The 144,179-nt window shown below is 43.8% G+C and overlaps 1 protein-coding gene, 1 long non-coding RNA gene and 1 pseudogene across 7 annotated transcripts; all 3 read right to left on the bottom strand.

Moving 5' to 3' along the window:
• Positions 1-40,266: 40,266 nt before the first annotated feature.
• LOC121148917 lies at positions 40,267-48,033 on the bottom strand. Its single transcript, XR_005882601.1, has 3 exons — positions 48,002-48,033; positions 47,266-47,392; positions 40,267-40,435 (listed from the first exon to the last, which is right to left on the bottom strand). It is a non-coding gene; the product is annotated as an uncharacterized LOC121148917 (long non-coding RNA).
• Positions 48,034-52,718: 4,685 nt separating this feature from the next.
• On the bottom strand, positions 52,719-121,712 carry DDHD1 (DDHD domain containing 1). Of its 6 annotated transcripts, none has more exons than XM_040968370.1 (14): positions 120,698-121,712; positions 94,286-94,459; positions 87,002-87,103; positions 85,200-85,328; positions 84,378-84,525; positions 78,898-79,004; positions 74,861-74,967; positions 70,781-71,043; positions 70,168-70,243; positions 66,034-66,183; positions 62,647-62,899; positions 61,465-61,656; positions 58,591-58,674; positions 52,719-53,649 (listed from the first exon to the last, which is right to left on the bottom strand). In XM_040968370.1, exons 1-14 carry the CDS (start codon positions 121,557-121,559, stop codon positions 53,468-53,470), a joined length of 2,829 nt encoding a protein of 942 aa, XP_040824304.1. In that variant the 5' UTR covers positions 121,560-121,712; the 3' UTR covers positions 52,719-53,467. The 6 variants fall into 6 exon arrangements, with proteins under 6 accessions (XP_040824304.1, XP_040824308.1, XP_040824306.1 ...); XM_040968374.1 differs by lacking the exon at positions 87,002-87,103 and having other exon boundaries at positions 120,698-120,757; positions 121,154-121,709; XM_040968372.1 differs by lacking the exons at positions 58,591-58,674; positions 87,002-87,103 and adding an exon at positions 93,670-93,690 and having other exon boundaries at positions 120,698-121,711.
• On the bottom strand, positions 105,994-107,609 carry LOC121148312 (annotated as a pseudogene).
• Positions 121,713-144,179: the final 22,467 nt, after the last annotated feature.

Raw genomic sequence — 144,179 nt, 5'->3', positions numbered from 1 at the left:
CCCAGGAGGAAATCTGCTTCCCCAGTTTCCTTAAAGAAATTAATACCCCTTTCCACTTGTTTTTATTGCCTAAATTCTTTTATCCTCTTATTATTTATGCAGAGGTATCTTCCAGTTGTGGTCTCGTTCTATTTTATTTCTTGACTATTTTTATAGTGGGTTTTTTTGTGGTGGTAAAATATATAGATCACAAAACTTACCATTGGAACCATTCCTACTGTTAAGCTTTCTATACTTAAAATGTATAAAATTTAAAGAAAGACTATACTGTGCCCAACAGTGAACTTTAACAATGATCAATGTATAGCCAGTCTTCATTTTCCATCCTTTACACTGTTTTAGTGGCATTAAGCACATTCCGGGGTGTTGTGCAGCCATCCACCAGCTCTAAGCTATTAGCATTCTCCCTGCGTGAAACTCTGAACCCACTAAGCAGACCATGCCTGTTCCTCCCGATGCCAAGGCCTTAGAACTACTGCTCTACTTCCTGTCCCTGTGAATGTTATAGGTACTCTATATAAACAAAGGTTTGTATCTCTCTCTTTTTAGTTCGAGAGACAGTTCCCATTCACTGGTCACTTTCCAAATCTCAACAAGGGATAAGATCTGGGCTAGATGGAAGCCAATCATCAGAACCCTGGCCCACGTCTCTCCTGTGGTTGGCAGGAACAAAAGTGCTTGATTCATAAAGATGGCCTCCCAGAGTTTGTAGTAGCAGGAAGATGGAGTCAGGAGCCACAGTTGGGCACTGAATGTAGGTGTTTCAGTATAGATCATGGGCATTTTAACACTAGGTCAAATAACCACATTTATAAACAAAACAAAAGGAACTAACATCTCTCAACTATAACATACAGTGATCTTAAATGACAAGAACAAGAATAACCTTATAACTACTAATTCAAAGGTGATGTTCTAATTATTTGGCAACTGGGGTACTAGGCAATTAGAATGAATCCCAGCCCAGAGTAGCTGATTGATGTAAAGATCGATCAATCAATCAATCAATCAATTGGTGTGCACCAGACCGGGCCCACAGCTACTTGGCCACCCTTTTTTATATAACTCACTCTGACACTGCTCTTTGACTTGTAGCATGTTTAGAGATTTTTTTTCTCATGTAATAACTGTGTAGCTGACTTTATGGACTCATTGGATGGTTTCGTAGACCAAACAGAGGCACAGATCTCCTAAAAGACTCGGGGGAGAGGAACACAGGATGTCTCTATGTATGCATTCATCTCAAGGCAAGTGTTGTCAGTGGCAAGTGTTTACTGACATCACCCAGTTACATGATGCTCCAGAGAAGGCCGGAATTTGGAGGTTGTAAAAAGATCAGGGGTTGTCAAGAATGAGCAGGAGAAGAGGAGTCAGGGTGCAGAGGATGTGCAGGGCAGTTGGGGATCAAAATGAATGTAGGGAGATGGGCGGGAATCCAGTTCAGAGGACTAATGATCTCTGTGGATTGAAGTCATGGGAGTAGGTGGGAAAAGAGGAGGGCAGATTTGAGAGCTATCGAGGAGACAAGCTAGTCAGAACTTGATAATGGCTTGAATGAAAGATGGAAGTATTACAGCAGCTCTGAGAGAGACAGCACATGAAAGCACTTCTCCTGTGTTGAGTCTGTGGTGGTGCTATTCAGACAAGGGGAGTTATAAAGGAGGTTTTGAATATATGGATCTGGGCTTCCAAGGAGAACACAGCCATGTGTTTGTGAGTCACTGTCTAATCTCTCTCTCTCTGTAGTGCTATTGTTATCACAAAGGAGTGATATAAGGGCATGGAGAGATTACCTAGGGAATCAAAATAGATACGTGGAGAAGAGAAACTGATCCAAGACTGAACTGGGGGCAGAAATTACAGACAGCAGTAACAACCTATACACTCAAGGTGGATGGAGGAGAGGCAGCCAGAGAGATGAGAAGCAAACAGGAAGTGGGGGAAGCCCAGAAGGGATGATGCAGGAAAGTGTCTGCTATGCTGACTGAAGGTCCAAGCAACACCTCTACTGCTCGCCATTGAAGTCAGCTTCCAGGGCTTGTGTTTCCTTCTTTGCCAACATGTTTGTTTTACACCATTCAGGCTTCTATATCAAAATGTCTTAGACTTGGCTGTTTATAACCTACACGAATTTGTTACTCACAGTTTTGGAGCCTGTAAAGTTCAAGATCAAGATGCCAGTAGGTTGGGTTTCTGGTGAGAGCCTGTTTCTCAAACACAGAGCCTTCTATCTATCTTCAGCATGCTGGAAGGGGCAAACCAGCTCCCTAGGTATTTGTTTTAAAAAGGATTTTTATTTGGGAGGGAATGAAGGAGGGAGAGAAAGAGAGAACAGAAAAAGCTTCCAACACCTGTTTTATTTCCCAAATGCCTCCAATGGGCCATGGCTGGAACTGGGAGCTGTAAATTCAATCCAAGTCTCTCACGTGAGTGCAGCAGCCCAATCACTCAAAGCATCATTACTGCCTCCAAGAACCTGCAGGAGCAGAAAGCTGGAGTCGGTTGCTGGCGGTGGGCATTAAGCCCGGGAACTTGGATACAGGCTGAACATTTGACCCAGCATCTTCACTACTAGGTGAAACTCCAACTCCATGTATGAAATCAGGACTTTTATGAGTTAATTCCCTTCCCAAAGTCCCACCTCTTTATGCATCACACTGGGGACTAAGCATCCCTGGAGGACTGTTGGAAGGACATGAACATTCACTCTTCACAGCATTATCTGTGCTAATATCTTGCCTTGCATTCTGTGTGCTCAAGGCTCACTAATGCAAGTCTGTTGACAATGACAACAAAAATCCTAGGGTTCATTTAGCATCACTTCCCCTGCCTTAGGAAAGGCTTGAAGATAGGGCTTGTCAGGGGCAAGTAATGGGTGCAAAACAAAAGAGGCTCCAAATCTCCGGATACTTGATGGACAGCACCAATGGAACCAATGGAACCAATGGTGGGAAGGGTGATAGAAATGGAAATAACAGCCCTTGAATGTCTGCTGCAGATATTCTGGTGCTAACTGTTGGTAACTCAGAATAGAAGGGTGCCATCATTTGAGGGAAAGCATGGAATGGCTTAGAGGGCCATTTCATGACACAGGTATGAGAACACCTAGTCTCATCTGCTCAGTGTGTCTCGATGACACTTGCTGGGAATATGAGCAAGGTTTGGCATGGCTCTCTTTCCTTTCTTCCCTTTTGCTTGTGACTTGGTGCTTTTTCAAGATCAGTAGAATCACGACCATTGAGGTGGCCAATGGCACAATTAAGATGTTACTTGGGACATTAAGCTCTGTAATTGTGTGCCTGGGTTCAAGGCCCAGCTCTGCTTCTAATCCTATCTTCTTGTTAATGCAGACCCTGGCAATTTCCAGGACTTGGGTCCATATCACCCATAAGAGAGACCTGAATTGAGTTTGAGACTCCAGGTATTGACCTGTCCCAGCCCTGACTACTGTGATCATTTAGAGAATGAAATAGTTGATAAATGCTCTCTGTCTGAGAAATAAAATGAAAAATAAAAAAAATCCTGCTTGTAGTTATTCAAGGAAGCATTGTAAAAACTACATGGCAAAATTAGTTGCAGATTTCCAGGGACTGGAGTTTTGTTTTGTTCATGGCTATAACCATAATCCTGGGTATGGAAAAAGGCCTTAGAAAGTATGTGTTCCGTAAATGAATTAAGAGATCATCTCCATCAGTTGTTGCATAAACAGAGAGATATGCTCTCAAACCTGCCAGGGTTGCGAACATGAAATACAGTAAAGAGCTTGCTGCACCTGTTCCATCTCCTCCCTCTTGTTTGGCGAAGCTGTGCCAACGGCAGGACCAATGGGCCCCAGGGCTGATGTCACTCATGCTAATGAGAAGGGAAAATGCCCAGCCAGAGAGGAGACAGCCATCTAGTCCAAGCTCTGTACTCCACAGATACTCGGCAGAAGTCTTGCACTCCTGGAGGACTCTGCCCTGCCACCAGACGGAAACCTTCAATGCCCGGTAGGTCTCTTTGTTGCTTGCCTCTGGGATCCATCACACAAGAGTTAAGGTCGTGGTGGTGCAGCCTCACTGTGGCAGTTTCTGAGGACTAATAAATCCCCCACGCCTGGAGGAAGGCCAACTGAATGTCTTTATGAACAAAGGATGAAAGGGATGACCTTGAAAGTTATTAAGTCTAAAGCAGGACCTTGAGGAGCAGTGTCATAAATCAGCAAAATATCCACTTGGAAATGCTGAGAAGAGAACAAAACCCAAGGCATGGTTTCAGAATAAATGATCCATGCCTAATTTATCTAATTGCATTCAAAGCAGATGTTTAAGCCTGCTGAAGGAAAGAGAATGATAAATGAAACGCCTTTTCTTCCCAGCCTATCAAAAAATTTTTGCTTTGCATTATATAGCAATTTGAAATGAGAAAAGCATCTTATAGGCAGCTGGATCAGTAAGAAACTCACTGCCCACTGTATGTCCCATGTGCCTCAGGAAACAATGTGCTATGGATTCTGTCTTCAGGTACCCAAAACACACTGATTGACAACCTACTGTTGGATAGACGCTGGGGACACAACACTGAGCCACACAAACAAAAGTCTTGCTCCTAATCTGGTCTCTTAGAGAATGTTCAATTCTAAAGCGGAACAAGGAGCGAGGAGCGTGGACAGGGTGAGGGGTCGGGGACTACAGGCTTAGATGAAATGGCTGTAGAAAATCATGAGGTGGTGGTATTCATGCAGAGTTGGAAGGGAGTCCTATAAGTGTATGGGGAAGAGCATTTCAGCATGGAAACCGCTCGAGACGTGAACTTGGTTGGCATCTGCCACTGAGGCTGGAGCTGGGTGAGCAGGAGTTGAAATCAGGCCACGAACTGCTATCTTTGGAAAACACTGCTGAGTCTCCAGCAGTGGGTAACTCTTTCAATTTAGGGTAGTACTCCCACATTAGAGCTCTGCAGCGGAGGTAGATTATACCAAGCACTGATCTTTCAAGTGGCAGGAATCTCCTCGCTCCCCCACATCCTAGTTCATAAGGGTGCGACTGGCTGTTCCTACTCAGGACTTGAAACAATAAAGACGAAAAAATGAAAAAGCCAGCTGTACTCACTGAGCCATCCCACTGGGCCTGTCACATAGGCAGGAAAATAAGCAAACCTAAATGAAAATTGCAATGTAATTTAAAAAGTTTACCTAATAAATAGAAATGTAGAATTTACCCCACTCAGCATTTCTAAACTGATGACTAATGAGATGAGAAGAAGTGGTGTGAGTTGATTGGAGAGAGACCCAGAAATCTATAAAATATCACCAATAGCGGAAATTGAAAAAGGATTAGGAAGGCTCAAAATGCCTCAAAATAAAGACATGCTATTTGGAAACAATTTATGAAGCACAGTATTTTTTTCAGCCACATTGCCCTCTTTCTAGACCTTTAATTTTGCCTGTATCTTTTCCTTCTGTTTTATTTTACTAAATTACAGAAATGTCACCTAATTGAAAAGCATGAAATGCACATGTAGGGTGTGCACTTGCCCTAGCTGTCGACAGCCCCGCATCCCACATCAGAGTGCCTTGGGGTCAGCATCTGTCTCAGGAGCCTGAATCCTGTTTCCTGACAATGCAGGTTCCAGGATGTAATGGTGGCAGTCCAAGTTGTTGGGTCCCTGTAATCCATGTGGAAGATCTACACTGATTCCCAACTCCCAGCTTTGGCCTGGTCCATTCTTGGCCATGGTGGACATTTGGGGAGCAAACCAGCAGAGGGCAAGACATTCTGCCTTTTTTTGCACTTCTATTTATTTGAAAGGCAGAGTGACAGAGGGTGATAAGGAATGAAGGGAGGGGAAGAGAAGGAGGAAGAGAGGGAAAAAGAGGGAGAGAGAGTGCTTTAATTTCCAGGTTCACTCTTCAAATGGTTGCAATAACCAGGTGTAGACCCAACCAGACCCAGGAGCTCCACCTAGGTGTCCCGAGTGGGTGCAAGGGTCCAACAATTCGAGCCAACTTTTGCTGCCTTCCCAGCCTCCTTAGCAGGAAGCTGGATCAGGGAGAAGCAAAGGAGTTAGAATCAACCTGGCACTCCAGTATGGGATGCTGGTGTTGTTAGTGGTGCCTTCACTCTGAGCACCACAGTGCCAGATCCTCTGTCTTTCTGTCTCTCATGCTTCTAAAAGTCAAAAATAAAACATAAAAAGAGATTCTGGCACTAGAGCATCTCACGTCTCATTGCCATTGGTGAGTCTGGCTCTCCTGGCTCCCGGGAAGGCTTCGGCTGATGGTGTTGTTGACTTGCTGAGTGCTCACGGGGCCGACAGTCCTGGCTTCCAGATTCCAAGTCTGCGTCTTACAAGTTTGATCTTAAGCCAGACGTTACTTAGGCTGAGCAGCTGCCCAATGGCCCCAGCCATTCCTTCTGAGCAAGTATGCTCTTACGAGGCTTTGGTGAGTCCCTAGGCTATCAACGGACCTTTTCAATCCATCTCTCTGCCCTCAAGCAGATGCCCCAGTGTGAGGGCTCCCCTTTATAGGCAACCCTCCCTGCTCCCCATCCATGCCATAGAGGAGAAGAGAGTTGGATGCAATTTCCCCGTTGGCCCAGTGGAACACCAGGCATAATAGCAATAGCTATGAGGAAACTTGCAAAGGTTCCTAGAGAATAGAAATTGACAGAAAGTTCATCTGGGTGTAGCCATTTTTGAAATCTATGCATCTTTTGGTATTCAAAATGTTCATAGAAACTAGGGGCCAGTGCTGTGGCATAGTAAACTTTACCTCTATCTGCAGTACCAGTATCCCATAGGAGCACCGGTTCTAGCTCCAGCTGCTACCTCTGGTCCAGCTCCCTGCTAATGGCCTGGGAATGTCATAGAGGAGGTTCAAGTCCTAGGACCCTGCACCCACATGAAAAACCTTGAGAAAGCTCCCAGCTTAGTACCAGTCCAGCTCTAGTCACTACAGCCATTTGGGGAATGAACCAGCAAACAGATCTTTCTGTCTCTCCTCTCTCTGTAAGTCTGCCTTTCCAATACAAATAAATACATCCTTTTTTTTTAAAAGAGTATTATGAAAAAAATTGTACATGATTTGCAAGAGGAGGATACAGAATTCCATCCGCTCCTGCTCTGTACCGGGGAGCTGTGAGGTGATTAGCAAAGTGACCCCCCACTCCTACTCTGGAGTGAGAGGCATCTTAAAACCACAGCCTCCCCCTCAAGGCTCACGGTTCCACAGCCACAGCCAGACATGCTGAGCCCTTCTCCTTTGGATAAACCTCCCCCGATCCATCATCAAACGTACCAACATGATTGAGGTCCCTCCAGGGGAAAATTCTGGAATGCTGCTCTGCCCAAACGACCTTGGCAGAAACTGCAAAGTTTACACACACGTTGCTGTTCCACCGAAATGAACTCATCGTCGACTCCAGCGTCCAATGTTCTTATGGGTAAATGCCCAGAAATGAACTCAGAAAGGCGAATTTCTTTTCCAGGCCCTTCATTTAGCCTTTGGTAAATGTCACATATTGCTTGGCCCACAGATGAAAGGAAGCATTTTTGAAATAAAACATGAAGCAGAAAAAAAAATCCTAAAAAATCACACATAGAGTCATATAGCATTGTGTCAAGATTCAAGGTGTATTATCTCAGCACTGTTTTTCTAAAAAGCTTAGAATCAAAGGTTTGATTCAGTAAATGCTATTGTGTATGATACACACACACACACACACATACACACAAATACTATACAGCTGTTCTAAAGAATGAGGAAGCAGCAGGCCTAGAAGTGAATGGATAAAGAAATATTTCCAGAACATGCTAAACAAACAATGCAAAGCCCAGAAACTTGTGTTATATTTTAGTGAGGAGGGGAGAAATGTAATAATGTATATTTACAGTTTGCTTGTATGTACACATATAACTGTCAATATAAGTAAGAAATTAGCCAGAGTGGGTCCTGTGGAGAACTAAATAAAGGAGAACACGAATTGGTGTGGATTTTACCAAATCATTTTTTTACACATTTAGATTCTGACTTATGAGAATGTATTACCTACTAAAACAACTCCATTAGGGGTGGCTGTTTCGCCTGGTGGCTAAGACGCCTATACCCGACATCAAAGGGGGTTTCATAACCAGGTCTGGCTGTGGACATCCAGCTTCCTCCTACCGCAGCCCTGGGAAGCAGGGGGCATGGCTCAGGTCACTGAGTTGCTGCCTCCCACAGGGAGACCTGGAATGTGATGCCAGCCCCTGGCCTGGTCAGTCCCAGTCACTACAGGCATTTTTGAAATAAAAGGCTGGATGGACAATTCTTTCTTAAGTATTAGATAACAATGTTTCAAATGCTAATTTATTCAAAGGACTTCCAGTGTATGATTCAGGACCTATTCATTGAGGACTTCTGGTGAGCAGAGCAGGTAGAGAGTTCAAGCCCAGCCTCTTCCCCGAGTCCAGGGCGCCCTAGGAAGCAGCAGGTGATGGATCAAGTCGTTTTAGCATCTGTGAGTGAGCAGGTAGATGGAAGCTCTCCATTGATCTGTTTGTTTTTCTCACTTGGTCTTTTAAATAAAATCAATGTTTCCTCTCTGATGGAGAAGCCCCAGAGCTCGGCTAAAGGGCTTAGATTCCGACTTAACGGTTAAAGGGTTTATGTACAGGGTTTGGGTTGAAAAGCTCAAAGTATCGCCAGAGAGAAAGAGAGAGAGAGAGAGAGAGAGAGAGAGAGCGCCTAAACTGCCTGTGAATCACAGCCTATGATGGGTACTAGTCCTCCACTGCCTTTGCAGGTGCTAGGAATAGGTACAGTGCTTGCTCTTGTTATTTCGGGGCGTGAGGACAAAACAATCATGTTCCCCCCGATCACTGCAGGAGAGACCCCGGCCCGTGAGGTAGGGCATGCTGGGAGGGCTGATCCACAGAGGGATGGCACAAGGACAAGTGTGGATTCTCTTCAAGGGTTACTATGGTTGCAGCAGCTTGGTGGGCAACACACACTGGTCCAGGAAGCCACAGGCAGGGCACAGAAACCCAAACCCACAAACAGGCTTGGGTTTCTGTGCAACCCTTACTAGCTGCAGAGGAGGGCTGAGCAGCTAGGACCTAGCTCCACCGACCTGCAGGGAGCCAGCCAGAGCAGGAAATACTGTGGCTTCACTCGGCTGCCTCACGGCTCACCCCTCGGCCGCTGGAAAGGCCCAGAGATATAAACTGGTCCTCTGTGCGTGTGGAGTGGCACGTGTGAAGGAAGGTTGTCTAGCTCGAACAGGAAGGAGATTTCCCTCGACGTGTGTGTGTATGTGTGTGTGTGTGTGTGTGTGTGTGTGTGTGTGTGTGCACTCTCCCCTGGGCTGAGAGGGGGTGGGGGTAGAGAAAAATAGGGACATTTTGCTAGGTAAGTACAGGAATAACAAATCCACCTTAGGGGCCAGGGCTGCACCGTCATCCCCTACAGGTGCTGGTTTGAGTCTGGGTGCTCCACTTCCAATCCGGCTTCCTGCTAATGTACCTGAGAAAGCCGCAAAAGTTGACCCGAGCTCTTAAACACCTGCAGCCATGTGGGAGACGCCCCAGCTGATATTTTGGGCAAGCCTAGTCTTGGTGGTTGCAGCTTTCTGGAGAATGAACTAAAAGATGGAAAATCTTTGTTTCGCCCTCTCTGACTGTAACTCTGCCTTTCAAATAAAGAAATATTTTTAAAAGATCAAATCCACCTTAAATGCGCATTGGTTCAAATGCCTGGACCAGGAGTGATGGCTCAGTGATTAAATCCTTACCTTGTAAGCATCAGGATCCCAAATGGGCACCGGTTCTTGTCACTGCTGTTCTACTTCCCATCCAGCTCCCTGCTTGTGGCCTGGAAAAGCAGTCGAGGATGGCCCGAAGCCATGGGTCCTCACAGCAGGAAGAAGCTCCTGGCTCTTGGCTCCTGGGTTCTGTTTGGCTCAACTCTAGCTGTTGAGGCCACTTGGGGAGTGAACCAGTAGACAGTGGATCTTCCTCTGTCTCTCCTTTCTGTAAATCTGCCTTTCCAATAAAAATAAATCTTTTTTTTTTTCTAACAAAGCATAGCCTAGTGGCTAAAGACCTTGTCTTGTATGCACTGGGATCCCATATGGACGCTGGTTCATATTCCAGCTGCTCCACTTCCTGCCTGTGGCCTGGGAAAGCAGTTGAGGATGGGCCAAAGCCTTGGGACCCTGCACCTGTGTGGGAGACCTGGAAAAAGCTCCTGGCTTCTGGTTTCAGATTGGCTCAACTCTGTTGCAGCTGCTTGGGGAATGAACCAGCAGATGGAAGCTCTTTCTCTGTGCCTTTCCTTCTCTCTATATATCTTCCTTTCAAGCAAAAATGAATAAATCTTTTTTTTTAAAGTTCATATTTTGGGCCCAGCGCGGTGGCCTAGCAGCTAAAGTCCTCACCTTGAACATGCCAGGATCCCATATGGGCGCCTGTTCTAGTCCCAGAGGCTTACTTCCCATCCTGCTAGCTCCCTGCTTGTTGCCTAGGAAAGCAGTCAAGGACGCTCCAGAGCCTTGGGAACCTGCACCAGCATGGGAGACCTGGAGGAAGTTTCTGGCTCCTGGCTTTGGATCAGTGCAGCACCGGCCGTTGCAGTCGCTTGGGGTGTGAATCATCGGATGGAAGATCTTCTTCTCTGCTTCTCCTCCTCTCTATATATCTGGCTTTGCAATAAAAATAAAATAAATCTTTTATTTATTATTTTATTTATTATGACTAGGCTGTGCGTTGTAAGGCCAGCAGCCGGGAGTACATGAGTTCAAGCAGAGGAAGTTAGCCTAAGTGCTAAGACCCTCCCACCCACGTGGAATGCAGAGACAGTACTTTTGATTTCATCCTGGCCCAGCCCCAAACACTGTGGCCTTTAGGGGGAGTGAATCTGGGGATGTGAGACTTTTCTCCCCCTTTCTCGGCCACTCTGCTTATTAACTGAATGATAAATCTTTTTTTCTTAAAGATGGTTGTGGGAGGTAGGGTGGGATTTGAGAATCAAAGACACAGAGCGAGCTGTCCACTGGTTCACTCACTAAATGCCTGTTGACGGTTGCACAGCCAGCTGTGGATGGGCCAGACGGAGGTCAGGTGCCCAGCGCCTGGGTCTGGGCATGTAATCCAGGTCTCGTGTGTGGGTGGCAGCGACCCAAATGCTTGAGACTCCCAGGGTCCACATTAGCGCGGAACAGAAGCAAGGAGCAAAGCCAGAAGCCAAGCACCCCACACTCTGACACTAGATGCTGGAGCCCCAGGCTGAGCTGCAGCCACCAGACGAAACACACTGTCCCTGTGGAGTTGATTGGTTGGTCCCTTCCTGCCCTGGGAGGTTCCTGTGGCCCTGGGGGTTGCCTCTCTCTTGCTGCCTTGCAGGCTGCAGGAGGCTCTCTTTTAACTGGGCTCCAATTCCAGCCAGCCACAAGCCATCCAGGGGAGGTGCACAAGGGCCAAAGCCGTGAGTCCCATCCAGTTCATGGACTGGACTCAACCACGCGGCTGCTCCTGCCTGCTAGGGAAACTGGCCTGGTAACCATGTGCCCAGGAGGAAAAGAACCCAGCACAGAAATTGCTACCTGAATCTCTGCTGGGGTTTGAAAGAACATCCTTTAGCAAAGCTGTTTTATAATCAGCCATTGTTTAAATCCTGGCTGGATCCCTGGTACGCTGAAGGGCCTTGGGAACTTGGAGTACAGTTTCAAAGTGAAAATGACCAAGTGCCTTGCACAGACCAAATCACAAAAGATATGAATCAGCTGAGGATGCAAAATCTTCTCTAAAATGCAGTTTCTTTCATTTTATTTTCCTTCCAGTGAATCCTCTCTCTGCTTGTCATTTGTTTTACCTTTTAAAAAAAATTATCATTTATTTATATAAAGATCTTTCATCCACTGGCTTACTCCCCGAAGGGCTGCAACCACTGGAGCTGAGCCGATCCAAAGCCAGGAGCCAGGAGCCTCTTCTGAGTTTCTCACCCAGGTACAGGGTCCCAAGACTTTGAGCCATCCTCTACTGCTTTCCCAGGCCACTAACAGGGAGCTATAAGGGAAGTGGGGCAGTCAGGCCAAGAACTGGCACCCACTTGGCATCTCAATGCTTGCATAGTGGGAGGATTAGCCAATTGAGCCATCACACTGGGTCCTATTGTTTTGTTTTGTCGTTTGATGGCTGCTACCCTCCCGTTAAGTATGTAAGTGAGCCCAGCAAGGTCTTTGCAAGGTGCTGAAGCAACAATCCTACAAATAACCAAGCAGCTGGTCACAGAAGGGGAACAACACTCAGATAGGCTGGGTTTGTGGTTGTGGGATTGTGACATGGTCCATCATGGACCGATTCACAAGTTCTGTCACCTCCTGGAACTCCCAGGCCAACCCTCCCCGTTGTGACTGGCGGCTAAGCGTTGAGCTGTCAGCAAGACCAAGTCACTGAATCAACTCTCCTCTGCCCCTCCCGTCTTGAGAGCAGCCTCGCAGCTTTTATCCTCAGAGTCTTAACACCTCACAGGACACATGGCAGGTGTACAAGGTGTCTTCAAGAGGTTCACGGAAAAGGCAGATGCTGAAGAAGCTGTGCATACACTTCCAAACACCTGTGCTAAAATAAGCTGAGCTTGGACAGCTTTTAAAAATGTATCTCACTTGTTCAAAAGATACAGAGAAAGACACATACTCCGAGATGAGGGAAAGAGCTTCCGTGCTCTAACTCACTCCTCCAAAAATCAGCACTGAGCCAGGCCAAGGCTAACAGCCAGAATCTCCTGGTCTGCCACACAGGTAGCAGGGACTCAACTGCTTTAACCCTCATCTGCTACCTCCAGGGTGCACCTTAGCAGGAAGCTGCGACTGGGAGCCAGTATGGTACTTGAACCCAAGCTCTCTGAGACAATACAAGAGCTGCCAGAGCTGCTACACCAAACGCCTGCCCTCTAGACTTCTGGCTTCCATGACCTTCTTAAAGTACCCTAATACATTTAAATGAAAGGCAGACTAAATAAGGGAACATGAATATAGTTCTACTTATGGTGTCCAAAAATACAGAAAGAATAGCTGTTCTCTTGAAACGAAGCATGAGTGCACACACACATACACCAAGCCTGTGTCAGCTTTCTATTTAGAAAAGATTAAAAAAAAAAAAACCCACAAAAAACCAGCGTGCTGCTTGGGGCACAAGAACGTGACAATTATTTCAGCAAGCATTTACTTGGATCCAACTTGTGTTCAGGAAGGTGCAAACATACCCCACCACTCCAAACTAAGTTGTAATAGAGAAATTAAACAAGTGCAGAAAGAGCAAATTGAGCAAACAGATTCCAGGCAGTAACAACTTGCCAGGAGGCACCAAACCCTCCGTTGTTTGCCAAACCATTATTAGTAGCACCTCTGTACTTCACATAAAAAAAAAACTTGATAGTTTGATTTTGATTAAGCAATTGTTGGCCAAAAGATACTTCTATGTGACTCTGGAAAGCACAGAGCAATTTTTTAGAAGCAATGGGAAGAGCATATTGCTTTGTGTGTGTGGCGGGGGGTGGGCTGTGAGGGGTCTTAACTGGATGTTTGCGTGTTTAAGAAATGCTAAAGATAAAAAACCAAATAACACAAAAGAGCATGTATTTCAAATGCTTGGTCCCTCCCATTTTCCTGCTGGAGTTCAGACAGCATTCTAAGTCTAGCACAATTAGACTGGCTTTACAAAGGTGCAGTGTGCAGTGAGCAGGATTTGAAACCAACTTTCCATGGCATGTAGGATCATGAAAAGTAATGTATTAATTTTGTGAAGTCATACAAATTACCCTTCTTGATCACTTGGAAAAGGAAGCCTGAGGCAATGCGGTCTTGACTCTTGTAAGCATTTGTAGTAACAAATGACCACATGCCGGTGGCGTCCACCTCGCTCCAGGTTCTGCAGCCCAGAAGTCAGGAATCCAGGCATAGGCAGGGCCACACACGAGCTCCCAGTGGCCTCAGGACCTCGGCTTGTGCAGTGTCCTTCATCTCTCTTCCTCTGTCTCCATACAGCCCCAGCCTGGTTCCACCCACTGCAGCGCTATCAAAGGTAAACCCTTTTATTTTTAATTATTATTATTATTATGTTATGATACAGGTCCATATGCCCTGGGATTTCCATTATCCCTTCCTCAAATCCCCTCCCTATATTATTATTATAGTATAGTTCTTCATAAATACTCAAATGTCCATCATTGCAGGCATGGATAATGGAAGAGTCCAGCAGCCTATAGTGAAGCTATAGTGAACAGTTTCATCGGGAGTCCATCTTTGGAAGTAGAGGTGCATACTGCATTGTATCCTCACATCTAGATAGGATAGTCTCCATTACACAGTTACTATACATCCCCTTAAATGAAAAGCCACAATACAAAATCAACAGAAAGAAAAATAGAAACTTACAACACCATAAAGTTAAATAGCATGCTACCAAATATATATATTGAATAATGTATGGCTGAAGGAATGAAAAAGAAAATCAAGAACCTTCTTGAAGAAAATGATGCTCAGTATGATCTGTGAGTCAGTGAAAAATATAACGAGAAAAAGTTTTGAAGAGATGAAACTAGAAAAAAAAATCAAAATCCGTGAAATATAGTTTCAACTTATCTTTGTTGGTGAGATATGTCTCCTGTAGGCAACAAATAAGTGGGTTTTGTTTTTTAAATGCAGTCCACTAATCTATGACATTTGATTGAAGAGTTTAAGCCATTTACATTCAGGGTTAATATGAATGGGAGATAATTTGGTCCTGTCATTTATCAATGGGCTGTTCATTAATTTAGTCTTCTGTTGTTATTTTACTGGGATGTTTTTCACATTTGCCTTTGGTTTTACTGGGTGCTATTCCTTTTCTCCGTCAAGAGAACATCTTTAAGTGTCATTAGTAAGGCAGGTTTGGAAGAGGTGTATTCTTTAAATTTTCTTGACTGTGGAAAATTTTTATTTCATTTACAAAGACAAAAGAAAGCTTTGCTGAGTACATTATCCTGGGCCGGCTATCTTTTGCTTTTAGAATCTGGAATATGTCATTCCATTCTCTTCTGGCCTGAACAGTTTCCTGTGAGAGGTCTCCTATGAGTTTAATTGGCATTCCTTTATACGTCAGTTGATTTTATTCACATGCACATTTAAGGATCTTTTCTTTATGTTCTATTGAAGAGAGCTTGATTATCATGTGTTGTGGTGAAGATTACTTTTGGTCAAGTCTGTTGGGAGTTCTGTGCTCCACCTGGATGTTGTTTCCAATTCTTTCTCCATATTAAGGAAGCTTTCCTTTATGACTTCATTACATACATTTTTAAATCCAGCTTCTCTTTCTGCACCTTCTGCGACTCCCACAACTCATAGATGTGGCCTTATAACAGTGTCTTTCAATTCTTGAATACTTATTTTAGGCTGATCTAGTTTTGCTTTCAGTTTTTGTTTGTTCATTCTGGTGACAGGAAATATATTCCATTTCTGAGATTCTTCCTTCTGCCTCTTTCATTCTGTTTTGGAGACTCTCCACTGTACTTTTCATTTGCTCCACTGTATTCTTCATTTTTGATAGATCAGCTTTTATTTAATTCATTTCCTGTGTGACAAATTCCTTAAATTTCTTGAATACCTATATTACTTGCTTCTCATTGTTGATAAGAAGTTTTATAATGGGTGTTTTGCATTCTGTATCCCCCATTTTCTTGACATATTCCTCAGTTGACTCTGAGGTTGGCAAAGGCTATTGCTCCTTTGCAGTGGAGTCTTCAGTAATATTCATTGTGCCTCTGTCTCTTCTTTTGCTCTTGGTCGTTTTACTTCTGCTTATCAGATTCTTCTCTTTGGGGCAGGTTTCTAAGCTCTGTCACCCACAGGTCTACAATTCGATTTTATTTATTGTGGTTGCTACAGGCTCTTTGTTTGCAGTCACTTGTGCCACTCCCTCCAGCGAGTTCCAGGTCTGGGTTCTTATGTTAGACTTCCACCATGGTCTCTCTAGCCCCAGCTCCTGGCTCACCAGTCTCCACCTCCTGTGACACCATGCTGAGGCTGCATAGTTGTCTGTACAACCTTTCTCCCACTTCCGGTTCTAGCAGTTCCCAGGGTTAGGGATGACACCAGGTATCCTATATATATAGCTAGGTTGGTGGTGGCATTGATCTTGCTGGAATCTATTGGCTGTTAGGTCTGAGGGCAGCACGGACTTATTTTGACCCGTTTAATGCCAAAGTTGGCAGTAATTTTCCTGTGTGACTAGCACAACGCACTGAGTTCAGTGAGTTTGCTCCCAGCTCAGTGCATATACAGCTCATTTTTACTCCTGCAGTCTTAAAGCCTTTGCCACACTGTACAAGATGGCACCTGATGTGCCACTACTAGAGTTCTTGATCTGCTGGCCATCAGGTCTGAGGGCTACTCAGACCTATCTTGGGTGGAACCTGAAGGATGCCGTGTTGTTGTAGTTTGTTGAGCCAGAAAAGTGTTCACTCCCAGCTCAGTGCATGAACAGTACTGTCCCGTAGTCGTTGTTTCCCTATACAAAATGGCACCTGGTCCAGCTCTAGGGGGCAGACTGGGCTGTGAAATCCACCCTGTTTGCGCACTGCCTATTTGGGACCTGCTGCTCTGTCTCTATTCCTGGTTGAATCAAACAGACCAGTAGGATGGGCAGTTCTTTGTCTGGATTCACCTCCGGAGCTCCTGGTAAATGTCCCTTCCTACCTTGTTACTGGTGGAATTCTGGCTGCTGGTGCAGTTCAGATCACCACTCGTTGAGTGCTGTTGGGGTATCAGTCACTGCAACACCACACCGTTGTGTCCACTGCTTTCCTGTGTCTGTCAGTCTCCAGGCTCACCTCTTTCCTGGAATGTGCCCTCTCTGCTTCACACTGGCTAATGTTTCTTTGCCTGTTTTAAATATGTCCTTACCGTATTCTGCCATCTTGACTCTGCCAAAAGTCCTTTCTTGTGGGCACTGTGGCACAGTGGTTAAAGCTTCTCCTACCCTCTCCTCCACAACCTGTGTCTCTGGGTGCCAGTTCTAGTCCTGGCTACTCCATTTCTGATCCAGTTCCCTGCTAATGGTCTAGGAGGGCAATGGAAGATAGCCTAAGTCCTTGGGTCCCTGTACCCATGTGTTAGACCTGGAAGAAGTTTCTGACTCCTGGCTTCAGCCTGACAATGTCCTGGCCATTATGGCTATTTGGGGAGTGGACCAGCGTATGGAAGAAGGCTCTTTCATTTCTCCCTCTATCCCTGTAACTCTGACTTTTCAAGATTTATTTTTATTATGTTTTTTTTTTATTGGAAAGGCGGATATACAGAGAGGAGAGACAGAGAGGAAGATCTTCCATCCGATGATTCACTCCCCAAGTGAGCGCAACGGACCAATACTATGCCGATCCGAAGCCAGGAGCCTCTTCCGAGTCTCCCACGCGGGTGCAGTTTCCCAAAGCCTTGGGCCGTCCTCGACTGCTTTCCCAGGCCACAGGCAGGGAGCTGGAAGGGAAGAGGGGCTGCTGGGATTAGAACCGGCGCCCATATGGGATCCCGGGCGTGCAAGGCGAGGACCTTTAACCACTTGCGCCACCGCGCCGGGCCCAACTCTGACTTTTCAATAAATACCTTTTTTTTAAAGGTCTTTCCTTTTTATAGAGAGAGAAGTCCTGGGACTTTCAGAAATAGCCAAACAACAAATGTAGTATGCACCACACAATGAGTAAGGAAGAAGGAACCCAGAGGTGACATTCCCTCCCGCCACACACACTGACAGTGAGATTGAATACTCAGAGAAGTCTTACTTCACCCATACCGCCAATTACTTACTCAAGCTGCCACTCAGATTTCAGTTTTTATACTTAGAGCCTTCAGAATCACTGTCACATCTGGGATTGTCATTGAGTGTTCCATGCTTGGTGTGACTTCATTCTTTTTTTTTTTTTTTTTAAGATTAATGTATGTTTTTGGTCCAGCATGGTAGCATATGGGCTAAAAGTCTCACCTTGCACATGTCAGGATCCCATATGAGCACCAGTCCATGTCCCGGCAGCCCTGCTTCCCATCCAGCTCCCTGCTTGTGGCCTGGGAAAATAATTGAGCACAGCCCAAAGCCTTAGGACTCTGCATCCGCATGGGAGACCTGGAGGAAGTTCCTGGCTCCTGGCTTTGGATTTGCTCAGCTCCAGCCATTGCAGCCATTTGGGAAGTGAATCAGTGGACAGAAGATCCTTCTGCCTCTCCTTCAGGGAGCTGGATGGGAACTGGAGCAGTTGGGATATGAACTGGTGCCCCTATGGGACTCAGATGGTGCAAGGTGAGGATTGAAGTACTAGGCTATCACACTGGGACTGGGAAGAAGGTTCTTGTCTGTTTATGTTTCAGTCTTTCAAAAAAATAAATACAATGTGAAAATATCTTATCCAAGAAGATGAAAGATATGGCAGCCACAGGAGTGTTACTAATTCTTTCTGCCTCCTGTCCCTGCTGTCTCTAACTCTCACCTGAAGGCGGAGTCCTCTGGCGTTCTGATTAGTATTGTCCACAGCGATTTTGGCCACATGATTGTTTGTGTCTGCAAGCTGAGGCAGCAAGAAGCTCTGACCAGCTAATTTAGTTCATTTGCTTACCTCTGGGCTAGTAGCTCTTGCAAAGATAACACTGTTTGGCTCAAAACCACAATATGGCATTGGTTCACTTTTTTTGGTTACTTACTATGATGAAATATGTAAGACAGGATACTTTATAAAGAAAACAGGCTAGGGCCCGGCACGGTGGCGCAAGTGGTTAAGTCCTCGCCTTGCACGCCCGGGATCCCATATGGGCGCCGGTTCTAATCCCGGCAGCCCCGCTTCCCTTCCAGCTCCCTGCCTGTGGCCTGGGAAGGCAGTTGAGGACGGCCCAAGGCTTTGGGACCCTGCACCCGCGTGGGAGACCCGGAAGAGGCTCCTGGCTTCGGATCGGCATAGTATCGACCCGTTGCGGCTCACTTGGGGAGTGAATCATCGGATGGAAGATCTTCCTCTCTGTATCTCCTCTCTGTATATTCGCCTTTCCAATAAAAAATAATAAATCTTTAAAAAAAAAAAAAGAAAAAAAAAAAAAGAAAACAGGCTAGGGGCTGATCTGGTCAGCTTAAGGCACTATATGCAATAGCAGCACCCTAAAATTGGAGTATTACTTTGAGTCCCAACAGATCATCTCCCAGTCCCTCTTCCTGCGTATGTAAGGCAGTGGAGGATCTCTCAAGGGCTTGAGCTCCTGCCAACCAAGAACTCACGGGGCTCCTGGCTCCAGGCTGCAGCTGACCCAGCCTTGGCCACAGTGCTTACTTGGGGAATGAACCAATGGATGGAAGATCTGTCTCTTCCTGCATCTCTGTGTCTGTCATATGCTTTTCAAATACACAAATCTGTGTTTCTTTTTTTTTTTTTAACATGTATTCATTTTTATTTGAAAGGCAGAGCTACAAAGAGAGTATCTTCCAACCACTGGTTTATTTCCCAAATGGCTGCAGCAGCCAGACTTGGGCCAGGCTGAAACCAGGAGCTTCTTCCAGGTGGTCCCCCTGGGTGCAAGCGGCCCAGACACTTGGGCTGTCCTCTGCTGCCTTCCTAGGTACATAAGCTGGGAGCTGGATGCGAAGTTGAGCAGCCTAGACAAATTGGCCCTCACATGGGATGCCAGCGCTACAGGCAGTCGCTTTAAAGACTATGATTTTTTTGTTTATTATCTGAGAGCTCACAGTTCTGAAGGTGCCAGGGCTGGCCATCAACATCACATGGCTCTGGTGAGAACCCCGGCCTCGCATGGCAGGAGCCTGTGCAACAGGGTGAGGGGACATGGCTGGAAAGGCAGCTGGGAGGGATGGGGCTGGAGGGCAAGATTTGCCCCTTTGTAACAAATTTGAGATCCCAGGAAAACCACCTCCCCACTGCTTACACACTCCAGGGCTTCCAGCTAGTTCTCACCTCCAACATTGCCACACTGAGGGTCAAGTTCCCAACACAGGAACCCTGGAGGGACAGACTCAAACCACATCCCAACCACAGCAGTTACCAAACTGCAGTGCAAGAGAGGGGATTGCTGCAAGTGACCTGGACCAACCCCAGCCCTTGCCCTGAGTGGGAAGAGAGCTCAGAACCTTTCACCCCTGAATCCCTTGGGCTAGCCAGGGAGTGTCTGATTCCAGAACAGAGGTTAGTAGGAGAACAGAGACCTAGCAGGCAGCCAGAGGGATTGAACCCTGCAGACTTTCTCGCCCACAGTGTGGAGGGTGGGTGGACAGAGAGGCAGTGTGGGGAGTGCAGACCAGGAAAAGGCACTCTGCATGGCCCAGGGGCAGGTGCTGCTGCAGGACCTGCAGGTAGCCAGGGAGAGTGGGTCCTGCTGTGTTGGTAGGAAGCTGCCTGCAGAGACGCAGAGATCGCAAGGACACTTCTCTGACTTAGGATCATCACTGCTGACTGCTGTTGATTAAGGGACAGAAAAGGTGCACATGCCACCAGCAAACACAGCCCCCTGCACCCTTGGCTTCCCAGAACTGGGAAGAATTTGTGCCAGGACAATAGTCCAGTTTCTCCTTCATTTAAACTGCCTACAAGTGGCTCTTGGAAGAATACGCCTGTCTATCCCTGCTACTTACCAGCTATGTGTTCTTGGAAAGGTGTTTAACTCCTCTGCACTCCATGCTCCTTTACCTTAGATTTATTTTATTTTATTTTTTTGAAAGGTAATGTTAGAAAAGGAGGAGGAGGGGGAGAGTGAGGAAGAGGCAGGAAGAGAAGGAGTTAGAATCTTCCATCTGCTGGTTTACTCCCCAAACGTCTGCAATGCGCAGAGCTGGTCTGGCTCAAGCACAGGAGCCTGGAGCCTTTTCTGGGTTTCCCACATGAGTGCAGGGGCCCAAGTACTTGGGTCTTCCTCTTCTGCCTTCTCAGGCCTTTACCAAGGAGGAGGAGGATCAGAAATGGAAATGCTAGGACTCGAACCAGCCCCCCTGTGGAACGTTGGTGCCAAAATTTTTCCATGGACTTTTCGATAATCCTTTCCATGTACAGATTCGTGTTTTTTGCACCCAAATCAATTTTTCCTTCTATTTTCTACAAATGGTCTGAAGCGCCCTTGTATAGTTACACCCTGCAGATCCAAAAATACTTGCAAAAAAATTGCATCCGTCATGAACAACATGACTTTTTCTTGCCATTGTTCCCCAAATGACATAATACGAGTGCTGTTTCCATTGTATTGGCCTTGGTCAGTGTTCTGGGGTGATGTAAACGACATGGGAAGGACATGGGAAGGCCTAGGTTACACGCCAACACCATGGCATTTCATACAAAGAGTATGAGAATCCATGACTGGGTGCCTGCAGAGGACCTTGAACCATGCCCATGTGGATACTGAGCAGAAAAACATCCAACGGATTAAATAGAGTAATATTACGGGTGAGCTATGGAAATTCTGAACACAACTGAACATATCACTCTGTTCCTTTTTGAATGGAAATGTCTGTCTGTGCTCCTCTCCCTCATTATGTGACAGTCGCATGGGGCAAAAATGGGCTTATTTCATTCCGTTCTGAACTTCGGAAGAATGCTGTCATGCGCTGAGAGGCTGGAGAACTTGAGATAAGGCAGGTGCACTTTGCGTGGGGGAAGGACAGGAGTCACTGTAGGCCAGAGGGCAGGTCCACTGTGGCTGGAAGGCTCCCAATGAGCTCCGCTCCCAGCGTTGGCACTCTGGTAACGCCCTCCCTTGGCTGTGCCTGGGCCCTGTGACTTGCCCCTGATCCACAGGATACGGTTGGCACTGGTGAGGGAGAGCTGCTCCTGGATTACATTGGATAACATTCTGTAATGCCTCCGCTGATTTGCTCCCTTGCTGGCTGTGATGGAGGAAGCTGCCATAAGCAGAGGCGCATGTGTCAGAGTTTAGAGGGGCCTCTGGGAGATAGTCAGCAAAAAAGAAAAAAAAACAGATGCAATCTGGGTTTGCCAACAGTCACATGAACTTCAAAGCTGAGCCTTCCATGAGACCCCAGCTCGGGCTGGCATTTTGGTTGCAATTCTAGGATGGAAGATTCTCCGTGACTTTGACTTTGAAGTAAACCAATCAATCTTTAAAAAAAAATTTTTTTTTAGAAGCAGAGGATCCTGCCAACCTGTATCTGAACTCCCGACCTTATAAATCTGTTGGAATTATTAGATAGCTCTCTGGAGAAAGATATTGATGGAGTTGTATTTATCCTGTCACTGCAATAAAGTCTGGCTAGGTTGCACATTTGAAACTTGAATGTAAAATAATAAAATTTTGGGTAAGAGGCTGCACTGTGGTGTAGCCGGTTAAGCTGCCTCTGATGGTGCCAGCTTCCTGGATTAAAACAAAACAAAACAAAACAAAACAAAACCCATCTGTTTGTTGCCCATTGGAGTCCCAGCTGCTTGGCTTCCATGCAGCTCCTCACTAACGCGCCTGGAAAGGCAGAAGATGGCCCACGTGCTTGGGTTCCTGCCACCCGTGTGAGACCTGGAATTCCTGGCTCCTAGTTTCAGCCTGGCACAGTCGCCCTACTGATGGAGCCATTGGGAGAGTTCCTTCCATCTCTGCCACTCTGCCTTTCAAACAAATAAAAGGATGTGTTTACAGAAATCTTAGTATTTCTAGGGAAATACTGGATAGATGTTAAATTTTCTGGATGTCAAGAATGGATAAATTCAGCAATATAAAACTAAAATGAATTCTGTACAAAATAAAAAATAAGCATGAGGAGGAGAAAGAATAAACTGAAACAAAAAAGTTCCTGCACATGTATTGATGCGGGGTTATATCTCGACACAAGGTCCAACAGATTAAAATGATGATGCAATCCACGATGCGCAGAGAACAGAGTTCAGAGAACAGAAAATGCAAGCGGCTCCTGTGCAGGTCAAAGGCTCAGCCTCATAAGCAGCAAACTAAAAGTACAAGGAGATGGCATTGAAAAAATACATCTGTTGGGGGCTGGCACAGTGGCATAGCATATCAATCTTCACCTGCAAGCGCCAACATCCAAATGGGCATCAGTTGCTACCCTGGCTGCTCCACTTCTGATCTAACTCCCTGCTTATGGCTTGGGAAAGCAGAGGATACCCCAGTTCCCTGGGCCCCTGCACCCACGTGGGAGACCTGGAAGAAGCTCCTGGTTTCTGGCTTCAGATCAACTCAACTCTGACTGTTGTGGCTGTTTGGGCAGTGAACCAGTAGATGCAAGACTCATTCATATTCTCTCTCTCCCGCCTCCCTCCTTCCTTCCTTCTCTATCTCTCAAATCTTTCAAATATAAACAAATCTTTAAAAAAATAAATAAAATACATCCGTTAGCAAAGGTAAGTGCTGTGGTTGAATATGTCTCCCCTAAATTTGTGTTTTGGAAACTTAATGCTCAACTGGGAGCTAATTAGGGTTAGAGCAGGTTGTGAAGGCAGGGTCCCAGGATGGTATCAGCAGCGGCTCTCTCAGAAGAGGAAGAGAGCTGAGCTTTGACACCTGCTGCATTGACATCTGTGATGCCCCTGACGGTGTCGTGGTGCAGCCAGGAGGTCCTCACAAGATGCCGAGCAGACAGGGCGCCACATCCTCAGACCTCCCAGTCTCAGGAATTTCATTCCTTTCTAAGTTACCCAGCCTGCAGTGTTCCACGTCAGCAACCTAACACAGGCTAAGATGGCAAAAAACAAAACAAAACAAAACAACACTGGGTGCTGGGAGGAGCAGGAACAGACGAACTCACGCCAGAGTGTAAATTAGAATAACCTTTAGGGAGGAGGATGTGGTGAGGCAGCCACCAGACGTGACATAGCAATCCCACTTGGAGATATTTAACTATGTATAGTCACCAGCACGATGGGGCTTCCCAGACACGTACTGGGCAGGAATGCGGTTCTGTTGAAATGTCTACTCAAAATCTGAAAGTCCACACGGCAGTTCTATTTGTACTCACTTCAAACAGTTCTCAAGGTTGCTTTAAGCAAAACAAAAAAAAAAAACTCCACAAAGTTGGAAATGTTGTGTAATGTATGCTATTTGTACAAAACCTTTACACAATCAGGCATGCTTGCGCATGCAAAGTAAATTTCTGGAAAAACTGACATGGAATAAGCACCAGGGTGTGGTTCCTGGATGGCGCACCACGTGGGCAGGCAGGAGATTTTGTTCTTACAGTGTTTTCTGTGGATTTTTGAATAGTTGGGATGGGTCTTTTATTTGTTTGACATCTGATGCTCTCTCTAGGACTTGAAAGGGGATACACTTTCAGGCAGAGAGCGTGTGAGAGTGAGCCATTGATTGAATAGTCCTTGTATTGGAATAACAGCAGAGAATGCGTACTGCGTTTTAAAGTACATCTTAAAATAGTGTTGCAAAGCTTAGCCCTTGGGGTGACTGTGAGAGGACCGCCTGTGCTCACATTCCCAGAGGTGACTTGGGGTGATCTACAACTGAAATAAATTGTCTGTCCCAAGAGCATTTTTTAGGGGTTAGCAGGTGTGGCCGGCTGGCAGAGCCGCCAAGCAGGTGGTGGGGTTATCCCAGACAGCTGTTCTCTCACCATCCTCCCTGCTCTCTCCTTCCAGTGCATCCTCCCGGGACCCACCCACTGTGCAGGTGCAGTGCAGCCGCCCTGGCTGGCGGCTCCACAGCTGTGTGACTCAAGGACAAATGCTTTGCATTCCAGGACTGTGGGATGAAAGAGTTTGGTGGTCTCCCCTGTGGGGGTGGGAAAAGGAGGAGGCAAAGCTTCACAGGGATGGGGGAGGGGGCTGGGAATTGTCAGGAAAGCCGAAAGGACTCGGTGGGTGGGTACAGTTTTCCCCTTTTCCGTTCCCCCACCCCCATCAGCCCTTCTTAACCAAACTTTCTTCTCACGCGGCAAAGCACTGAGCTGTATACTGAAGGTGTTTATGGATGCGAGAGCCATGTCTGGCTCCTGGGTGACCTCAAAGCCAACGCCAGGGAACAAGATCTTGCCCATTCACCTTGATTTTGTGCCTGCTCCTCTGCGGAGACTCCATGGGGAATCATTTACAAATGCTTAAAAAAATTTTTTTATTGTATCATTCTTTGTTAAAAAATGTATTGATTTGAAATGCAGAATCACAGAGAAAGAGACAGAAATCCACTAATTTGCTCCCCAAATGACTGCAAATAGCCAGGACTCTGGGGCTTCCAGGTCTCCCACATGGGTGGCAGGGCAATAGCAGGGAGCTGGGTTGGAAGTGGAGCAGCTGGGACATGAGCCCATGCCCACATGGCATTGCAGGTGGCACTTCTACACACTATACCACAACACCAGCCTCTACAAATGCTTTTAAACTTCATCAAGGTTAATTTCACAGAAGCACAGCCATTTTAAGGGTCTGATTTGATGCATTTTGGCAAGTATCTATATTGACATACAGAGTGTAATTAGAAACCACTGGCTTAGTAGAGGTAAGTACACAATGAGGTAAATACTCCTTTTTGTGGGGCAGTCAACAGTATTTCAACTCCACCTGCGTTTCCCTAATTCTCCGGGTGTAACACTGTCTCCATGTTAAGGCTCCTGTTAAAAAATAACATTCAATATAGTTTTACTTGAATTTCATAAAATAAATATCTTCGATTTAATGACAACAAAAACAATATGAAACTGAAAGAATTGCTAAAAATTACATAAAGATTTCCTCTGTATAAGAAATATTGGCACCGGACCCGGCACGGTAGCCTAGTGGCTAAAGTCCTCACCTTGAACGCACCAGGATCCCACATGGGCACTGGTTCTAATCCCGGCAGCTCTACTTCCCATCTAGCTCCCTGCTTGTGGCCTGGGAAAGCAGTTGAGGACAGCCCAAAGCTTTGGGACCCTGCACCTGTGTGGGATACCTGGAAGGAAGTTCCTGGCTCCTGGCTTCAGATCAGCACAGCGCCGGCTGTTGCTTTCACTTGGGAAGTGAATCATTGGATGAAGATCTTCCTTACTGTCTTTCCTTTCTGTATATGTGCCTTTCCAATAAAAATAAATATATCTTTTTTTAGAAAAAGAAATACTGGGCCAGGAATGGTGGTGCAGTGGTTAAAGGTCCTCGCCTTGAGCACGCCCAGGATCCCATATGGGCGCCGGTTCTAATCCCGGCAGCCCCGCTTCCCATCCAGTTCCCTGCCTGTGGCCCGGGAGAGCAGTCGAGGACAGCCCAAAGCTTTGGGACCCTGCACCCATCTGGGGGTTCAGGAAGAGGCTCCTGGCTTCGTACCGGCATAGCATCGGCCATTGCGCTCACTTGGGGAGTGAATCATCGGACGGAGGATCTTCCTCTCTGTCTCTCCTCTCTGTATATCCGCCTTTCCAATAAGAAAAATAATAATAATAAAAAAAGAAAAGGAAATATTGGCACCTTAAAAATCTCTAAGATTCTACAGAGTGGGACCAACACACTGATCCTCTGCCTGGCAGTGCCAGCATCCTATACGGGTGCTGGTTCGTGTCCTGGCTGCTCCACTTCCTAATCAGCTACTTATGGTCTGGGAAAGCAGTGGAGATGGCCCAAAGCCTTGGGTGTCAGAAGACTCAGCTCCAGCCACTGCAGCCATTTGGGGGTGAACCAGCAGATGGAAGATCCTCTCTCTCCGTCTCTTTTTATGTAACTAAGCCTTTCCAAAACAAAATTTTACAAAAAAAGATTCTATGTAGTTTTAAAACTCGGGATGTTTTGTTTACTACATGTTTCGATTTTATAAATGGTTGACCTTCTCTATGAAAAAAAAACGAGAATTCTTGCAATCCACTGTCCTCATATCTCCCCAACTTTATCTCTACTGATGAGTTTAGAACAAGCATTCTCGTCAATGTCAGTGCAGTTGTGTCTATATCTCTATGTGTCACTATGTCTCTATGGTGTCTATTACTTTACTTGTTCCCTTAATTGCCAGGATATCACCATCAAATTGTTAGTTGTTTTTCTTGGAGAGCTCATGTGTCCTGATTCTTCTGTTCTGACCTCTGGGTAAGCCTGCTTTGTGGCTTTGTCAGAACTCATTTGGAGATGTTCCCGAGTTATACTCCATTAGTCATTTCATTATTCCATGGTCTCCCACCACTGAAACCTGCTATCTGGGATTAGTATTGTGGCACAGTGAGTAAAGCCACCACCTATGACGGCAGCATCACACATGGTTGCTGGTTCAGATCCAGCTCCCTGCTTTTGCACCTGGGAAAAGTAGTAGAAAATGACCCAAGTGCTTGGATTCCTGCATCCCACATGGGAGACCCAGATGAGGTTGCTGGCTTTGGTTTGGCCCAAGCCTTGGTCATTGCAACCACCTGGGGAGTGACACATCCCTGATACTCTGTCTCTCTCTCATTTTCAAACCAAGAAATAATTGAATCTCTTAAAAAAAAAAAAAGCTGAGGTGTCTTTCCTGTGCACAATCTGATATTGTTTGAACACCAGAAATTTTTTTTTTTACTTTACTTTTGAATATCAATAGGCAGGCTAAGATGTGTCTCAATGTAGAATGCTCTAGGTAAGGGCTGATGTGGTGGTTGAACTGGCTGATCTTCGCCTAAAAATGCCAAGATCCTAGACAGGCACCTGTCCTGATTCCTGTACTCCCCATCCAGCTCTCTGTTAATGGCCCAAGAAAGTAGCAGAGGATGACTCAGATCCTTGGGCCCTGCCCCCACACTGAAGACCTGGAAGAAACTCCTGGCTCCTGGCTTTAGATAGGCTCATTTCCAGCCTTTGTGGCCACTTGGGGAGTTAACCAGTGGATGGAAGATCTTTCTGTCTCTCCTTCTCTCTCTAATTCTGCCTTTCAAATAAAATAACTTTTAAAGAATGTTCCTACACTTTTCTTTTTTTCAGGGATTTTTGCAGTAAAATCATGAGCTGGATAACCCCCATGTAAAGGGTGCACAGTTTTGGGGTCCAGGGGCATGACACTGACATTGGCAAGGCTCTGTCGAGGACCTTGTGGCAGAGCACGTCATAGCAGGAGGCTGTGTGTGAGAGGAAGATCTCATGATGAGACAGGCAGTCAGAACAAGGGCCTGGACTGCTTCCATCTCTTTACTGAACCCTTCTCTTGGGTACTCACTGGGGCACCCAAGAACCGTGTTAATCCCTCCAGAAGGCAGTGGCTCCCAGTGGGCTCGCCCTTCATGGCCCAAGGACCTCTTTCTGTCACATGCATCCTTGGAGACAAGGATTTTGAATATTCTTCTGTTCAATCTGTCAGGTCTATTATTTGGGGGTTTCATTTTTAACTGTATTACAACCTCCTTACTGGTCTCTATCACCTACTTCCTTCTTATCTTGGGGTAAGAGGGGAATAAGTGTTTCTCTATGCTTCATAGTTCTGCGTCGGGACAGACTCCTATAAGAAAAGATGGATAAACAAAAGAAAACCAGACAAACTGGTGAGCATGTGTGAGAAGAACCCAGAGAACAAGTCAGTCTCACAGGAGGCTTTGGGTTCCGGTGTAAATACCATCACCTGCTGAAACAGGGAAGGTTGGGGAGTTACTGGTTATAGGGAACATCAAGAACTGCGTGGTGAGCAAGGGTGGGGATGCTTACCCAGAGTTAAGTTGGTACCTTCTAGAACTTCTGGGTAGCCAAACACAGCCAAATGCCAGCAGCTTCTCCCTCTCCTGATCTCTACGTGGCTGTAACTGATAGACCCCACCCCCTGCTCCATAAAGGGATCCACTGAATTGGGGGGGGGGAGTTCTCTCTGGCCCCCTCACGTGATTCTCCTAACAAACTTCTCTTCTCATGGGGCTGCCTGCACTCACATCTGAATGTGTATGTTCGCTCTTCAGATTAAAAAAGGAAAAAATGGGTAAAAGATGGATTTAAGATTTACTGGGGCAGGTGTGATGCCTCAACTGGCTAGTCTTCCACCGACAAGCCCCAGCGTGAACCGGCTGCTTCTGGCCAGGGAAAGCAGTGAAGGTTAGCCCAGGTCCTTGGGACCCTGCACCCACAAGGGAGACCTGGAAGAAGCTCCTGGCTCCGGATTGAGTCAGCTCCAGCCATGGTGGACATTTGGGGGAGGGAACCAGTGGGTGGAAAAAATCTTTCTCTGTCCTTCTGTCTAATAATAAAAATTCTGCCTTTCTGGAAAAAATCTTTCTCTGTCCTTCTGTCTAATAATAAAAATTCTGCCTTTCTAATAAAAATAAATCTTTCAAAAAGAGATTTATTTAATTATGTAATTATTTATTTAATTATTTGAAAGGCAGGGTTATCGGGAGAAGGAGAGACCTAAAGATCTTCTCTCCACTGGCTCACTCCCAATTCATCCGCATCTCCCACATGGGGGCAGAGGCCCAAGCACCTGGGCCATCCTCTGCTGTTTTGCAGGCCATTAGCAGGGAGCTGGATCAGAAGTGGAGCTGCCAGGACAAGAATCAGCGCCCTTATAGGATGCTGGCTTGACAAGTGGTGGCTTTCTCCACTACACCTCAATGTGGGCCCCCTGCTCTCATTCTTAAACTTCGCTTCTGTTTTTACTTTTAATTCTTAGTTCACATGTGGGTAAAAACCTGGAATACAACAGCCAGAAACTGTATTTCCCACAGCAGCAGAATCAAATGGAATGATCGAGGCCAAGCTGATGTCAGAGAATCAGAGAACTGGTTGTTGATGGAAAAAACACCACAAGCACATCTAGTTTGACTTTCAAAGTTTCTTGCAAAGAAAATACATGCTCCTATCGGGACTCCTAATGAAACCCATATGGGTGCAATCTGCACGAACTGGTTTTTCTATGATTTATAATATTAAACATTTTTTCTCATTTGAGAGGCAGACAGGCATGCATGCACACACATACACACACACACAGAGCGAGAGTGAGAGCGAGAGAGCGAGAGAGCGAGAGAGAGAGAGAGAGAGAGAGAGAGAGAGAGAGAGAGAGAGAGAGAGGATGTTCCCATTGGCTGGCTGACTCCCCTAATCCCCACTGTTCCTCAGCTAATGAGCTGGAGTTAGAAACTCAACCCAAGACTCCCACATGGGGGGCAGGGGCAGAACTACTTGAGCTACCACCTGCTGCCTCCCAGGGGGCATTAACAGGCAGCTGGGTTGGCAGTGGAACCAGGGCTCAAACTCTGCTTTACCCCGTGGGCATTCCAAAGGATGTGTTAATCTCCAGGTCCCCTGAACTGAAGGCATTTGGAGAATAGACGTAATACTGGCTCCCCGACCTCCCTCATCTATCTACAAAGAGGCAATCCAATTTCCCCTGAGAATGGAGTCCATCTTGCACCAGGAAGGGAAGGCTCTATTTATCGCCAGAGTCAACACTGAAATGCATCTGTTCACACATCCCCCTTATAACCCTTTCCCTGTCCCATACATCTTCCAGTTCCCTCTCCCCGATTTCTTCCACCTATGCAAAGCCTGTTGGGTTCTCTGCACATTGGCTATTTCTTCGTCTAAAATGTACAAAGCATTTTCTGTTCCCATCACTCCCCAGGCCTTGGTTGTCTGTTCTTGGCTCCCAGGCCTGTGTAAAGTACTGACCGACTTGGATGTCAATGTAATCCCTACACTTCGTTGCACACCCTGAGAAGGCGGAGGAGAGCTGTTTCGTCCCTAGTGGATTTCACCTGCTTGTGCAGAGGTTACCGTTCCAGGCCCAATAGGGTCGGCTCCAGTGCGGGGTGGTCCAAGTCTCTTGTCTTCCTCCCTTCTTAAATGTAGATGTGTGGGAGGAAGCATTTATGTGAGCTTGCTCTTTGCATATAGAAACTCTGGCGTTTTCACTTTCAACTACTCTTTGGTCAAATTTGATCTTTTCCTCGCAGAGTTGTCCCTACTTTCCTGGGTCAGGTAGAGATAGAGGAGATGTGTTGTGTCCTTAGGAGGAGAATCATAGAGTGGGACAAGCACAGGTCCTACAGTTTGTGTGAGCCTCTTAGGCTGAGTTCAAGGTCGGCACCAGACCGATGTCTCTTTAGATAAACCTGGTTGTGAGTCCTGGTAAAATTAAACCAGATGGGACATCCCTTTCTTCTTACATCCTGAAAGCTTGGCTTTGTGACCAGTCTCCACCCCAAGGGGCACCCAAGACAAGGGGTAACTTGCTGCATGTTGCATTTGACTGGGATAAGTTGCAGGGGGATTTATCTTGATGTCTCAGTTCTCATGGAGCACTTGTATCTCAGCCTTCAGAATCTTCTTGCTATTGGCACCCCTACCTTAGATCAATTGGTGGCTCTGCGGCTGGAGGCCTCTAAAACTTTGTGAACAACTGAAGACATCATTTCCACAGCTGCCAGTCCCCCAGCTAGTAACAGCCAGGACCTTGGCTGGGGGACTATTTCTCTTTGAATCTTGGAGGTTACATCTTTTGTACCTGTTTTAGGAGTGTCTCTTGCATGTGTAATGAAGATTGACTTAAGTCTGGAAACCTGCATACAGGTCATTGCGTACAAGATGTACTGGTTTGTGTTGCTCTTAGAATTGAACACAGCCTCTGAGATGCTAATCATCAATGACAGATGATGGATCCTTGGCAGGGGGCAAAGTACAACATGTGAGAAAGTTCGCGCGACAGAGTGCTCAGCCAAACATCTTTGCTATTAGTAACAATGGGAAGACCAACTTGAAAAGAGGGTCTTGAGTATTTTAACAGTGAGCAAGATTAAAGAACAGAAATCAAACTTAGAACGAAAATAAAAATCCACACCTGGTACACATTCTTCTTCTCCACCCTTCTCTCCTGGTCCCTGACCTTCCAGAAGATTCTCTGAGCCACTGACTTGGACTCCTTTCCTCCACATTAGCCACTTCTCCGCAGTAAAATCCCTGCATCTCCTAAAGCTCTTCAGGAAATCTCTTAAGCTCACAGCTTTGTGCTTTAACGTCTGTTTTCTTGCAAGATGGACAGACCTCCAGGCCTCAGAGATGGTGGGAACTGTGTATAGGCTGATGGCCAGGGACTAAGTCGGGGCCAAGCCCCAAGAACAGCCAGGCTTACTTAGCTGTCCCTTATGGCCAACTCTCCTCTCTGGGCTCTGTGATCAGCCTCTCAACTTCCTAGGCAGTGTCTCAGCGTCCCACCCTGTGTTCACACCTCCAATAATTCCTGTCCCCTGGGCAGCAGCAGATCTTTCCACAACCTGTCTGCACTTTTGGAAGATTCCAGAAGATGGAGAGAGGCGTCAGAAAGAGTGGCGACCAATCACTGGCCCACTCAGTGTCATGGGCTAGTGCCTGGGGCAGCACATGAGTCTTCACCGTGATTTTATTTTCTCCAAGTATCTGGGGTTCTCCAAAGTTGTCTTTCAGGTTTTGGTCACATTCCAGGGACAGACACAATCCCCAGCCACCCTGCACCCATCCAGAGCCCAGTCTGAGGACAATGCTTATGCAGATGGATCAGCAAGTACCCAGAGGTCACCCTTGGCTTCCTGCTCACAGTTAATGCCTCTGCCCCTCCAGGAACTTAAGCCTTACCTCCCTAGCATACAACCTGTGGTGCAGCATGCTTCAAAACTGCGCCTGTGTGAACTTGTACCTACCCCTGCCTGGGCTGCCAACAACTTCCCTTCTTATATACTCATTTTGCCTGAAAATGAAAGTTATCCATTTCCTGTGTCCATAGAGCCCCGAGGCTCTGGAAATCATTCCCTGTGGTTTTCTTATTTACTTGCAGATCAGTTCCTTTGCACCAGTGTACTTTCCATAGGATTTGCCAGGAATTGGGTCGACAAGTATGGGTGGGTGATGACAGACATCTGCCTGGCTCCTAAGGTGTATTCTTCCAAGTATGGCTCTCCTGTTATGATTAGGCCAGGGGGCTCTCAGGGATACTAGGGGAGTGACACCCAGAGCCATGGCACTGTGGCAAGCTGAAGAGGGAGTGTGAGCTTAGAAAACAACACACATAAGGAAGGGACTTTCTTTGAAGTCCTCGGATCTGAGAAGTTCTTCCCAAAGGAATACAATCTTGAGCTCCCTGTCTACTATCTCATCAAACAGGGAAAACCTACCTATGGGAGATCTGCCACCCTTCCTGAGGACTGCTGCCCCAGAGACCCTTTTGCATAGCAGGGCAGACCCACGTGAGTGCCCCCTCCTCATGCTCCTAAGGCTTACACCTTCCCACTGCCCTGCAGAAGTCCCAGGCCCCTCTTTTCTGTCACCATCTCCTCTCCCAGAATCCCCAAGCCAGTATTCAGAAAGCTATTTGAGCTTCAACCACTTGCCTTGGAGTTCCATTAAAAGTTTTTATTTACTTATTTGAAAGGCAGAATGTGGGAGGAGAGAGAGGTCCCATCTGCTGCCTCACTCTCCTGCAACTGTCAGGGCTGGGCCAGGCTCAAGCCAGGAGCCTCATCTCCCACGTAGGTGACTGGGGCTCAAGCGCTTGGGGTACCACCTGTTGCTTTCCAAGGTGTGTTAGCAGGAGCTGGATTGGAAGCAAGGCATCAGCACCTGGAACCAGTGCGCCAGTAGGAGTTGCTAGCATTGCAAGTGGTGGATTAGCCCTCTACACTCCAACATCAGCACCTAAATCTTGTATTTTGCATGGTTCTATTTTGCTGGTTCAACTATTGGACTTTGTGATGGAAGAGAGGATTTCTTCTTGGCCCTACTAGGAAAATCTCCTCCCCTACCCCTTCCCAGAGGACCAGGTGACCAGAACTTCTGGACCATTTCTGCAAATGATCAGGCAAGGGCTCAGCTAGAGGCCAATTGTCAGAGCTTGGTGGGGCCATAACAGAGGCCAGTACCTTACAATGTTGTGGGCTAAGGAGCTGACTAGTGCTCGTTAGGCTGAGCAGGAACAGGAACTAGACAGGGACAGAAACTGGGCTTGTGGCTAAAAACACCTAGACGAATTGGACTTATCTGTACCCAATATCCTGCTAAATGAGGACTTGGGGAAAGTATATCAGGAGAGGTGAAGGAGCAATAAGGGAGACTTCGCAGAGACTTCTACCATCACTGGTCTCCTGTTGGTGCTTCATCCCCAGACCCCCTCCCTGTCCATGTTACTGGCTCTGCTGGCCGGAGCACCACAATGAATTGAGCCAAGGTTGAGTCATAGCTGTGGAAGCATCTTCTGGCTTTGGCCTTCAGGAATGCTCTACATGGATCTTTCGAGGGCTACCTGTATTCAACCAGAAAGCCCCAGCACAGAGAAGGCCTTGGATAGAAATCTCCCTGAATAAAGAGGCAAATCCAAAGTAATGTGGTTAGCTGTATGAGTCAGGCTTGGAGCATGATTACAGAAGTGGCTATGCAGGGCTTTGAAAGCAGCTCACAGAAAATTAAGAGGGTAAAGGCAAGAAAACCAATAGTTTTTGTTTAACAATTCCAGTCTTAATGGAAACAAAGGCATGATTCTAAGAGCGACTCAAATTCCCTCCTTTTTTTCCCCCACCAACCACACAGTCAGGTATTCACAGATGTAAAGCTTCAAGGATATAAAAAGTAAAAAACGCACAGATTTAAAAACATTGTGGATGTAAAACAACTGGATGGGAGCTGTCCTGTACTTGAAGCTGTCCCAGACCCAGCACTTTGCTCCTTCCATGGGCCAATTCCCTCTTACGAATGGTGCCAGCTGATCCTCAGTTGTAGCCCAGCACCCACGGTTACCCTTCCAGTAGAAGTTGTGGAACTGAAGTTTGTTAACTGAGTTCGCAACTTTCTCTCCCATCCCCTCCACCTGTGGCCTCTGCGTGTTTAAGTTGTCAGACTCCCTGGGGCAACTGATTCCTCTCGGGTCAGTCAGCCTCATATCCCCAGGTTCTCTTCACACTCTTCATACCTTTCTCATTTCAGACTTCTCACCGGCAAATCTTGCCCACCAGAGATTTCCTACACAGCTTTAATGCCTGTGTACTTTGTCATAAGAAATCTGGTTGTTCACAAACTAAAAAACTTGAGAGAGCAGCCTGAACCAATCTCCCAGCCGTTCTCTGGGTTCTGTCCCTAAACGTGGCTGACTGAAAAGTGTGGGCAAGCCCTGTATGTGGTACCTGGAGAAAGGACTAAACTTCTCCATAGGGAGCCTGGGGGCCTTTGTTCTGAGATGCTGGTTGGGGGACCTGAATGCATAATGAACTTTCCCAGCAGCTGTTCTGGCCTTAGAATACCTCCTCTGCTCCACAGTTGCTGTCAGCAGAGAAGGAAAATTGTGTTTAGATGAGATTCGCAGTTAATTTGCACAAGAGCCAAAACCTCCTTGGTAATTCCTCATGACCCAGTCATCCCTAACCCGGCGACCCATCTTACCTCAGTTCCTAAGCACAGCCTGTTTTCAGGAATCCAACGTAGCCATCTCTTCTGCTTCCCTTGCACTCCGACCCACATCTCTCTGCAGGGACATGTAGAGGGAGCCTGCTCTTGTGGACTCACTTTGCCTTGGGGACCCTGTCAACCCCCTGCAGCTTTGTCAAAAGGCTCAGAGCCAGTTCGGCTCGGGGCCTCTCCCCACGGCTCCACTCTGTGTGCTCCCAATCTTTACTTCCTACCCAAGGGGAGTTGTTTGCTCACTTCGACACCAGCTGAAGAAAGCCCGCCCATCTAAATTTAAATAGGTGTAAGCACCTGTTAGTTGTTTAGGTCAGACATGGTCTCATGCAGTCAGCTCTCCCAGGATGCCTACGTCAATATTGCCCAGCCCTCTACCTAAAGTGAAAACACCTGCCTAAATTTCTAGGCCCAGCTAGTTGCTGCCACTAATGGGTACTTAATTTTACTGTTCTTGCTACACTTGGACCTCCTCCCACAGGCCTGCAGAGGCTCTATCCTCCTTTAAAGCCTTCCAGTTAGTCTTGCTCATGCCCCATGTGCTTGGCTTACCTAATTATGCTAAAGCCCGTTCACCCATATTGCTATGAAAATGATGGGATCATTCGAGGAATGTGAGATGCCCTTTCGCCTCTCAGTTATGCCGGGCAGTGCGTGTCTCATGTCAGTCACACCCTGCTACTACAGCTGTGTGTACTAGCCACCGGGCTGCCTTGTTGACAAAGGTAGCAGTCTTAGCATCAGACTCCTCTCCCCACCTCCTTCTTGTACCGGGTCTGCTCTCTTCCATTCATCACACAGCACCTCTCTTGGCGACAGATCACCCTGCCAAGCCTTCCCACTGGCATCATCTTCCATCACCGTAATGCTGAAAAGCTGGCCACTCGCTGCGTCTGTCTGAGGGGGCGGATGCATGCTGTACGCTTTGTTTCCCTTGTGACGATTTTGCTCACGTGAGGCATACCCTGTGCCCATCGCAGCTCAAGCTGCCGAACTTGAAGCTCTGCTTGGAGCTGTGCACTGGCGTGAGGAAACATCACCCTTTGCAGTGGTTCCAGGCATTACTTGAGAGTCAGCCTGGCTGTTGGCACAACCTGGGTATCTCAGATTCCTAACTCCTGTTGACGTTCCTCCTGCCAGCAAGCCTGTACTTGCTGCCTCATTGCAGGCTATTCTCCCAACAATTGCTATTGTTCACTGTTCAGCCTAGAGAACAAGAGGGCCAAGGTTGCTGGATACAGACAAAAAGAGATTCCTCTAATCCCCTTTTCCCACCAGGTTTACAAACTCGCCCTCTGTGGTCTGCCCTCAGGAGTGTACATGTTGAGGGCTTCAGCCCCAGGTTGGTGGTGTGAGTTGGGACCCACCAGAGTTGGTCACTGGAGGCATCGCCTTAGAAGAGATTTAGTTCTCACAGGACCTCGCTTAGTTTCCGTGGGAGACCCGCGAGACCGGCCCTCCCCGTTCTCTGCCTTCCATGCTGCTCCTGCTTACTTGCAAGCCGGCCATCACGCCACCTGCTGGGACTCATTAGCGGACCCAGAGCCGACAGGAGGGCTGCCTTGCTTTGGACTATTCAAAACTGAGTTAAACCCCTTTTCTTCATATAGCAACCAGCTTCTGGTATTTCTTTACAGTAATGACAAATGACCTGCGACACTGCCTTTTCCCCTAAGGGATATTACTGATTATCAGGCAAGTATCCTACAAGCTGGACAAAGGACAAAGGGAAACAGCAGGGGCCAGCCGTTTATCAGAGGAGGAATATAATGGGCTGGATGGACTTCTCAGCTTGCTCTTATCTCCCGTTACACAGGACCTCAGTGTAGACCAGGGGTAATTAAGGAACGTGAAAAGGTGCAGAGTGTTTAAAGAGGAGCTGGACAAACTTCGCTTAGGAAAGCTGGAAGGGGCCCGGCAGGGTGGCCTAGTGGCTAAAGTCCTCACCTTGAACATGCCAGGATCCCATATGGGCACCAGTTCTAATCCCGGCAGCTCCACTTCCCATCCAGTTCCCTGCTTGTGGCCTGGGAAAGCAGTCGAGGATGGCCCAAAGCCTTGGGACCCTGCACCTGTGTGTGATATCCGGAAGTAGTTCCTGGCTCCGGATCAGCATAGCATCGGCCATTGCGCTCACTTGAGGAGTGAATCATCGGACGGAAGATCTTCCTCTCTGTCTCTTCTCCTCTGTATATCTGCCTTTCTAATAAATAAATAAATAAATAAAAATTTTTTTAAAAAAAGGAAAACTGGAAGGAAGACATTCTAAGCAATTTCTGTCATCACTGAGATAATTTTCTATAAATGTAATGACACAAACACAGATGCAAAATGTCCTTAAAAGTAAAACAGTATCTCGGGCCCGGCGCGGTGGCGCAAGTGGTTAAAGGTCCTCGCTTTGCACGCCCGGGATCCCATATGGGCGCCGGTTCTAATCCCGGCAGCCCCGCTTCCCTTCCAGCTCCCTGCTTGTGGCCTGGGAAAGCAGTCGAGGACGGCCCAAAGCTTTGGGAACCTGCACCCGCGTGGGAGACCCACAAGAGGCTCCTGGCTTCGGATCGGCATAGCATCGGCCCGTTGCGCTCACTTGGGGAGTGAATCATCGGACGGAAGATCTTCCTCTCTGTCTCTCCTCTCTGTACATCCGCCTTTCCAATGAAAAAATAATAAAAATAAATCTTTAAAAAAAAAAAAAAGTAAAACAGTATCTCACATGAACCCTGTGTGGGTATCTCAAGGGAGAGAGAGAGCCAAGAGGTGGGATCTTCCAGTGGGCTAGGAAAAGAGATGAGTATTGGCTGGCACTAATTCCTAGACCCAGTGGAAAATCCCTAAATGGGTCCGGTGTAGTAGCCTAGTGGCTAAATCCTCTCCTTGCATGTGCCATGATCCCAAGTGAGTGCTGGTTTAGATCCTGGCTGCTCCACTTCCAATCAGCCTGTTGCCTGGGAAAACAGTAAAGGATGGCCCAAAGCCTTGGAACCCTGCACCTGCAAGGAAGATCCAGAAGAAGCTCCTGGCTTCAAATCAGCTTAGCTCTGGCTGTTGTGGCCACTTGCGAAGTCAACCAGCACACGGATTTTTCTCACTGTATATTTGCCTTTCTAGTAAAAGTAAATACATCTTTGCAAAATCAAACACAAAAAGGCTTAAAGGAACAGCTTCGTGGGCTGCAGTGGGCGGGCACACCCTTCTTCTCAGGGCTCTCCGTGCCAGGGGTGCAGATGCTATTCTCAGGTGATCCCAACTCAATGCCACCACCTTGGGGGGCAAGCCTTCAGCATGCAAACTCCTGAGGGCAACACAGAGGGCGGGTTTGTAAATCCGTGCAGACTCTAGATAACCCACCTGGTCCATCAGAGAAGAAATACAAAGTCTAAACTGACATCACGTCCTTACCCACACTGCCATCTCTGAGCACCAAAAGAAATCACCATGCCTTCTGACTCCTCGTGCGTTCCAACGAGTGAGAGTAACGCGCCACACTTTCTATTCACACAACTTCATGGTCCACGAAGGAACTTCCATCATCAGTTCATTCGTTGAGAATGAACTGTTTTTAGTAAGACATAGTAAACTCAAACATAAGCAGATGGCCAGCACATCATTTTCAACTTCAGTGTGGAAGCTGGAAAACGGAGTGAGAGCTGAAATGATCCAGGAAGCCCTTGCCTTCCGGAGGAGGAGACCTCTCTGAAGGTGTTCAGCCTTCTCCCTGGGGTGCACACGTGAACACAACACCCAGATCCATTGCCCCCAGTACTGAGAGCAACTATCGGGAAACGGAAGCCTCCCACTCTTCACCCTGCTTGGGCAAGGCACAAAGGACCAGGCGCCTTGCTGTGAAACACAATCTTGGGATTCAGTGCTGGCAGGACCGAGATAGCCATACAAGGGCTTCATTCAGGCGGACGAGGGCTGGCACAAGTACTATTACTGCAGGGAACCCTACAAACCACTGAGCACACATATTAACAAGCCTCACTTTTGTTCCTTGCTTCTACAGTGACGGCACGTGATCTGGGTCAAGCTGGTCTCATTTCTCCCTGGCCTGACTTGTGACACATCTCTGTATCTGAACAAGGGTAGAGGAGCAAGCTGCACCGCAGCAGAGAATCTAGAGGTAAATGTGTTCTTGCACGCAGCCAGAGGGAACGCAAACTGCTCCATCATTACACGACACAGTATCTCCACACTGTTCATCAGAAAGTTCAAACAAGCACTGCCACAGGAACTAGAAATCCTGCTGACCCTACACCTGAGGGCAGTGAGATCAGAAAGACGAACATGCATCTGTTGCAGCACTAGTGCCATCAGCTAAGAAAACAACCTAAGTCTCCACCCACTTACAGCCAGATAAAGGAAACGCGGTGCATGTGCACTATGGAACACTGCTCAGCCACATAAAGGACAGAATCCTATCCTTTGTGACAATGCGAATGAACTTGAAGGTCATTACCTTAAGAAACTAAGCTAGTCAACAGAAAACCAAAGACCACATGATCTCCCTTATGTTTGGAATCTTAAAAAGTTGGCTCTGACAGTATGAGAATGGTATCTAAAGAAAAGACTGTGGAGAGAGAGGGACAGAAGAGGGTTAACGGGCTCAAAACTATGGTGAGATGGAAGAGAGAATCCTGGCATTTTGTGGCACATGGGGCAACCACAGATGATAACAACAATGTACTGTATATTTTTAAAAATACAGAAGGAAGGAGTACTCATGTTTCCATGAGAAAGATATGAAAAAATTTTGAGTGGATATGTCTACCTTGATTTGAACATGAGACAATGGATACTCATAAGAAATTACCTGATGCCCTTGTCAGCTACAATTTTATGTATCAAATAATATACATGAAAGTTGCAACAGCAGAAATAAGGAGATGTGATTTGTCATTCTGCTACAAATAAACTATTTTCCTCAGGGGTGGGGTGGCGAAAGACATTGAAAAATATTTCTGGCCATCACAGTGTTGCAGTTACTTTAAGTTCATTTTAAAAGTAACACTTTTCCTTCATCCTAACATCATGATCTGCTTGAAGCTCACCTTGGACTTGAGCATTCGTTCACCATCCTTTCTATGTGGTAGGGAGTTGGCTGTTTGTCAGGCTGCTACAAGACTAAGGGTCTTAAGCCTTTGTAGATCAGCGCATGCAGCATCCATCACACAGTAGCTAGAAAGTCAAAGTTATGCATAATTACTGAATGAATGAAGAAATATAAGGAGTATGCCTCACATGGTCTTTATTTTCTGCTGCTCCTGAGCAGTTAGAGTAATGGTTTCACAATTAAAGGAACAGCTCTTGAAAGAAATCATGACATCAGATCAACTACATGGAAATGAAAAATGTCACATGTTAAGGATCAAATGCAAAGTAAGTAACTCTTAGATGGAGAGACACAAAGGAGACAGAACTGAAAACAATAAAACTGATGATAACAGTGTTTAAGCGGAGAAAGCAGAGATCATAAAAAATGGATCAATAACCAGACATCAGCACATTTTATCTCTGTGTAAGTGCATCTTTTTTCAAATGAACAAAAGTGACAAATTTCTAGAAAATATTAATTATCAATGTTGGCCTCAGAGGATAAAATCAGAACATGGTAATGACTATAAAAGACGTATAAGAAATGGTCAAGCTCCCTACCCAAACCAAACAAGTACTGTTAAAGATGATCTTACTGGGAAATCCTGCCACCTGTTAAGTAACAGATGAAACTAAATGTGCTGGGCGTGCATAAAAGAAGAAAAGTTCCCACACTCCCATGATCAAACTAGACTATGATTCCTATTCAAACTTAACAAAGGTAACAAAGCACAGACCAACAGCACTTATGAATATAGGGGAGGAATGAGTGTTTTCCTTTACTCTCCAACCCAGTAGCTGGGTTAATCTGTCATTAAACTGGCTATGAAGTGAACTAATCTGTTAACTAGTAATCTGTTAACTAAATAACTAATCTGTTAACTAAGAGATTAATGGGTGGACAGGCATACACATTTGATGGCAACAGCTTTTAATGCCTGGGATTTTCATAAAAGACAAGTAAACAATCAAGGCAGCAGCTAGACTTGGAAGCTAATACCATTTTAACAAAAGGTGGTAAGTTGTGAACAAAGGACAGGACATCTGGTACACTGTGTACAGGGTGTGTGCAGGGTAATACACTGTGGGAAAATGACTAGGAAATATATGGGGGAAATGATGGGAGAAAGCAATTATTTTATTGAAGTCAGCTTATGTAATTGATCTTGGTGCCAATTTTCTGTCTCCAGGAATAGGGCTGGCTCCCCTCAGCTTGGTATAAAAATTCATGTCACCTTTATAATGAGATATTTATCTTACTTTTAGGCAAAAAAAAACAAAAAAACAAAAAAACAAACAAAACTATTCAATAAAAAATGGCTGGGCAATTAAATGAGTGACAATCTTTAAAAAAGTTGAATTTTCCTACCTCATATAGCAGGAAAATTTTAGACCAACAAAAATTTAAATTTAATCAAACTAACTCAAGAAGATAGTAGACCTGGGGAGTAGTTAACCTAGTGATTGAGACACTGGTTAGGTAGCCTGTGGCCCCCATCTGGATTCCTGGAACTCACTCCTGCCTCTCCCCAGGCAGAGATGATGGCTCAAATCATTGAGTTCTTCCACCCACTGTGGGGACCTGGATTGAGTTTCTGCCTCCCCAGCCCCAGCTGTTGCATGCATCTGGGTAGTGCACCACTGGATGAAAACTTTATCTTTGTCACTCAAATGAATTTTAAAGCACCAGACAAAACCATGGGAGGATTTTTATGAGTAAATAGTAAGTTCTTAAGAGAAAACAGACATTCAAAAAAAATCTCAGGAGAGATTAGCAATAGTAAGAAGTCTAATTTCCAGACCAAGTAGAGGGACCTGGGGATTCTTAGCCCTCTACAAGTGAACTTTCACAGGGGTGGGTCATGCCAAACACTCCCCTTAACACTGGTAAGCAGTGCTATTGATATAGGGATGTATCACTTACTGTACTATCTCCCAGTGCAGGAAAAGCACAGCCCCAATTGCTTCTACGTTAGCTTTTCCTTTGAAATTTAAAGGAAATTAGTTTTAGTTCCAATTCTTAACATCCCTCCTCAGGGAAACTTGGGTGATTTAGGCATGTCATAGTCACTTTGGCACTTGGAAAATTCATCTCATTTTTCTCAGAGTTACTACTCCTCCCCCGTCCCTGTGGTATACAGTCTAGAAACTCAGCTCTATTCTGTACACACTGTGTGTTGGACTATAACCCACTTTCAGGCGAAAGGTTAAGTTTTCCTATTGCACGAAGCTTGCAATGTGCGAAAACAATTCCACAGTATACTAATCATGTAGCTTGGGGACTGTTTCTTATCTGTATATATAGGACTACCTTAACTTTCATTTTTTAAAAGATCATTAAGCTGTGTATCATCCCACTTTATTAGATGATGTCATTTACTTTACAAATCTCGATCAATAGGCATTTGCAGTGTTTCATAATCTATTGCTGTCACCAACGACTCCGCAATGATTCACAGTATGTGGAGGTCATTCTGCATGGGCAAGGATGTTTGGAGGATGAGTTCATACAGATTTGCTGCGCTGCAGGGCAGGAACATTTACAATTTGGGCAGATATTGTACTGCCCTCCACAGGGTTTTATCTCATTCATGTTTCCACTAAGGGCAGAATCATCCTTCCTTGGCACTCCCACCAGCCGAGTATGTTACTAAGCTTTTCAAGTTTGTCACTCTCATGGGTAGAAAGCAGACTTCCACTGAACGTTTTAGATTCTTCTCATGAAATTGATTCTAAGGTGATGGTATATACTAAATCATCTATGCATTTAATATGTCCCTGGTCTCTCTGGTCCTTCCCACTGGTCTCCTGTAGCTTCACTACCACATTTTTTTTTTTAATCACATGAACATTATATTCTTATACTCTATGGCATGGCTAACCATCCTGTTTTTATTTCTCCCCTACAAATTAAATGAACATTCTTCATTTTTATCAGAATTTGAGAAACAGCTTACCTGACTTTAATTCTATACATTTTATTGAAATCACATCACATGAACAGATTATCTAGGGGAAACAATTACTCATTTGTTAAAAAACTTTTCATTGAAGTTTTACCATTTCTTTTCCTAGCCTTTCAGTTAGATCTTCCTTAAGTTTTTAACAACAGTGCTGTCTTAATTAAAATGTTACTTATTAATTCTTCACAGCAACCTTGGGAAACAGGCAGGTCAGATGGGATAGGCTATTACTCCAAGACGAGATTTGAAAGAAAGGCCAAATCCAGTTTCAAGTGTATCATTTAGTAAAGCCTGAGAAGCAGATTTAAGCAAATTCAAAGCCCACTTTTAGACAAAAGGTTAAGTTTTCCTACTGCACAAAGCTAGCAATGTGCAGGAACAATTCCGCAGTGTACTTCTTGTGTGAAGGTCTTTGGCCAAGCACTGAGGAATGCATTCCGATCATGAAGCAGCAATCTCCGAAGAATTTTGAAACTGGAGTTGGCCTGAACGTCATACAATGACACTCAGGGTCTTGGCCCATTTCCCAGATGTTCCCTTTTTGGTTTTGTAGCAAGTTTAATCATGCCTGGCAGTTTGCTGAATATGGTCCTTGGCTCAGTGACTTCCATTGCAGACCAGTGGCTTTTGTCTGACCCAAGGTTTACAGATCATAATTTACAGACATATTGCAGCTGTAAATAAATTCCCTGCTGAGCTGGTGCCCAGGAATCTCTGGCACGGGCACGAGACAGGAGAGGGGCTTGTGGACGATGGAAGGCAAAGGTCTTGAGACAATGCTCCGTTGTGAACATGAATTGCATACCTGGGCCCGTGCAGCTGCATGTGGAGACTCTTCCAGTCTTGAAATAAGTATCTACTGGGTTTAAAAACTATTTGAATGACCGCTCACTGAAGGTCAGCCAAAACTTGATGAACTGGGTGTCTCCTACCATCATGCTAGTGGACAAGGGTGAGTCGAGAAGCAGTCCGCATCAGCTGCTGAACTGTTTAAGGCACAACACATGTTGACATACAGCTGAGTGTACTTTGGGACCACATTTTCCAAATACCATACTCATCATTTTAGTCAACACTTCTTCCCTCATGCCTTGTGTCAATAACAGCTCACATATTTAAAATACTTGTTAAAGTGCATGGCAAGACGTTACACAAAACCAGGCAATATTCGAATTTTTGGTGGCCACAAAACTCAGAACATTCTTTAGCTTCTCCCTCCACACAAAAAGACCACTGTGTTCCAAACTAGTATATTATGCAAGAATCCGAACAGTGTGTAGTTGAATGAATGCTGAGCTTGTTCGGTGACAAGTGAAAAGTAGGACAAAAGCTAAAAGCAAAAACCTGGGGCAAGTTCAGAGCACCGAGATAAAAGGCAAATCGATGATAAAGTAGTTAATTCTCTGGGCAGAGACCAGCTCGTAAGTCCCGACCAGTGAGCGCAGAAAGATGAGCGGTGAAGGAACTGGCTGTTAGTTTAGTGATTGCACTGGTTTGCTGAGCACTGAAAATGTCCAAAATCATTAGAGTCAACTTCCCTGAACAGGAGAGAGAGCTGATGTGATGCTATTGGATGCCAAGTGCCCTTGCTTCCCACTCTAATGGTAGCACCTTAGGCTATAAATACTAAATTACTGATTCATGAGAAAATAATGAAAGGTGAGAAGTAAAAGCAAATTGGTACAATAAATGAAACACATGGCACATTTCCAAGTCCAGCAACACTATAGCATATACTTCGTGACTCCCTTTATAATAATGGATGTGTCAACCAAGTTATACAAGGAATATTTGACTTAAACAACACTGTACTTTTGAGTCTTAAATGGTGAGGATTAAATGCTATGATTACAGGATTCAGAAAATCTCAGATGAATGGAAATCTAAGTCTGATGAGACTCAGACAGGATTTAAGCTAAAGGGAGCTACTGTTCTTTTGATGATAATCTTTGATTAAAGGTTTATGGATGTAGAGATTTATGAACTGTTGAGGATGTATCTTTGTAAATCTCTAAGAGTATAAATGTTTAATCAAAAATTATCACCACTGCTAGTTTGCTGAATCCACTAAATGCAGCTTCTATGAAGATCTCTGTTAACCTTCACTTTGCTGTCTTCCTGGCTCCATTGCAGGTGCTTTAGATCAACTTCCTCATTGAGTGCCCACTGTACACCTAGGAGGGAAATACTGCTACTGAATGCTGTTCACCAAGGTCAGGAAGATGGGCCCAGCAGGCCACAGTCACACTGCTGTGCGGTGATGGTGGTGGGGACAACTTCCTGGACGGGGTTTGAATCCAGCCGGACTCCACATAGAAATCTGGATGTGGAGGCCTGAGAATTATGACTTCAGCAAAATTCTAGCCTCTCCACTGCTTGTGGTCTCCATTGCTGGTAAAAATAGCCACAGTGCTTGCAAGGGGGAGGAAATCAGTGATTTTCACACGGTAAAGAAACAAGAGTTGATTGCATCCTGTTGGGCTGGCCTCCCACGGGGTCTGTGCCGAGTGGCTGGCGCCTCCACCATCTCCCAGTGTAATCTGTGTTTCTTCTGGCACACGTGGCAGCTGAAGCCCCCTACCCAAGAACCAAGCAGTCCTGGGAGGGGCTTGGCACACCCCTAGAGCTCAGAACTCTGGGAAGCATCCTGTATTGTAATCTGTCTTTGCTATTCTTGGAACCTCATCTTTCAGAGTGTGAAAGCTTTTTCAGAATTGGACTTCATGAAATCTTTCAGAATTCCTTAGAATCATAAAATTGCACAAACTTTTATAATTTATACTATAACCATATAATTACACAAGCTAATTTACAGAATGCTCATGAAACTGCAGAATTCAAAGAATACTTTCATATTCCAAAACTGGGAAATCTACACATAGTTCTTTCATAATGAACATTTTTCCATGAACTTTTTAGAGTCTTCAAAAGCATGGATTTGAAAAAAAAAAACCTGGTCCCTAAATCATCATTTCATTCTGTTTTCCACAAACTTTTTGAATACAAGATACTCAAATCCTGAATTCTGTAAATCTCTTCTTCTGTATCTCTTTCATAAATAAATCTTAAAAAAAAAATGTTCATAGTTATTCCTACTACTGGAGATCTTGGCATGTAGTACTTGTCTAGAAAGAATCTAGTCAATTTAATCTAAGATGAGCTGTGGAGGGCCAATGATCGATCGGACTGGGTTCCAACCCTCAAAGACCTTAACTCAAGCAACTGAGGGAAGAGACATGAAATTCAAGCTCTCATCAAGGTAAAACAAATCCCGAGCAGTGACTGGGAGACTCCTTGCTCATGCTGGCTAGAGGCTTGGTCCAGACACACCAGGGAGTGCAGGAAAGGCTTCCTAAGACCTTGTCCTCAAAGGCAATTCCACTGGGCCAGTGGAGGTTATTTCGGTAGAGTGATTCTTGACTTGCACTCCTCTGGATTCAAGATGACAGACCTATTCCAAAGCAACTACAGAAGGGGAGGGGGAAAAAGAGCACACTGTGACAATCTGGGGGTGGCACTGCTTCAGTCTTCCGAGAATTCTACGCTCTGTTCATGTGTGCAGTTTTTCCCCCCTGTGGTAGACAAGAAAGAGGTGGGATTTGGCCATGGACAGCCCAGGATTTTGTCACCGCACTTGCTACAGGATTGGGTCACCTGGACTTTGGGGCCAGCCAGCAAACAGGCCTCTTGGCTCTGTGTAGTTTGAATTATGAGATTCACGGGCTCATGGGGAGAGAAACAAGGACTGACTGAAGTTGTGTATTCCTCCCCTGGCGATGATGTAGACTGGGCTGTGGTTGAGTGGTTAGTGGTGAAAAGGATTTACACACAGAGAAAATAATTTTATCCAGGAGTCAAGAAGGCTTCCAAGTAACGTTTATGGGATCAGCAGCCTCATTACAACCACAGGGATTGGACAGGTCTGCAGTAGTACTTCAAGAAGCCACTTACCATACAACGCAGGCATTTCTAGGCAACAGCATGTAACCTGCTGTGACATGGGTTGACTGGAGCAGACAGACAGCAGAAGGCAAGGAATGAGTTGGGTTGAAAGCTTGTGGGCAGCCTGGAATGGAAGCTGGTACCAAGGGCAGAGGTTGAGAAACATGGTGAGCAGGCCCATGTGACCCTGTCCCCTTCCCTGGCATTCTGCCCCTGGAATGTCCAAGCTATTAAACCATAGTGATCACACCAACCTCATCCCTTCCCACGATGACCCTCCCTTCTTCCTGGCAGCCTCCCCACCCACACCCCTCACCTGCCCATCTCAATTCGGAATGTGGTTACTTTGGCCTGGCCATTTACTTTCTAACCCAAGGTCAATACCACCTCAGGAAATTAGTTCTGTCCAGCACTGAAATTCCTGAATTGTTAAAACAACACATATCTCAAACCCACTTTATAAGTCATTCTGGTATCAACCAAATGGGAAGGTGAGTGGAAAAGGTAGAATATTGGTCCCAGTCTGCCTGGAGTCCTGGGGACAGCTTGGAAACAAATATTCTGGTCAGTTTCTGAACTCTGGACCAAGGAGCTGTGCAATTATACTAAGACCAGACATGCTGCTTTCTTGTATGTGCACCTTCTCCTGGGATGTCCCTGACACAGTCCATTGCCAACACCCTTCCTAGAACAGGGTACAGTGGCCACAGTCATATATTCTTTCTAAAGTTTTTGGGAGGCTTACCATAAACATCAGCAGAAGTATACTCCCTCCAATGCTTTCAGCTTTGTTTTTGAGGTTGTATATTGTAGGACAAAAGAATAAATGGATCAGTCCAGCCTGAAAAACAGGGTAATTCAGGAAAACACACTTCTTGTTCACTGCTTTAAAGTTATTAAATGTGCAGTTCTGGTTGAGAAAAAGCAGAACTGGCAATGCTGTTATTTTTTTTTTGGGGGGGGGAGTTCCCATAAAGCAGAAGATGTTGAGAAAATGAACATCTTGGCTATTGATGATGAGAGGGAACATCAGAAAACAAAACAAAACAAATACCACAAAAATGCTACTTTTAGCACTATTAGCGAGTGGGGACAGAAGAGGTCCCAGCAGTGGCAGGAAGCACTAAGGGTTCCCAGAGAGCCGTAGTGCCCACTGCCTCTGAGAAACGCATCTGCGAGTAGGAGGCAAAAACTCTTAGGTCAAGCCTGAAGCCTGGGTTCAGGGCAGCCTTAGAACTAGAGAGCAGTTACATTTTTCTAACAGGAAGCCCATAGGGAATCAAAAAAACCATTTTAGGCCTAGTAGAGGTGGAAGGCAGAGGATATAGGTGTGGTCAAGAAAAGGGAGTGATATTCCTGGGTATGACAATCTTTCTAGAAGGAACCATCAAAGGTCAGGCATTAGCACTTGGGAGTCATCCTGGACACATGGGTTCAGCCAGCTGCTAATTAAAAATACCTGAAAAATCCAACCAACTAACCTGTGTCTGTGCTGAACTGTCTGCGTTCTCTAAACGGTATGGAATAACAGCCACTCCTGTAGCATTTACAGTGCGCATTAGGTATTACAACCCAGAGGTTGTAGAGCACAGGGAGAATGGGTGTAGGTTATATGCAAATAGCATGCCGTTCACCACCAGGGACTGAGCACCTGCAGATTCTGGTGTCCTGGAACCAATTCCCTTGGATAAGGAGGGCCCACTGGTTTCTCTTGCTCTAACTGAAGAGCAGATGTCATCTCTTGGAAGAGTGTTTTCCAGTATATCCTGAGAACCGGGGGATGGGGAGGAAGCAAGCTGTACTCTGCCACAAGTAAATGAAAAACCATAAGGTAGCAGACAATACTATGCCTACACCCACTTGTGCTGAAACACAAAAGCAGAGGAAAAGTTCATGTCAGCAACCTGCCAAGGATTATTTTTGAGGTAAACACACACACACACACACACACACACACTCTCTCTCTCTCTCTCTCTCTCTCTCTCTCCCTTAGTCTCCAAAAACTACAGTACTTAAATTTCTATGCATTAACTCATGAAGTAAAAGTTTAGAAATGACCTACCTACCAGGAATTGATAAAAGGGAAAAAACAGGCTCTACAAAAGGGAATATTTCACATCACTCGACACAGTGCAACCTACTTCCTGACAAAGCACCCATTTGTTGTCACCTGGAAAACTAACGAAATCTGGATATCCCCCCCTCCTCCCGTTTTTTGTAGTTTGGCATTCTTCCCCCTGCTCCTAGGGATCTGAAATCTGAAACATGAGAGGAGGGAACTCTGTCCAGATGGGGAAGGCTGGGAGGATAAGGGAGAGCAGCTGGGGGGAGTGCCAGCCTCCAGATCCTGTCCACAGCTTGCCACGAGGCAGGAGGAAGCTCATGCAGGCTGAGGGTGACAGGGTGATGGGGTGAGTGGGCATGGTGGAACACTTAGGAACAGCTGCGGATCAGGAGCTGATGTCAACTGTGGCTCTGGCATTGGCTGGACATGTGATCAGAGTGGGGGAGCAGTCGCTTGTAAAACAAAAGGACTTACTTGAGGGGTTGACACCATGTATAGTGAGGCAATGAAATGTAACTTAAGCATATTTCAGAGACAACAATGTCTGGTTAAGACCCTTTGAGACCCTTCCCCCTCCCTGCCCAGAGCAGCAGACATTTAATTTAGTGCAGCAGAGGCACCTCAAATCCCTCCTTGAAGGAACCTTTCAGGTGGAGCATCTGCTAGATTCACCTGTGGACAGGACACCTGTGGCCACTTACAGCCCATACAATGGAAAGGGATGTGCTAGACACCACGCCTGGCCTGATTCCATTACTGTGGGCATTTTCCCTGCGAGACGCTGCTACTTTCCTTCTGGGTCACTGTGTAGTCCTGCCTTGCGCTGCAATCCCTCATGGCTTTTACTGCTTGTTAAACGTATAGGTGAAACTCAAGCAGGGTTGGACAAGAGGACCTGTAACATCCATAACAAACTTGAAAATTTATATAACTTTTGAAAATTACCACCTGCCTCCCCTGAAAACCAAAATAGGATGTCACAGCACAAAGCCACAGAAGCAGGGCTCTGAGGTGAAAATGAAGCTACAAAGATCCAGCCTGGACGCGGACAGAGATGCGGACCAGTAGATCACAGATAACACATGAGGCTAACCACAGATGTCACCCACCAACACCCACTTCAGTCCAACTCTCGTTCCTCCTTCTGCTCTATGATGGGCATCTTCTCTTTTTAGCCCTGCCCTGAGCTTTCCTTACCTTGTTACAGTGGGTTTTTTTTTTTTTTTTTAGCATTTCTGTAACAAGGATTATTCAAAAACATTTGGTATACAACTACATGAAGTTTAATGAAATGCCCCAACATGACAAAAATATCAGTCTAAGTGATCAGAAAGAAATTCCATGACTTGTCACCTTTCCCTCCAGGTTGGTCTGACTCTGCTTGGCGTGGCTTAGGTCTCTTCAGGACAGGGAAGCCTCTGCTCTCATGGAGGAAATAGCAGAAACACAGATGAGTGCTCACAGGTCTCCGGGGCTTCCAGTCTGCTCTAGCTGTCCACTACAAGCATGTAAAGGACATGACTCCTGGGCCTAGCCTCACATGTAAAGCAGCATGGACTGGAGGCCTCAGGATGCCCTGTAACGACACACCACATGGGACAGTCACATCAGGATTCTAACAGAAGCAATCCACTGTTGAAAATAAAATCGTGAACCAACAAAAAGCCTTAGTAAGGCTGACTACAAAGGGGAAAAAAAGCAAGATTCCACCTAATGCATTTTTATCTTAATTTCTTACTCTAACTGACTGATCTGATCAACACATGAGAATCAAACCAGGTACACAAAATAGAGAATAAAATTTTAATGGTATCAAAAACAGAACTTTTTGTGGGGAGGGGGGGCAATTTAGTACTTGGTGGAATAGAGATGCAAAATGTTACTCAGTAACTGACCTAGCTTCTAAATCAAGCCAGAATGACACATACTCTGTGTATTACTGGGTATGTACAAGTATATCTCATGGTAACATGCAGAGACATGGAAGAGCAAATACTATAAAACCCAAATCAGCATCTCTACTGAGGAAACACTGAAGACAAAACACCTCTCCAGGAACCTGGAACATCTATTTTGAAAAAAGGGGTTTTAGATGTTGCTCTTTCCAATAATTCAAATGAACTCCAAGTGTTTAAGTTTGGCTTTTCTCAGTATGAACAAGGGAGGCAGACAGATTCCTTTGGCTATAGGAACACACCAAGAAATAAAGTCGGAATCCCAGCTCAAAGGTTTGACAGTTTTCATTCTTCTCGGGTAGAAAGGATTCTTTGCATTTCAGTGGTAAGGAATGAAATCCTTGAAGCACAGGTGTTTGTGATACCACCTATGGCCATCAACACTCCCGTCCCTCTAGAGTCAGTCACATGACAGGAGTTTAATTTTCCTGAGAATTAAATCAGACCTACTAAACGACAGGCCATGAAAATGACCTGAGTTCATAGGAATCTCAAAGTTTGAGAAAGATCACTTCAGCCTTGCTCACTAAAGTCCTTTTATAGCAAGAATTTCCTAGTGAGTCATGGCCATGGTGGTGGAGCCCAGGGAATTTTTTTGAACACTAAAAACACTTTCTGCTGTGCAAATTCATTGGGAGGCTGAAGAAGCTAACAGTACTGACGCTGCTGTACAGGGGGAACACCTTACCTGCCACCCACAGCCACTGCTTATCTTATGGAGAAAGGAGTGGTTGAGACGGCCCCTGCAAGGGAGGTCAAGACAGTCCCCCACTGGAAGCTGGAGGGCACTGCTGCAGAGCAGGGGTCGGCTGTGGTAGGGATGCCACGGGTCCCTTCTCCTCTCCAGAATGAAAGGGCCGCAGAGCACACGCACACAGGGGAGCACACCAGCTTGAGGGTCACCACCTCCAACTGGGAACTGCCACTATAATTACTGCCTGCAGATCATGCATGGCATGTGGCTTCAGTCTCAGCACAGGTAGACGTGTGGGGAGGCGGGAGCCAGGCACTTCCAGCATTTTGGAGTCTTGGTGGGTTACCCTGGAACACGAGAATCACTCACTGGCCTTAAGGAGCTACTAGCAGGACGGCTGAGTGCATACCTCTTGCAGTACTTTGAGCTCCTCAGATGAAAAGCACTGTGGATGGCTGCGAGGAAGGCTGCAGGGGTGCCCAGTCCTGAGTGACTGGGCCCTGTGTCTCACCATTTCGCTCAACACACCCACAATCAAATGTTAGTGGTATGCTAACTGTTTGGCACACAAATTTTTAGAACTGGAAAGAGCTGTCATGGTCCCAATTTCAAAAACATTAATTTGTTGACAAGTTTAATGAGATATACCCAATACGGAGTAATCTATGTCAAGTTCAGAAAAAATTCAGTTGTCTCTGAGGTACATGTGAAATAATATTTAAAGAAAAAAATAATTGAGCTAGTGTTATTTTATTGGAAAAAGCTTTTTAATGGAAAAGGAACCTGAAAATATGCCACAGTGTCTATATTTTCATCTGAAGAGTACAAAGATGGGAATTCTGAGAAAAAAGTCTCAAACATTATAGAAAATAAATGTGGTTCTTACATTATGTTCAAAGGAAATATTAAAAAATGTAATGTTTCATATATTGAAATAAAGCAATTAGAGGTAATAAATTATGAGTATTTCAAATATTGTTTCTTTTTAAGTATTAGTCTTTTCTAAGCAAGTTAAGTTGAAAAATTTAAAATGTTATATTTTTTTCAAAGGACTTGTGAAAATGCAAGCTTTCGTAGAAATCTAAACACTACTTATAATCTTTACAGTGAATACACTCTATCTCAGCCCTTTCAGATTTCTAACACATCCCGGCCAGTCCGTCGGAATCCATCCGTCACCAGGCCTTTGTATCTGGGCTAGGTCAGGTTGTGATGGATGACGTTCACATGCAGTTGACCCAAACCTTCCTCATTTCCAGGTTTTACTCATCATGTTGCAGCGGATTCTGTCAGATTCATAATTGAAATAATGTAAACTATAAATAACTTCTGTAGGACTGAAAATATTGAGAAAAAATAAAGTGCTTTTAAATTCAAATATTTCTCGCCCTTCAAAAAAACTGAGACAATTTAGTCCTGAAATCTCCACATCTTGAAACACACCATTTAAACAAGGGAAGAAAAAGCAGTTTTGGGTCATTAATGTCCTTCAAGAGTTCAGATTGGATCTAAATTGGGTTTTGCATCATTGTCACGCTCATGTTTATACATGAAGGTTAGGAGAAAGAGAGCGACATCCAAGGACGACCAGTAGGCAGTATGCGACGTGACAGCGGACCAATAGCGGCTCTCCACGAGGCCTTCTCGCAGTTCAAAGTCAATTCTGTGATCCAACTCCACTGCAAAGAGAAAAAGTTCAATGAGGAAAGGTTACAATAAGATAGGTTCTATATAAACTTACTAGAGTTGAGGTCAACAACTTAGTGAACAGATGATTTTTTTAAAAAGATATTCTCCATTGTTATCTTGTGGGAGGAACACTCAGAAGAACCTCTGCAGCTCGGGGCTCCACTCATAAAGCCCTTTCTTTTGTATGCTCCAGCCAGTAGGGGACACTAGAGGAGGAAGATGAAAAAATATATACTTGGTATCACTGAGTATTTCTGAAGCAGAAAACAGATAAATAAAGGAAAATCCCACTAAGATGGGTTCAAGCCCTGGCAAGGCCATTTATTTATCTTTGTGCCAAATCTGTTATAAGGAAAATATCTCTCTTGAAGAATTACGGGCATATTCGCATGCAACAGTGCCCACAGGAGCATAACAGAGCACTCAATGTCTCTTAATGTGGGAAGCCCTGTTTATCAACTGGTTCTGTTGGGGATGTATTCAAAGATAAGAGTCTTTTTATAGTCCTAGAATGCTCTCTTCCCCACCAAGGAGAATTGCTCCTGGGCAGCCACCTCACACCCAAGTCAGGTGGCACAGTATAACACGCCAGGACGTACAAGTGCTCACTTGATGTTCATTCAACCAAAGAACCCAGTGACAGGCTGGGAGAGCTGAGCTGGGAGAACAGTGGGGCTTCTCGGGATGAAGGACTGTGCTTCTAACAATGCTGGCTTAACTAATTCAGCAAACTCAATGGTCTTTTCTAAAATACTCCCAAAGTCCTTGTAATACCTGCTTGAGAAAAATTACCTTGAAAAATCAAGGCTCTAGGGCAGGAGTGAGGAATGTTCAGCTGTAAAAGGCCCAGGAAACCAGGCAATTGCTGGCAGGATTCAAAATTCAATACATCTGCAGCAGGCTCTTTTTTTTTAAAAAAAAAAGATTTATTTTATTTTATTATTAGAAAGGCGGATACACAGACAGGAGAGACAGAGAGGAAGATCTTCTATCCAATGATTCACTCCCCAAGCGGCTGCAACAGCTGGAGCTGAGCCAATCCAAAGCCAGCAGCCTCCCACGCGGGTATCCCACGTGGATGCAGGATCCCAAAGCCTTGGGCCATCCTCGGCTGCCTTTCCGGGCCACAAGCAGGGAGCTGGGTGGGAAGCGGGGCTGCCAGGGTTAGAACCGGCGCCCATATGGGATCCCAGGCGTGCAAGGCCTTAACTATTACACCATTGCGCCGGGCCCAAGCAGGCTCATTTTTGAAGCTGTTGATTTTGGATGTTATGTGAATGAGGTTCCCTAACTCTCCTCTAAGGGGCGTTTAGTGGACTCACTAATATATCCGTAGAGATGGACACTCAGATGACACTTTGACCTTCAGGAACTCTTTTAAAATGGTCAGTGGCCCAAACAGCACCATCCTACCATCTCAACAAAAGCCCAAAGTGCCTTGGTCACCCCAATCATACACTTACTGGTTGCTTTCTTTGCTCAGCAGCAAAGGATGTGAGAAGTAAACACTGGGAAAACCAAGACGAAGGTTGGGGAAGGTGGGTTTTGTTCTACACTGGGAATCTGGTCATCACAAACAGGAAAGCTCACGACTTGAGGGAATGATTTCCTACAGTTTGCTGAGCGTTAACCTGGCACGTTATGATAGTACTTCTAGTGTTTTAAAATGGCCAACACAACTGCTGATTATCCATTGATGCATTCCTGTAAGGCATGGTCAGGAATCTACCAACACAGCTTTATAGGCGGTTCATACACCTAAGAAGTCTAAATGTCAATTATGCCATATAATGCTCATAAAATATAACACTTTTTAAATCAAGTTTCAAATTTGCATTTTTCCTAACAAACACTAATCCATAACAAGACAGAAGCAATAAAAAGTTGTATGTGAGGCAGTAACATCCTTATCTTTTTTCTTTTGTACTCCACAGCACATTGGTGCTATTTGTTGTTTTTTTTTTTTTTAATGATTCATTTACTTTAATTAGAAAGGCAGATTTACAGAAAAGAAGACAGAGAAAAGATCTTTCATTCACTGGTTCACTCTCCAAGTGGCTGCAAAGGCTGGAGCTGATCCAAAGCGAGGAGCCAGCAGCCAGGAGCCTCCTCTGGGTCTCCCAGAGGGTCCCAAGGCTTCTACTGCTTTCTCACACCACAAGATGGATGGGAAGTGGACTAGCTGGAACACAAATCGGTGCCCATATGGGAGCCTGGCACATGCAAGGCAAGGACTTAGCCATTAGGCTACGGCTCTGGGCCCATTGGTGTTAATTTGTAGATTCATCCCAGTAGTATGTATGGGAAGATAAAAAGAGAAGAGGGCAGTGGATATGCCTGTACTGTCTTCAAAGCACTGCCTTGCCCATAGCAGGGACTAAAACATTAACTAGGTCCTGATAAGAATGCCTGAGGGAAGTAGGAATCTAATCAAGGTCATTACTCCTGCCCTTTTAAAATTTGTCTTTAGGTGGGTTCTGAGAGTACAGAAGAATTAAGAATCCAGCTTATATCTTAACCAGTACTGCACCCACACCAGAGAATTTTGTGTGTAAGAACTGTCAACATGGATACTGCATGGAAAACAAAATAACAGGAAGTGATAGCTCATCTTTCTACTATATAATGTGTACTAAATTGGTCAGGTTTTTTACCATTTACTGAAAACATTTCAATTTCCTGGAGACAAAATTTCCAAAACCTAACAAGTCATAAAGTTGCATTATTTGCAAGTAATAATTATAGCCATAATTGCATGGGTTGGGGCTCCAAGTAGATACCAAGAAAACACGTAAGTATTCATGCTCCCAAAGGAATGATGACTCACTCACAAGAAACATGTTTAGAGTTCTTGTTGGAAACTACACATCTCACATGGTTAATTATTGCATACATAGGGATATTTACAATTTGTGAATTATCATAGTTGCAAATATATTTAAGAATAGCCTCCAACTATCTTAAGAAAGTGTAACAAAGGCTGGTACTGTGATACAGCCAGTTTAGCTACTGCCTGTAGGGCCTGGCTTCCCTTTTCAGGGTACCTGGTTGAATCCTGGTCCTGCCAATGTGCCTGGGAAAGCAGCAGATGGCGGCTCAGGTGCTTCAGTTTCCCCTGCTCATGTGGGAGAGCCAGAGGAAGCTTCATGCTCCTGGCTCGGGCTTGGCCCAGACCTGGCCACTGTGGACATTGGAGGAGTCAACTGGCAGATGGAAGATTTCTTTATCTCTCAGTCTCTCCCACTCTGCCATCCTCTCTCTCTCTCTCTCACACACAAACAACATATATATATATTAAAAGCAACACCATCACTTATATGGGTGTTCTAGTCAATTATTTTGTCAGAAACATTTTCCCAAATTTATCTTGGAAGACATTTAACTTCCTAACATTGGATGACAATATGAGAAACGTCATGGAATGTCGGATCTGCTGCTTTGTCCACAACTCAGATTAATAAATTTTCCCAACTGTATTCAGAAAGATTCCCTTCCCTTCCTCCTCAGCTTTCCTCAAGGGAACTAACAGAGTGCTGCATACCCCACAGGTGTTGCGTGTTCGTGGTCTGGCTCCTGCAGCTGCCTCTCCCGGCAGCATCCTTGTATTTCTGTACACCCAGAGGCCAACCCTTCCTACAAAGCCTTCTAGGATCCCTCCAGGTGCAGCAGTTCGTCATTCCTCAGAGCAGAGGCCCTGGCTCTCACCTCTGCACTTCTGTCCTGTGCCTCATCCCATGCTACCCAGGCTATAGTTATTTAAGCAGACATCTGCCTTCCCAGTTTTCATTCCAAATCTGTATTTGTACTACAGTGTGTTTCATCTTGGTTTTGGGGCACATACTAAACAGTTAATAAAAATTGTTGCTTAAATGAGAACAGAAGAGAAGACAGAACCCATGTAAACATTCCCACTCAAACCTGCTGTGTTTATAAGGAAGAGAAAGCTGAGCTGGCCTTGAGGTGTCAGGCTACCCGATAGCAGGACAAATGTGTCAGTGATTCCTTTTCCTTTCTCAAACTAAAAATGGGAAGAGCTCAAATCAAGTTAGTTCTTTACAGGAGTGACTGGCTGTTATATGGGCAGAGACGGCACTTATATTAAGATTATTTTGTGGGGTGGGGAGAATTCACACAATTAGATCAACATACTTCCATTGCTATGGAGCCAAAAACCGGCTTCTAAAAATCCAATTCTGGAGCAAGTATCAAGTAAAGAGAATTTTTGAAAACTGGAAATATTTATGTAAACCAGCAATAAAATATAAATTTAAGCATGGTTAAATAACCACAGAAAAACCTGTGATTTTTTTTTTAATTCAAAGTTAGAAACCACAAACCCAGTACTTAAGAAAAAAAAAAAAAAGAGAGAGAAGCTATGGATGTGAAGTTAGTCATGAGATACTTTTAAACTGACAAAGATTAACTCCTAGTAATGCATTCAGAACATGCTGAAAACGAAGAAAATGAAAATGTCACTGGCACTCACTAATAACTACTTTCAAAGTGAATCTGGCCCTGGCTGAAGCCAGGTGTCAGCTAAGGCACGCCTACTGCCTGAGGGGGAACGCTACTGGTTATCCGCAGCAAGCACGGATGACCAAACTCTGTACCATGAGCTTCTTGTATCAAAGTGGGTTATACCGAAGAACAGAGAACCTCTCTGAAACATGTGAAGAAACAAAATGGTCTAACGTTTTCTTCACCTCACTAAACGGGTCCCACTTTGAAAAAGGGTACAGAAATATTTTAGCACCTTAAGTGCCTAATCCCTACTCAGGTTTCAGGAACACCATAAGATTAGAAAATACACACAACATGGTGGTGACAGAGAAGCTGGTCTCACAGAAGAACTGAAGTCATGTTCCAATGAGCAGAAGAATTCTACGCAAATCAGTCCCAGTTAACTGAGCTACTCCTGACATATACCATACCGAGGGTATTATCTTTATTCTGCATTACATTTTCCGGGAAAAGAAGTTGTGGGAGATAAAGGAAGGATTCTTGAAGTCTGAAATCTGTGGAAAAAACAAAAAATGAGACACTGTAAAGGATTGGCTGATGGTTAAAAATGGCCTTCAATCAATGAGGCAGTAGCCAAATGTTAGGCCAGTACATTGAATAACTGGATGAGGGCCAGCATACATACAGAAGTACACACTGCTTTTTTTCGAGGTGCTCTTTCATAGAAAATGTAAGCATAATTAACTCTGAAATATAATGTATATACTGTTAACATCTAAATAGCCCTTAAATTTATAACTCATTTAGCTGGTAACCAAGAGGCAAAACAATCTTGAAAGGCACCTTTTTTTTCTTTTCATTAATGTTACCAACACAAGAGGACAGAAATGAATTAGAAAACCCCCAGAAGACTGGATTGTTCATAAAAGAAATGAAGAACAGCTATGTGAGGTGCTTCAGCTGGAAGGAAATGCAGTGGGTTTCAACAGATAGTCTTGCTCTTGAAACAGTCTCAGTGATTGTGAGGGCAAGGCTGTGAGCACCTGCCCCTCAGAGTGAGGACCAAAGAGAGCTTCAGAGTAAGGATCACCCCAAAGAATGAAAGCCGTCATGAGAGGAGAAGAAAGAAGCAAAGTCGGGATAACCGCATCACAACACCCAAATCCAGGACAATTTTAGGAGGAAAAGTCTGAATGATTTGCAAGATACAGACAAGATAGCATAATTGTGATATTAGAAATTGTAATTCAGGATTACATAGAAGAGTACATTACCGAAGCAGGTCAAAGAACTAGCAAGGCAAATCTTCAGATCTGATTTCAAAGGAAGAAATCTGAGTACTAGTCCAGCTTTAGTAATTAGCATTTATATCTAGAGATGAATGCATGTAACTAATGCTAACAAACAACTCAGATTTAGTTAAGTCTACAGTTGACAAGAAATCTGCCACTTTAAGAAATTTATAGACATGAATGACTGAATATGGATTTTGTTAAAACGACCAATATACTGTGATGTGATACAACCCAGGAGAGAGGTCCCTGCCTTCCGTGTGATTTCTCTACACAGTTCTTCTATTTTGTTCTCTCCACATTCTCATCACTCCTCTTCTGGAGTTTACGCCTTGTTCTACTCCTCCTGATTCCTTACTCATCCTAGTGTTTTGTAGTATTATTGTTGCATACTAACAACATTACAAAGAATCTTGCTTTTTACCTGTTATCCTAAAAAAACCCTATGAAATTATTTTTTCTCTGGTTTTATAGTTTTGACACCTGCATGTCACAACAAATTTCTGTATTTTTACAATTACATTTTTGATATTAAGCAAAAAAGAAAACTTAAATCAGTTCCAGCACAGTTCTTACAGAAAAGCTAAAATATAAATTTTACATGAATGTCAAAGTCTGAAACAAACTTTTGAGGCAATGTTCAAATGACAACTAACTATAAAATTTTTAGTACTCAAGAGTGTGGCACACTAAATTACATTAAAAATGCTTTCGCGGCCTGGTGTATTAGCCTAGTGGCTTAAATCCTTGCCTTGCGTGTACCGGGATCCCATATGGGCGCTGTTCATGAACCAGCTGCTCTACTTCGCACCCGGCTCCCTGTTTGTGGTCTGCGAAAGCAGTGGAGGATGACCCAAAGCCTTCGGACCCTGTACCCATGTGGGAGACATGGAAGGAAGTCCTGGCTTCTGGCCTTGTATCAGCTCAGCTCTGCCTGTTGCAGACACTTGGGGAGTGAACCAGTGGTTGGAACATGTTTCTCTCTCTCTCCTTCTCTCTGTAAACCTGCCTTTCCAATACAAATAAATAAATTTTAAAAAAGAATGCTTTTGACCAAAGAGGAACGTCAAACCTAGCTATTATTCATCCTGGAAAGCAAGTGGCTGTGGGAAGCTTGGGAACTAGTCACACCTACACTTGTGTCCTAGAACTGTAAGTTTAAAGGATGACAACACGTCCTGGGTGTTTTAAAAGTCAGAACTGCAGTCATAGTAAGAGGGCCATCTTAGTACATTGGGCATGAAATCTGCTTAGGGAAAGAAAGCATATTCCTCTTTTTGCTAAAGTAACAAAAAGGGAATGCCTGGTTAAGACTCTATGCTTCCTTTTATACATCAATTGTGAAGTAGAACACTATTTATTTTACTTGACAATTAGAAAAATATTCAAGTTTAGATCCTTGGAAGTGAATACATATTAAGCATATTAGTGTTTTACAACTAGTCAACCTTTATACTTCGTATGTTTATTGGAAAAACTTAAATAAAACTCCAGTCTAATGCTAAGGCCAATACGGCCCATCATTTTTTCATTCACTCATTTCTTTAACATGGCCTTCATGCCAGACAGCTGTGACAGGATTGGAATGCAAACAGCAGGTTCAGCACAGCTGCCATGATCTGATGGTCTTATAATCAGACTGGATGAAGGGAACTGTGGGATTAGCAACAGAATGGTTCTGGAAGAGCAGTTTTTAAAAAGTCTAAAGACAAGACACAGCATAGCTTTGAAGTACTTACAAGAATCTAAGATACAGAGGATCGTATGAACAGAAATCTACTCTATAAAGAACAGGGAATACTCACCCCAAGAGATCTATGCTTGTCATTTGAGACTCTGCTGCCACAAGGCCCTGATTACTAGTGTTCTAAACATTAATTCTCTAGTGCAGAAAATAAAAGTGCATTTACCTGGAAATAATTTTTTTTTAAATGTAAGAAGGTAAGGTATGCTTTAGATCTCAGACTTGATGGCTAATGTTAACATTTTAAACCTTCCTACTCAGCTCCAGTTGCAAAAAGAACATAAACTGAAAGAACTGTGTGAACTAACATGCAGAGTCAAGAAGGCCAGAGCTGCTCTGCGGCAGGGTCTGCGTTGCTACAGTGGTTGCAGAAGGCGAAGCAGCCGGCTTCTTCTCGTCTTCCATTGAGTCCTTCGAGCTCTCAGATGACTGGGATGTAGATGACCGTCCGAATCTTGAGAACAGCATTCCGCCAAGTCCTTTTCCAATGCTAGCAGCCCCTGCATTCCAAAAAACAGGGCAGTCATTCTGTGAGTCACTCCGAACTTCAAATTAAAGAGCACCACCCACCATTACAGCCAACTGGCCTCACTCATGCTTTTCCAGGGTGGGAACCTAAGAAAACTGTCATTTATACAGTAAATTTCCAAATAAAAATGGTATTGAATTGAATAAGATTTGTATAAACTTCACAGAAATAGCATATAGGACCAGAAGAAACAATATTCTATTTCACTATGGTGACCACTGCCCAATGTTTAAAAGAATCATGCCATTGGCATGGGTATATATTTACTATGAATATGCCTACTGTTAAGATAATGTGATGATGTTATAAGAAGCCACCAATAAACTGGGTATGACAACATGAAACATTAAATAAGTACAGTAGCTAAAGTTTATTTATAGTGCCATCTTGTGGCATTTTATGTTAAAGCAATTTGTAACCAAAAGCAATGGACAAATTCAAGTGGCACCAAAGTGGGTTCCAGGACTAAAACATACACTGGGCAAGCACTGGAGAGCATTCAAAGGGAAAATAAATATGCATATTGCTCCCAAGAAGCTCACAGCTTGAGCAGTTAGAACATTTCAGATAATAGGATGGTGTGTCCCCACGGTACACAAGCACTCATGGATTTCACAGATGAGGAAGCAGAGAATTAAACGGCATGCGATTTGCTCAAGATCTCCCACTCAGCATGGAGCAAGGTCAAGATGGAAAGGGCTGCATTCTTAGAAGCTTGCTTTCTCTGGTCCATCCAACTATCTCATAATCCAAAACTTGACAGTGTCAAAACAGTCTTAGGGTCTGACTTTAGAGCCTTTAGTCCTCAAAAATGAACAGTGAGAGAAGTGGTTAATCCTACACACGGGGGTTAAGCACTGCAAGTTTTGTAATACATCGACTATCTTCCAAGTCCCTCTGATTAAATGTCTATATGCAAAGTGCTTCTATTCATAGATAGAGAACACTTAGCGTAAATTACCTAGTATACTTGCTTTGCCTATATTTGTTATAGATTCTGAATAGTGCCGGCGGGACAAGACTGGTGAGGTCACAGGGCTGGATACGGCCGAAACGCCTTCGTTGTCGGAAACTGAGGTAGCTTCTTTGGCTGGGTGCAGAAAGCTCGGCTTCATGTGCTCATAAGGTAGAGGGTTTGAAGTATTGTACCAGTGGATCTGGACAGGGGAGATGTTGCTGTAGTGCTTCAGTATTAACGGTTCTAATCGATAAGCCTTCATTAAAAAAAATTCAAAGAAGCACAAGAGTAAAGAATAATGTTTGAACTTTAGTAACTGTTTTTATTTTACTATTGGCAAGTGGACCTTAAGAAATTACAAAAAAAAAAAAAAAAACCACAAAAAACCACAATGACTATTTCCAACATGTATTTCTATTTGTTCAATGTTAATATGCAGTTGGTTTGATCACAAATCCTAAACCAGTGAAGAGATTATGACAAAAAAATAAACAACTGGAGTTCATTTAGGCTAATAGTATCCATTAATCAGTTATTTAGAGAAATGGATGAATTCTGACTAGGATTATATCATCTGACAATTACAATTAATGTTAGTCTGACAAAGTAGTGGATGGTGATGGGCAGCACTGGCCAATAAAGTCCATTTTTAATATTCTCGGAGCTCTAACTAAACCTTTCAAATAGGTTTTCAAACAGGTTAATGTAGCAGCGTAACTCCAATGCCCCTAAAACCATCCATCCGATGTGAAGTGTAGAGGATACAGAAAAAAGGCAACGTGGCATCACAATTCCCCAGGCTCACGTGGGGTTCTCTGCCACTTGTGAAGTGCATGTGGCCGTGGAACACAAGGTTTCACAGCCTCAGCGTCCTTCAGAGGGACAGGAGCAGCAGTGTTGGTAAACAGTGTTTAGCACAGTTCTGACATTATTAGATCACAAAAGCAGACATGTGGTGCAGCTGTTTGGGTGTGGCTGGCGTGGCCAGTCCAGCTGAGCCTCTCTGTTCCCGAGTCCAGCTTCTTAATGCTAAGACTGAGAGCCAGCAGGAAGCAGCTCAAGTACTTGGGACTTCTGACATCCACTTAGGAGACCAGAACTGAGTGCTCATATCCTGCCTCCAGTCTGCCTCAGCACAGGCTGTTACGAGCATCTGGGGAGTAGAGCAGCGGATGGGGAGATTTCTGCTGGTCTGCCTTTCAAACAAAAACAACAATAACAACAAAAACCCAAACCCAACAACCAAACCAAATCAAAATCTACAAGAGCTATAAAGTGAATAAAAATGGGGGTGGCGCCATGGATTAAGGCTAAGCCTCCATCCGTGTCAGCATCCCATATGGACACTGGTTCATGTGCTGGCTGTCCCACTTCCCATCCAGCTCCCAGCTGTGGCTTGGGAAAGCAGTAGAGGACAGCTCAATGTCTTGGGTCCCTGCACCCATGCAGGAGACTAAGAAGTTCTTGGCTCCTGGCTCTTGGCTTCAGATCAGCTCAGCTCCTGCCATGTTGGCCAGTAAGGAAGTGAACCAGTGGGTGGAAGGTGTTTCTCTTTCTGTCTCTTCTCCCTATAAATCTGTCCTTCAATTAAAAATCAATTTTAAAAACATGCACATCATTCCTCTACAAAATTACAAAGTTTAAAATATACAAAGAATAGAGTTTAGAGTTCATTTATAAACTCAAGTTTGCTTCCAAATTATAAGAGAGTAAGCACAACGAATGTACATTAATGAAATGCCTATTGCCTAGCTGGGTGTTTTTATATCACACCTAATCCTAACAACTCTATGAAGGAAAATAATACTTTCTGCATCATAGATTCTCAGAAGTGATTTAGTCAAGATGGCTTATTCCATATCTGAATTTAATTTACCTACCAGGTAAGTTTATGTCATAACTACAAGAGATTTTCTGAAATTCTAGTGCTGACTCAATATTATACTTATTTGCTACTAAACAACCTTTAAAGTCCTTTATGCAGCCACATAAAGCTCTTTTACAGAGACTGAATGTTATTTAAAATAGCTTGTATTAGCATTAGTAATACTTTATTTTATCCCTAAATGCATTTTTCTTGTCTAAAAATCTTACTTGGCATTACATTATTAATCAGAATGTAAGATAGCTGGGAGGACTTATATGAAAAGAAAAAAATACTTGCAGTGCAAGCCCAATAGAGAATGGATAATGTTGACTTTTTAAAAATAACTCTATTCAGCTAAAATAAGGGGTTTCACCTTTCCATGTTTAATATAGAGTATTTGAATATTTTCACTTTGAGAGGATTTGGCAAACACGCCTCATTATTCTCATTATTGCAATCTGCTTTAGAGGAATGTATTGAAAGCAAGACTTTTAAGGTCTTGCATTGAAAGCAAGACTTTTAAGGTCTATCTATGGTTGCTAGGTTACTGACACTGCAAGTGGCCAAGCAGTCCAACAAACTGCTCTCTTTTGTATTAACTGCCCAGCGATAACTTTTTATGGTATATTCCTTTTTTTTTTTTTTTTAAGACTTACTTCTTTTTATTGGAAAGTGAGATTTACAGAGAGAAGGAGAGACAGAAAGATTTTCCGACCGCTGGTTCACTCTCTAAGTGTTTGCAATGGCCAGAGCTGAGGCAACTGAAACCAGAACCAGGAGTTTCTTCCAGGTCTCCCATGTGGATGCAGGTTCTCAAGGCTTTGGACCATCCTCCACACTGCTTTCCCAGGCCACAAACAGGTTGGATGAGAAGTGGAGCAGCCAGGACCAGAACCGGAGCCCATTTCGAATTCTGCTGCATGAAAGGTGAGGATTTTAGACACGAGGTTTCCATGCCAGGCCCTGTCGTTATGTTTCTATAGCATAAATAGAATTTCTTGCAAGGTTATTTTATTTTTTAAAAAAGATTTGCTTTTCTTTGAAAGGAAGAGTGCCAAAGAGACAGAGAGACAACAGACACAGAATCTCTCATCTGAGGATTTACTACCCAAATGGCCGTTACCAGCTAGGGCTGAACCAGGAGTCAGGAACTCCATCTGTGTCTCTCACATGGGTGGCAGAAACTTAAGTACTTGAGCCATTGTCCACTGCCTCTCAGGTGCGTTAGCAAGGAACTGGATTGGAAGAAGAGCAGCATGGATTCGAACCAGAATTCTGATACGGGATGCAGGTATTTCCGGAAGGAGCTTACTGTGCAGGACCACAGAGCCCATCCCAGTTATTTTCTTTCATGAGCCCTAAATTCACCTAAACACAAATGTTTTAAAAATACAAACTTCACAAAGATGATCATACAAATGAACTCTTTGAAATAATTTCACAGTACCTTGCAAGGTTTCTTAGAGATTTTTTTAGGGAACAACTGAATATTGAGAAAAAAAGGCTTCATTATTGCAACTCACCACTGGATCTGTGGGATGAAAGATGTTTAGTAACCGGTTACAAATTTCTCTAGGCAAAATGTGGTCTTGACTTCCAGTGTTTCCTGGGCGGATGCCACGCAGTGCTAAAAAAACCGCTAATGGGGATCCCATGCAAAAGAAATTCTCAACCTAAAAATAATAAAATCCTTGTCAGGTCACTTTTTGAAAATATTTGTTAACAAAATTACTTCAAATAACTCTTTTTATAATTTTTTTAAAGGATTTATTTTCATTTGAAAGGCAAAGTTAAGAGACAGAGGAGAGAGATCTTCCATCTGCTGGTTCACTCCCTAAACGTCTGCAATGGCCAGTCCAAAGCCAGAAGCTAGGAGCCTCTTCTGTGTCTCCCCATGGGTGTAGGGACCCAAGTTATCTTCCACTGCTTTCCCAGCTCCCTGCTGGGAACAACTGGGGGTAGACCCCGGCCCATATGAGACAACTCTGCAGCAGCAAGCCTTATGTACCACAGTGCCAAATCACCTTTACAAATTAATTTATTTGGATGACAGAGAGGCAGAGATAGATCTTCACTGGTTCACTCTAAATGCCTGCAACAGCCAGCATTGTCCAAAGCCAAGAACCTGAGATTCAGTCTGGATTTGCCAGGAGCTGCTTCCCTGGGTGAGCATTAGCAGGAAACTGGATCAGAAGCAAAATAGCTGGGACTTGAACCAGGCACTTCAGCAGAGAGTGAGGGCATCCCAAGTGCTGTCTTTTTTTTTTTTTAATCATTATATTTTTTACAATCTTTACATAGTTAATTAGGGTAAAAAGGTCCAAGGGCTATAGGAAAGTGGGTAAGACTATTATTTCCATATTGTTTCCTTCATGTTTAAAGAGGGGTATTAGGGAGAAGGCCCACCCAATTTCCCACCCTCCCCAGGTCCCAGATGTAGGGTGTGCTCCGAGGTTCTTGCTCAAGTGGTTTTGATAGTTCACCAGTTATGAATCACTTGCCACTCCAAGCACTATGAGGTCTTTGAAGAACCCACTGGTTGACATAGTCCATTATATAGTCTCCGTTTGCCCCGTATTTCACTGCCAACATATATGGCTGAGGTGGTTGATTGACCTGTTCTGTCTTCTCTCTTTTCTTGGTTAGGGTTCTGAGTCCAGCATTTCGATTGGGGAGATCTCCAATGAAACTTTGTCTGAGGTGTTCCCAGACCAGATTCTTGTATGTGCCAGCAAGTACAGGGCCCAGCACAGTCCATTGCCCTGATCAGCTGGTGGTTGCGATCGCTGGGTTGGTTGTTTTCAGCCCCGACTTCCACTGGAACCAATGGGTGTTACAGTCCAGCCTGGTTCTGCCCAGCACATACTCGGCCCTCGCATAAACAAGTGGGAGCTGCAGCTTAGTTGGAGTGACCCACAATAATCCCCAAGTGCTGTCTTAACTGCTGTGCCAAATGCTTACTTGGGCTGTTATTTTTTTTAAAAACAGGTTTTGACCTTAACATATATTATAAAACACAAATGACAATAGCATCTCCAAGTGTATTTGTCTCTTCTTAATGAACTTTGTCAAGATAGTATCTTCATCACTTGGTAACTATGTACCTACCTTTAATCATTCTAGATAGAAATGATTAAGTGCCAGGAGAACCCCATTATCGTTAAACTGAATGTAAGTTGAAAAAGAAGAGAAGGGGAAGGAAGGCGATTTCGTTGTGTAAGGGATTCTGTACCCTAGTCAAAGATTTATGAAACTGTTCTGCCGCATGAAGCTACAGGCTGGTTGCTGGGACATACATAGGCCAACAAGGAACAAGGACCACTGGAACAGAGCTTCCATGAAAAAACACATGGGCAACAAAGGGGAAAAGTGCTGTAAGGAAGGGAAGAAAGGAACAATCAGTTCCAACTCGGAGGCTACGACATATAGAGCATTTGTGCTGGCTGGTAAAGATGAAAACACCCAAATCCTGTTTGATTCATAGTAAGTTTCTAGTATCTCTAGCATGTACCTGAAAATCTAGGGTATGAGACACAGAATCAGAGATGTCATGATCCAAATCTATGTGTTCCCATGATAAAAACAACATGTAGAACCAAAGGAGTAAGTTGCCTGACAGGTGCATAAAATGAGAGGCGGGTTTCCTACAAGGCTGTGAGGAATGTCTGCAGTTGCTCAGCAGGTGAAGGCGGAGAGCCAGAGGGGCTGTGCGGAGCGGAAAAGGCCCTGCAGAGAGTGGTGCCACAAAGCCTGAGGAAGCTGAGAATCTTAAAACAAAGACCACAGCAGTCCATAGCATTGGATTACTGATAGAATTTTGCAGTATTCTCTCCTAAATCTATCCTATATCTAATTTTTCCTGTTTTAGTGAATAAGATCCCAGACACAACATCAGTAAGTCACACTAATAATCGAGTCTAACTCTGCACCTCATTACCTGCCCCTTGGACTGTAATCTACAATGTCCCTGCACTTATTTTCTCCACCTCGACCGCCCTTGCTTCCCCAAAAGACTCGACTGCATTTTCTTTTTCCTCAAAATGAAAAAAATACATATGCATTTAAGTTGGTACCTCTAAGTTAAAGAAGGTTTGAGACAAAGTTTTGAAAGGACTGGGTGATTTTAACATGCCTGATGCACAGAACATCAGGCATGCACATTTCAACATGCACACAAGTGTGTGCACACACACAGTCCTAGCAAAATGCTTTATGCACTCAATGATTAGGCACTTCATTAATATCTGCTAAACAGTTTTATTCTTGGAATAAACAACTTCATTCATGATGAGATTGCAGCTTGATAGACAAATACACAAAGAAATGCTTATCTTTCCAATAACGATGACGACTGCTTTAATGGCATCTACATCTAACACTTTAAAAGGTCAAATAGAGGTTTAGACATTTAGTCTGTCAGAAATGAATAAATAATGGACTCTGAAACAGTGACTGTGTTATGCAGCAGGTTGGTGGGAAAGCCACACGATCAGGACAAAAGTTTCCTGTTTTCTATACCAATGTTTGTTAATATTCTTTTACCTTTTTCAAATTTAATTTTTAACTTACTTGAAAGGTAAAGAGAGGAGAGGAGAGATGGAAGCAGAGGAGAGGGGAGGTAGGGAAGGGAAAAAGAAGAGAACAGGAGAGGGAACAGAGAATGGGAGAGGAAGGAGAGGGAGGGGAAGGGAAGGAAGAACAAAACAGGCGGGGACCCCGAGGCCGAGAGCTGCCACCTGCTGACTCCTGGGAAACGCACAAGCCAGATTGGAGGAGAGCGTGGGTGTGAGTGCAGGCGCCGCAGCACAGGACACAGGCCCCTGCGCTGCCAGGCTAGATGTCTACCATCAACACCACACGCAAACTCAGCTTCTCATCAACAAGCAAGAGAAGGCTTAGTTTCTTTAGAACCCTGCACTCCTAAGCATTAATTTATCAGTTCCATCAGATACCCGTACCTAAACTTCACATTCTTATTTCTTTCTTCCTAATTGTATGACAATTTACCAATTCATTAAATTATGAATGATTATGCTTCCGGATACTTAATTACACTGTACATACAGAATTTCAAGATCCTAATACACTTACTGTGTAATACTCAAGCCTACATTAGAAAATCCAAACAGAAACAGAAGTATTTAATTTTCTACCATATCAATTTGATATGTCTAGCATAAATTATACTCATAATAATGACAGGAGAGAGGACTCCAAGGACCACACTCCTTGTACATCTTGAAACGTGTGGTAAAATTTTGTGACAAAACACCTTTCAAGAAGATGCAACAAAAGTAGACTAGATATGAGCATATGCTCAACAGGAACTGAGGATCAAGAACTGATTTACTACTGACAGGAAATCAACTGCCACTCAGGTCAAGGCGTGTCCTTTTCAACAGCACTGACACCTCTGTACCACCTTGGGGTTCCCTTTGCCTCTGCTCTACTTCCAACTGGGCCGTCTCACAATTCCTGACAAGCTTTCCATCACACCTTTTCAACCATTCCTGCTCTCCTCCAGCCCTCACTCACCCTGAGTCCTGTGTGTCAAACACACAGTATAGTTTAACCAGCATTCATGTGAAAGAACAGTAAATGAATCCTAAAACCATGGCTCAAACGATGTTTAAAAAACCTGATCACTCTCTCCTCACCTTAAATTTTAAGGCAGGTGCTTGTGACACAGACGATGCTTTCAGTCCATGGAGCCGTTCTTCTATTTCTCTCAGCCTAGGAAGTGGTAGGAGATTATGTACATACACATTTACAGTTCCATCAATTTGACATTTACTAACATATAAAAAAGCAAATGGAGATGTATTATTAATTCCTCACATTTTCCTTATCACCAGTATTAAACAGATGTACTTGCCATACCATATGTAAAAATCTATAATTACAAAAATCACCTGCACCCCTCACAAGAAGTGTTGTCAACTGCTTTTATTTTTTAAAAAATTATCTATTTGAGAAGCTACCAAAGAGAGAGCTCCCGTCGGCTGGTTCACTTCTGCAAGCTGGGAGCTGGGAACTTAACTGAGATCTCCTACTTGGGTCTGAGAAATTACTTGAGGCAGGAATTGAATTACTTCACCCATCACCCTGGTTCACAGCGTGTGCATGAGATGTAAGTTGGAGTCAGGAAGTGAGGACAGAAGTTGATCAGACACTGAAGTGTGACACGGGCTTGTTAACTGGTCCTGTCACTAGCTTTCAGCAATTCCATAAAGACACTTTACATTCTTTTCAAAGCTCAAGATAGTTTACCGTCGTTTTGTTATATAGAGTTCATCAAGAAGGTTTCTTTCCTCATAGCTCATCCATCGCTCCTCAGGCAGCTCTTCTTCCTTCTGAAGCAACTGTTCATAAAGTCGAACTGGATTCCAGCCAGTCATTATATCATAAGTGATTACACATCCCAAGGAATGGGACACTATTGAGACTTTACCCCCTTTTTCTTCAAAGTCTGGATTCCGAGAACAGAAAAGGGAATATAATCGATTCAGCTCTTGCTGAAGGCCTTTAACTAGCTGTTTGAAACAAGAAAATATTATCATATTAGTGTTACTCTGAGAGCTGTAACTTTATTTCTATACTCAGATATATTAGGAAAGGAAAGTGGTAGTCACTGAACAAATATATCTAGCGCATACCAAAGTAAACTCTGGTGTTTTAAAACCTGTGGGAATGAAGTGAAGTGTATATATTTGAGTCCATGTCACACTAAAAAATGCAGGTTGAATACACAGTCCTTAAACTAACAAAATGAGCTAGCAGTTTCACAGTAAAAAGTTTGCATGTAGTTTCCAATTAGATTTCCAAAGACTCCTGGAAATTTCTTATTCACTGCAACTTACCGATATGCAATTTTACACTTTTTGTATACAAGGTTTTCAGTTATGGTAATTTTAAAAATATACATGTATTTATGCTAATAAGTACTTATATTATTACGAATTTAGATTACTATGGTAAAATTACATGAATGAAGAAAAAGCAACTGTTGATCTATTTGAAATTTCAAAATTGTTACTAAATTGATAACAGGTATGAGTAAGAAGTTAATTTCCATGGATGGAAAGCAGGGAATTTTTTTTAAGTTTTTACATTGATAATGCAACAAGTGTCATAATTTTTCTCTGTAAGACTACTTTGACATTAAGCTTAACAGATACTCCTAAAATATGGAGTAAAGTTCTCTTATTATCCAAGCCCATAGCAGGGCTCAAGTTTTAAGGCAGTCTTGTCTTGTCTTCTTATTTCCCTGTTCCCATCTGATAACAAATTTCCTATTAGATATTTTTTTCAAAGATGTTATTTTATTTATTTGAAAGGCAGAATTAGACAGACAGAAACAGATGTATCTGCTGATTCACTTCCCAAATGGCTGCAGCAGCCTGGTCTGGGCCAGGGCAGGCCAAAGCTAAGGGTGTGGAACTTCACCTGGGTCTCCCACAGGAGAGCAGGGGTCCAGGCACTTGGGCCATCCTCTGCTGCTTTCTCAGGTGCATTAGCAGGGAGTTGGTTCAGACATGGAACAGCGGGGGACTTGAAATGGTGTCACAGACGGTGGCTTAGCTTGCTACATTACATTGGTGCCTCCTTTTGGCATTTCTTACATAACAGCCACTGTTCTGTCAGGCAAATATTTATTCTCTGGTGCTCCCATTTTCAATTTTGTTATCTTGACAACTAGTCTCCATTAACTTGTGCTGAGCATTCTTTGCCTGCTGACAAGCTGGAAATTATCTGAGCACTTTGTGACTGGCTGGGGTTAGCCAGCAGGAATACAGATTAAAGGGTGATGTCCATTCTGCTGATGTCTCAGAGCTTCATGCCTGTAATACCGAGGTCTAGCTTAAGTCACTAAGACCATGGGGCATGTCTGACGAAACAGATGCATCCCAGGAAGAAGAGGGTAAGATGAGGTGGCAGTGTGAGGAAGGATGACAGCTTCCTTTCCCTCAGGGAGCAAAGTCAGTTTTACTTAAACTGGACATTGCAACTATTTCCTGCAGCAAATCAGAGCCCCACACTTCAGTGTGAGCTTTCTCTAACTTCCAACATACACATACATACACACACCCCGGAGCCACCTGCAGGGTGTGAAACCCTGAGACAAGGCGTGGGAATGTGCATCTCTTTCCAGAAGAGGAGAGGATGCTGCTGCTGGGCTGCAGATGACAAGTTCAGAATTCCTGGCTTGGTGGTAAATGCGCATAAATGCACCTTTTAGAAAGGCTAGTTCCTACCAATGACCCAGCCTTTCTGCCCCGATTGTTTTCGCCTGTATCGATGGGAGGCACTTAGAGTGCTAGTTCAGAGATGCTGAGCAAACTGTTGAAGACTGCTGAGAAACCTCAGCCACAGGTTCTGTAAAATTCACCAAGGTCAGAATACTAAAGTAAAGCACTGGCTGTTCTCTCCTTTATTACAGTCATTGTTCCTCTTGCAACTGTTTCATTCAGTTCCATTCTGATGATAATTATCTCTGCAGACATGAGAGCAAAGCAAGAAAATGGTGGCTTTCCCAGCCATCGTTAGCCAATAGAGCTTTGCACTGGAAACTTCACTTTTCATTTGCGTTGTTATTAATGCAACCTTACTGTTACTCTTCAGGGACACAAGCTCAGCACAATTTAGAACATTCAGGATATCTTCTAAGAGGTATTCCCAACCAAATATATATGGGTATGTCTATGAGAGTATGGAAAAGGAAATTAAAAGTATGAATTCCACCCCCATACATTAATATGCTGCCAGCCATCCTCTTCCTAATTTTCTCCCTCATTGGTTTATTGCCAAAATTTGGTTTAGATTTTCTAGCCTTCAGGAAACATTTAACAATGCCCACCACACAATGCAAAGGATTGTGATGTATTCATCTTCACCACCAGGCCTTCCTTGTTGGTTAGAATTTAGGCCCAGAATACCAGTTCTTGCAGCAACATAAGACTACACTGAAGTTGCTCCTTACTTTTAGCAGAGGCAGCTGTTTCCCACGTTGTCAAATCTGTGAGCTGTGTGAACTTGGCATCTCCTTCCTCCATGGGGATGTGCCAGACACTGGCTTCCGCTTCCTTTGTCTCCCTGACCTCAAGTTGCCCTCCTCTTACAGGCTAACAAGACCCATGCATGTGCACCTTTTCTCTGAATCACTTCCCCTTCCAATCAGCTTATAGAACTGGCATGTAGGATAGAACTTTTTATTTCTTTTTATACTTCTTCAAATTCAAGGCTATAATTGAAAAGAGAAAGGTAACAAATTCTGGCGAGGATGCAGAGGGAAGAACTCTTGTACACTACTGATGGTCACACAAATGAGTCATTATGGAAAAAAGTATGGCAATTCTTCAGAAAACTAAAAATAGAAGTATCTTATGCACCAGGTATCACATTATTGGGTCAATATCCAAAGGAAATAAATATCAGTTTATCAAACAGATATCTGCATACTCTGCACTGTTTACAATAGCCAAGATATGGAACAACTGAGGTGTTCACTGACTGATGTATGAATAAAGGAAATGCGGCAAACATACACAAGTATTATTCGGCTATAAGAAAGAATGAAATCCTAAAAGTGAGCTCTACAGTGTGGCAGGGTGACGACAGTAACAAAAAATTTATCACACATTTTAAAAAGAGCTAGAAGTGGGCCTGGCATTGTGGCACAGTGAGTTATACAGGTGCCTGCAATTCTGACATTCCAATATGAGCAACACTTCAAGTCTTGCTGCTCCATTTCTGGTCAAGCACTTTCCTAACATGCGTGGGAAAGCACAAGGTGACAGCTCAGGGCCTTGAGCCCCTGCCACCCACATGGGAGACCAGACTGTAGTTCTGGGTTCCTGGGTTTGACCTGGCCCAGCTCTGCCTCTTGAGGCCATTTGGGAAGTAAAACAGCAGGTGAGACATACCTCTCTGTCTGGAACTCTGACTTGCCAATAACAGATGTTAAATCAATAACGAAAAGAGATAGAAAGGAGGAACCTGAAAGTTCCTAACCCAAGAAATGATATTACATATTTAAGGAGGGAGAAATACCTCCATATTTAAGCAGGCAAAACCAGATATCCTTATTTGATAACTGCATATTGATTGTATGCAGAAATTATTATACTGTACTCCAAACACATAATGCACCAGTTAAAACAAATATACTAAATACTGTTATCGCCTGTCCCAAATCCAAGTTAGTTCTTGGTTTATACAAGTGAAAATGTGTCAAATGTGCTCAGAAAATATTTGGCAACATAAAATTTACTGAAGATCAATGGCTAATTTGAAAATGATCAAAACACTATTAGAGATACAAGAGCACGTAAAGATCACCGTGATACTCACTTCATCTCTATACAGTGGGCTGGTGTAATACATTATGTCCATCGCACTGCTGTTCAGCATGTCCCTCAACCCTCGCACTTTGTCAGGGGTAATGGAATCAACGGTGTCTACAGAAACAACAAAACAACATTAAACTTACAGAGTGTCTTTGTACATTATAAGCTAAAACCAACCCTGTATAATATAAGCCAAAAAGCCAAGACAAGTTTTGGCTTTAGCAGATCTTTCCTTCTTGTGAACCATTGTTAAAAAAAATTAGTAAAAGACAAACGTAGAAATGAAAACAAGCAAAGCATTAAAGAATGAGGACCATTGTCAACGTGTAACATCTCAGAATAGTGCTGGGTTTGGCATGCTACTCTGGGGGCCCCCCGAGCAAAACCAGGCCAACTCTTCTGGAACAAGAGTCAAAAGATACCACACTCTGTCCTCCTTTTCTCTTTTCATTTTTTCCCCCTTTTAGATCTATGCACATTAGGCCTTGCAGCGTCTATGTGAGATGCCTGGAGTGCAGGTACACAAGGGTAAGAGTTTTAATGGTATGGGTACCTACAAGTGTTTATTGCAGTGTCTTAGGGCACATGCGCACTTCACAATGTCAAGTCATCCTCCAAAGTATTCACAGCAGGAGTGAATGAGAATCCTCACATCAACCTATTCCCAACACTTCGTTCAATTCTGCCTGATGGTTGAGATTGATACTTCATCGTGCTTTTTTCATATGGCCATGTCTTTGCAATTTACATTCTGTGTATGTGTGTGTGTATATGTTTTCATTTCTGGATGTCAAGTTTAGGGTAGTTATATCTGTTGCCCTGTTCCAACATCTTTTTCTAGTTTGTGACTTGTTTTTCAATCTTCATGATTTACAGTCAACCAACAAAGAGAAGCTCTTCACTTCAATCTAATCAAATTTATCTATGTTACTTTATTGCTGTACTTATAAAAAATACCTATATCTTTATTTGAAAGTAACAGTTACAGAGAAAGAGGGACAGAGATCTTCCATCTGCCGGGGAATTTGTCAGGTAGCTGCGACGGTCAGAGCCAAAGCCAAGGGGCTTCAGCTGGCACTCCCATGTGGGCAGCGGGGGCAAACACTTGAGCCATCTCCGTCACTTCTCCCAGGCCAGCAGCTGGGTCAGGAACTAGCATTCAAATGGGATGCTGGAGTTGAAGGCGGCGGTTGCACTTGCTATGCCACAATGTTAGCCCCATGGAAGTTGTATTTTTATATTAGAATTCTTTCCCTGCAATGAAGTCATAAGAATACTGTGGTGTTTTGTTTTTGTTTTTCCTAAAATCATCTTGATTTTCATGTATTATGTTCCATGTAGAGGCAGATATCATTTTTCACCAAGCACCGTTTATGGATCAGGCTCTCTTTTCTTCAGTGAGATTTCATCGCAAGCTCTGACAAGCATCAGGTTTTCAAATTCCACACAAGCCTGTTTAGGGTCTCCAATTTGGTACACAGGTCTACTTGCTTGTCCTTGTGCCAATACTAACCTGCTGTAACGACGTAAGAATGTGCCTCTCCTTCCTTCCCACATCTGTGCTACAGCTTGGCTATTTTAGGATCTGCTTGTCTACAACCATTTTAGAACTTGTCAAGTTTCATTAAAAAACTATAGATATTTTTGACTGGAATGTCATGGGATCTATAAATCAGTTGTAAGGAATTACGAAGTCACGAAATCTATGAAAACTGGGCCCTGTGTGGTGGCTCAGTGGCTAAAGTCCTCGCTTTGAACACGCCAGGATCCCATATGGGTATCGGTTCTAATCCTGGCAGCTCCACTTCCCATCCAGCTTCCTGCCTGTGGCCTGGGAAAGCAGCTGAGGATGGCCCAAAGCCTTGGGACCCTACACTGTGTGGAAGAACTGGAAGAAGTTCCTGGCTCCTGGCTTTGGATTAGCGCAGCTCCAGCTATTGCGGTCACTTGGGGAGTGAATCATTGGACAGAAGATCTTCCTCTTTGTCTCTCCTCTCTGTATATCTGACTTTGCAATAAAAATAAATAAATCTTTTAAAAAAAGAAATCTATGAAAACTAAGGTTAATATCTACAAACAGTCAAACTCTAAATAAACACCTTTTGTTAGATTCACTTCTTGAAATCTTACAGTTTCGATGTCATTTGTTGGTGTAAAGAAATGCTATCATTTTTATATGCAAATTACATAACCTTGATAAACTGTAACAAAATTTCAATGTTTCTTTTGTTTATCCTAAGTAATCAATCACATGACTTGCAAATCAAAATAGATGTTTTTGATTGCTTACAACTATTGCTTTTTTTTCCTCACCCCACAACTATGACGTTAAGTGGAATGTGGGACACTCTGAGGCTGGCGCTGTGGCACACAGCACACTTAGCTGCTACAGTGATCATTGGCGTGTGAGCTGGAGTCAACTCCCTTCTGATCCAATCCAATTGCTCACATGCCGGGGAACTGAGGGCTCCGGTGAGGTAGGAGACCTGGTGGGAGCTGCCGGTTCCTGGCTTCAGCCCAGCTCAGCCCTGGCTCCTTACTGGGGAGTAAACCAGCAGATTAAAGTTCTCTCTTCTCTGCCTCCCTCTCCATCACTCTGCCTTTCAAATAGATCTAAATAAAATGAAATATAGCTTGTTCCTGATTTAAAGGAAATATATATTTTTTACTACCAATGAATATTACTGCTGTGTGCTGTAAGTAGACACTCTTTTATGATTTTAAAATTGAAACACAGTAAATCTGACTCTGAATTTCAGTGTGTAGGTGAATTTTACATTGCTGCCATTACAAGGACATGAAACTCTTCTATCCCACTCAGCCTCTTCAAACGCAAGCTCTCTTCTCTTCCGCTAAGCTCTAGCAGCCACTCTGTGGTTTTGTCTTTCCCAGGATGTTGCACCAATGGCAACATAAATCATATAACCTTTCTGTGAAGACTGGCTTTATTCATTCAGTGAAACTCCTCTGAAGTTACCCATGGAGTTTAAACCGACCAGAATTTCCAGAGTTGTACTAAATGCTAATGATAATGTCAATAGTCATATGAATCCTAAAACTTCATCTGGATACATGGAAAAAATCCCAAAGTTTTGTTTCTGAGGTATCACTTGTACTCATGCACTGTTGCTGCTGAGATCTCATCTCTGTCCTCAGCACCGTTACAGACTATTACCTCTGACGCATTCGGGTTTGGTCAGCTGTAGATGACTCTCCCCAGTGTCGGGAGACAGTCACAGATCTGGGAGAATCTTTGGGGAATCCTCAGGGAGACGGTTATGTACAATGGTGATGCCATACAGAACATATAAACCTAGAGTCTGTCTGCCTCTTTAAATTCACATTTTACTCAGTTTCACTTTCTTTATCAGTAAAATGAAGAAATGAAACAGGTATTTTGTGAGAAACTGCATGGAAAAGGCAGAGCAGAGCGTAAGAGCTCTACCTACGTAGCAGCATTACAGCTCTGATGGTACAGATCATCATCCTCAACATTCGATTTCATTGTTTTAATAATCAGCGAGTAAAAGTTTATCTTTATTTTCGCTGACAGTCTTTCACAGGAAGGAACTAAAATGATTTTATTTAGATCAATATATTGCATAAATTTTCTAGACAACATTCTAATCCACCAGCTTGGGGAATGCAGGAACAGCAACAACAAAAGAAAACAAAACCCTGAAACTTTATCTTCCAAATACAGGGGGTGAAAATTAATCACAAAAGAGCAGAAGCTAACACATAACTGTGGACAACCAGTGCCTTCAAGGTCCTGATGAATTAGTTTAATGTATAGGGCTTTAGGAAACACCGTGTTCTTTTCCACATACACCTCAACTGCCCTGCAAAGAGAGCAGCATGCAAACAAGGCTATCTGCGAATTAAATAATCTATAGCAAAGCCTCAGTATACCTCAGGACAACTCAACTATGAAGACTGTGTGGTGTTCCCAGTGAGCACAAGCGTCTTTTAAAGGTTTTCATATTTACTGTGGGAGTTTGCCAATGACTATATATCATTCAATTTTTAATCAAAATATACCTCCATCAAGAGTAAGTTTTGACCGCCACTCAACAGGCAGAAATTCCACATGGGTTGCATGGTTGGAAAAATGCCTTTCTTCTATTTTCCTTGCAGCCTCTCTCATCCTATCAAAAGACCACAAAAAATAGAAAAACAGAAAACAAAAAAACAAAATTTTGAGTAACTTCACATATGTATGTATACTGTATAAAGTATCTTTATTCATAACATTTCTATTTGTTCATAACTTTATCCCACTGTATTTCAATTACTGCCACACTAAGCAAATTTGCAATATAAGGACACCTCATTTTAAAATTACTTTCCTCAATTTGTCACCTATGATTTCAGATATTCTAAGATTTCACATTATATGTAATTTAAAGTAAAAAGTTTTAATACACAGAAGGGTATCACAGTGCCATTACTGAACTCCAAACGTTAGCAAGTCATAGTCTATCTTATTTCATCTTTCATTCTCCCTATAATAAAATGTAAAAATGCTAATTAAAAAAATTAGATTCCATAAAATGACGTTTTCCCTTTTAGTGTCAGTACCTGTGTAGGTTTGTGCACACACACGACAGCTGATCCTGCACCTGCATGGGGGACCCGGAAGAAGTTCCTGGTCATTTGGGGAGTGAATCATTGGATGGGAGATCTTTCTCTTTCTCTCCTTCTCTCTGCATTATCTGACTTTCCAGTAAAAATAAATCTTTAAAAACAAATAAATAGTATCTAGCAGCCAAGAGCCAATTAAGATACAATTAAAAAGCTCTCAAAAACTTTACAATTTCTTTCAGCTAGAAAAAAAATTAATAATTGGTTTAAAGAAGATGCTTACTGGGGCTGGTGTGATGACTCAATCGCTAATCCTCGACCTGTGAGCTCTGGCATCCCATATGGGTACTGGTTTGTGCCCTGGTTGCTACACTTTCCATTCAGCTCCTTGCTTTTGGCCTGGGGAAGAAGTGGAGGATGTCTGTGGACCCTACACCAATGTAGAAGACCTGGAAGAGTCTTTATATCGGATTGACTCGGTTCTAGCTCCTATATGACACTGTGGTGATGAACATACCACACAGCAGATGAACCTTTCTGTCCTTCTCTCTGTAAATGTTTTCCAATTATAAATAAATAAATAAGTAAGTAACTATTTAATAAATATGTGTGATATCTGTTTTGCACATATTATATGCCTGTGTAAACATATGCCTACAAACACTTTTTACAGAAAGTTCATGGAAAATGGAATTAAAAGATCAACTGATATTGGTTTCTAAAACCTTTCCAAATCCATGCATAGGAGGGCCTTTCACAGAGTTCATAGAAAACACACATTATGAAAAATGCATAAAGCAAAAAAATGTTTTGCACAAAGATAAACTTATCCTTAAAATTTTACTTTTCCGGGCCCGGTAGCATGGCCTAGCAGCTAAAGTCTTTGCTTCGAACGCGCTGGGATTGCATATGGGCGCCGGTTCTGATCCCAGCTGCTCCACTTCCCATCCAGCTCCCTGCCTGTGGCCTGGGAAGGCAGTCGAGGACGGCCCAAAGCCTTGGGACCCTGCACCCATGTGGGAGACCCAGAAGCGGTTCCTGGCTCCTGGCTTTGGACTGGCATAGCACTGGCCGTTGCGCTCACTTGGGGAGTGAATCATCGGGTGGAAGATCTTTCTCTCTGTCTCTCCTCCTCTCTGTATATCTGACTTTGCAATAAAATAAATAAATCTTTAAAAAAAATTTTTACTTTTCCATTAATTTTGAAGAAAACTTTTAAAGGAAAGGAGTAGAAATAAAAATATCATGAGCAACAATCCCCAAGGTACATTTTTAAACTAAAAAAAAAAAAATTGAAGGTACAAGGGTGGGCATTTGGTACAGCAATTAAGAAACCACTTGGCAGGGCTGGCACTGTGTCCTGCAACGCCAGCATTCCATATGGGTGCCAGTTCAAGTCTCAGCTGCCACTTCTGATCCAGCTCCCTGCTAATATGCCTGAGCAACAGTAGAGGGTGGTCCAGTTCCATGGGCCCTTGTACCCAAGTGGGAAGAGATCCTTAAGAGATTACTGGCTCCTGGATTCAGACAGCCCAGCTCTGGCCGCTGTGACAACTTGAAGAGTAAAGCAGCAGCTGGAAGATCTCTCTCTGTGTCTTCCCACTCCCACCCTACCACACAACTCTGCCTTCCACATAGGTGAATAAATCCTTAAGACAAAATGCCATTTGGCATGCCTGCATCTTATATCAGACAGCTGAGGTTCACATGCAGCTCTGATTCTGATTCCAGCTTCTTGCTGATGTGCACCAGCGACACACAGTGTGGATGGCTCAGGCACCTGGGTTCCTGCCACATAAGTGGGTGACACAGATAGAACTGCGAGTTTCTATTCACTTGTATATTTTGATTTGTAAATCAGGGAAACGTATTTCCTACTCAAAATATAAATTGTACTGACATCTATCATGGCTTCTGCATTCAAGTTTTCTATACTTTCATCTTTTTTTTTTTTTTCCAATTTTGACTGTAGAAATTTTTGGTTTTAAAATTCCTTTGCCATAATTTTTAGTGAGGTTTTTGTAGGGAATAAAGTTATGTGCTTAACCTACCATGATTAAATTTTCTTATTCTCTTCTAAAATTATAAATTTAAAATCAGATACTTAACTTCAATGCTGATTTTCCTTGCAATAAAACTCCACAAAAAAGTAAATCCAATTTTATCTGAACTACATTCATCCTTTACAGCAAATCAATTCTGGTAGCCTGTAAATGGTGTAAATAACTATAATAATGTAAGCTATGTGAACAATCCACATATTTGGCTGGAATACACTAACGTAATCTCACTGGCAGGTTCACAGAGATACAGTAGAAGAGAAAACCTCTACTTCCAGCACGGGAGAGCTGATTTCCAAAGAAGCTGCAGCTGAGCAGTGTGTGCATTTCCTTAATCTACCTTGCTCATTTCAACGCTGGTCTCCCAAATGAAGCCAGCAGGCTCCAGACGGACAAGGGTACCTGAGGGACTGATGGCGAGGCTGGACAGCAAACTGAGAAACAGGAGAAAGCATGAAAAGGACAGGACATCCTTTGGCTTCCTCTTCTATCTGTAGGCAAAAATTTTTTCTATAAATTACTAATCTATGTGAGTTATCCATCAAATTAATCTGAATAGATTACGGCAATCGTACCGTATACAGCACACATGTGGTTTCTGAAGCACTTCGGAGTCATCATCCTACTTGCAACAATAGCTCCTGATTTTATCTACCGCCCCCTACAGTTACGATGAAGCCAGCTTCCATCTCATTCTAGGGCGGGACCATGACAAAGTTGGCCAGTTACACCCTTCCATGGTCATGTGGAACAATTCAGACAGTTGGAATACAACATACCAATTACTGAAATGTAAAGAGTAGTAGGGAATGGTTAAAAAGAGAGAGAGCGCAAAGGAACATGTTCCAATGGATGTAAAATGACGTATACCACTGATTTAAAAATAAGACAGGAGGTATCAGACAACTGCTCCAAACTGAATGAGTGGAGAACAGAGAAAGTGAACTATGGACTCTGATGACTTGCTTGGAAACAACACTTCTCACTTTAATAAAATGTTCACTGTGGGGTGGGATTTCTCCTACATGTACCCAAAGAAATAATCCTGATATCTTCTCATTTACCAACGGCTCCAGAGAGAATATCCCAGTGACCTATTTGTCAGGTTCCTAGATGGCAAGAGAAAAAGTCTGTATCGTACAGAACATAAAAACCATGGGAAATAACGTACAAACAATCAAAGTATAATTTGGATCAAAGGGAAGAGATTGAAAGGATCTGACTGATTTAGGAGTGTCCCACAAACTAGTTTTTTTTTGAAGTTGAATGTACTTCTACTTGAATGCACTGGCTGGCATGTACTTTAATGCAATGAGCTTAGCTGCCTGAAACGCTAGAATCCTGTACCAGAACGAGGATTCTAAGCTCAGCTTCTCTTCTTATCTAGCACCCTGTGAACATTCCTGGCATAGTGGCAGAAGATGGTCCCACTGCTGGGGTTCCTGCCACCCACACAGCTAGATGGAGCTCTGGGCTTCTAGCTTCGGGCTTGGACCACTACTGGCCACTGGGGCCACCTGGGGAGTGAACCAGTAGATGAAAGAGTTTCCTCCTTGTCTCTCTGTTTCTGTTCTCTGTTCTCTCCCTTTATTACTCTGCCCTTCAAATAAGTAAATAAATCTCCTTTAAATATCAAAATAAAAAGCGAAGTACAACCCAACACTGTATTTTCAGTACAGTAACAATGTTGTTTAGGACTAACTTCTGCTTTACAAAGTCTCAAAAAATTCATTTACCTAAGCCTAAGAATCAGATAAACTGTATTTCTCAATAGTCATTCACGTGTTCTCTTCACATCACAAATATGTAATTGGCCAGATTTCACTGTAGTTGACCGGCACTACTGCTAGCTCAGAGCCATATTTGTCAAATAACCTTAACAATAACCCTTTTAACACAGCTGGAGTCATCTCATCAGCTTGTTATCTGTAACACCCGAGGCAGGCTAACTTCCTCAAGAGGAGGCTTACTGAGCTTCCAGGTTTGGAGGTTCAAGGGCATAGTGCCTGCATGGGCTGAGTTCTGACGAGTGCTTCCACAGTCGTATTATGATCACTGCGGTGGGGGGACACAGACATCATGAACTCATGTGAAGCAGGAAGCCAGAGAGACTGGGTAGGGCTGGCCCATGAGAAATAGCTTTCTCCCCATTTGAGGGCTGGTGACTTAAAGACCTTCCCACTAGGCTCCGCCTCTTGCAGGATCCCTCAGCCCCACCTGTGCAACACAGGGATCCAAGTATCCAACCTGGGGGTCTTGGGGGATGAGGGGACAAGTTACGTTCACACCACAGCAACAGTCCTTCACGTTCTTGAAACACACAATCTTGGCACACCTTAATATGATTTTACACAGTTTTTAGGATAAAGCCAAGTATAAACAAGTTAATGGAGTATGTAACTTTCTAGAGCATTAGGGAAGGATCTATACTATGCATTAAATTTAGAGTTCAGTTTCCTCTGGTAGCAACTAACTGAACAGATTAAGCTGCTATCTGGAAGGTTAAATAATTTTTAACCTTTTCACAGTCATATAAACTCTGTAGTCTTCTTAATTCCTGAAGTTCAAAAAGCAAAATACAAGAGTTATCTTAAGAGTTTCTTTTTCTTCCTTTCAATCCCTCGTTAATGTAAATTAACTTAACGTATCAGATTAAAAAGGATCTCTTATTCCTCCTCTTCTCCATACTGTGGGGACTAAACATCAAACGTCATCATCCAACTATGAAAACACGAATCGGAGCCTGAAATTTGGTCTGTAACTTGACATAGAGTTGCTGGGCCAGAAGAAACACACAGCGGGGCCGAGTGTAGTTTGTTCACCTCTCCGGCACTCTAGACAGGGACACTCAGTAGAATGTACCCATCCAGTACTCACATGGCTGTGTTTTTGATGATTCTTCCTTGGTCCATTTTCTGTCCAATGCCATGCACAACAAATACAATATGGGTGGTCTGCGACGGCTTGTCTTCCAACGAGGCTTCCTCCACATAACCTCTATGAAGTCTGGTCCCACTACTTGATGCTACAGAAAAGTTAGGATCCTAACTTTACTAGCTATTCTGAAAAACATTAGTATTTTCACAATATATTTAAAGAAAAAAGACATAAAAGGAATCTTATGAAAAAATTTCACTAGGGGAGAGAAAATTTCTAAGATGATGTAGACTGATGGGCTCTTAACTGGACAAGCAACAAAACTTGAAAATACAAGGAGAAAGAAAAAGGACAAAGTGAACAGAGAAAAATCTCAAACTTCTATGTTTAAAAATAAATCAGGAAACAAAATTTAAAAAAATAACAAACTTAGAAAAATCATGCAAAACACACATGTATTAATCACTTAATTATATAAAAAGAACTTATTAAACAAAATATAAAAATACAGCCATTGAAAGAACGATATGGTAAGGATAGAAGGTAACTCACAAGAAAGCACTTCTGACTAATCTATGAAAATTTCAAGTACATTTATCAAAGAAATCAAAGATAGTAATCTTATAACATTATTCTAGTATTTAACCATTCATCAGTGAAAATGTGCTAACAATCAAATAACACAAGTATGATTTAACAGCGTGCCCATCATTAAATTTAATACAGATCTAAAAAAAAAATACCAGAAATAAAATCTGAATAGTCTATTTGGACATAAAAGGTGCCTGACATTTTTACATGCTATAGTAACATTATAATTACCTTTAGAAAATCCTAGTTTTTGGGTAACCGTTCTTGCAATTTTAGATGTTGTTGCATCACTATAAAGATATACTTCATCCATACTGTGCCAGTCCACATGGTTGCGACTCAACTTAAAACTATGAATAGCTGTTGCAAAAAAGAAAAACTGAGTTGAAAGTCTGTGAAACAAACTTCATTTGTATGAAAAAAATTACTCTAATTTTTAAATCAATACTTTTAACAATTCTGATGGTAACTCAGTTCAATTAAAAAACTGTCACAGTTTAAAAACATAGGGCATCTGGCCTCATAGTTCAGCTCTCTGCATCCTACAGTGAGTGCCCGAGGTTCTGTCCTGAGTGTGATCCTGACCACATTTGCCTCTAGCGTAAGAAGGCTCTCTTGTTGCATCACAAGTAAGAAAATACACAAAAAACTGACGAGAAGCAAGAAGGAGGGGACTTAGTGTTATGAGTAACCATGTTACAGGAATGGTAGTTGGTAAAACATCATGATGGAATAACTAACTGGCTTACCTATCATGATTCTAATCTCCAATATGTAGTTATTTTGATTACTAACAGAGCAACTTTCCAGGCGATATGATTATTCATGAGGTCTAAGAGTTATATACCTCGTAAGTACTCACTTTGCCCAGAAAATTAAGTTCCATGTTGTCTGTTGATCTTTCACACATCTATGAAAATTTCACTCAGTGAAAGACAAAACTCAAGAGGAAAAAAATACCTCCAAACTTGAAAGAGAGTAATCTATTAGAAGATGATGGACTTTTACACTGGGTATTAGAGTCACTAATCACTGGATACTGCTCACGATAACAAAAATCCAAAGTGGAAAGATGCTTTAAAAAGAAACTAAGAGAACGTTTTTGGCACATACCACAAATTTGCTAATGTTTACAGAATCGATGGATTGATGAAACCGGTATCTACCAATTGTGCAATCGATTTCATATGTTATTTTAGGTTAAAAAAAAAGAGAGAGATACAGAGATTAAGTGATTTGTCACAAAGACAGCTGACTGGCAGAGCCTCACTTTGCTGATTTGAAGATAGTTTGAGAATCACCTTAGCTAAATATGAAAACATTTAGCTCTGCTCAAGACATAAGATTAGATGACATTTTAGAGAAAACTTGATCCTATTAGAATACACAGTATATTAGAAGATCACTATTTCTTAATTATCTTACAAATGAGTTTCAAAAATTTATTAAAAAAAACAAGTTATATTTACTTACCTGTCAGGACATATTACTAACAGTGAATATAAGACCTAAATTCAGTTAACATAGTAAACACTAATAATATCATTATAGTTGCAAAGAAAACAAAATACAAAAGGCCACTTTTGAAATAAAAGGATGTTTTGTAAATTAGAAAAAACTTTTGAAAGGATTTAATGTTTACTTTTTTTTTAAATCTAAGGATTACCTATGTCACTACTTTAAGCCTTTTTATCTAATGTTTCTAAATTGCATTTTATTAAAGTAATTTGAAGCAACATATGCTTAAAATGTCGAAACTATATGGCCAAACTACTTACAGAAAAACATAAAGCCAGCAACATTTTGTTCCTCTTTAAGTTAGCCACACATTGTCTTGATATTGGCGAACATTAGGTTACTGGCATATACATAATAATACACAAAAATGTTTATGCACACTTTAAGTTAACACTAAGCAAAATAGCACAATGGACACATTGGGGAAAAAAATCCAATTCTATGCTTTAAGCACAGCTGAATGCTATAAGCCAGTAATACAACTACAGGGAGAAATGAAACTGCAGTTACTGTACCTTGGGAACGCTTTCTTTTAAGACCTGCCGCATCTGTACTCTCCTCATATCCTCTCCATTTGAACAGAGAAGGGAGGGAGAAGGGAGGGAGGTGGTAGACAACTAAGAAAGAAAAATCACTGAGCTTCAAAGTAAAATTTAAACGAGGCTTGTCATTCTGCCTTTTCTGTTGTATTTGTTAAAAAAGAAATTTCATTTGATAAACATTATTCTAAATATCTTATTTAATTTCTAATTTAAAATAATAAACCAAATAATTAGTTTAATGTTTATCAAATACTTGCTCTATTTTTTTGCTGAAAGAAAAAAGTCAATTGAAAATAAAAATAAATACAACTAAGGGATCACTATTATTATTTTTGCACAGACAGTATAAAAGAGAATACAGCATTTTTGGATGAGTGAGAAACTTATAAACCACACTTTTTACAATACTAAGATATTCACTCTCCCTGAATTCGTCTATGACAAAGCCAAAATTTGAAGTACAACTGAGAGTACAATGCACAAATTCTCCAACATCTGAGGCGGTTTTCCTGGGAAGATATCACAGCACACATTCCACTAAGTACTTCCCACTACTGAGGTTTGAGGCTCAAGCCTTGTCTCAGAAGTATTTTCACAACCATGTTGAAGGTGTTAAAAATGTTTTAATGAAGTTTTTACTAAACAATAATAATCAAAATCTACCTTTATGCTGTCCCTTTTAGAAAGATTACTTAAAACCCACCATTAGTAAAAATGTATGCTGTGATATCCTGTTAGCGGAGTAGAAAACGTAACCCCAGGCACAGATCGGACACTTGGCAAATGAGCAGGTAACATTAAGTCAACATCTTCACTGTCAAATTTGCTAGTTGATGAATTTCTTTATATTTTCAGTAAACAATTATTTAAGTTCATTTGAAACTAAACTTTGCAAGTTTCTTACCAGGTCTGCTAATAAATCACACAACTTTTATTACTTAGTTCAATTAATTTTCTAATACATTTGATTTTTATGCTCTCTCCCATTCACACTGATGTGACACTGAAAGATTAAACACTGCTCAAATACAAAATATTGAATTTTTGTTGTACAGTACTAAAAATAGGCCAAATCTGTTGTAAATTCAGATAAAGTAATACACAATAAAAATAAGATTTATGCAATAAAGAGGACATGGAAATGTTTGCATGGTACTTGATAGCTACAACTATACATAGCTATGGTGACTACCAACACTAGGACTAAAAGCTGGTTTGCTACATCAGGATTATAAAAAATATTTCAATGCACAGAGAGGTAGAAAATGACAATTGAAGCAGTTTTCCTGGAAAATGTTTCTTCTTCCATGCGTCGTCCGGTCAGTTACTGAGGAAGAGGTGTGCAACTCAGACCAGCAAACAGTTCAATCAAAAAGTCCTTAGGAAAAGGGCGTCAATTGTTTATACAGACATCAACTTAAGACTTAACTACACAAAAAAATGGATGGGCTGTGCAAACCTAGGAATAAAGGAAACATGAGGCAATTCCACTTCTATTACAAGAAACACTGGCAGATGACACAAGATGCAGCCACTGGCAGAACCACGTGGGCACATCTAGAACCATGTGGCCATACCTAGCAGTGAAACCAACATTCAGAAAGCTGGTAGAGATACAAACACAAAGGCTTCCCATTCTGTAAAAACAGAGTCATCTGAAGGTCAAAAAAGAGGAGAAACATTCTAATACATAAAGAAAAAAACAGTCCCAAACAGAAAAACTTTCACAAAATATACATGGTTCTTCACTTTCTTCTCAAATTTCTTATTTTCACTTGAATGTCAGTTGCTTTATTCATTGATTCTGTAGCACATAGCTTAATCTTATCCAACCAAAGGACACAGGAAAAACAGGAATCATTGCTAGAGGAAACTCGGGGACCAGAAAGCACTACTCAAGGTTTTCATTTTACAAAGTAAGAGTTTGGTTAGATATTCTTATATACTATTTGCAAAAGTATGCATAAACTCAAGATCCACTTGAAAATGCTAAGTTATTAAATGAAGATATTTAATAACACTGGCCTTTTACCAAAATCTTAAGTTTGACACTAAAAATACGTGCCAAAAAACTCATCTCATACAATTTAGAAAGCTACAGAATACTCAAAATGACATACTTGTCCCTACAAGGGAAAAACTCAATTACTTTTCTATAAAAGCTGACAATCTGGAAAATTCCAACCCCAACAAGCATGTCCAACGAGATTTGGCCATCTTTCTTAGACTCCTGATAAATTAAGTTAGATACATTTGTACAAATTAAAAAACTAGAGGGTAGGTTCTTCTCAGAAAGAAAGTTGATTTAAAAAGTTATACTTCCCTACTACCTGTTTCATCTTTTTCACCGAAACCTGAAATGTTATTTTCACAATATGGAACTATATTTATCCAACAAGTGACAGGAATACACACTTTACTCACTCAATTGGTAAACACTGTAATCTTAAGGGAACCATCCGTACTTGTACTGTCATAATGCCTTATCTGCCAAGAATCCCATTGTTTTACCTTCAGCCTACACTCGCCTTTAAATTATTGTTTTTGACAGCTTATAGTCAAAATTGGCATACTTACCAAATCTCTTTTACTTTTTCTAATTAAAAAAATCAAAGATTTATTTATTACAAGGCAAATGTACATAGAGAAGGAGAGAAAGAAAGATCTTCCGTCCACTGGTTAATTCCCAAAATTCCAGCAATGGCCAGAGCTGAGCCAATCTGAAGCCAGCAACCAGGAGCCTCCTCTTGGTCTCCCACGTGGGAGCAGAGTCCCAAGGCTTTGGGCTGTCCTCTACTGCCTTCCCAGGCCACAAGCAGCGAGCTGAATTGGAAGTGGAGCAACTGGGACACCAACTGGCACCTATATGGGATGCTGTGCCTGGAGAAGGAGGGTTAGCCAGTTGGGCCGTAGTGCTGACTCCAATCTATGCCTTTTAGCAGCAGCACTAGTTTACTTCTATTTCCAGTTTTGTGCGATGTGCATGAGTTTAATGGCTAACCATTTTCCCCTTTGGCTCATCTGTTTTTTGCTTCCTCTGTGTTTATTCTTTTTGATTAGATATATCTCAATATTTCATTATAATTCCTCTGCTGGGTTTATTTTGCATGTGAGTTTAAAGACTTAACAGAAACCGCAAGAATAATTCATAGAGTTATCACATAGTTTTCACTTAGCTTTCCCTCATGAGAGCATTTTGCATAACTATGGACCAATTAGCAAAATTGGGAAATTAACACTGGTATGATACTATTGATCACCATACAGATTTCATTCATATTTTTCCAATGATTTTCTGTTTTAGGGTTTAATTCAGAGTGGCACACTGCATTTTGTAGTATGTTCTCTCCTCTGTCCCACACACTCGGACTTTTATGCCCCAGCACTTTTTTAGGAGCGCTCATCTGTTACCTTTAGAATAGCTCCGACTGGAGCTTGACAAGTTTTCACTGTTAAGCTGAGACTTCTCATTTCAGCGTCACAGGAATGCAGCACTAATTCAACCGACTGAGTCCTTCTTAGTGATTATCATGAGCTCGCATAAACTGTAAATAAGTGAAATGCTAATCTAGTAACAGATTTAAGCATTCAAAAAACTACTTATTTCAAGACCTTACACTTCACTGATGTGCATGGGGTGGGCTGCTAGATAAAATTTTGCCAGCTTAGAGAGTGGAATGGAAAATAATCTATTTTCATTTTAACCTTCATTAAACTAAGTCATAAACAGTGATTATCTTTTTGTGGGCTATATATTTTCATACTAAGAACAGTTATTCCAAACCTTCACCAACCTCTAAAACAATGCTCATTTTTGGGCCCACACAGTAGCCTAGCGGCTAAAGCCCTCGCCTTGCACAAGCTAGAATCCTATACAGGCACTGGTTTGTGTCCTGGTGGCTCTGATTCCCATCCAGCTCTCTGCTTGTGGCCTGGGAAAGCAGTCGAAGACAGCCCAAAACCTTGGGACCCTGCACCCACGTGAGAGATCTGGAAGAGGCTCTGGGCTCCTGGCTTCGGGTTAGCATAGCTCTGGCCATTGTGGTCAGCTGGGAATTTAATCAGCAGATGGAAGATCTTCTCTGTATATCTGACCTTCCAAGGAAAGTAAAGTAAATATTTTTTAAAATGTTCATTTTGATATTAGTAGGAAAATATAAAACACATCCAAAACCATATGTGGTAATAGTACCTTAACCAGACAAGGCCAGAGAAACTGAAACCAAACTAAAATCTCAAAAAGGAATTTTATTTTAATGTCCCTGAAGGCAAGGACTTTGGTTTGGCTGTGTTTTTCTTTTTTTACCTTTTTTACTTCCATAGGGTGCTTAATAGGAATCCCTGAAAACAGTATTTTAAAACTATTATCAGAGACTTCTCTGGAAGGTCTTCTCTGAGTAACCCCACTGCACCATGGTCTGTAGTGTGTGGCTATTTGCTATGCTCCGCCCACCCTGTGTTCACTGTGGTTCTCCATCCATCTCTTCCCTCCGGCCTTCGCCTTCCCTCACAGGTCTGATAGCCCTGAGAGTCAGCAAGCCCACCCACTTTCGCAGAAGTAACTAAGCTCATTGGCATTTCAAAGAGGCTGACCATGTGAAAAGTTCATAGGTTTGCTTGTGGTATTTTCCCAGATACAGTGCCTTTTTAAACAATAAATGTTTTCTTAGGGCCAGTTACAGCTTTCAAATGTAGTACAACATCACCCATAATCTTCAATGTTAACTATCAAAATTTTAATCTATAAATGTTTAACATAAAATTGAACAAATGAGTGAAAATTGCAATTACAAACATACAAAACTCAATTTATAATCTTTGCTAATAACAAAACATGTTAAATTCTTACATATCATAGCAATTATTAAAAATTTTGCTTGTGCTGAAACTCAGTGAACCATTTTCAAAATATTACATCCTTTAAAATAGCTAAACCAATTTGTTACTACTAATTACCACATAATATATATCCTTAAAGACAACAAGAAAAAGCTAAGACACTGGACTGACGCCTTTCAGAACCAACACAATCATTCAAAAGATACACTACAACAATCTATTCACAAAAAGAAACCATGTTCTTTTATCAGACTTACATATTGGAACACTTTGAGGAAAACTGAAGGATTCTGTTACATTTGATGTTTTAGAGAGCAGCAGTAAAAAAGGACACTTAGGATCCTAATTTTTATTTTAATAAAAACAAGATTCCAAACAGGTGAAATCTGGAGATGAAAGAGAGGCGAGCGCCAAGGACAAGGCGACCAATGGAGAAAGATACTGTGAATACAGAATGAGAAAGGGAAACAATACACTCCTACCTTTCAACTTAGCCTTTTCTGTAAGTTTTTGAATCATTTCCATGTGTTAACACTGATGGATAAACTAGGTTTGTTAAGGTAAACTGCCATTTTCAAGGCAGAAAATTTAAGGAGCATTGTGGTCAAAGTGATCAGAACTCAGTCTTGAAAAGCAATGAGAGTGCTTGTGATACAATGTGTCACACTCTGGTAGCAGTGGGAAAAGGATACTAAATATTTCCGAATCACAGACACACTATTACAGACACAGAAAATGTGCTAGTTTTGCTGGAAACAGAACGAAGTATCCTTTCCATTCCAATGACCCGAATGCAAGTATAGCAACTTAGGCTGAACTTTGGGCATGTAATCATTTTGAGCTTGATTTTTTTACAGTGGACTAAGAAACATGCATATTTGACTCTGCAGATTAGGAAAGTGGTAATTAAAATTCCTAGAGAAGAGCATCTGCATGTAGTAGAAATCATTGTGATATAAATATTACATTGAAGGGCCACTTTACACACGATAGGATTCTCCTTAGTTACATAAACTTTTCATCAAACAGATGCAATAGAGATTTTACGTGGTATCCAGAATGAGACAGTTTTCTCATCTATGACAAATGTGTGTATGTGTGTGGCCAGAATGAGGTTACGGAGAGCAGAGAATGGAAGCGAAAAACAGGTGATGTCACTAACAAAATACAGAAAAGGAAAAAAAAAAAAAGGCTCCGGCACCCTGGCCTAGCAGCTAAAGTCCTTGCCTTGAACACGCCAGGATCCCATATGGGTACCAGGTATAAGCCCGGCAGCTCCACTTCCCATCCAGCTCCCTACTTGTGGCCTGGGAAAGCAGTTGAGGACAGCCCAAAGCCTTGGGACCCTGCACCCGTGTGGGAGACCTGGAAGAAGTTCCTGGATCCTGGCTTCGGATCGGCGCAGTACCGCCTGTTGGACTCACTTGGGGCGTGAATCATTGGACAGAAGATATTCTTCTCTTTGTCTCCTCCTCTCTGTATATATCTGACTTCGCAATAAAAATAAATAAACCTTAAAAAAAAAACCCTTGCTGCTAACTATATATGGCCTATAACTGTTGTACAACTTGATGTATTTTCTCAAGCCACTATTAACTTGCTCATCAACACTGAGTTTTTCTGATTTACAATGTTCTTCACAAGAGGGAAAGGAAATCATTCAACTCACTCTTTAAATTCACAAGGTTCAGTAGGGTTTGTCAAAAAATCTCCTGAACAAGGGCAAGCATGGAAGAAGAAATATTTCCAGAAAAAAATAAAGATATCTACAAACTTTAATCTACCTGTGCAGTTATACTCACCGGAATAGTTGATCCCACTGCCTGCAGTAAACGGAATAATAGAATTTTTAACTTTACCACATAGTTGGAAGTAGCTTAAGATTCATTTAACAAAAACATTGCAATCATGCCTATGACACTTTCAACTATGGCAAATGTATGCAAATGCTAATCAGAAAACCTAAAGGAGTATATTGTTTCAAATTTAAAAAATCAGTATGGTTATCAAAAGTGATACAACTAAGTGACACAAAAGGGTAACTAATTTTTTTTTTAACTTCAGGAACAGAAACCACATTAAAATATTAACAAAACTGTTCCATGACTAGGAAATTTTTTGTAAGTTCAACGTTCTTTAATTACTAAAAAACTAAAGAAAGTACTAATTTAGAGAATATAATAACTTGAATATTTATAGTAAATTGTGTTAGTGTCACGCCACTGAACAGAGTCAAATAAATTTAGCTCAGAAATTCATAGCAGTTTTCAATTTTAGAACAATCATCAAGTATTCTAAAGAATCAAACATGAAATTCTCCAGATTTTCTGAATAATTGTGTTAAATGTATGGACTATTAAAAATGCAGTAATTGGAGTGATTTGTAGAACACAGTGAATTGTATTTGGCTGGTCTTACCATCTTTTCCGTCTATCGATTTTGTTATTTCAATATCAAAATTTTCCTCCATTTGCCGACCCCTAAAACAATTGAGATGCTCCTGTTCAATTAAATTACTTTCTTCTTCTTCTAGAGGCTGCCAGGTACCATCAATAAACCACTGTCCACGCATTACTGGTATTTTATCAGCTTCTGAAAAGAAAAAACACAATTACACATTCCAATGCTAACCCTCTGGAAGAGACACACAAGAGCACGGTTTTACACTTGGCCACGCTGCCACGGACACCTGCTTTCACGACCCACAGCAATCACCTCAAGTTTGAAAGTTCAGATTTCAGGCAAGGCAGTACAATTTTTATCTCACACAAATTTTCATTAAATAAATTTAAATTACCTGAAGATCAGCTTTAGAAAGTAAGATGAATAGCTATCTATATAACTGCAGGACTGAATATAGGTTTTTTGGGTAGTTTTGGTGGTTGGATTTGGGGATTATGTTGGGGGGGTTGTGTGGGGGAGGTTTTGTTTTTTGTATTGTGGTGGATGGATGGGGGGGGGTTATGGAGGTGGTATAAAAGAATAGTATTGGAGGATGTAATAGGGGTGAAGGGGAATAAGAAATGAAGAGAATAGGGAATGAATGAGAAAGTGAGGTGGTAGGGGATTGTGATGTGTTATTATGTGGAAGGGGAAATAAAAGATAGAGTTGTAAATGGTGGAGGTAGGAGGATGTGAATGAGATAGAGGGGATGTGGAGGGAAGGGGGGGTGGTAATATTGATTGTTGGTATGAGAGAATAGAGATGGTTTAATAATGGGTTTTTTTATTTTGTTTTTATGAGGTTAGGAATTAGGGGGGGATGTGAATTGTGGAATGGGGGTGGAAGGGAAGAGGTGGATGTGGCGATGGATTGGGGGGTGGGAAGGGGTTGGGGGGGGTGGATGGCAATGGGACAATGGTAATGATAAGAGTGGTGTAAAGTGGTGGGATAAGGGGGTGGGAATGGGGGGTTGGGGTTAATGGTATGGTTTCAAGATTGACGATGAAGCAGAAGTAGAGAGGGAGGGATTTGTTTTGTTGAATGTTTTTATTTTTTGTTTACATTTGTTACGTGGTTGGTGTGAAGGTGGATTGTGAAGTGGGGGTATGAAGGGACAGTGATGGGGGACGGGGTATCAACTTATGTGTAGGTTGGGGCAACTGATGAGAATAGAACAAATAATGATTAATGTCACTGCCTGTGGCTGGTGAGACAATCGAGGATGGCTCAAAGTCTTGGGACCCTACACTTGCATGGGAGACCCAGAAGAAGCTCCTGGCTCCTGGCCTCAGATTGGCTTAGCTCTGGTCGTTGTGGCCATCTGGGAGTGAACCACTGGATAGAAGATCTTTCTATTTCCTCCTCTCTGTATAGCTGACTTTCAAATTAAAAGTAAGTAAATAAACAAATATTTTAAAAGGAAACTATTGATAAAAAAGAAATTTAGTGTATGTGGCAGTAGTATGCTGTATCTTTCTAGGGCTGCTTGGTGATTTTATGTTCCCATTTAGTCTATAAATGAAACTGTTAGTGTAAATTCTTATTTTAGAAAAATAAGTCAAGAAGACATTTGTTTGAACTAACTACATTTCCTTGATTACATAATTCCTTAAAAAGATCTACAAGTTTTATCAGACTATCTTAACCTTTACATTTTTTCAAAAGGCAAAGCAAGAGCGCGAGAGAGAAGCTTCCTTCACTGGGTACACTCCTCAAATGCTCACAGCTGGTGCTGGGTTCAAGGTCGAAGCCAGGAGCTCCAGCAGGGCCTCCCACGTGAATGACGAGAGACCCCACACCGAGGGCATCCTCTCCTGCCCGAGGGCGCACATCAACAGGAGGCTGTTACAGCAGAGGGGGGACTTGAACCCAGGCATTAGGCTAGGGGATGCCAGGTGTCATCAGCAGTGGTGCAACTTGCTGTGCCAGAAGGTCCATCCTTGCCAAGTCACCTTGATTTCTTAACAATAAATTTATTTAAATGAAGCAAAATTCAATCAAAACAGAAATAACAAAACCATAAAGGGCAATGAAACAAATGAAATGAAACAAATGTAGGTAGGACTGGCAATTTTATCTACATACAGAATTATCACTTCAAGTGAATTTAAAACGCAGCAAATTTGTACATAAGTATCAGGAAATACACATGGATAAAAAGAACTGATAATGCCAGTATTGTTAATTTAAAGCTGTAGGGTAAGGGAAATTTACTGATTTTTCCAGTATCACTAGGAATTCAGATTTTTGGCACTAGAGAAATAAGTATGAAAATAAAAGAAAAAAAAATAAAGCCATTTAAAATAAAAATTGACTAATGTCAGTATGAACTAATAATGTATACTTTAAAAATGAGCTAGCATGTTGCAATGAAAGAAGCACGACTGGATCTGAACTGTAACACTGCAATAAGGTGGAGTAACCCACCATGAGGGGAGGGTCCGGGGAGGGGATGGGGGGACCTCAGAGCCTATGAAATGGTGTCATAAAATGTTACGAAACAAAAAAAAAAAAGGAAAAAAAATGAGCTAGCATGGGGCTAGTGCTGCACTGCAGCAAGCAGAGCCAGCATCCCACACAAGTTGTCCCACCGCTAACCCTTGCAAAACACCTTGCCAGGCTATTGCACTGCGCTGGATGGAGATTTCCTGTGTTTCTGTTGCTTCCTCATTTGCCTACATTCTATTCCATTTCTGGTATATTTTCAGTTTTCTGTGCCATTTGGTACAGGAATACTAAAACATAGGAACTCTGTTATAAATCATGATTTTTAAAATTTTAAGTGTACTGTCTTTCTTGTTTTGAGATTTATTTTACTTGAAAGTCAGAGTGACAGGGAGGGAGAGAGAGAGAGATCTTCCATCCACTAGCTCAGCCCCTAAATGGCTACAACAGCCAGTGCTGGGCCAGCCAGAAAGTAAGAGCCAGGAATTTTGTCTGAGTCTGCAGTGTTGATTTTGGGACTCAAGATCTATGGTCATTTTCTGCTACTTTCCTAGGCAATTAGCAGTAGCTGGATCAGAAGTAGAGCAGCTGGGACTAGAACCAGCAACTGTTTGGGATGCCAGCAACACAGGTAAAGGATCAGCCCACTATGATATTGCACTTGTCTGACAGCTAACATTTTGAAAAAATTTTGCCAGGATTTTGCTCCATCAAAATTGTAATTCCTGATCTTGTTTTTCTTTCTTTTTTTTTTTGTCTTTTTAAAAAATGATTATTTTAATTTATTTTTTTTAAAGACTTATTTATTTTTATTGCAAAGTCAGATATATACAGAGAGGAGGAGTCAAAGAGAAGAATATCTTCTGTCCAATGAGTCACTCCCCAAGTGAAAACAACGGCCAGAACTGCACAGATCCAAAGCCAGGAGCCAGGAACCTCTTCTTAGTCTCCCACACAGGTTCAGGGTCCCAAGGCTTTGGGCCGTCCTCAACTGCTTTCCCAGGCCACAAGCAGGGAGTTGGATGGGAAGTGGAGCTGCCGGGCTTATACCTGGTACCCATATGGGATCCTGGCGTGTTCAAGGCAAGGACTTTAGCTGCTTGGCCATCGTGCTGGGCCTTTTTTTATTTTTATTTTTCATGATGTGTACATAGTTGAACAGGGTAGGAAGGATCGAGGGTTAGGGAGAATTGGGTGTGATCACTATTTCCAAATTTTCTGTTCTCCTTCCTGTTTCTGGGGGAGAAGCCATACCAAGCCTGCCAACCACCCCAGTACCAGTGATGTGGAACAGCCACTTCCGTTTATCTTTGTATTTTAACCTTTTGAATAACCATGTATTATTTTAAAGTTAATTTTTAAAGATTTATTTATTTTTATTGGAAAGTCAAATTTACAGAGGAGATACAGAGAGAAAGATTTTTCATCTGCTGGTTCACTACTCAAGTTGCCATAAGGCCAGAGGGGAGCCAATCCAAAGCCAGGAGCCAAGTGCTTCTTCTGGGAGTTCCAGGGTCCCAAGGCCTTAGGCCATCCTCTGTTGCTTTCCCAGGCCACACATAGGCAGCTGGATGGGAAGTGGAACAGCCAGAACACAAACTGGCACCCATACGGGATCCTGACACTTGCAAGGAGAAGATTCAGCCACTGAGCCATCGTGCCAGGCCTTAAAGTTTGAGAAACACAAACACTTAGTGACAGCAAGTTCACCCATTTCCTGGGTCAGGCCCCAGATGGACTGAGATAAGCTGGGCTGGGCCAGTGCTCCAAGCTGGGAGCTCAGTCCAGGTCTCCCATAGGAATGGCAGGGATGAAACACTTGACCCATTGCCTGCTGCCTCCCAGAGTCTGCATCAACAGGAAACTGTAGACTAGAGCTGAAGCGGGGTACAGGCTCCACACTCTCCGGATGGGAGGGACACTGGCATCCTGCCCCATCACTGTTAGGCACAGAACTGGGTTTCTTTTTCATTTAACAGGCGGATTCAGGCCATTTATGGTTACTGATATGACCAATTTGTCTGAACTAAACTTTGTATTCCTTTATATCACTGTTTATTACTACACTTATCCTTTTTTCTATGTAGTATTTTTTATTCTTTCTGATATTGGTAGAGTATCCCTAATCCCCAAATTTGAAACTGGAAATGCTCTGACATTAAAACATTTTCAGTAAAATTTTCTTTTTGAAGTAAAACGCTGCTTTACTGTAGCCACCGTTCACCTATTGTTTTCACTTACTTTGAGAGGCAGAGAGCAAACAGCAGTGAGTGAAAATGCTAGAATTGTCTCACCAAATTCCCACAATGGCTGGGGCTGGGCCAGGGCCAAAGCACACCATCAGATCTCAGTGTGGATGCAGGCGCTCGGTTCCCTGCGTCCTCTCCACTGCCTCCCAGGGCCTGCAGCGGCAGGAAGCTGGAATGAGGAGCTCGAGGAAGAGAAGACCAAGCTCTGATGCAGGAGCCAAGCATCTTAAATGTATCTAACAGCTAGGCTAAGTGCCTGTCCAAACAGCATTTTAAAAGGAGATTTCTTTTACTTCTTTGAAAGAATTACACAGAAAAACAGACTTTTCCATCCGCCAGCTCATTCACTTCCGGAATGACTGCAATAGCCAAGGCTTCACCAGGCTGGCAGGAGTGCAGACTTCCATCCGGGCCTCCTGTGTGGATGTCAGTGGGCCTAAGTTCCTGGGTCATTTTCTGGTGCTTTCCTGTGTGCACTAGCAGGGAGCTTGCTCAGGAGTGGAGTGGCTGGGACTTGAACTGATGCTCTGCTAAGAGGTGGCAGTATCGCAGGAGGTGGCTTGATCCACCGCTCCACAAGGCCAGCCCCTAAATATTGTTTTCTGGGAATTTAATAAAAGTCTAATTTTCTATTTTCATAATGTGATGTTTCCTTTCAAGGAGATTAAAACAAACAAAAAAAAAAAACTGTGTTCAATATCTAGCAGTTTTAGGACAGTCATCTGGTTCACCTGAAGCTCCTGAAGACTCACCTGGGACAGCAGCATCCCTTATGGGGTACTCAGGTTTCAGTCTCAAGTGCTGGGCTCACTGACACCTTATGGGAGATCCAGATTGAATTCCTGGCTTCTAGGTTTGGCCTGGCCCAGCACCACCTACTGTGACTAGCCACTAAAGGGAGCGAATCAACAGATGGGAGACCTTTTTTTTTTTTTTCTACTGCTCAAATGAATGGAAATAAGTAAAATCATAAAATTCATTTTACTAGACCATGACCGATTTATCATTAATCCATTAGGTCAAAGTGGGACCTTGCATCTCCTCTTCTCTGCATATCTGCCTTTCCCATAAAAATAATAAATAAATCTTTAAAGAAAAAAAAAAAAAAGTGGAGTATCCAGAACTCAGAACAGCAACCATGTGGATGTCAGCATCATGGGGCTGCTGGGCTCAGACTGCAGAAGCGTTGGGAGCTTTCTCCTCTTAAGGGTGGTTGTATCTGTGGTGTAGTTTAACCTCTGCTCCTTTGTCTCCTTTTTTCCCACACTTCCTCTCCTTACGCCATTCTCCACACTCACAGGTAAGCAGCAGCAACCAGAAGTGTTGCAATTTGCTCTTTCTTTAAACAAAGGCAACTAAAAGCGTGTGGCACCATCGACCTGTGTAATGCTGAAGTGTGGGGGTGACTGTGTGTAGATTCCTCTTCAATCTAATGGCTTTCAGGAGAGGGTTAGATGTCAACAGTTGCTACCGACTATCTTCCAGAACTAGAGGCTTATTTCTTTGTATCTTAGCAATAATCTTAAAAGACAGATGTTATTTTCCCAGTTTTACAAACAAGTAAGCTGAATCTTCATGAAACTAACTAACTTGCCCAAAAGCATCCAGCCAGTCATGTGAGAAGCAAGACTGCAAGCAATGCTCAACTCAGGGTTCACGGAAGCTTTCTCTACCACACAATGCAACCCATGTTCTTAATCAGGGAGGGTCTCTTTACAGACCTCTCCCCAAACAAGGCTCTTTAGCTATGCTGAACCACAAAAGCCATGAAACACGTACGCTTCCTAAAGAAAACAAAACAGAATACAAACCTGTTCTTCCACAGCTGCTCCCAACCATAGTGGATCATGCACAGTGGACACCTGGGAATCACCCAACCCGCCTCTCTCAACTGTAACTCAATATGAGGTATTGATCATTACATCTCCTAAATCATTCTCAAATCCATCCCTTACATCATGTCTGTGGTCATTATTTCAGTTCATGATCTTCTTACGTCCTGTTTATTTCAAATGTCTTCTGTCTAAATTCAGCATCCCTGTTGCCATCCCAATACTCTTTTACCACGGCTAGGCAGTGCTCACCCACCAACGCGAATGTGGCAGCACATGCACACAGACTCACTTCACTGACTCCCCTTTAAGGAACCAAGTCATCTTTTCATAGGCTTGCTAGAGAACCATTCCAGAATATAGCATCACATTGTTTCAATACTAAAATTCTTTAAGGCCCCTCACTGCTTTCCAGATAAACTCTGAGCTTCTTTGGATGGTGCTTAGGTTTCTCAGAGTTGGCCCCCTAACAGCTTCCTTTGGCACCTTCACGCACTTCAATGCAACCATCCATCCAACATCAAGCGCCTGCCACAAAGCAGGTAGAAGGTGGTTGCAACACTGCGCTGTGCTGGCTAAGATTTGGAAGATTATTGACTAGAAAGTGGGGGCGGACAGAAAGGCTGCTGATTCACTACCCAGATGCCCTTAAGAGCTGGGGCTGAGCCAGGAGCAAGTCAGGAGCTGGAAACTTAATCCTGGTCAGCCACATGGTGGAGGGACCCGAGCACTGCCTTCCAGGGTGCACTTTTGGCAGGAAGCTGGTCAGGAGGGTGGCCATGGCCTGACTCTAGGTCCTTCGACAGAGGATGCATCAGCAGCTGCCCCTGCATCTCACATCTGCTTTTTAAAAAGGTACACACTATGATCACAACACAGTATGTACTCTTAGTTGGTTTCTTTGGCTCAATATGTTGTTAGTCAATTACAAACATGGGATTATTTTGAAAGTTAAAGCTCTTGCCAGGTGCGAGCAAGTGAGAAATCTGTTAACTACATTCTTGACCCATTGTCATCTAGCATTAAAATAATTCCAAATACTGTGGTGACATCACCAATAATCCTCCCATTACCTAGTGTAATAGATACTGAATTGCCAGGTCAGGAGTGGCTCACCACAGCAACCAGGCTGGGAACATGACCTCCATGCGACTCAGTCATATATGTGGGCACTCTTTTTGGGATGGGGCTGTCTTTGCCTCTTCCACACAACCCTAGCTCAGTCACACAACACTATGCACCAGGCTGCTCCCCTTCTTAGATACCCTCCTAAGTTAGTGTAGCCTTGGAATCCCACACTAGCCATCACCCTTCCAAAGTCATTCTCTTTACTCTGGTTGGCCTCCAATAACCCTGCTAGGATGCTCGCCATGCAAAAATCTCTCACTTGGGCCTAGTGGCTAAGACTTGCCTTGCAGAAGCCAAATGGACACTGGTTTGTGTCCTGGCCGCTCCACTTCTCTTCAAGCTCCTGCTTGTAGCCTGAAAAAGCAGTAAAGAATGGCCCAAAGCCTCAGGACCTTGCACCAGTATGATACACCTGGAGGAAACTCCTGGCTTTGGATTGGTTCAGCTCCAGCCACTGCGGTCACTTGGGGAGTGAACCAGCGGATAGAGGATCTTTCTCTCTGCCTCTCCTTTTCTCTGTGAATCTGACTTTCCAATAAAAAATAGATAAATCTTAAAAAAAAAAAAAATCTCTCTCTCAGCTTGGACTCTGTCATTCCAGTTCAGGCTTTCTTTGCCTACATCCAACCAGGCAAAGTGGCAGGCAAAGAGAAGAGCTAAAGCAATGGTTCTCCATTGCATAGTTTTGGCCCCCAAAGGACCCTTGGGCAACATTTGAAGACATTTTTGGTAGTCACAACTGGAAAAGCCAGGAGGGATGCAGCTAAATGTCCCATCATGCACAAGACAGCTCCTCCAGCCCCCATTCAGTAACAAAGAATATCTGGTCCAAGATGTCAACAGTGACGCTGAGCCACCCTGGACCAGGGGCACCTTGTAAAACTTAGAACATTGCTTTCTTTTCACAGAGCAACTGTACTTCCAGAGTATATTTCATGGAAACTAAAAAGTCCAAAGACACTACACAGATGCTATTAAAGAACAAACTTACAAACAGCATAAGCCTGTGTTTGTGTAACACATACATTCAGTGAGTAACCAAAGAAGTGCAAGAACGGACACCAGATGTTACTAACAAGTATCTCTGTGAAGTGGAAGATAAAGGACTTCCAGTTTTTACATTATACATTTCTGATATGTTTGATGTTTTCACAATAAAAATGGATTAATTTACATTAAGGAAATAGAAACCTATATAGTAATATACATTTTAGAAGGAATACTGGATGATCATCTTCTGTTGTTCTCCCTCTATTCCTTTTATTTATTTATTTATTTTAATTTCCACAATATATTTGTGTAGGTTAGGGACTTCCTCTTGCCCTCCCCTTTCTCCCCCATATTATAGTAGTCAGTCCTTTAATGACAGTTATAAGTTTAACATTCTACTATGTAAGTACATCATTAAATTGTATGTACAGACAATGACAGAAGTCTAGTATCACACTGTCGAGGTATATTTAGCTGTTTCACTGGGGATGCTCCTTTTATTGGGGAGTAGAGATGCCTTCTGAGACTTCACTTCTGGTACACCAGTCTTCATTAAACAACTCATCTATGAGAATATCTTTCTGTATTTTGCCTGAATGTTGCCCCTCTATTCCTTTTAACAGAATCCCAATTTAAATAGGTACAGGACTGTTTCTAATCTCCTTTTAATCTTGTGTGCAGCTGGGTTTGGCCATGTGCTTGAGTCTGGGTTACAGGATCCAACTGAAACTGCTGGGCAGGACAGCTTTTTGAGCTGTCTCTTGTTCTTTGCTACCACCTTTATGACTGGAACTCCTGAAGAGCACCTTTTAGACCACGTTACTTACAAAGAAGGTTATTCCTTCTGAGAATAACACAAGGAGGTTCTGTTCCTGACTCTGGATGCCTACACTTATTTTATATGGACAGAAGTATATCTGTGAATTAAAAAAAAAAAAAGCAGTGTATCTGTGCTTAAGATTTTACATTTTTATTATGTGTAGCAGAATCTCATGGTAGGTGATGTATACTAGTATGTATATGATTCTTAAACACCACCTCCCTTTGTTGATAGAGAATGACAACATCTGGAGAAATTTGCTACACCACGGAGAAAGGCACTAAAGCAAAAGCATTTTACATGGTTAACAGATATAAAGAATGTATGTTGGAATTAGATAAGCACAGTATTATTTTGTCATTTATAACAATACTTACTGGAAATCAATCTGTCCTTTCTGCCCAGTAAATGAATATCAGGTCAATACCTGGGCATAGCATGGGCATTCCAACTACCACAGAATATGGAGAGGAGTTCTGGGTGATGGTTTTATCATGAAGTTCTATCAGCTCCAGCACAATGATGTCCATCACAGGGTCTGAAGGGCTGAGGTTCAGCCCCAAATACTCAAAAATGGCTAAGACAACCAAGAGAAAGAGACACAATCCACCCACTGGTTCACTGTCTAAATGGCCCTAACAGGCGGATCTGAAGCCATGAGCCAGGAACTTCATGTGGGTTCTTCTCATGGGTGGCAGGGGCCCAAGTATTTGGGTCATCTTCCACTGTCTTCCCAGTATATTAGCAGGGAACAGAAGCCACCAGGACTCAAACCAGCACTCCTATACGGGCTGCCGGTATTGCAGTCCACAGCTTAACCTGCTATGCCACGACACCAGTCCAATAAATATTGATTTTTTTTTCCTGTAAAATTAAAATTTTTAAAATTAGGTAATGGCATGTTGATTGCCAGTTATGTTACTTATAATTTTTTGTGTGCTAGAAACATGATGTAAAAAAACCAATAATTAAAAAATAAAATTGCAGTATTTACGTAGATGATAAAACATGTTTAACTGGCAAATGGAATGAAAGGAAATAAATTAGGAACTAGATATCAAAATGGTACTGTACACTTGAATGCTCGAATACTTACTTTCTCTCATTCATTAGAAAGCATCTATAATCTGAAGGAATAATGTGGATTAAAAGTAATTAATCATTATCCTAATCACTACCTAGCCTGGTGGCAAATACAAAGATAAACAGTTGGTCTGTGGGGAGCAATGACACAGACGTTTATCTTATGAAAGAAACATCTATACTTCAAAATTACACCTGGGATCATACTTGAGAGTCCCATTCACACCAGGCACACTAACGATGCTAGGACAGCAGTGAATGCCAGCAGGTGCCATTGGCCAAATGGGGACCAATTTCATAAAGCCAAGCACTTCTGAACATTAAAATCAGCCCCGAAAAACTGCTTGTTTCTTCTGATTGAAGAATTAAGACTGCAAGGGGTTTAAAAACTACAAAGATGTCTTAGTTCTTCAGCAGTGTAAGTGTAAAATAACCGAGTGGCTTAATGCCCACTGATTAATTTGCTTGAGCTGCCACAGAAAACACTGCAGACTGGGAGAGTTCAACAACAGAAATTCATCTCACAGTTCTGGAAGCTGGAGGTTCTGCCAGGTGTAGTTTCTTCCGAGGCCCCTTTTGTTAGCTAGCAAAGGGTTACCCGGGGCTGTGTCCTCATGTGACCTTTCCTTTGTGCAAGCATGCTCCCTGTGTCTATGTGTCTCCAAATTTCTTCTTACAAACAGCTTGGATTAGGACATCTTGGGGCCACACATATGAAGAGTTTTCACATATTTAATGGAAATGGGTATGAGAAAACTACGTTGATCTCAAATTTTTGCCACACCCAAGTAAACACCTTTAAATTTGCTTACCTTCTTTTTCCATTCCACACGTTTTGCTTTTCTTTATTTTAAACATTTATTTGAAAGACAGAGCCAGGAAGAGATTTTCCACTGCTGATTTAAAAGCCAAGGAGAGGCCAGGCCATACCAGGCCATACCAGGCCAAGGCCAAGAGCCTAGAACTCCGTCTAGGTCTTCCCCAATAGTTATGGGGCCTAAGTGCTTGGGACAGCTTACTCTACTTTCCCAGACACATTAGCAGGGGACTGTATTGGAAACAGAACAACTGGAAACAGAACAGCTGAGACCTGAACTGGTGCCAAATGGGATGCTGGCATTAAAGGCAGTGGTTTAACCTCTGACCTCACCACACGATTTCGCTGCTGTTGTTTTTTGTATTGTTTTGTTTTGACCTGTGGTTTACAAACCTGGGATATTATCTGAATCACTAGGAATTAATCAATGAGTTTTCCAATCCTTTCTTTTTTTAAGTATCAAATCAAAAGATCTTCTAATGCATTAATAAAATGACATTAGAATCAATCCAGGGTCTTTACTTCAATAGCTGGACAACTTTAGGTCTTACTCATTAGCCTGTTAAACTGTTCCTTTTTCAGAGACATAGATACCATCCAAAAATTTCCTGATATCCTTATTTTTAACCGTGGCTGCCTGTTGAACCAAAGCAGCTGAATTTGAAACAAGTTCGATCACATTTACTTCAAGGTCTAATTCATCTTTCTGGTCTTGAGACACTGAACAAGCAACACCTGGCCTCATCCAAACCCTTTGCATATACTTTTCACCCAGGAAGTTCCGGATTTCCACCTGAGATCCAGTCTCCTGAATTACCACATTGATGAGGAAGTGAGCGTACACCGACCGTATCTTGTACCGGAAGCCCAGTGTAACTCCCTTGATCATGTTCTGGATGTTGACTACAGGTGGTGCGAATGGTGGCCAGTTCCTTGTGATTTCCCCACCATTTGTCAGCTCGGAGCCTCTTCTTTGCCAGTAGGCTGAGTTCCACACTGAGGTAACTGAAGCCCCTTCGCAGGGTCCTCTAGGCCCCTTCACAACCACTGTGCACCCTTCAGACTGATCCGCGCCATTCAGGCTGAGAATGGTCTTCATTCTTGCAGTAGATGTGGCAAACAGTTCTAATGCTTTCTATACAACTTAATTTCTGGAAACAAAATCCAGAATATGTACTTTGTAAATAGCTTTCCAGTTTCTATGATATGAGGCAAAATGCTCACAAATGAGCATTTCCAATTTGTTAAGTCAGTGATCTCCAATGATGGCCTAACTGACAGGAGTTATTGTCTCAATCCTAAGCTGTTCACACAAAGTCAGACATTTTTGCTGACCCGTCGAACAGTTCTGTGCTCAGGGATCCACAGTCATGAGACACCGTCAAGTGGAGAGACACACAGAAAGTCAGCACTCAGGACCTCTGGAAGAATTCCTCGGAGTCTGGCTCATTTATGCACATGGAGGAGAAAACCACCTCAGGGAAAAGAACCACTGGAAACAGAGTATGTGGAACAATTTCCAAAGTTGAAATGGCACTGGGAATAATCCAAGTTCTGGGATTTTAGTTTAATATCTGACTAATGCTCTGGGAAAAGCATTGCTTTCAAGGGTGGGGATAAATTATTCAATACGAAAAGCTGCACTGCCTACCCCAACAAAGCATGAAAGCCTTGATAAGATCAGACTAATCCGAAGCAACTTAACTGTGCGTGAGAACTAAGCCCACCCCAGCAATCTTAAAGGAATCACACAAAACCTTAGCAATATCTAACAGTACTCAAAGCAGCAGGAAAACATCCCAGATCCAGGAGAGGATGTTACTAACAGAACCAGATCCAAAAACTGATGGTAAAATTAGGAGAAAAAGACGTTAAAGCAACCTTCACATTTCCTAGATCCAAGGAAGTATGGACACAGTAAGGAAGAAAAGGCAGTTAAGAATCACCTAAATGATACTTCTGGACATAGAAAATACAGTAGTGGAGATGAAAAATACACCACTAAGACCAAAGATTAGGGGCCACAGAAAAAAAGATCAATGAAATTCTTCAATTCATAACATACAGAACATATTCACTCAAGAATGTAGCAACAGCATGTATGGCGACTCTCTTAACTAACTGGAGCACAAAGGAAAAATGAAAGACCCTCATGGAGCTGTGAGGCAACATCAAAACGCGGACTGTTATCAAGCACTACTGCCTCAGAGAGGTGGGAAGGGGAAAAACAAAACAAATTTGGAGAAGTCGCCAAATATTTTACATTTGACAAAAACAACAAACTCACAGATTCCCAGAACCACAAATAATTCTACATGGATGAAATATGATGAAAGCCACACCAGGAAGTGTCAGCACCAAACTGCTGAAGTCAGTTACTGACAAAGGACGAGACTACCAGAAGGAAAGCTGACATGAAGAACAGGGATAAAAATAACAAACTTTCCATCAGAATCCATAAAAGCTGAAGACAATGGAATGCCATGTTTATAAAGTCCTGAAGGAAAAATGTCAACCTTATTTATACTCAGCACAAGTTTTTCAAAGCTGAGAGGAAAACGGTGCTTAGGATCTTTTTTTAAAAGTTACTATCTAAAGCAAAAACCCAAGATTTTGTTTTGGGATTTAAAACATAAATGGGAATAAAATTTATGATAACAATAGCAGAAGCTGAGAGGGGGGATAAATGAAAGTATGCTAACAAGGACCTTTTCTATTCTACAACAAGTGGCCCAAGAATTTCTGAAACTAACAAGTTCCAGATGAATACTGAAAACCCTAAAGCAATCTTTATAAAAACAAAGTTAACGCCTGGCAGTTGCTTAGGATGTAAAAAGTAAAAGAGCTTTGCTCTTAACCCTAAACCAAAAAAACTCACACGTAATTCATAAAACTATAGTTTTTCTGGAATGTCCAGGAAAGCTAAGATCACAGGACAACTGATATAATATCTGGGGCAAACAGGAACAAACTACATGTTTAAAGAGGGAAGACTTTAGACTCTAAGTCAGTAAAAACATTACAGGTCAAGAGCGAGCTACATACAGTGGAAGAAGAGAACTCCTGGGGCTTGTGACACGAAGGGAAATTACACTTCCTCATAGGCTCTTCCCACATCTTTCAGGAGTTCCCAAGAGTGGGAAGGGTAAAGACCTTGAAAAGGTAAGCCTTTTCCCTGCAGGCTAGGAAAAGGCCGGGTGAGGGGATGGGTGAAAGGGTGAAGGCTTGAAGCCTTTCCTCTGTATCTCACCTAAGAAAAGAGGGGATGCAACAGGTAAGTGAAAAGAACAAGAAATGAGATAAGGTCACCATGGATTTCTCTAGAAACTCTTGAACTGCACCTTTAGCCTGGCTGCAGGTTGAGTGTAGATGAGGCGGCATCCAACAATCCAGATTAAGAGTTTCTGGAACTAATACTTACAAGGTGAGATGGACAAAACTCCTGACATCTGAATTTCTTGGCACATCTATCAAAAGGAAGCTTCTCAGACCCCAGCTTGTAGCTTCTTGAATCAAAATCCCAGGAATAAAATTTGGGAATCTACAATTTTAACAATCTTCCCAGTGACCTGGGCTCATGAAATCTGCAAACTAATGGTCAAATTTAAGAGGATTTTCCTTGGCAATTTAGACTACATGGAGTCTGCCCTCATCTTACCTGAAAAAAATTTCCTATTTTTGTTAAAACTTGGAGTATAGTAGAAGAATGGAGTTTCCTCAAGTGGGACACTTCATTCTGATGCTCAAAACACCAGGTGATTGAGCAGGTTCAAGATGAACACAGGGACAGACACGGGGTTGGTTTTCAAATCACTGGAAAATGTGTACTAGGAAAAGCCATGCACAGGTTGCAGCATTTTTTTTTCTTTTGTGCCAAAATAAACTCAAATACACATGTTCATTCAGGTTCTAGCATGAGCATTAACGCTAAGGTGTCAGTCTGCAAAGAACTACTACTATCCAAGCAATTTGCATTCTCCTACAACTGAAGTTAGAAAAAACATCAAACTTAAGGTGCAGTGTAGGTAGAGGATGATGGAGAAATCATTGGTTCTCTGGAGAAAGTCAGCAGTTCACAAATGAAGAAGACGCCAAAGTGACAGACTGCACACCTGCCAGGAAACAACTTAGTCCTGCTTGTCCAAACTGGAGAGGATTTACAATTAACAGCAGAAACAACAGCCAACACCACAGACAGCTCAGTTGGCTCGGTTTGCACAATTCTGACAGAACAATCAAGGCAGTATAAACTTTCTGCTTGGTGGGTAGATGCCAAAAGGGTTACACTTAGATCACTTGTAGACAAGAGCAAAAAGCTTTCAGTAAAAATTTTCAACAACTGAGATCAAAACCCTGAAGCATTTTTTAGAAGAATTCTGAGACGGCATGATTTTATAAGAGTGATCTTGAAGACACAGCATAATTAAAGCACTGGCTACCAAAACGTAGGCTAGTCCAGCCAAAATATAAGTAGATTCAAGAGTAAAGGTCAGAGTCATAGGGGCCAGTGTTGTAGTACAATGCAGTAAAGTAAAAGCTGCCACTTGCAATACCAGCAACCTGTACCAGTGCTGGTTTGTGTCCTGGCTGCTCTGCTCTAACCCCACTTTCTGCCTAGGAAAGCAGCAAAGCATGGCACACGGGCTTGGGCCCCCGCTGCCTACATGAGCCACAAGGAGGTCTAGGCTACTCGCTTTTGCCTGGCCTAGACCAAACTGTTGTGGTCATTTGGGGAGTGAATCAACAGATGGAAAATCTGTTTCTCTTTCTCTAACAGCCAAAAAGAGCAGCAAGGGGCACAGCAACTTTTTTTTTTTAAAGCTTAAGGCTTTTATCAACTTTTTGGAGATAAAATAACAGTAACATGTGCTTCATATTTGACTATAGAAAAAGTTATCCAAAACTTCAGCAAATAGATAAATAAAACAATAAAACAATATCTGTGAAAACTTGACCAATAGAGTTCTACTGCTGTTCATTGCTCTCATCAAACAATGGCAACTTACAGTGGGAAGTAATCAAGCATCCACTTAACAATGCTGATTTGTCCTGCCTTTTTTTTTGATCTTGAAAAGTCACCATTTTTGTTCAGTTAATAATACATAAAGGACTGAACTGACATGGTTAAATCCTAAGATACTTAATTCTTTAGGGATGGACCAAATGTTTGGTATCATTACTGACAAAAAGAATCTTCAATTTGATGGAGCTTATGCTGAGCAATAAAGCGTACTTTTCATCTTTTAATTCTATTTTCCCATAAATCTCTTGAATCCCCTCAACACAGTATGTACCAATGTATGTATATGTATAGCCACCAAGTTTAGGCTAAAGTAATTCTAGTGGAGCCATAGCTTTCTCATATTTAACAAATTAGCCAAGTGTACTACACACTTCTTAACTTTCAGAAGACAAAAGCTTGCAATTCAAAAGCAAGAATGTCATCCTGTCTTAAGTAGGTAACACTTCCTGATCCAGGCACTGTGCTTACATGAACTACATATATGAATCTGCACAGAATCCTAGGAAAAATAATCATCTTAATCATAACTCCAGGAGGCAGGAATGATCTCCACTTCCAAAGGAGAAACTGTGTCACAGGTAGATAACATACACCCAGTCACATAGCTAAGTTAACTCAAGGACTCAAACTGAGGTAGTCTAACAAAGATCTGCTCATTGGAGCCCATGTCGGCTATTGCTGCCAATGCTGAGTTAGCAGAAGGCTGCCACAACTCCCCTCCCCCCCACCAACTAGGATCACATTCAAGAATAATTCCAGTCAGATCTTACGCCAGAGGCCAGAATCTAACTGCCATTCCTATTATACTGCTGGTTTAAATGCAGGTCAATTTGGAGGAATCCCTCAAAGTTCTCATGCTGAGGTCCCTTCACTATCACAGGATTTGTGGGCCATTTTCTTCTTGCCAACATGGCAGAAAACCAAGAACATGACTGGCCCTGCCTCAACTAAAAACTGATCACTCTTTTAGAAAACTGTAAAGTAGCTGGCTGGCAGAGAAGAGCTAAATGAACTTTTAGAGTGGAGTCAGTACTGCCCATGCTTGTGAACAAGATCTACTTACCAAAAGAAAGCAGATGTTCAAGTACTTAGAATGTTTCCATGGGAAATAACTGGTCCTTTCCCACAGGCAGAGGATTTGTAAGAGAATGACCCATGTACCCCTGACCACGGGACCAGGAAGATTCAATTCAGCACAGCTTTGGAGCCAAAGAGACCAAAGACCATACCTCCTCACAGACAGGAGCAGTTACAGGAGCTCTAGTGTTGGGCCGATTTAAGATTGAAGATCAAGGACAGCAGGCCAAGAAAATGCCACGTCAGTAAATTCAAACAGGAGGGCCAAGAATGTTAAGCGGGTTGTAATGCAGGAAATGGGGAAATTGTAAAAGCCAGCAGTTACACAGACCTTACTATTCATCATGGGACATTTCAAGATCTTTCAATACTTTAACTCATTTACTAATCAACTCTAAGAGGTAGACAGGGTAGTCCACATTTTACAGAAAGGCAAAAAAAGCCCATAAATTTTAAGTTGTACAACATCGAACAGAGGGCACACAGCAGAGCCAGGATTTGGGCCAGGCAGCCTGGTTCTAGTGGTCCTTCACATCCTAGAACTCAGTACAACTCTGGCTCTACAGAATCCAGCAGGAATGAAAATGGAGGTGGCAGAGATAAGACTGAGGAACTGCGGTAGGGCGAGAGGTGACCTGCAACAAATGTGAATCAGGTCCATCCTTTACACGCACTCCATCCTATTCATTACGGGTTGTAGGTTTTTCCTACAACTCAGAGAATTCTGCCAGTTAACTGGAATTCAGACCAGTTTGCCCAGCATTTCCAGATCAAGGACATTCTTTATATAGGCAGTACAGTTATATCCTCCCATCCCGCATCAACAGTTGTGATAGACAATGTTACGTAACACAACATTGCTTTTTTTAAAAAAAAAAGGAAAAAAAAACAGGTTAAAGAATAAACTGCAACGTTATCAAAAAAGACACAGTAAGATATGAGGTATCACTATTTTCTATAGTAAGGCAAAGAAAGAGCTGAAAAAGGGTGACCTGTGCTAATCTTCAGCAGAAAGCACGAAGAGTGGTTGGCTGTACAAAGCGAATGTTGAGAAAGGCAAGCATCTGTTGACAAGCTCTCCAGACACGTAAACTCATCTTCATTAGCCATCTAATAAGGGTTGATCTAAGCAGTAGGTAGAAAGCGCCTGAGCAGACACACTGAGCTGGCCTGGCCCGAGTGCTGCTCAACAGTCTCTGGTTTTCTCTGAAGCAGACTTTCTCTTTCTGATGATGCTCCTTTGATTCAAAGTAAAGACTGTTTCCAAATCAGAAAGCAAACTTGGACATACTTAAGATTAAAATGCACACCAGATGTTAAAAACCAAGTTTTACTAAAGGTCAAAGTGGGTAAATCAGGTAGGCAAGGAATGCTGTGGCCCTAGTCAGAAGTAATTCTATAGAAAAGACAGGGGTAATGGATGCAGTCAATAAAAAACAAACTAAAAGTTGACTGCCTGTAATAAGTAACAAAATACAAGGGTGGGAGTGCACTTAGCTCTGGCCTTGCTAAGGCTCAGAAGTAATTCTAATACTACACCCCGTGCAGTTAAGGAGCAGCGCATTCCAAGGCATAAACTTTACAACTCTTATGTTGCAGCATAGTGTGTGCTCAAGGATTATTCTGCATCAAAACTCAGAATGAGGATCCAAAAGAAGCAAAGGGAAAATTAGTCTCATCAGATATGTCTACCTCTATACTTACATTCTTTCTTCAAAAGAGTTTATTTGAAAATACAAGAGCCATGATTATATAGATTATGTTCATGTGATTATAAATTAGAGCCTATTAATGAACATATAATTTACTCTTGTAGACAACCTGGTAAAACTGGAAAGCACTACACAAAACAGAATTACCTTTCCCCAGCTGTAGGCACCTGTATAGGTAGCATTGCACCTACACAGGTATTATACTGCTGGGAGAAAAGCAAGTATTAACTACAGGGCATTCTGGGCCTGGTTAAAGCCAAATCTGTGTTAACTATACCAGTGTGCCAGCATAGTCGCCTATTCTATTTTTTGTTTTTAAGACATGTGGTGGGGGGAGGCAGACACAGACACACCAACACAGGGTCTGAGAACCCATGCGCAAGTATGTGTGGGTCCTGGGTTGTCAGGTAGGGCCCCCGACTGGGGGCCAGAGGACAGGGGCCACACCTCCAGGGGACCAGGAATGGGGGGCTGTGAATTGCTCAGGGAAGTGGGGCAGGAGATGGGGAGCACTGGTGAGGGAGAGCATGACAGGTGAGCAGTGAGGCCTGAGACTGGGTGGTTTAAGAGGAAAACCAGAGGACTTTCCGGGGCCAAAACAATACACCTGACCACTTGGGAGACCTGAGCTGGGCTCAGGTATCAACTACCACCTACTCACACAAAAGCCACAATGGGGGGGCCTGCCTGGCAGGGTTCAACTCCAGTACTCACCAGTGTTGGGGCAGGGGGTGGACCATGTTAGGCTAGGCCATGACACTAACTAGCTCACAGGAGAATGAGTCTGGAGCAGATTCTGTGGGGGACTGTGGTTTCTCCCCTGTGGGATGCCATACCAGCTGGTTTGCTTGAGGCCTGGGGTGGTGATGGGCCAAGCTGGCATGACCATGAAACTCACCAACACTCATGGGTACTGGGGCTGGGAACAGACTCGGCTGGTCTAGGCTGCAGCACCTGCATCCACACCCAAGAATTGGGTGTGGGCCAGGCTTGGCTATAGGCAGCAATCATCTACCAGTACACACAAAAGCTGACACTGGGGGCAGACCGCTGGTTAAGGGCCTAGCACATGCTGGCATGTGTGAGATCTGGGTCTGGGAGAAGGCCTGGTGGGAGAACTGGGGGAATACCCCTGGTGAACCCTCCCTCCCACTGGTGAACATGAGTCAGGGTTGGGTGTTGGTCAGACCAGGCAAGGCTACTTCACTTGTTGGCAGGTGTGTGGGTTGTCTCTGATACGAACAGACTGGGCAGGGGCAGGCCAAACCATAGCATACTGACATATGCAGGAACCAGGATGGGGTGGCAGCCATGCCAAACTAGGCTAGGCTATCACACCTACTAGTTTACAATGAAAGCCAGAGATGGGGGCAGGCTGGACAGGCTGGGCAGGGCTAGGCTGTAGCTCCCACTAGTGAGGGTTGGGACTGGGAGCAGGCCAGGCTGGGCAGGGCTACAACACCTGTTGGCCTGTATGCAAGCTTGATTAGCAGGAGAGCCAGGCTGGCCTAAGTGACCATATCCACTGGTGCATGCAGGAGCCAGAGTAAGTGCAGATTGGCTGAGCTCTGTCATAGCATCAGCTGGCAAGTTTTGGGACTGGGGAAAAGTCCTGTCAGACTAGACCATAGAGCCACCTGGAAAGTGCAAGATCCAGGGCTGGGGGGAGTGGACCCACTAGGGAAACTGTGGCCAACTCTCTGATGGACTGCAACTCCCACTGGTGAGCATGAGAACCAGGCTGGGTGTAGGCCTGGCCAGACAGGTGGTGGCACTGCCGGCATGAGTGTGGGCTAGAAAGTGGGGTCAGTTGGGTTGAGCTAGTGTCCACTGACATATACGAGAGCTAAATGGGATGTGGGACAGACAGCACCAGTCTGCTGCACAAATTGGCATACACAGGAAACAGGGCTGGGGGCAGCAGGACTAGTGGGGATTATTGGGGGTTGCTCCGACTAGGGCTGCAGTTTCCACAGTGTGTAGGTAAGCTGTTGTGGGTGATGAACTGAGCCAGATCCCACACTGGCTGGCACACACAGAAGTCAGGCTGGTGTCACCTCAGGTAAAAATTCTTTGGGGATCCCTCCAACCAGAAAACTAGACTCAGAACTCCAAACACAGTGAAAATCACAGGATCTATGGTATGACCATTGTGTGCATGTGTCAGAACAGGGTCTCCACATTGCTGAGGCCTCTGCAGTGGATGACATGTCCAGATGTTCACTGGGGACATGACAACCAGTTCATTGAGGTCTGCAGAAGACATCTAGCACCACGGAGGGCAGAACAAATTGGACAGCTCTCCCAGACAAGTATTCCAGAGAATTGAGACTCAGGAAGATCATGTCAGCCACTGGGCCTTGGAAGAATTTCCCCAACCTTGGAGCAATAAAATCCACAGCATTACAGAACTATCAAAATCACTTAAGCCATACCCTCAGAACATGCTTCACACTGAGGACCCTGGGATGCCATCAGTGGCCTTTCCCCATTCCTAGGTATTGATGGGAGTGGCTCTCTCCCCTTCTTTCTCTACTCCCCAGACATCAGAAGAAAAAAGGAGATTGGAAGTGGCTGTCTCATCCACTTTCCCCATTCCTTGACCCTCCCTACCCTAACTGTGGTCCAAATGAGCAAGCCTCCCTCTCAACTATGTAAGCATTAGCATCAAAAAATAATTATTTAAAAAATACTAGAATTACCTTTATATGATCATATCCAATCTTCTACTCTGTTTCTTCAGTTCTCTGGCACATGCAAATGGTACCTTTTACCACAGTGATTTTCATTTTTCCCCTAACCAGGGGTATTAAAAAGCATCTCTGTCATGCTTTTCATTCCGCTGATCCAATAATTTTCAGTGATTTAAGATCCTTCCTTTTGCCCAAGAAGCTTGACTAGATTTAGGTGTATATGTTGTATACAAAATGTTCTTCCTCCTTCTACCTATAGGGAGACAAGCTTCAGGAATAAACTGTGGCAGAAAAGGGCCTGGCTGTGTCTACACCTTTATCAGTGTTGATAATTTTTCTTGATTACACATACAGTTTAAATTCAGTCATAACCATGAAAAAAAGGTTCCAGATGAGATTCCCCAAGGACCAGATGCACCTTCCAGCCTCTTCTGCCAATAACCTTCATCTTAGCTATCCTGTCCACACATCCCTTTTCTTTTCTCTGGTTGCCTCCACTGTTCTCCTCTTCATGTTTCTAACTTTTAGAGAATTCCTGGGCCAGACCATCCAGCTTTGCCTTTGGTCTCTGCAAAAGGCATCAGCCTTAGGGTTCCAGACAACAGGCAATACAGCAAAAACACAAACCATGAGGAGTGCTAGGGCAATTCAAACAAAACAACAGCAAATAAAACAATAAAGGAAGAAAGAAAAGAGGACGGAATTTGACAGAAACAAGGAAAACAAGCATATCAAATTAAATGTTTGTATGAAACATTGGCTCAACATGTATTATTTACACTGGAGCCATACACAAACAAGATGAGTCAAAAGCTAGCATCTGACCAGCCTGTAAGCTAACTGCACAGTGCGGAGGGCGGACAAGCCCAGCAGGCCTTGGCCAGCTAGTGCCTGCAGACACATCGCCACCATTCACGTGCCTGTGCTGAAAAACACACTCCGCAGCCCACTTGGTTGGGGTGGAGCATTCTCAGACGACTTCTACCAAAGCTCTGTGAACCCAAGCAGCCAGGGTTCCAAGGCAAGGCGCGACAGCTTTCCAGGCTAGGCCAGCGGAGGATAATGAGGACAATGCAGCTAAACAGAGCCCAAGTCTCCAGAATATATCAGGCTCAAGAATGTCAGTGCTGCCTGGGTCCTACTACCTACAGGCCTGCTTCACTGTAGGCAGAAACTAACAGAGAGCGCCTTCCGCTGCCTGGGGCCCTGGGGCTCCCCAGGAGGCCTGGCACACACAGCACTGCAGCTCACTTGAATAACATGGGTACATCTACGCCAAGTCAGCAAACATCACATATTGAAGCAAAAGCTTGAATTTTTACATCTCATGTTATTGCAAACATAAGTTTCCCTTCATTTCAATGTTCCTTGAAGACAACTACTTAGTTACTCAAGTATTTTAAACTTAAAATGAGAGTCTGTGTGGTGATACAGTGAGTTAAACCTCTATCGGTCATGTCAGCATCCCATATAAGAACCAATTCATGTCTCGGTTGCTCTACTTCTGATCCGGCTCCCTGCTGAAGTGCCTATGAAAACAGTAGAGGATGGTCCAAAGCTTTGGGCTCTGCACTCATGTGGGAGATCTGGAGGAGACTCGCAGCTCCTGACTTCAGATGGGCTCAACTCTGGTCACTACAGCCATGTGGGGAGTATGGGTCCCCATACCAACCAGTGGGTGGACCATCTCTCTGTCTCTCCTTTTCTTTCCGTAACTCTGTCTTTCCAATAAAAACCAAATCTTTATAACTGAAAATGCTTTAAAATTACATAATGCAAATGGGACTTATAAGGACTCCAGAAATATGGGGCAGGATGGAAGGGGAAGAAAAGTGTGGTTTGTAGCTCTTGACAGTTTCTGATTCCTAACTAACATGTTCTTGACACCCAGATGCAGAGGGCTCAAGTCGCCAACAGAAACCTAAATGACCAATGCAATCCTACATGGGGCCTTGCTCGTGTGCACCTTTCATGACCACTCTCCATAAAGCGTCCAGAAAGACTGAAAAGGAAAAGTGAAGTAGCGCTGGGAGGAGGTCAAAATCTATGAAGAATTCTGCCTGAAGAGGGAGACCGAATGTTCCCACGAAGTCTCAGCCTGCAGAGATGTGAGGAGCTCATCAGAACAAAGTGCCTTGGGACTTTGGGAGACAGGGCAAATTACGGGACACCACAGAAGGCATATGATGTCTTCACTGTAACCCATGTATGGGTCTTGGGTGCTTACAGGACTATATCCAGCGAACTATCTAGAAAATGCTAAAAGGAGGATAAAACAAGTGGATAAAACAGGTGTTGCTGTCATCACAGCTAACAATAATTTAAAAGCTATAACTAGCCTACTAGCCTATCTGTTCTAGGAAAGATCTGAGGCAACTACTTACTGGTTGACTTTGGCAGGCCCTCATCATTTCTGGATTAGTTTACATCACCCGCAACCCAATGATAACCATGCTTCCACTCCTCCGATCCAGCCTTGACCTAGTCACGCATCAGGCCTAGGTGACAGGAACGCTCAGTTACCTGGTTCTCAGTGACTCACAAGGCAAAGTCCAAATAACAATATACAGCCTGTTCCTTTCCCAGCTACCCTGGATATGTCTCTCGTTTCCAGGTGCTCTTAACAATGTGTACCCTACCCTGGAGCAAACAGCAGCCCTCACACAACCTCCACCTTTGTGGCGCCCGCATCCCAGACCCAGCCCACTGTCTTGGCCCCTGCTGCGGCAGCCCTCATTGCCACAGAAGGCCCAGCAGTTTCACGCACCTGTGTCTTTCCAGTCTGTTCCACCACCTGGCTGGAAGGCCTTTCCCACACAGGGAGAGGGATTCAATTCACCCTGTAGCACTCGATCTCCTATCTTCTGGGAAAGTTTTTCTCACACCCTCACCTTGGAGGGGGCAGAAACTCGCAGCGTCTACACTGGATCCCCCTCGAGATTCATGAACTGCTCCCTCCCTTTCGGAATGACCTTGAACAAGTTCATTAATTCCAGAGTTCATTGCCTCACATACAACATGCTAACGTTAATTTGCTATCACTGTGAAGTAGCCACTGTGAAAAAAATCCTGATGGACAATGCATGTATTCACCATTTTATCAAAAATCAAATATCAGACATTATTCCAGGTGAATATGTTTCATTTAATCCAGGAGGAAGATTCTGCTCTTGGTTTCTTGTCCCCGCCTCAAGGATGTTGTGCATTTTTATCCAAATTTGTGGCTCAACCAAGTCCTTGGGCTTCTATGCTCAGGGGATAAACAACAACAACAAAACCTTTACAGTGATGTTTAGGTCATCTGAAGAAAACACTTAAGTGGAAACCCCTGCCCCAGGGCACGAAGATCATTTTCTTTACCCCACCTTTCCTAGTGTGTTCACAAACACTTTGTGTTGCGGACAATTAACTCATAAATAGGACTGAATGAATGCATGAATGGATATAAGCAGTATCCTGACCTTAATGGGCTTATAATCAAAAGGAGTCATTTAACAGAGTCCACATGAACCTCACCTTAAAAAAAACAAAACCGGTAACCAGCGCCTTCAGTGCCATAGGAACTGACGCCATGCTGTACTATCTGGTCCTAAGGCTATCATGGTAACTCAGCTTCACACATCGCCAGAATCACTGATGCAATTCACCAGCTAGCTGCTGCATATCTCCTGCACCAGGCCCTCCAAGGGGACACAGATAAGACTGATGCACTCCACCCACAAGCACAAGCTGCAGCCGCCGTGGTCACGTACAATTAACACGGAGCAGAACCCCCGAAGGCAAGTGAGAGCAGTGACAATCAATGACGGCACTGGGCTCACAAAAACGAAATCTATATGCAACAGAGTGCTGATGGCCATCAGCTTGTCATGACGGGGCTCTGCATGTTGCTTCTGCAGGAGTCGCCGCATGCCCTCTGCCTCCTTCCTCCCTCTGCATTACAAACCCAAGGAGGTGCCGTGTAAGGAACACGCACAGCACACACTGGCACCGCGCTCTGCCCCAAGCCCGCCCTTGACATTCTCGTTTTCCACAACAACCCTGTGAGTAGGCACACGTCTTCCCATCTTACAGATGAGGAAACTGAATCACAGGGCTTGTGGCTTACCAAGATGAAAGGGCAACACTGAAAACATGACAGGGTCCCAGACGAGTATTCCACGGGACTCGTGAACCCACCTGCCAGAATCACTCCCACGGACACCCCGAGCGCCAACACTCCATTTCCTTTCCTTTCCCGCCACGGATCAATTTTTTCTCCATAAGTCCCTAACAGTTCCGTAGGAGAGATCCCCTTCAACCTCCCCCAACGCCACAGCGCAGGCTGCAGAAATCCTCCTGACCCCAGGCAGCCGGGCTCCTTCCATCTGTTCCTCTACCCTTCACCTGCCGCGCGCTGCACCGCCTCCATCCTGCGGCGAGCCCCACGCGCCTCCCTCCCGGCGGCGGCCGAGTCCCCAAGCCCACCCGGGCCCCCTTAGGAGGCAGGGGGTGTGGGTAGCTCATCCCGCCACTTACGGTTCCAATACACCGGGTAACACTCTCCTTGGACCACGTCCACCTCGTAGAGGCCGCCCCGCACGCACACCGGCTCGATGTTCACCAGCTCCTGCATCACGGGTTCGTGCCTCGCCGGGCGCGGGCAGAAGCCGCAGGAGCGGTCCTCTTCGTCTTCCTCTCCCGAGCTGGAGGCCGGGCCCGCCGGGGAGGTCGGGCCGCACACATGATCGCCGTCCGGGGACTCGGCGCGGGGTCGGCTCCCCGTGGCTTGCGGCAGGGTCCGGAAGGCGAGCTCGATGCGGAGCGAATCGTAGCCGATGAAGGGCTTCCAGGTCTTCTTGTCCTCTCTGTAGAACCAGCGCACCTCCTCCGGGCCCAGCTCCGTCACCACCTCGTAGCGATGCCGGGCCGCCGCGCCGCCCGGCCGGGTGCGCTTCCTCTCCCCGGAGCCCCCTCCCGCCGCCCCGCCGCCCCCCGAGTTGGCCGGGCCCAGCGGCGCCTGCGGAGACGAGGCGTGCAGCGACGAGGAGCTGCCGCCGCCGCCGCTCTCGCCCTCGCTGTAGTAGCGCAGCGAAGAGCCCGATTCGGCCGAGCTGAAGTCGTAGTTCTCGTCACTCAGGCACGGGTCCAGGGCCACAGGGTGGCTGCGGTCTTCGGAACTCGGCGCCCCGAGGTGCAGCCCGGGCTCCCCGCGCAGCAGGGCCAGGGGCACGCTGCCGTCGCCCGGGTCCCCGCTGGGCAGGTGCTCGAAGCAGCAGACGCTGCCTCCGCCTCCGCCGCCGCCGAACGCCGACCCGGCATCCGAGCCCAGCTCCCAGGCGCTGCCGCCCCGGCCGTTATGCTCGGGGCTCCGCGGGGAGCCGCGGCCGGAGTAGTTCATGCTGTGGAGACGCCGCCGGCTGTCCGGCCGAGCGCCCAGCCGCCGAGGCCCCCAGCGCTTCCGCCACACATTCAACGCCGCCGCCCTCTCCACCGGGAGTTCCTAATCTTTCAAATCCCGACAGGGTGCTGAGGCGACGACCGCGGCGGCTGTGGCGGCGGCGGGGGCGGCTCCGCCCCCCTTCGGAGCGCGCGGTGCCGCCGCGTTCGCCGGCCCTGCCCCTTTGTCACGCTGCCTGACGTAGGCGGTCCTAGGGCCCCGCCCCGCCCCCCGGGCCGCGCGCCCCGCCCCGGAAGCGCCGTCTCCGGGCCCCGCCCCCTTGCTCCTCAGGCTGAGGGTACGAGGTCGGCCGAGGTCGCCCGCTGCCAGCCACTCAGCTGCCCTCTTCCTTCTCTCTCCTGTGCCTCCGTCCCCCACCCGGGGATTCAGAGTCCAGTCCTGAACAATTGGGTCGTGAGCCCACAGAGCCCTCGGGCAGGCGGTTAGCTCTTGTCGACACCGACTCTGTGACCTTGGTGTCGCCCGGCTCAACTTTGTCAGGCAGTTCTGGTCGCTCCAGAATTGTCAGCCTGCGCAAGAGCACTCCACCCCACGTCTGAAATACTCACCCGCTCGAGTCGGGGCCTCCCTGAGGTGCCATCTCACTTTGATTACTTACCTTTCAGTAGGTCAATTTCCTGTTTTCTCGCCCTCGTTGGGCAGTCCTTGATGGAAACCCACGTCCCAACCTCTCCCACATGGTGCGCGGGTGTTAATGGTGGCTAGTCTAGCCATCTGTGGAAGGAAGAATTGTTGATTGGAAGCCAGAAACCAGCCAGGGGCTCGACTCAAAGTTTGTGAACTCGTTCCGGCCAGATTGCAATAATTAAGAGAATTATTCAACCAGATAAATTCTACCAGCGATAGAATTCTCTAGAAACCTTTAAGGTTTCTTTCAGTTCCTTTATACATTACTGACTTTGAAACTCACACTGTAGGCTTCTTCTTTTAAAAATAGTTCTAAGTCCATCGCCCTGTGTTGAGACTCAGGGAAAGCTAACCCCCAGCCTCCTTCCTCTTCAGTCTAGGCAGTCTTCACTTTTCTCTCACCATCCTTTGTGCTGCTGATTGGGTAGGGTAACTTTTCTTGTCGCCGAGATCTACTCTGTCAGAGATTACCCTGTCATTTCTAAAGCAGGACCATGTCCAGTTTGCAGGGATTGGGAGGAAGGCACTGCTTCCTCAGGTCAGAGGCAGAGCAGTACTGGGGTTCGTGGCGAGGTACGTGCAGCACGCACTGGCCTTTCCAATCCAGTTTGTGCCCTCGGCTGGATCATCTTGAGCAATGCACAGCGTGCCCAGTGGCACACTGTGGCTCTGAGGCAAGGCATCCAAGATGATAGCCTTTTTTGCCATTCATAATAGTCCCAGTGTTCCTGCTTCCCACTCTCTCTTGCAGTGTTTCTGATAACACGCAGAGCGTAATTTTGGATAGAAACTTTGCTCTGTGTACTGCCATGAAAAGGTTCAGTCCAAACAGTGCCTTCATGACCAACTGTGCCCCAAGGTACCTGGGTGCTACCTTTGATACCAAGAGTGGGAGACTAAATTCCTTCTTCAGCAACTTACAGCCCACTATGAGATAGACAAGTGTACAGCTACAGGACAGTATGATGTGAAAAGTGCCATAAAGTGGGTTAAAAATAAGGGTCATCCCATGTAAAATGTCTCTGTTCTTTTATGTTTCTTGATGGAACATGGCCTAATTGTATAGCCATATGGTTAAATTATTTTACCCAAATAATAATGCATAGCAAGGATATAAGCCCCATGAATGATTATAATCCTCTGTGAAAATATGACTCCTTGCCCTGTTTTGAATTACTTATTTTTTAAGTGCTGTGCCTATTGGATTATGAGATTATCTCTGCCTGTGGTCTATAGCTCAAGGCCAAACTCTTCCAGGCCTCCGTGATGCTCCTTGGAAATGCTGATTCTCAACAGAATGAAGATGTCAGGAGAAAAGGGCTCTAGACTCTAGCCCTGTGAGGGGAGTCCGTATTTGTGGGAGTTGAGATTACTTCTGTTCCTTACAAGCAGACTCAGGCAGTAGAATATTATCTAGGTCCCTGGGACTGCTTAATTCATTTCCTTATTCTCTAGCCTCATCAAGGTGAAGCTTTATGAAGCTGCTTTTCTCAACTTACTTTTTGCTTTAGAAGGCCAGTCTTAATCAGATGCTTCCTGCGTCTTTCATGCCATGTGATCCTGATAAGGTAAGGCAGAGTGAGGCCTTCATACCAGTGTCCATCTGCTGGAATGGATATCAGATGGCTCTTCGTCACTGCTCGGCATAGTGTGTTGAGTGGACACCTGGTGGCTCTGTGGAAAGCATTCTGCTGCATTTACATAATTACCCAAGACTAAGTCTTCTTTACATAAGGCAAATACAGGCAGTTGATTCAGATTCCTGGCATCCGAGGAGCTATACTGCTGCAAGAACTAGATGGATGTAGAAATAAGCCAAGAGAGTTCTTGGTATGGAAGAGAGAAAGAGGTAAAGGTCCTTTTACCAAAGATTGGCAGGGAGCCTGTGCAGGTTCTATCTCATTCCTTCCTCAGTCGGCACATGGTAGGGCGATGTGGTAACAGCAGCCACATTGCCCTTTCCATCCTAAAAGTTACACGGTTCAATTTTGTGCTCTTATTTCCCTTTTGTTCCTCTTAAAGAGGGTCCCTGATGTTCATTTCAGCTTGTCTTCATTGAGGTGTTAAGGAGAACCTCATGCCATGTCATTGATTCTGAACCAATATCCCACACACCTACACTTGAAATGGCTTCATCCAGAGCGCACAATGGAACACGTATATTTAGAAGGAGGGAGGACAGCAGGCTTTTAGGAATACCTCCATCTGCTGTATCTCCTTTGGTAAGCCACCCAACACACTTTAAGTTTTATTTATAGGATGAGTGTTTATCCAGTTTCTTAAGGCCAGAGTGTGTTCTGTGGTGTGGTGACTGAAGCAGAGAACAGCCAACGGGCACATATTTGGTGTCCACAAGATTTCGGGCACTAAACTAGATTCTTAGTGCCTCATTTACAGTCTACCTGTATCTTTTCCTAATGCCAACTTTTAAAATTCCTAGGGGGAAAATAATTGAAATGCCAGTAGGGCTGCATTCCCACTGCAGAGGTCATGGTCTCCTTGAAGACAGAGGAACAGAGGACGCTGCGTGCTAATCCAAAGGGAACTGGCGAGCAGAACACATGGGAGGACAGTAAGGACAAAATCATGCATCCATTCACTTACTCATTCAGCAAATATTTACTGTCTAGTGTGCTCCTTGGGAGAAGGTTTGATTTTTGTTTTCAACTGAAATCGCACTTTATATTCAGAATTGTCAAACACATTTACTTAAAGATTTGTCAAAGTCTCATACTGTTCTGGACAATACAGAATAGTATTTTCCAACCTCTGTAAAAAAAAAAAAAATCTCTGTATGCTTTGGGAATAATGGTAAAAGCCACTGAAGGCATTATTTGAATGAAAGAAAATATCAATCAATACAATATTGATGCCACTTATATGCACGCAACCACAAAATCCTCATCAGCATCTTTATATAAGAAAGAACTTTTGGCTGCATTCCTGCCCTCCATGGCCACGGAGTGCTGTGAATGCCACTTATGCATCCACTGTAGATGCGCTTGACTTCTGGACTCTATCTCACCCCAGGGCACACTGCAAGCACTTCTTCATACACAAAACACACAGCCTAGCATTCCCATGAACCTTCAACTAAAAAGTAGTTGATAATCATAGTCCTCTGCTGAAGAGACTTGGAAGTGATATCTTGGGTGTGTGTTTTATCATTTTCCCACAGCAAGGAGGAGAGAAGAGAGAGACAGTTTCTAATGAGGATTTCTGTCAACTCTGAATAATTGGCAGAGTTTTTTAAAGGACTGAATGGCAGAACTGATTTGCTGTTTTTGCATTTGCTACTCGGGAAAATTTTTGTTTATCCTTGGAAGTTAGCATTTCAAATTTACGGTTTCAGCTTAAACCTTAAAAATAAGATTCTAGATTTGCAAGTTCACAAATCCTTTCAATAATTCTCATAGAGGGCTTTTTTTTTATTGTTACTATTATTTTCCATGATATGGCCTTGTAGCTATATAGATTCCCCCCATACCTCCTCTTCCTTCCTCCCTATTCCCCTCCCCCCACCCCACAACATTTTCAATATACGGTTTTGGAACCATACCAGATAGCCATCAGGGCATCACCATTAAGACATTAAAATGCGATCACAAGGAAGCAGCATTCTTCAGAAATTTAATCTTTAGAACTAAGCAATGTCCATGTCAGGGGTGGGAATTATGGCATAGCTGTTGGAAGGCCCCTTAAGAGGGCTACATCCCATAGCTGAGAGTCTGGCCTGAATCCTCGCTATTGTACTTCTGACTCAGTATCCCACTGAAGTGCACCCTGGGAGGCAACAGGTACTGGTTCACTACCTAGGTTCCTGCCATTGACGTGGGAGACCCGAATGGAGTTTCTTGCTCTGGTGTGGGCCTGGACAATCCCTGCTACTGTGGGCGTGTGGGCAAGATCTCTCTGCATCTTTTTCTGTCACTCTTTCAAATCATTGAAAACAAATGAAACTTAACCCAAATTCTAAACAAATCATGAACAGTGTTGTGCACTTGGAGCTCATTCTTTTCTTCTTTAGAACTTCAGATTCAAACGAATTCTTAGTCATCAATGAGAGGTGACAGTCCTTCACTTAGTTGTTCATATTACTCTGCTTCTCAGGTTAGAAATGATCAAGTTGGAGCACTTATATTCCCACTCAGTAGCCTGAGTCTGTTTCTTATTACAATAACAGAATACCTGGAGGTGAGTAGGTTGTAAAGATGAGAGGTTTATCTTGGCTCTCAGCTCTGGAGACAGGAGTGTCCTAGATGACACCAGCATCTGCCTGGATTCTCGGGGAGCCTTGTGCTGCATCCTATATGACACAGAGAAGTGGAAAAGGGAGTCAGGGAAAAAGGAAGGGCCTGAAGTAATGCGCAATATAATCCAAAAGGTATTATCTGCAATTTGAAAATGACACAACAACCAAAAAAGCACCCTAGAATTAAAAATATATTAAAAAAGTCTAATAATGGAATGGTTAAAGTGCCTCATGTATGTCTATGACTATAGCATGCAGAATACACTGGATCAGAAATCTCCAAGACATGATTATTGAGTGGAAATGGCAAGTGGCATGACAGTGATCTTTATATTTTAATCTTACTTTTATATTCCAAACACAAATAAATGTATACTGATCCATGAATATACATTACACATTTCTATATTTTTATACATATACATCCAGATATACATGAATTACTGGTAAAAGTAAACAAGAATAATCTTTAAACAATCTGTATTGTTATTTCTGGATGGTAGAGAGCACACAAAGGCGGTTCTTCAGGTTTGTACTATTCAGACTTTATAGAATTGTATGTTACTTGTATAAGTAAAAAAAAATTAAATAAGCAAAATAAATGGAAAATAACATTATTTAGTGTTGACCATGCCTACCACTGCAAGCAGTTTCTCCAACAGGCTTTTTCCTGGTGTGGCTATGGCAGTCTAGTTAATCAGCATTCTCAAGTAGAGTGGGTGTCATGGAAATCTCATGTACTTGCAGACAGAGCTGGGGTGAGTGCCCCACTCTGTCAAAAATCAGCCATGTGAGTTTTGAGTCTCTAATTGACTGTTAAGTATTTGGGAATAGCGATTTGGCTCATTGTTTTCTTGCAGTGAAAATTATTTAACTCACAGCGAGACAAAATAGATGAAAGCTCTTGTGGTGTCACCCACAACTGCCACCTGACATACAGCTGGCAGCAAATACATTATGCAACAGAAGACACTGCTTTTTCAGAAAGTTACCCCCATGTCTTTTCATTTTCTCTTTCTCTCTCTATCTTACAAAGTAAAAGGAATGGCATTCAGCATTCAGAGTACTTTGCTTTTTTATATTTCTTCCTAGCCCTGGGAGTCCTTGGTTACCTAACCTCGCTCCTTTCAGAACTCTTGGCCAATTCACAAAGAGGTCGGGGAAAGGCACTCAGCTCTTTCAGTTCTCAAAAGGTCTGTAACAAGCTGCGCCCTCTTGCCTGAAGCTGTTCACAAGGCTTCTTTTGACTCCTATATCTTAACGAAACTTCTTGAAGAGGCCTGAATCCCAGTCACACAGAGTTCTTGTCGCAACCCTGCTTGCTCTCTTCCCTACTTAACTGCTGGCCTTCCTGAAACCAGTGGTGCCATCCATGGGTCTTTCAGAACCAAAAATTAAACAGTCTTCCATGTATTTTGAAATATACCCAGGAGTTCAGAGACCTGTAAGATTTTTTAGTATCTAAAATTTCTTGATATCCTTCAAAAACATCAATCATAAAACCTATGAGGACCCCTTTAGAGCTAAATGAATTCTGAAAAAAAGAATCTTGGACTTTTTTGGTTTGATGACTTAGTGGTCTAAATCACAGGCGAAAACATGGAGTGTATCATTATAATTCTTAGAGAGGAAAATGATGTGAACAAAATTTTGTTCCCAGTGGCATTTTTCAACTACTATAAATAGTGGTCAGGAAAATATTTTCCTACTAGTAAAATGAAGGACCACTGAGATGACTTCTCTCTCAAGAGTTAGGAGTGATTAGAGGTAAGTGGATGAAACATCAACTCAAATGAGTAAGTAAATATTGAGTTCCTGTGAGTATGAGGCAAATCTTCTATTAAGGATCAAAGACTTGCAGAACTTGCAGTTAGTGGGAAATGTGGACAGTTAGATCTGCAGTTGTGAAGTGTGAAAGCAGCAAAGAGAAGGAACAAGAGGGATGCTTCTAGAGAGGGATGCCTCAGCCATCCACAGTGGATAAAACTGGGAACATTTACTCACATCCTTTCCAGTAAATTATACAACTAGGCCAGGATTGAAACAGTTCATTGGAAAGAGAGGTAAGGTGGAATGCAGTTTGACACATCCCTATATCAAAGGTGGCAATGTTGTCCTTGTATTTATAATCTCAATAGATGTGCAATTAGAATGGTCAGGCTTTTTACTAACTATAAACAAGGTCATGTTAACTTTTTAATATTCCAATTATATCTTGAGCTCTAAATGGACTTGCTTGCTGGTCAATTTTTTCCCAAATATTTCCCAGTACACCCACATGATGCTTTACAGTTGCTTACAATCTGGCCTACTCACTACAATAACCACTGAGGTTCACCAAATTCCTTTAATTGTGGTCTAGCAATACTGTGTTCACCCATAGGCCCATCCTGGCCTTACAGTTGCTTGAGGGAACTGCACCATTGCCTTTCAGAGGGTGCTGTCTCCTTGTGATACGGTTAACCACCTTGCCAAGAATACTGTCCACTGACTCCTGCTAAGTTCCCACTGCCCAGGTGCCAGGGCAGTGCTAGGATGACGGCGATGCCCTCACCACCACATTCCCTGAGCCCAGCAGAGGGACTAGGGTTGAAAAACAGACAACACATACTGGGTCATTCGTGTAAGGAGAATGCCGCTTTATTGAGAAAATGCTGCTGCTTTTATACTATTTTCTGGTGCTCTGTACATTTCCACCCTCACTTCTGGGGGCTTATCTATCTTTCCATTTGACATTGTTTAACCTTTTCCAGACACACTATCAGGAAGCTGTGGTTGTGGGGGATGGCCCAAAATTCTCAATCCCTGAAAGTTTGCGCAGATAACTGAGAAAACAATTCTGGGAATCACTCAAGCATTCCTGTGACCAGCCTGCAGACGAGACGGTGGAATTTCCCCATGATAGGGTCTAGGAGATGTCGGCCGCAGCACCAGGACCAGTGGGGAGGAAAGGAAATCAATTCTATTGCCAGCTACGAGCCACATTGTGTAAAAGAAACCTAGACCATCACTGCTACGCCTCTGTTCAAAGCTTCCTCCGTGACCTCTCACTTCAACTTCTGTTTACCAGGAGCAATTTTCTGTCTTTTGTCCTCCCCCTAGAAAAGCCAGAGAGGGCCTCGCCGATAAAGCCCAGGGTCAACCAGCCCAGAACAGTACCAGACAGGACTGGAACATCTAGTGTCTGTGGTCCAGTCCAGCAAGGCCAAGCACGTGTTTCCTGAAGACAAAGGAGTGGTCTCCGCTGCAGGTGAAGAAACAACTCTTCGCTTTAGGGCATGAAAAAACCTGCAACTCTAAAATGATAACTTTCTCAGTTTCACTCAGGATGACTGGGCCCGCCATCCAGAAGGAAAAGGACCACTATTTTCCCATTAACCCTGTAAACAGCTAATAGTTGTCATGAAGAATCTAAATCTCTTTTTAGCTTGAGAAGGAGAAAGAGAGAGGGAGGTACAGGAGAGACAATGACCATCCGCCAGTTCACACTCTCTAAATGTCCTTCATACAGCCAGAAACTCAACCATGTAGGCACCAGAGTCTCAACCTCTGGAAGCATGACCTGTTGTCTTATTGGGTACAGATTATCAAGAAGCTGGAGTTTGAAAAAGAACTGGAACTGGAACCTGGGTACTCCCAGTATGAGAAGTAGGGGTCCCAATTGGTGTCTCAACTGTTAGGCCAAAGGCCGATCCCAAGTATAAACTCTTCAGGTCAGTTAGTATCAACATAGGAAATACAGTCAGCTCTCAATCCCCATCAATTCCACATCTATGCATTCAAACAATTATGTATTGAAAATATTAAAAACCAAAACTGCACCTGTAATGAACACAAGATGATTTTCCTTTTCATTATAGCCTATACAATACAATGTAACAGGGTATTTATACTGTCTTAGGTACTATAAGTAACCAAAAGGTAACTTAGTCTGTGGGATGATGTTCATGGGCTACATGCCAACAGAATCCCTCAGGATCTGTGGGGGATTGGTTCCAGGACCCTCAGACACAAAATACACAGATGCAAAGTCCCTTATATAAAAGGGAGTAATATTCGTTTAAATCATCTCTACATTGCTTATAACACCTAAAATAGAAGTGATATGCAGATATGTAGCTGTTATAATAAGAAAAATATATACATATGTTCTGTACAGTTGCAATTCCTCCTTCTCCACCTCCAGACCTAGTTCCAGAGCTGGTGGAATCCATGGATACAGAGGGCCAGCTGTACTGCATTATGGAGGACACAGCACAGTCTCTTGGGGGTAGGTGGCAGCAGTGTCTTGAAACCAGACTCCCTGGATACTGAAGGATGAACGGCATTCCTTGGAACTGGGAAACTCTGCATAGTTTCACATGGATCAGGTCAAAAGCAGGAATGACAGAGAGTAAGAACTTACTTGAAGATTCTAGACATGAATTTTATAGGGGAAAAAAAAATAAACCTGAGGCCCTGTCAATTACACTGTGAATGTTCTGACTTTCTAAAATCATCCATTGTATAAACTCAGCAAACTTTGAAAATATCGTGGTAAACATGACTGACATATCAATAAAATGTGATACATAAGGAGTTCCTTTTCATGCACTATTAAAAATGCCAAATTGCCATTAGAAAAGTGAGCCGAATTATAAACAGAAGCTTAACAGAAAAGGAAATGAAAACTTGAAAAAAGTCATTAAAAGGACAGGACTGAAAGTTCAGCTGGTACATGAGCAAAATAAATATAATGTAAAATAATAATCACATGTTAATTGTGTGCCAAGTACAATAAGATGCCAATCCCAGAAAACATCACATGAGATGAGAATTCATTCTGTAAGTAATATGAAGAAGCTGAGAGGCATTTTAGCAGCAGAGTAACATGATTTCAAGGAAGATTAATGAATCAATGAGGTAGAGAATGGATTAAAAAAGATGAGATCGCTTTCCATACTTGCACTGGGAGAGACATTTCCAGAAGTGTTACGTGTAGGCTTGCTGTTGAAGATAAGGGTTTGGAAGGACCCAAGAGCAGGAATTGAATTACTGTCTTCTCCGATCCATTATGCGCTCACTGCACCTTGCTCCTGATAAGGGCTGCTAATGCATGATGATACTCTCTAGAAAATGCTATCACACAAGAACAGCCAACAACTCACTTTCCAATTGAATAGAAGTATTGCTGTAGGCAAATTTCATCTTTCTACAACTCTTTGGAGGCACAAGCCATGCACATTAGGGAACTCCCATTGCAAACACGGCTTTCTTTTGGCCTATGATGCATAAGCAAGCATTTGATCGACTTCCTTGAGATGGTTATGCTATCTCTTTTCAATGATTGTGTTTCTTTGCACAGCTTTACCAACACAAAGTTTCCTTAAGTTTGGCTTAACCCCAAGGACAAAGAGTACTGATTGATACTCCTTTTCTTAAAAAATATTGCAATCTTCTTAGAAGAAATCTTTACATAAATATTGCTTTCTTCCTTCGAAGAGTAACTGAACAGCAATGCCATTGAGCAAAACCCCATTTTTCTGCCCAGATTTCCTCTGTTTATTTCCCTTGTTCTGCCCATGTTCTTCAGTGCTCACTAGGCTAGGATGATGCAATGATGGTTCACCTAGTCCCCAAATAAGACCGTCACCCGGGCCATTATAGAAATAATTAAATGCTCTCGTACCATTTAATACCATTGCATAACTGTGTCTTTCAGAACCATTTCAGGCTCTTGATATAAAAAAAGAGAAATATTTGGGTTATAATAACTTTCTCACTATGGATAAATACTTGGACCCTTGCTGAGACCACCAGCCATTAGTAGGTCTTTTGTAGAAACGGCAGGAAAATACATTCACACTTTTTATAAAAAATATTTTACTTATTTAGAAGGTGGAGACAGAGATCTTCCATCCACTGCTTTACTTCTCAAATGCCCACAACAACTGGAGTTGGGCCATTTCGAAATCAGGAGATCAGAATTGAGTCAGGGGCTTCCAATGAGCGGCAGAAAAAAACCAAACCCTCAAGCCGTCACCTGCTGCCTCCTAGGGGCCTGGCATCGGAAGTGAAGGAACCAGGACTGACACTAGGGTGGAGTGTCCCACAAGACACTTGAGCTACTGTGCCAAAGATCCACTTTTGCTTGACAGAGAGCAAAAGTGTGTTTTAAGACATACAGCTGATAGTAGTGTTGGGAATGAAGGCGGAAGTATGAGCTAGGGGAAGCAGGAAGCTTCTACACTCAGTTCTGCCATGGATTAGAGCGTGGCCTCTGGTAACCCTCACAGAGTGATTTTCTCAACTCTTTGAGAAAGAGTAAATTAAGCTAAGCTTATTTTCGGCTATATTTTTTTCTTGTTATTTTTCCCACCCATAAACTTATCGCCTGTGATTACAAATGCTTTTTGGTCCTTTTGCTAAATAGTGGTATCTGGTATGGCACCCTTAGGACTGACCAAGAAGTGAATAACTGAACATTCGCATGAATAACATGTCATGTTAACCCAGAGGAAACTAAAGCCATGGAGATCGTGGGGTGTCCTTGGGGACAGGATGGGGGAAGAGGGTGGGCTGCCCCCAAGATTGTGATGTGATCTCATACGTTAGCTGTTCCCCTATGTTGTCTTGACTGTCACTATAATCTTATTTTGTGTGTGTGTGTTTCAATTGTTTGATACTCCTCTTAGAGTCCTGACTCCTTCGTTTCCCTTCTAGTATTCAGGCTTCAATTCTAACAAAAGAAATTTCAGAATCTGTGGTCTGAAAGAAACGCATTGTAGCTCTTCCTAACTAAAACACAACCCAGCCAATTTCATTCATTTGCTCACACTGGACAAAGCCTCGGGTGTGTCAAGTGGGCGGCGCTGCCCTTGCAGGACTTCTTGGCATCAGGGTGCCGGGGAGGGGTTCCATGCACACGCCACCCCACGCAGTACGCGGCACAGGCTTTCAATTTGCATCTCGGTCCACCTGGAGCCCTATCTTCTTTGTCGTTTGCTTTTCTTCTGTTTGGCAGAATTACAACTGGTTCTACTGACTAGCATAGTGTGTACTGTACTTCAGGCTATGTCTTCAGTTATGCAAGAAATGTGTGCTGTTTTTTTCCTTCTCTTCTACAAGGTAGTCACAATGTCAGGGTCTGTTTTTGGGCTCCTTGCCTGGGAGTCAGAGTGGAGATGGGGAGCTTAGAGCATTATGCAGTCATTCAGGTGCTGGCTAAGAGTGTTAACACTCCTGTCTGACCTTCCATGGTTGCTCAGGGGGTCACATTCATGTCTTTTTTGTCTTCAGGCTGGCAGCCCTGTTCCAGGTATATTGATAGCATGGTGTGAGTGACATGGTGGCACAGGAAAAATTGTGCAGCTGTTTCAGGCCCTCCGAGCAAGGGGAAACAGGATGCAGGAGACCTGAAGGAGACCTGCGGAGACCTGAAGGATCGAGCAGGTTGCCGAGATTCTGCCTAGAGACAGGGAATGCAGAATGTCCCAGCTACCTGGGCTCTCGGAATGGTAAGGAAATCCTAGCAGCTGCTCACTGGAGTAGAAGGGGAAGGAGGCAACAGGGAAAAGGGAGAAGATCCAGGACAGGATCTCCAATATTAAGTATTATTAACTATCATAACCATGTTAAGGGATCTTTATTTATCCCCCAACTTTGGGCATAAACCTGTACGTTATTTTGATGTTTTTATTCTAATACAGCTAGCTGAGATGGGATTTTATTTTAAAGGCCTAATGCTTCTACATTGGTAGAAAAAACTGGAAAGGGTCGGTACTGCTTGTCAGGTCTGTTTTCCTTTCTTCCCTCTCTTTGTCTTTTATTGCTTTCTCCCCTCAATGTGTTTTTGTTCTCTTTGTCTCTCCCCCGTCATACAAATTGATTCACACTATGCTTTTCTGTTTTATATGCCTATTTACATACTTTAAAAATTTATTTATTTTTATTGGAAAGTCAGATATACAGAGAGGAGGAGAGACAGAGAGGAAGATCTGCCTGTTGATTCACTCCCCAAGCACCCGCAACAGCTGGAGCTGAGCTGAGCTGATCTGAAGCCAGGAGCCCAGAGCCTCTTCCAGGACTCCCACATTGGTGTGGAGTCCCAAGGCTTTGGGCCGTCCTCGACTGCCTTCCCAGGCCACAATAGGGAGCTGGATAGGAAGCCAGGGATGCTGGAATTAGAACCATTGCCCACATGGGATCCTGGTACATGTGAGGCAAGGACTTTAGCCACTAGGCTACTGTGCTGGACCCACCTATTTACATTTTAAAAGAGGATAGGAAGGCGTTGGCACCCTGGCATAGTAGGCTAAACTTCCACCTACAGTACTGGTGCTGACCTCCTGTATGGGTATTCATTCCGGTCCTGGCTGCTCCACTTCTGATCAGCTTTCTGCTTATGATGTGGGAAAGCACTAGAGGACGGCCCAAAGCCTTGAGCCCCCGTACCCACCTGGGCGACCTGGGAGAGGCTCCTGGCTCCTCTGGCCATTGTTGCCATTTAGAGAGTGAACCAGCAGATGGAAGCTCTCTTTCTATCTCCCCTTCCCTCTGTAACTCTGCCTTTCAAATGAAACATTTTTTACAAAGAGGACAGGGGCCAGGGAGGATAAGTCAACATTTAATACAAAGACATGGATCACCACAGGTGAGATTTAGGATGATTGTAGGGGAAAGACTTCTCTTTTTTTTCTATTGGACTAACCACCATGCAACTGAGGCTGAAGCAAAGGGGACTGCACTAGGTTTACTGAGCTCCCAGTTTCAGAGGCTGATCATTCACACAGCAGGGGGCTGGCTCTGCTGAGGCTGTCATAGAGAGAGTGTGTACAAGAGGGAGAGATACAAGGTGAGATAGGAAGCCAGAGTCGCCAGGCAGATGTGCAATTTGTTCTTGTGTAACAACTCTCTCGGGAGTATTAACCAGGGTCTCATTAGAACTACACTGATTCCTTCCAAGGCTGGTGACCTCAGTGACTTCCCATTAGGCTCCACCTCTTGATAGAGGCACTGCCTTTCAGCATCACTACCCCGGACACGAAGCAGCCAACATATGAACCCCTGGGGACAAACCATATCCAAATCATAGCAGGAGCCTGACCTGTGAAGGGAAGGACAACTCAGTGAAGGCAGATGTGACGGACTCTGAAGGGCGTCCACAAGGTTGAGGGACAGAGTTGCAGAACAGCATTCAGAGCAGTCCATTAGAGACAGGCAGCCGACCGGGCTGGCACACTGGGGCCATGAGGGCTGGCTGACAAGCAGGAGGGGTGGAGGTCTTCCCAGGTGAGGTCTAAGACAAGGAATGGGAAATGACGCCTGCTTCTAGTGTGCCTGCTACGTGCTTGAAGATGCTCAGCTGGACGGCTGGTGGTTAAAGATGAAATGAAGGTCAAAGCGGTCCTTTGAATGTCCTTGAAAAATCCCTACCATGAAGTATACTGCTTATTGCTTTTTGAAATAAGGTTAAGATTTATTCTCAAGATCAGTAAATTTCATAAATACAAAGCAATACCTTTCACCTATATCCTCTGTTAAAAGATTATATAGTCTTACTTCTAAGGGCCTCCAAGGTGGTGGTACCTTTTCATTTCACCTTTGTCACAGGCAAGTGAGTCAGGCTTGGTGTTTAAGGAGTAGTCAGGCTCTCACTGTTCTTCCTGAGCTGTACACACAGGGCTTAATGTCTTCTTACTGGACCATGTCTTGTGTCTGCATCTCCTTATCAAATCTTCCATCTGACTGGCTCTAACTCTGGACTTGAGCACTGTTCTCCTGCCCTCCCAGTCACTAACCTCTCTTGGCCCGATCCTGGATGCCTGGACTGGACCTTAGGGCTTCTCGGGATGTTGTACCCAGATATGAAGTCCTGGGTTAAAGTTGTAATTGGAGTGATGGTGGTTGGGAGTAGATCAAACCCAAACAGAGAAACTTAAATTATGTCCTAAGTCCTCATTTTTCTTTCGTTGAGAGAAAAAAACACTGTGTTTTAGATACCATATGCAACTCTGTTGAAGAATTCATTTCATTAATCTTATTTACAATCTTTTGGTCATAAACACAACTTCAGAATCAGATACCCGTTAAGCATCTTTAACCAAAAGATTATTGGCCAATCATGAACAGACCTGGCTTAGGGGATGCTCTGGAGGGGAGGTCAGGGTTAGGCTGAGCCAGTCTGAGACAAAAGCAGAAATGGATGTCTGCTTAGCTTTGGATTTGGAAACATTTCAATAGCAAACCAATCAGCCAACCTCCTTAGGAATCCCTGAAGAATGGTCCTTTCTGAGTAACACTTCAGGACAGAGATTAAACACAAAGATGTTTTTACAAGCACAGCTCAGTCTTGCAGATGATCGTGTCTAGTACACAGCGAGGGGCGGATGGGCAGACAGGGGCTGGAGCCCGGGCTTGGAGTCGGCCAGGCACAAGTCAGAATCCTGGCCTCTCCTCTTAGCAGCCATGTGCTCTTCTACAAATGATTGCCTCTTTCACCACCTCACTTTTGTCCCATCACGAAACAGGTTGTGTCAGAGGTTACGACAGTAAAAGACAGTGCATGCGTTGAGTCTCAGTCAAGAAATAATGCCGCTGTTTCAGTAAGGGAAGGTCAGATTCTAGTGACTGCTATGGTTGGCGGGCTGGCCCTCCAGTTCTGATGCACAACACACACGGGCCTGGGTTTGAAGGCATGGCTGAGGGTGGCTTGCGGTTGCCAATGTGTTCCACAGTGGCCTGACTCCAGACCTCCCTACTTCTCGCCAAGTGCTGATGGAAACTGTCACCTTCCTAACATCTCCCTAAATCTCTCCGTCTCCCTCCCAGCAGCGCTGTCAGGGATGCTGCTTCCGAGCTCGGACCGCAGGAGCCTGCTGCTGTCGCATCGCTCCTGTACCCCTTCAAAGAGCCGGGCCAGACACGCACAGCCAGAGCGGAGGAAGGGCTGGAGGAGCCCGCACAGCTTCGTTCCCTTCTCCTCCCCTTAAAAAAATCATGTCCTTTTTATAAAAGTCTTTATTTACTTTCTGTTGGAGAGGCAGCTCGACAGCTCCCATCTGCTGGTTCACTCCCCCAAGTGCCGGTAATGGTTAAGTCTGGGCCACGAGGAAGCCAGGAATTCGGAAGTTACTGCAAGTCTCGAGGTCAAATCCCCAAGCCATCACCTGTGCATCAGCAGGAAGCTGGAGTCCAGAGAAGAGCTGGGACTGGTTCCAGGCACTCCTTTATGGGAATGCTGGTTCCATCAACATCCTCATTACAAGGCCAAATGCCCTCTCTTCCCTGTGCCCCCTCACCACAGTCTAAAGGCAAAAGCCCCTCTACACATTAGTTGAAGGAAGCAGTTACGCATAGATATGAGTAGTGGAGAGCAAGGGACTTCAAAAAGTTTGTGGAAAATGAGTATCATGAAAAAAAAAAAAAACCCAAAAAACTTTGGGCCTGGTGTGATAGCCTAGTGGCTAAATCCCAGCGATTTTCTCAGGTCTGGTTGGAGATAGAAATGATGTTCATTTTCACCCAGGATCTCCCGCGGCCTGGCAGTCAGTCCTGTATGACTAGTTACTTCACTCGGTGCTGCTGAGAACTCAGGCCAAATGACAGGCCATTCCAGTGAAGTAATCGTCGCAGGCGTGATCAGCACCAAGCTTTGGCTGTCGCCACTGCAGCACTGCACGCCGCCGAGCCAAGGGGAGGAGGGAGAACGACGGCCCTCAGACGAGCGATGACTATCGGACAGACAACTGCACTGACGCCGGGCGACTCCCTTCACGGGACCTCGGCGGTGCGTTCATGTGCACGAGGACAGATCACACGGCTAAAAGGAGCAGGACAGCTGGCAATATTCAAAAGGTTACTGATTACAAAAAAAAAAATGTCCATTTCCCTAACTTTAAGATCCTATAAAAAGGAAAAGGAGAGGGCACAGTTTCCAGAAAATACAGATCGGATGTACAAAATAAGGTTGTCAATTTCACAAAGGAAAGAAGTAAGAATAAAGTGATTAAAGAAAAAAAAAAAAAGAAGAAGAAGTAGGGCCTGGAACGGTGGCCTAGCGGCTAAAGTCCTCGCCTTGAACGCACCGGGAACCCATATGGGCGCCAGTTCTAATCCCGGCAGCTCCACTTCCCATCCAGCTCCCTGCTTGTGGTCTGGGAAAGCAGTCGAGGACGGCCCAAAGCCTTGGGACCCTGCACCCACGTGGGAAATGTGGAGGAAGTTCCTGGCTCCTGACTTCGGATCAGTGCAGCACTGGCTGTTGTGCTCACTTGGGGAGTGAATCATCAGACGGAAGATCTTCCTCTCTGTCTCGCCTCCTCTCTGTATATCTGAATTTTTAATATAATAAAAGAAAATCTTAAAAAAAAGATTTACTTTAAATTGTTGATCACATTTCATGAATAAAGGACATTCAAACACCACAACACTAAAGGTGGACATACTTCCAGGATAAAGGGATCTTTCAAATGGAATAACGGTGGCTGACACGCTGCACACTGCACACGCTGCACACGCTGCACACGCTGCACACGCTGCACACGCTGCACACGCTGCACACGCTGCACGCTGCACACGCTGCACACGTTGCACATGCTGCACACGCTGCACACACTGCACACGCTGCACACGCTGCACGCTGCACGCTGCACACGCTGCACACGCTGCACACGCTGCACACGCTGCACACACTGCACACGCTGCACACGCTGCACACGCTGCACACGCTGCACACGCTGCACGCTGCACACGCTGCACACGTTGCACACGCTGCACGCGCTGCACACGCTGCATGCGCTGCACGCGCTGCAATGCTGCACACGCTGCACGCGCTGCACACGCTGCACGCTGCACACGCTGCACGCTGCACACGCTGCACGCGCTGCACACGCTGCATGCGCTGCACACGCTGCACACACTGCACACGCTGCACACGCTGCACACGCTGCACGCTGCACACGCTGCACACGTTGCACACGCTGCACGCGCTGCACACGCTGCATGCGCTGCACGCGCTGCACACGCTGCACACGCTGCACACGCTGCACATGCTGCACACGCTGCACATGCTGCACGCGCTGCACGCGCTGCACACGCTGCACATGCTGCACACGCTGCACATGCTGCACACGCTGCACGCGCTGCACACGCTGCACACGCTGCACACGCTGCACACGCTGCACACACTGCACACGCTGCACACGCTGCACACGCTGCACGCTGCACACGCTGCACACGTTGCACACGCTGCACGCGCTGCACGCGCTGCACACGCTGCACACGCTGCACACGCTGCACACGCTGCACACGCTGCACGCGCTGCACGCGCTGCACGCGCTGCACACGCTGCACACGCTGCACACGCTGCACACGCTGCACACGCTGCACACGCTGCACACGCTGCACGCGCTGCACACGCTGCACACGCTGCACACGCTGCACACGCTGCACACGCTGCACACGCTGCACGCGCTGCACGCGCTGCACACGCTGCACATGCTGCACACGCTGCACACGCTGCACACACTGCACACTGCACACGCTGCACGCTGCACGCTGCACACGCTGCACACGTTGCACACGCTGCACGCGCTGCACACGCTGCACACGCTGCACACGCTGCACACGCTGCACACGCTGCACACGCTGCACGCGCTGCACGCGCTGCACACGCTGCACATGCTGCACACACTGCACACGCTGCACACACTGCACACTGCACACGCTGCACGCTGCACGCTGCACACGCTGCACACGCTGCACGCGCTGCACGCGCTGCACACGCTGCACACGCTGCACACGCTGCACACGCTGCACACGCTGCACACGCTGCACACGCTGCACACGCTGCATGCGCTGCACACGCTGCATGCTAGGAGCTGCTCTAGGCCACTTGCATGTGCTTAATTACTCATACAACCTGGTGAGGCGGAAACTGCTGGTCCCAGTTTTATGGATGAGGACACTGAGACAGCATGTGCGAAGCAACACAATCATGGAAGAGTCTAGATTCATGGTTTCATGATTTTAAATCCTTGTGGAGAGCCTTAATAGAGCCTTAGATACACTTAGCTTCATTATAAAAAATGTCTATTGCCTTAATCAATTCAGGCTGCTATTAACAATCCAGCTGAGACTGCATGACTTGTAAACAACAGGAAATGTATTTATTTCCTCTAAGTCTGGAGACTGGATACACCAGGTTGCCAGAGCTTCAGTTTCCAGGGAAGGGCTCATTTCCTGGTTCACAGACACCTGTTTGTTCAGCGTGCTCTCAGATCACCACTCACAGGTCCCACCCCTAACACCATCACCCGGGACTTTAGGATTTCAACCTATGAATTTGGGCGAGGAAACAGACGTTCAAACCATAGCACTTCCTCATTGGTGAAGGATTACATCAGCCTGAAAAGCTCCTGCAGAAGGGGCAGGGGACAGGCAGTGAGCATGGGAGACAAGGCTGGGTTTGGAGCTCAGCTTCATGAGAGTCCTCGAATTCAGACGACGCAGACTAGGCAAAGGAAGGGAAGGAGAAAGACTCAGCACCCTGGAGGAATAAAGGGCACTAAGGCAAAATCAAGACAAAGAGGGGGCTGGTGCTGTGACATAGTGTGTTAAGCCTCCGCCTGGGGGGATGGCATCCTAGACAGGCACCGGTTCAAGTCCTGGCTGCTCCATTTCTAATCTCTCTCCCTGCTAATGTGCTGTTAAAGCAGCAAAAGACAGCCCAAGTCCTTAGACTCGTGTATGCTTGTGGGAGACCCAAAAGAACCCCCAGGCTCCTGGTTTTGGACTGGCCCAGCTCTAGCTGTTGTGGCTATTTGGAGAGTGAACTAGTGGATGAAAGATCTCTGCTTTTCTCTCTTAAATATATCTTTTGAGTAAAAATAATTCTTTAAAAAAAAAAATGAAAGAAAGGAATTGTTCCCTAAACCTGCACACCATACTCAGATATCTGACCTCAGGCATAATGGCTTGGTTTCCTCAAAGTACACTTTGCAATTATCTCACAACAAACACAATTTGCTGGCCTATTTCCTGCTTTTATTTCCATGAGGAAAGGCAGTTGGGGATTCCTTTTTCTGTCTGCCCTCTAGGGAGCTGGGTGACCCACCTGACTGGTGAAGCAGCCAGCAGGGACCAGTGCATGTGGCATTCTCCTCGGAGCCAGTGTATCCACAGGACACTTTCATTTTCTGTTTTCATGGGGTAGCTCTGCCTGCAGAGAGAGGTAAATTCAGTGTGGGGAGAGGTGTTTGTAAGCCCTGGACTTCCTGTCTACAGTTACCACCAAGTAGTCTTATCTGCTGTAATGTTTTTCTCATATTTCTTTCTTTTTTTCTTCTGACAGATCTTTCCACTGGTTCACTCCCCAGATGGCTTCAATGGCTGGGACTAATCCCAGGAGCTGGGGCCCAAGCACTCGGGCCATTTGCTGCTGCTTTTCCAGGTTATTAGCAGGAAACTGGATCAGAAGTGGAGCAACTGGGACTCAAACTAGCACCTATATGGGATGCTGGTGTTGGGGTGATGGCCTTGCCCTTTATGCCACAATGCCCCATGCTATTTATTCTCTTCTTTCAGTGTTTTGTTTCTGATTTGGTTGCAAATTGTGGAAGGGAGGAAAGGTCATATTATTTACATGTGATTGACTTGATTGCAATGATCATAATACTGCAGTGGTCCAGAACCAGATCTGCAACATCTCCAAAATTACAGACTTTTACATACGATTTCTATGAATTTTACATGTAAAATTATATCATGTATATACAGCCATATATTTGTGCTATATATCCTCATATGGCTTCCTTTTCTGACATGGCTGCATTGGGTTCCTAGGCTCCAAAATTACACAGCTCTTACAAAGGAAAGGTGCAGTTTAAAAGAGACTCTTGTAGGTCATCTGGAACCACGTCAAAGTTGAAAATCTGTTCACTTAACATTTTCCTTAGCACTTGCTGTGGGAACCATCCTGGATCCCAACCTGCTGCAGGAAGGAGCTCATCTCATTCCTACTGTAATCCTTTATCACGGTCTTCCTGCTTGGAAGCTTGAACCCTGGAGAGGTTAAACACACACCCAAAGTTACAGAATGACTCTGCAGCAGAGCCCTATTGAGGGGTAAGCAAGATCATTCCAATTCAATTCCAGCTCTGTGTGGAGAGGACAGACATGAAGCAATTAACCAAATGAATAATTGATGACAATGCTAATGACAAAGTGGCATTCAGTCATGGCCTTCCACGGTGTGTAGGAATCTGTGAGCTTAAGGGAGGGAGGCTGGGATGGGAGAAGGGCATAAGCAGAGAGAAGGGCAGAATTCCTGGGGGACTCTGAAGTGGGAGGGGGTGTGGCTGTTCCTGAGACTGGCAGAAGGCCAGCAGGCAGGCTGCAACTCAGAGGAGAGAGAAGGGAGCACAGAATGAGACCATTGAGCAAGGTGGGGGTCAGGACACAGACTTGGTGGGTCATGCTAAGGCTTGAGGGCCTTGCCTGCTTTGGAGAGAAAATCCCTATGAAGATGCTTTCTTGAAGACCTGTGTCTTTTTATGAATGAATGTCCCTCTGAGTAACAGATAGGGAGTGTGAACACTACACAATGGTTTTCCAGCCTTGGCTGCATCTTAGAATCATCTGAATAACTTTTAAACACTTTAATGCAAGGCCGCACCCAAGACAAAGGAGGAACTCCAAGCCTGGGGAAAGAGCATCAACGTTACTGTAGGCAGAGTAGCCTCTGCAACTGGAGCCAACACACTTCCTGAGTCCTGCTGGTCCCACACGTAGGTATCATAGCAGAAGCTGCACAAACACAGAAAAATGAGTGTGGTGTCAACTGGGCAGAAGTTGTAGTTGCTCCAGATGGTACAAAAGACAAGAGAGATGTAGGCAGTCTCAGGAATCAGGAGGCAGCTTGAAGAATTCCCAGAGTTAGAGTCAATGACAATCAATGACCATAACAGGTCATGATGTTGCAGGCACACAGGATCTCACTGGGTGGATTCAGCCCCGGAAGCAGGAAGCCCACGCCAGGAGAGGCGGATGTTCCTTCTCCTGGTGTCCTGTGGGAGGATTTGGCCTGCTGCCTGTCAGGGGGAGGAGAGAACATTTCCATTCAGTCAAATGGCATGTGAGAACCTATTTGGTGGCACGAAGTGTGTTAGCACTGGGGCCACATGGATCGTCCGATGTCCTGAAATCAATATGCACAAATAAAGACAAGCACTCTAATCTGGTTTAAATTTATTCAACCAGAATGAAAACACTTTCATAGTGTATTTCAAAAACCTGGTCTGTGAATTTAAAAAAAAGGACAATAAATATTCAAGAGCTTGAAGAATCCAGGATGGATCAGTAGAAAATTCCATACCTTGAATCATGGAACTACAGGCCTTCAGAGTCAGCTATTAAGGGACTTGATTGTGAAACATATTTCCAGTCATTTCTTTTTCAATTATGTATCTTCTAGCACTGACTTAGGCCCAGAGGGCATTTAGCAAATGTTATTTTGACTTTGATCAGATAAGAATTTAAGCCAGAAAAGACACTTTTCCTTTGTTTTGAGGCGAGTAAAGTTTTGAAAGTTTGCAAAGAACATGGAATGTCTGATTTTTACAGCTCTAGCAATAGCCAAAGTTTGTGATGGCCATTGGGAGCTTGAAATTCTAAGATTTCAGCCAAATAAGATATAAAGGTAC

The sequence above is a fragment of the Ochotona curzoniae genome, unplaced genomic scaffold, assembly GCF_017591425.1.
Source record: "Ochotona curzoniae isolate NIBS_2020 unplaced genomic scaffold, NIBS_Ocur_1.0 scaffold_4701, whole genome shotgun sequence".
Lineage (NCBI taxonomy): Eukaryota > Metazoa > Chordata > Mammalia > Lagomorpha > Ochotonidae > Ochotona > Ochotona curzoniae.
Note: the sequence above shows the minus strand (reverse complement) of the source record. Positions and strands in the feature narration are given on the sequence as shown.

Bases quoted from the DNA above. Each gene is read 5' to 3' on its own strand.
- DDHD1 (XM_040968370.1), bottom strand. From the start codon at position 121,559: ATGAACTACTCCGGCCGCGGCTCCCCGCGGAGCCCCGAGCATAACGGC. The intron at 85,329-87,001 runs GTACAGTAACTG...TTTTTGCAACAG, and splicing joins TAAAAGAAAGCGTTCCCAAG to CTATTCATAGTTTTAAGTTG. The intron at 84,526-85,199 runs GTAATTATAATG...ACTTTTCTGTAG, and splicing joins AAAACTAGGATTTTCTAAAG to CATCAAGTAGTGGGACCAGA.